Source organism: Tasmannia lanceolata, unplaced genomic scaffold (genome assembly GCF_043159265.1).
Source record: "Tasmannia lanceolata isolate RefF3 unplaced genomic scaffold, GAP_Taslan_0.1 ptg000003l, whole genome shotgun sequence".
NCBI lineage: Eukaryota > Viridiplantae > Streptophyta > Magnoliopsida > Canellales > Winteraceae > Tasmannia > Tasmannia lanceolata.
The window spans coordinates 50,242,103-50,386,281 of record NW_027518680.1 but is presented as its reverse complement, the minus strand read 5'-3'; the positions used below and the strand labels follow the sequence as shown (position 1 = coordinate 50,386,281).

General features: G+C 39.4%; 1 protein-coding gene across 2 annotated transcripts; it reads right to left on the bottom strand.

Moving 5' to 3' along the window:
* Nucleotides 1-33,157: 33,157 nt before the first annotated feature.
* On the bottom strand, nucleotides 33,158-128,553 carry LOC143855556 (exopolygalacturonase-like). Of its 2 annotated transcripts, none has more exons than XM_077365712.1 (4): nucleotides 128,422-128,553; nucleotides 34,342-34,650; nucleotides 33,724-34,239; nucleotides 33,158-33,616 (listed from the first exon to the last, which is right to left on the bottom strand). In XM_077365712.1, exons 2-4 carry the CDS (start codon nucleotides 34,531-34,533, stop codon nucleotides 33,389-33,391), a joined length of 936 nt encoding a protein of 311 aa, XP_077221827.1. In that variant the 5' UTR covers nucleotides 34,534-34,650; nucleotides 128,422-128,553; the 3' UTR covers nucleotides 33,158-33,388. The 2 variants fall into 2 exon arrangements, with proteins under 2 accessions (XP_077221827.1, XP_077221828.1); XM_077365713.1 differs by lacking the exon at nucleotides 128,422-128,553 and adding an exon at nucleotides 48,207-48,238.
* Between the last annotated feature and the right edge of the window lie 15,626 nt (nucleotides 128,554-144,179).

Below are 144,179 nucleotides of genomic sequence, written 5' to 3'. Positions count from 1 at the left end.
GTTATGGATTTTGCCTGATTGAAAGCACCTAGCTGCTATCTTATTGATGTATACACTGGTTTGGTTCTTCACGGATTCAGTCCTTCACTATTTTAGTTTCACTGGTTTATGCGATTCATACATTGGTTTGGTCCCTCAATGATTCAACTCTTAATTGGTTCAGTTTCTCGCTAATTTGTATGGTTTACTCTATTTTGGTTATTATCTGTTGGTTCAAGCATCATTAGAATCTTGGCAATCTGATGGTCAATGGACATGTTATTACCTGCTTGTTTTGTTTGTAATCGTCAAGCGTTATATCCTTGGGATTACACCTTTGTTGTTACCATCATGTTAATCAGGTACTTTAGCATGGTTCATATCAGATTTTGTACCTTTGCATCTTAAGTGTCACTTTAGTAACCTGTTGGTTTGTATATCTCCTATTCTTCTCTTATGGTCTTCGCATACCCAACTTCTGTAGCTATATTTGTTTTTCTGCCCATTGGAATGTTCTAAAATAAGTGCAGATAAGATAGGTTTAAATATAGCATTCATTTGGCATTTGAAAAGAATATCAGATTGAGCATGCTGGGCTATATATAATGCTTACCTCGATTTTTCTTCTTTATTGATGAATGAGAAAGGATGATAGGTAGAACATGCTTGAATGTACAACTTATGTCTCAACGGAAAGGTCAATCCTTTAGGAGACTATCTTGGTCTCATTAGAGAAGTCCATTCCTAGGAGACATGCTTTGTCTTTAGAAATTTCCCCTCTTGGAAGGCTTGTATAGCCTCATTTGCGGGGCGCCCTTATAGGTAGAAGACTAACATAGTCTTTTAAGTAGCCCTGTCCTTACCTATCATTGCTTGGGGGATGATAGGGATACTTTGAGCCCTCCTCTGTATATAAGAGACTTGCCCAGTCTCATCAAAACCCTTGTTTACATCATTTGTGTGTCAGAGACAAGCCTTGTCTCATATAGAGAGTTTCCCCTTTAGGAGGCTTACCTAGTCTCATGTTAGAGTGGCCTCCTCTTTTAGAGCGAGTCTTTGACTTTATTTGCCCTCATTTTGGTAGAGTTATTAGAGAGTCATTGACTCATTTGCACCCCTTTTAGTGTGTTTAGTTAGAAGTTTTTCCATTAGAGACTAACTCAGTCATATAGAGCCTTCCCTGCTTAGGATCTTAGATTGTTTTCTCTGTTCTTGGGACACTGGCTTACTTGTTGTGGATCGTCTCTATGAGACGCTAGTTGCTTATTCGAGGTTTCCCCTTTTAGATTCAGGGCTTCGCCCCAATTTGTGGTGTTACTTGCATGTTCCCTGTAAGACTGAAATCATTTTAAGATCCAAAAGCTTTGAAATCATTTAAAAAAATCCAAAAAACATCAGAAATTCAAAATCCAAAAACATTGGAAAAGCTTTAAAATCAAAAAAACATTAGAAATTTAAAACATCAAAAGCATTCGAAAACCTTAAAAAAATCTAAAGTGTTAAGTGTTTTAGAGGTAGTAATTAGAAGAGTTTGTTCGAACTACGTTGGCTTGATCCTCTTCCACGAGGTACGTAGCGCGGCTTGGGATTTATATCCCAAGTCCAGTCAAACTTTTGTAAATAACATTTTAAATCCTTTTGAATAAGCAACCTTTAAAACCTTGTTTTCAAAAGATCTTCCTCTAGAGTTAGGAGTTTCTCCTAGATAGAGAGTTTTAGAGTTAGGAGTTTCTTTTGATAGGTTGTTTGTTTGTTTGTTTGTTGTGTGCTTGTTGTAGAGTTAGGGGTCTGTCCTAGAGTTATAGGAACGCCTCCGTCCGGTGAGTCGGCGATCCACATCGCCGAGTGATGACTAGAGTAGGTTACGTTAGTCCACCCTTTATTTTTCTTAGGAAACACAGCCTAGTTACATATAGGATATAGGAACCACCTGCATTAGCTTAGGGCTAATCTGCATTTAGTTAAGGCATATAGGGTGTCCTAAAATCCACAATTCACTGGAATTTAAATAATCTTACAAGAAACTTTAATAACTGGTCCGGTCTTTTAGATCCAGTCTAGGATAGAGGTCTAGGTGTCTTAGGCATCATAGCTTAGAATAGGCACGGAACTATGTTGCTCTGATTCTTGCGAAGGCGGGGATACGTAGGCTTGTTTGGATGAACATCAGACCATCCAAGGACTCGGGCTAAATAGTTTAGAGTATTAGGATTTGTTGTGTTGTTATATTGTATATTTTGTTGTGTTTTCTTACTTTCTTGTTCAGACCCTATACCTGTAGCTGTAGCATGCATTTGTTTGTCCACCAGAACTTAGACACCAGTTAGGTATATCACTCATAACCTAGTTGTGATTAGGCGACACATCTTTTATTTTATTTTGTGCATGTTTATTATTTCATCCTCAGGAAATGCATGCTTAGGTAGACGACTCCTGAGGATTGTTCCCATTTCATATGATTTTCGTCCGAAACTCTTCGAGGTTAATAATAAATGGCATAAGAGACCAAGTGCTTGCACTCGGACGAACTGGGGGTGCTCTTCAGACCTTCTCCATTCGTAACCAGGCACGAACCCGTATATATTTCTGGTTATCCATTGCATAGAGGATTTGATTTTGGAGTTCCATGGCCTATTGATGGATGGCGACTCTGAGTTTATTTCAGGTATGTTTTGGTTCGGGGATTTATCCTTAGATCAGGAGGTATCTAAATTGTATCGCCACTCGTGCTATGCAATGAGGGTGGCATCCGTTTCGAGAGTTCCTTGGTACAACTCTCCTTTCATGTGAATGATCCAGAGGCCGCTGGGGGCTCGTCCCTCACCTCTCTCTCGGATCGAGGTCCACAGGCTGGCGACTCTGCTGGGGAGTTCTTGAAACATTGCCTAACTCTATAAAAATGCCATTTTTACTAACTTTGGAGAAATTTGAGCTAAAATCATTTTAAATAGGAATTATATCGTTAGAATCCAGGGGCACCAGATAGGTGCATAATTAAAACAAGGGATTCACACACTGCACATCATATGTTATCGTATTGTTTATTCTTTACTTTTTTCATTATTTTTTATTCTTGGCTCTACGAAAATAGATACAGTGCGTGCCAGACTGGGATGTCATTACCCTGACGGTACTGCTGGATCTATTTTCAAGCTATGCGCCGGTGTTGCAGTCGTAGACATTTGGTGTACTTTTGTCTACAGTAGCCGATGAGCAATGAAGCATACCATGTATAACATGAGGCGTACTTGTGTTATACATATTAAGTATGGTTCATACGCATAGTGCCGATAGATTGAGTCCGGAGCCCTACTTTGTTTTATATATTATGTATATACTTTTTGACTTAGTGAAACCCAACTAGGAAGTACACGTGTTTATATAAGTATATTGTATTCATGTAAGGGTCGAACATGTGTTGCTTACACATATAAAGCTTAGAGTTAGGAGCTTTGTCCCATTTGTAGACTAGGGTAGCTCATTTTACATGGCTACTACACGGTCTTAGTACACTCATTAGTCAGCTTGAGTCGATACTTCCTTGACTCAGCTAGATTAGAATTAGGGCTGGTGCCCCTGGTTAGGATTTGTGTGTATGTGTATATACCTATATATACTAATTATATATGTTAGGGTTCTCCTCTTAGTTAGAGTTTCTTATACTTTTCAATCAGTTATATCCATTCGTTATTCAGATATAGATCTAGTCAGTGGCTTTTGATCGCCATTACCTTGGCCATGATTTGTCCTTTGATCTATTGATTATAGGATTTGACCCGTTGTTGTATGTTCTCACCTATGGTCAGTCCTTCATTTACCCTTCTCTGGTAACCATATTTCAAGCTTATCTTACCACCATTATTCATATACCTCTGATTGAGCTATGGGGATCCCTTGTATAGCCGTTATGCTGCCGGATTTTATCCAGAACATTTTTTGAGCATGACCGCTATTCCTTAGAGTTAGGAGAACCATGAGTTTACCTTATCTTGACTTTCTTGTTTAGCGCCGTTATGCTGCCGGATTTTATCCAGAATATTTTTGAGCATGACCGCTATTCTTTAAAGTTAGTTAAACCATGAGTTTACCTTACCTTGACTTTCTTGTCTAGCCGTTATGCTACTGAATTTTTCGTAAAATATTTTGAGCATGATTGCTATTCTTTGGAGTCAGTTTACCTTGTCTTGATTCGCATGTATAGCCTCAATTAGCTTAGAACCCATTTTTAGTGAGAACTTCTGGTTTGATCAGTTGTATTTGCATCTTTTCAGTTTCACTAGGTTAGTGGCCAGTACATGTCATTCTCGTTGTCACAATTTATTTGTTACCCTTTGTCTATGTATCAATTCTTTTGTTGTGTCATAGATTCAGGTTAAGTATATACATTACTCAATAGGATTAGATCCTTACTTGTTTTCTCGTTGTGTCTTAGATCTGGTTGATGGCTCGTCCGCTACCCTTATAGCCATGGTCTATCATTTTTGATCCTCTTGATCGTACAATTGTTGATATTCATCATTCAGATTTTAGATTTGGTCCTTGACCCTACTTTTGTCATTCTTATGGCCATGGTCTATTATCTGAGCCATTGATTTTCCATTTGATCCATGTTTATCTATCATATATCCTTTTACCCTTGGATCATATCGAAATCATTGATGGAAAAGTTTGATCTTACCTGTATCCGTGAGTGCATGATTATTGCCGAGATTAAAAACTTATTTAGATTATGGGTGTTTATCATTCATACTCTTTCATATCCAAATGAGAGCAGTCATATCCAAAGAAGACCTAAAGGAGTGGATTGAGGATTCTCTAATACCCTTATAGGTGTAGGTCATATTATTACAGGTTATTTTCCTTTGACCTTCAGAGACAGTCCCTCTTTGACTTTCCAAGTTGAAGTACCCATTGATGAGTTTAAGATTACTCTTATTTGTATTTGTTCAGAATATTTATCCCATGACTATTGATCTAGTGTGTGCACTTCCAATTCAAAAGTCAGAGTTCAGCAAATGATTGTCTGTCCATAAGACTAACCATTTCCAAACTCATTTGATTCAGGTAGCCTTTTGCTTCGCTTATTCTACCAGATATAGTCTCCACCTATTCCGCTCGGTCTTTACTAAATGGTTGAATATGAGGAAATGTTAATAAAGATAAGAGATATGTTGAAAACCATCTGCACGAGGTAGCAGGCATGAAAGAAGACATGACCTACTTGAAGGCTCAAGCAAAAGAGAAGTTACCAGTTTTCGAGAGTCTGATTATCCCGAACCCTTCCATGATTGTGAGTTCAATCCAACCTGTGAAGTTGTCAGTAGATGTTGATGATGCATTGCATAACAAGGAGAAGTGTAGCAGAAATATGACCCAGGTGGATAAGGGAAAATCGTTGTTAGAAGAGCTTGGACTAATAGACATTAATAATGAAGATAAGAGGGTTCAGAGCGAAAAGAAGTTGGCCCTTCATGACTTCATATTTTTCCCAGATGTCACCCTACCCCCTGAATTTGAGATTCCAGAGTTCGACGAATATGATGGGATAGGGTGTCCAAAGAGACATTTGATTTCATTCATCACTCTTTTAGAAGGTCAAGGCTTATTTCCAGACCAGATAGCAATGCTATTCCCACTCTCTTTAACTGGTATGGCCAAGAAATGGTTTTATAGTTTAAACCCAAGTGCAATTAAAGGCCTAAATGATGTAGTTGAGAGGTTCATTGATCGATTTTCCCAGGGAAATATAGATGAATTCCTTAATGACAGGCAAGAATCACTCAAGCAGAAACAGAGTAAGATGTTTGAAATAGGAATTGGTCTTTCAAAAGGAAAGAAATACCTCAATGCTTCGAAGAAAATGAATTACATTGGGACTTCTCATCAGCTGCTAAAGAAACCTCTCGTTCTTAAAGAAGAATCGATTGAGAAACACAGAAGAGAATTCACAAAATTACCTTGTACACATGAAGCTGCTTTAAAGGAGCTGGTCAGAATAAGAAAATTCATTTTGCCTTCCCGTTCAAGCCCTTTGAAAAACTCAGAGAAACATGGTAGTAAGAGATACTGTTCATATCACCAATGTTTTGGCCATAATACTAATTTTTGTGAGGTGTTGAAATATAAGATCCAGAATGTAATAGACAATGACCCTCATGTTATCCATGAACTCCGTGCTATTCAGAAACCCATGCCTAAGCGTGCATCAAAACCTGCTCAGAAATGTGAAAGAAAATTCTCTATTCTTTGCGAGCTCAGTGCTGACCAGAGACCTGCGCCGAAAGGTGATCCATATATTCTGAGAATTGATGAAGATGAGTTTATCCAATCCTTCGCGGAACCAGTCATTTCTACTTCCGTTACTCCAGGGCTAAGTGAACCGAAGCGTACTCCATATGTTTTGAGAATTGAAGATGATGAGCTCATTCAGTTGTATGTAGAATCAGCTGTTCCCGCTCATACCTCAACACTGAGTGATAAGAGGACTTTAAAAGGAAAAGAGCCGATGATTGAGAATCAGAAGGAGTCAGGCAGAACTAAGAAGACTTCGCCGATGCTGGAAGATGAAAATCAATGCAAGTCAGGTCATCTAGACTTTGTAGGGTTGCCCTTTCCGAGATTCCTACTTCGGGATCGAACTCAGTAGCTGTCATCATGGAGGAAGGCGGGTTACCCATAAACTTTCAGTGCCAGTTTCTTGTTCTTGAAGACGCTTCCAGTTTTTAGAGTTTGTCTTTTTGTTGAGTCTATGCCAACTCTTGCTTCAAAGTAGGTAAGTCTAGCCGTGTCATTAATAATTCAGAATATGTAGTGTTTGTCAGTCGTCTTATCGAGTCAATGTCCAGTCTTCTGTTAAGTCTGATGTAGAAACCCAGTGAGGCGCGTCAAAAGTTATTGATGTATTTACAGTTTTCAATTCAATAAAATTGTTTGTTTTCATATCTTTGATATCTTTCAAATTCACTCTTAGATCGAATGTTTAAATAATTAAAGAACCCTTCTCAGATGAGAATGCAGACGAAATTCTCCTCGTGATCTGAAAAGTGTTAAACGAGAGGAAGAGCGTCAAGCATAGCTACTTGAAGAAGAAATCGAAGCTATCGATAGTGGTATCGAAATCCGAAACTCGGGAATGACGGAGTGACAAAACTTTATCTCCTAATGAGCACAAAGAATTGATAAACCTGTTTATAAGGGCTTGAGGTAGTCTTGCTTGATCCTATAAGGATAAACCAGGGGAATGCCCTGTCGTTGAGCAAAGCAAGACTTCGTCTGCTTTAGACATCCAGTTGAAGAGTAAAATTTTAAAGAGATAAGCATCAGACATCCTATGGAGCTGATGAGATATTGAGAGAAGATTTTCAGGCAAGGAAGTTGTATTGTAAATTTGAGCCCAAAAAAATAAAAAAATAAAAAAATAAAAAAATAAAAAAATAAAAAAATTGGGCTGTGTATTTTCATTATGATTTCGAGGCAAGATGGGAGTGGAGCACAGTGGTTGAAGTTTTGCCTGGCATGCTGTCAGAGTCCTCGAAAAAAAAAAATTCAAAGGCTTTGAACCTTAAGCAAAAGTGCTTGTACGCCAAATATACCAGGAGGCCATCCTTGGACGTTTGAACTTTTATAGCCAAAATCCTAATGTTTTAAAATCCATTTGTAAACCCTTTGGGCCAAAAAGTCAAATCAAACCATATTTTTTTCCAACCATATTATAAACCCGGGGCATTTATGCACCTGAACTACGTCGGACCTGATCCCCACCTCTTCAGGGGTACGTAGGCAACCTGATTTATTCAGGTTCGGTCAAACCTTGGGATAAAATCCCTTTCAAAAATTTGAAGCTAAATGCTAAACCATTCTTTGAAAAATCCCAAAACGAACTACGCGGATCTGATCCTCCATTTTTGGGGTACGTAGGTAGTCTGGCTAGACCAGATTTGGTCCAAATCGTTTGAACTTTAAATATCCCACCATTTTGATCCCAAGCCTTCCTAGAAAGTTTTTCTGGTGAAACAAGCAAAAGTCGAGACAAGTGGTCTTTGAGACTGAAAACTTGGAAAGCAAAAGTTAAGACAAGTGGTCTTTTAGACTGAAAACTTGGAAAGCAAAAGTTAAGACAAGTGGTCTTTTAGACTGAAAACTTGAAAATTAAAAGTTGTGACTTCTTTTGAAGAGAGAAATCAAGAAGACGGAGAAGCAACATCTACACAGGACAGGATCCCGAAATCCGAGTAGTGTTGACAAGTCTTACTCTGATATCCTTTTAAACTAGGGGCATTAAAACCGAGCAACCGAAAGGGGGTAATAACCATGACGGATGTTCCAATGGAGGAAACTAGAGCCTCTTGACATGGTTTTTGGAGAGTACTCTAAGAGTGGCTAACCTTACCATAACAAAATAACACATTTTATCTAAGGGTGAATCAAAGGGAGTCAGGTCCCTTGAATAATCTGCGTCTTCTTTGTCGAGTCCTTAGAAGTATGTTTTTCATTGATATTCATTTTCTTCTAAAGTCCAAGTGTCTGGCACTGGAAGAGCGGGTGTATACCTTCTAAAATGCGAAGAAAATTCAAAGTAGATCCTGGTCTGGAAATCAAGGAAGAGACAAGACATATTTGGTTCAAACTTGTCAGAAACATCAAAGCCTCAAGCACTGAGCTCAATGAAGAATTCTTATGTTCAGCCTTTGTGGAGATGGCTTTACCACTATACCAAAGAAAGAACCCACCAAACTCAAATTTTTCCTACTTACCTTGGTTCTGCTTTCTTAAGACTTTGTCATGGAAGCACATCATACTAGGGGCATCTTTAATGACTTGCGTCATAAAAGATATTACACAATGATAACTGGGATATCTATTCTTAGCAAATAGAAACCAGAGAAGCTTGAACATACTCTTTCAGTTGAATTTCTTGATCAAATTGTTCCTTTTGGAGTCAGTTTCAGAAACTTCAATTCCCAGCGGAGTATAGAATCTACTCCTGCATCCTTCAAACCTCATCAGAATGCTTTTCACCTATTAAAGAGAGTCAGGGCCTGAAAATCTCATCAATCTACTTGAGTTTCGCTTTCAGCAAAGATCATGCGCTCCTAGTTATTCTCGGTAAGAGATGACTGGCCCATTAGTGAAATCGATCAAAGATGGTAAATTCTTCATTCCTTTTGAAGGTTTTTAACAAGGATAGAAATGGTTGGTTCTGTGTTCCACGGTTTGGTTTTTCTTCCATGGTTTTAGAAAGTTTTCAATAAAGGAAGAAATTACTATATTCTGTGTTACACGGTTTGATCTTTTCTTCCATCATTAAAAAAAAAAAAACCTTTAGTTTACACTTGTTTTGACAAAATTTTTAATACAGCTATAAAAAAAAAAAAACTCTTTCAGTGATTAGTGTGTACTTATTTGATTTGTACTCTTTGAATGTTTGGTTTTTGTTTGCTTTGACAAAGTTTTAATTCAATGACAAAAAAAAAAAAAAACTCTTTCAGTGTTTTTAACTGAGATGGAAATTACCGAACTTGTGTTACACGGTTTGGTCTTTTTGAAATATTTTAACAGAGATAGAAATTATTGAACCTGTGTTACACGGTTTGGTCTTTTTGAAAGATTTTAACAGAGATGGAAATTACCGAACTTGTGTTACACGGTTTGGTCTTTTTGAAAGGTTTAACAGAATTGGAAATTACCGAACATGTGTTACACGGTTTGGTCTTTTTTGAAAGATTTTAACAGAGATGGAAATTACCGAACTTGTGTTACACGGTTTGGTCTTTTTTTGAAAGATTTTAACAGAGATGGAAATTACCGAACATGTGTTACACGGTTTGGTCTTTTTGAAAGATTTTAACAGAGATAGAAATTACCGAACCTGTGTTACACGGTTTGGTCTTTTAGAAAGATTTTAACAGAGATGGAAATTACCGAACCTGTATTATACGGTTTGGTCTTTTTAAAAGGTTTTAACAGAAATGGAAATTACAGAACATGTGTTACACGGTTTGGTCTTTTGTGAAAGATTTTAACCGAGATGGAAATTACCGAACCTGTGTTACACGATTTGGTCTTTTTGAAAGATTTTTTAACAGAGATGAAAATTACCGAACCTGTGTTACACGGTTTGGTCTTTTTGAAAGGTTTTAATAAGGAAAATATTTTCGATCCTGTGTTACACGGATTGGTCTTTTCTTCCTTCTCCCGGGTATTTAGTACCCTGATGATTAGTAGTGCAATGTCACGTAGTGACTTGCCTAATCATCGTTCCGCAATGTGCAGCTTCCTAACATGTTAGGAGTCATGTGTATCTGCGAAGAGGTTTGTATGAGACTGTTTAGCCGGACATACGAATTTGGGTTTATGTGGAACTGTTTAACAGAACCGCATGATCCGGAGTGATTCGCTACCTTGAAAGAGAGGAGTCAGAGTTACTCGGATAGTTAAACAGATTTATTTTCAGCAATGATCTGTATATCTGTCGCCTAGCTTGAGACTTAGTTTCGCCTTGGTATTAGATGTTTAAGTTTAGCTCAAATATTCGAGTACCCTAATTAGTGGTCGAGTAAGTTTTAGACTGATCGACATGATAGAAAAAGAAAAAGAAAACTCTTTGAGTGTTTGTTTTTGTACTTGTCTTGGACGAGTCTCAATACATGGGTCTTTGGCTTATTTTGCAGGTTTCCAATATAAAAAAGAAAGAAAAAAAAAAGTGTGTTTGCGTTTTATTACTGTTCGTTCATCTTTGCTAGCTAGTTTAAATAGTTGAGTCGTGAGCGTTAGAGAGAGGCTATCTCTTTGAGATGTCGTAGTTGCAGAGTTAAGAGTCGGTGAGAGGCTATCTCCCTATTGTTAGTAGAGTCTTACCTTTGTGAATATAGTTTTCAAACTGAAAACCTAAAAATTTGCTTTATTTTCGGGTCGATCAAAATATGTTGTCTGTTCAGCTTTGGCATTCGCGCGTTACACATGCTCTGCCAAAGAGGGGCATCTGTAGACACCCCATTTTGACCGAACCCTAATAGAGTCGTTAGGATGAAACCCTATCAAACTAGTGTTTTAATGTCCCAAATTTGTTCCTAGAATAGGTTAGGGTCTCATTGAGGTCCCCGTAAAATTTCATCCGAATCCGTCGCAGTTTGCCTAGTAAACGAGCCAAGGTAAATGTAGTGGTGCAAGTTTATAAGGGTGGTGATTTAGACAGAAATGGGGGTGCGCTGGAGCCTGGAAAACCAGTTCAAATTTTCCGTAATGGGTTGTCCAGGGAGATACGGGGGGGTATACGGATTAGTGTGTAACAAAATTGGTTAGGGGAGAATCTTAGGAAGGTTCCTTGGAAGCTTCCTAAGTGGTTAAAAAGTTTTCAATCCTCACCATTGAGCATAAAGGAGATTTGGAGGGTTGAGATCAAATTTTGAGGAGATATTTTCCATAATATTTCCCCCCTCGCTATTACCCAAGACCACCTTTGTTTAGAAAAATGGAAGTGAGAAACACTCCATGGGGGGATGTCTAAGGCAATGCAAGGGAGGGGCAAATATATACTTCCCCTTTTATCCCTTCACCTACCTGGGGCACCCCCTTTTTGTGCAGCAATGGGTGTTTGAAATCATGTTGAGAGGGTTGTCCTTAGGATTAAAAGGGGGGGGGGATTAAATGTATCATTTCCCTTAAAAAGGGATTTCATTCGGCTGAGGCAAGGGAGGAGCTCATTTTCTAAGGAAAAGCAAAAAAAAAAAAAAACCAGAGAGAGAGAGAGGGAGATTGCAGAGAGTGGGAGAGTGCTTCTCCTCCGGCAACGGTGTCGGAGTTCCGATTGCACCACACACCATCGTCTTTCTCATTCTCTTGCCTCTATTTTCTCCACCGGAAACCAAAACCCTCATCATCTTCTTCCACTACCCTCATTCCCGCCGACCGGCCGGCCATCTCCCTCCACCACTACCACAGCCACCCCATACCCAAGCCACCACCGAACCCTTGAAATCTGTCCACCTCTGACCACCACCTTCCATCTTCACCATTTCACCTCCATCTTCCACCTTCGACCACCAACTCCGACCGGAATCCAATCACCTCAAACCCATATCTGCAGACCCTCTTCTCCATCTCTTGGTTCAAGCCCATTTTCCTCATTCTCCATTGAAACCCTAACACACAGAGAGAGAAACAGAGAGTAGCAGAGAGAGAGAGAGAGAGAGAGAGAGAGAGAGAGAGAGAGAGAGAGAGAGAGAAAGATAGCATCGCCTCCACCTCCGGCCTCATCTCCGGCAAGCCACCATCACCGACCATTTTTCCTCCACCCACCTCCTCCATCTTCTTCTCCTTCCTACCATTATCTCCTCCAAAACCTTGCGATTCTTAACCTTTGTTGAAACCCATTTCATTGGAAAAAGGGGAGATTGAGAGAGGCAGAGGAGAGACTTGCAGAGAGAGCAAGGGAGAGGAGTGGGAGAGATATTCACCTTCAAGCTCCGGCAAGTCTGCCGGAATCTCCCCCCATATTCTTCTTCTCCACCGGAACTTCTCCACCCCAGCCACCGTCACTAAGGCCATCTACCCCATCTTCTCCGGCAAAATTGTGCCGGAATCCACCCTCTTCCTTCATCAGCCACCACTACCCCCATCTTCTCAAACCCCACTTCCAACCTTTTTCTTCCCTTGAAACCCATCTGGCCGACCACCACCTCCTACCTCCACTAGCCACCATCTTCTCCTACCTCCACTAATTCCGGCCATCTTCGTCGGAATCCGGCCGTATCTCCTCCATTTTTATCAAACCCACCTTGGATTCTCTCTTTTACAGCCATTAAAATCTACCCAAATCACTCCCCATTAAACCCTCCTCTGCCCATTTCAAGACCCTCTTATTAAACCCCATTTCTAACTATGGAAAACCAAAATTCCCTACAAATCTGAAGGTCAGAGGCAATCCTTCTCTTGCAATATCCTCATTATCTTCAAACCATCAGCTTTGGAAAGAAGCTCAAGGTAATGGCCAAAGGAAATCGAAAAGTCTAGAATTAGCTACTTCATCAGGTAATTTAAACATGTTTATTTTTACATATCTCTAGCATTCCATTTTGATCTTATGATAGAAAATCTTCAGTTTAAGACTTGTTTGATTTTTCCTCTGTGTGAATTCACACCTTTAATATGAGCTGATGTTTAAGCTTAGCGATTTTGTGCAAAATAGGGCAGTGATATGGTGTGAGTGTATCTGTATAGGTGTGTATGTAGATGAATGAACATATGTGTGCATATGAATATATGTATCTGTTTGTGCTCAACAATTGAGATTTTTGGTTTCTTTTGAAGCACTTAGTTGCTGATTTTGCGGATATATGCACTCACAGTTATGGATTTTGCCTGATTGAAAGCACCTAGCTGCTATCTTATTGATGTATACACTTGTTTGGTTCTTCACGGATTCAGTCCTTCACTGTTTTAGTTTCACTGGTTTATGCGATTCATACATTGGTTTGGTCCCTCAATGATTCAGCTCTTAATTGGTTCAGTTTCTCGCTAATTTGTATGGTTTACACTGTTTTGGTTAGTATCTGTTGGTTCAAGCATCATTAGAATCTTGGCAATCTGATGGTCAATGGACATGTTATTACCTGCTTGTTTTGTTTGTAATCGTCAAGCGTTATATCCTTGGGATTACACCTTTGTTGTTACCATCATGTTAATCAGGTACTTTAGCACGGTTCATATCAGATTTTGTACCGTTGCATCTTAAGTCTCACTTTTGTAACCAGTTGGTTTTTATATCTCCTATTCTTCTCATATGGTCTTCCCATACCCAACTTCTGTAGCTATATTTGTTTTTCTGCCCGTCGGAATGTTCTAAAATAAGTGCAGATAAGCTAGGTTTAAATATAGCATTCATTTGGCATATGAAAAGAATATCAGATTGAGCATGCTGGGCTATATATAATGCTTACCTCGATTTTTCTTCTTTATTGATGAATGAGAAAGGATGATAGGTAGAACATGCTTGAATGTACAACTTATGTCTCAACGGAAAGGTCAATCCTTTAGGAGACTATCTTGGTCTCATTAGAGAAGTCCACTCCTAGGAGACAGGCTTTGTCTATAGAAATTCCCCCTCTTGGGAGGCTTGTATAGCCTCATTTGCGGGGCGCCCTGTAGACACCCCCATTTTGCTACGCTTTAAAAAGCAAAAGATTCGGTAGTATCATCGAGTTTTGAATCCGTATTCAGCATTAGATTAGGCATCCATGCATTTTAGGGTAGATTTCATTTCATTATGGGAGTTTTGAAGTTGATTCGCAATCCTGAAGGTCTCTAGGTGGTTCCTTTGGCCTCTGGAAGATGAAAGTTCAAGTTTCCAAGCAAATGAAAAAACCTGCTATTTTTAGAATTTTCAGGGTTTCCCTCATTTTTGCCTATTTTGCACTGCAGGGGTATTTTGGTCATTCTCGATGTGTCTCGTTTGACCCCCGAGTTATATTTGAGAAATCTTGAGTGATTTTACAAATTTTGAAAAGCTGCTATTTTTAGAAACTCATGGGGCTTCCATATTTTCATCATCTTATGGATATTTCAATCATTTCTCATATGTCCAAAATCATCTCGAGGGTACGGCTGATGGATTAGGAGTAATTTCTTAAGATTTGGGAAACCTGCTAAATTTAGATCTCTCAAGATTTTCTTAGTCTTGCACTTCGGGGGTATTTTAGACATTTCCAATATATCATATTTGGTCCCTAAGTTGTGTCTAAGAAATCTTGAGTCCGTTCATAAATTTTCAAAAATCTGCTATTTTCCTGTGTAATTCTTTTGATCCCCGAAGTATGTCTGAGAGATTATGAATGATTTCCTGAATTTTGGAAAACCTGCTAAATTTAGAATTTCTCTGGAGTTTCGCTTAATTTGGAAATTCTAAGTGTTGAGGGCATTTTGGGTATTTTCAGGGGATACCAAATGATCCTGTTTAATATTGCTCACAGAAAGGACCCAATTTTAAAAGTTTCTATTTTTAAAGTTTGACCACAAAGACTTTCCATTTTTAATTTTTCCCTTTAGGGGTGAATCAATCTGAGGGTATTTTGGTCGCATTTGGATGTCTAACAGTCAAATAGGGGCATTTTGGTCCGTAAAATTATTTTTCAAAAAAGATGGTCCGATCATGTGTGAGGAATGCATCATAAATGTCAAATGGGTTTGGTCCATATATGGAATGTTGAATTTAGAAAGATTTTATTAATTTTTTACGGAAAAACCCGAAACCCGTGTGAAATGGCCCATTGGGCTAAAGCCCGCAAAGATGGAGCTCATGTGGGTTCACCTATATGGGTCCACCACCATGGTGGGCGGCCCACATGGTTGACCCACATGAGTTGAGCACCCAACCTTGATGATGTCACAATGGTGACATCATATTTGTTAAAAGAAAAATAAAAAGAATAAAAAATGAAAAGAAGGAAAGAAGGAAAAGATGAATGATTGCTTAAAAAGGTTTTCTTCCAAAGAAGCAATGTGGAATGAGAATAGCATGTCTTGATTGACAAGAAATTAAGATTGGAATCAAATCCAATTTGGAAACAAGAAAGAAATAAAGCAAGAGGGGAAAATTGGAAACAAGCCAAAAAGGGAGCTCTCACATTGGAAATTACTATTTCTCTCTTAACCCTAGCTTTTTTTTGTATAAAAATCAAAGCAAACAATCCTAGAAAAGAATGGAAAAAATCCAAATTCGTCATTTTTCTCTCTCCTCCCAAGAAAAAAAAAAGCCTCTTCTCTCTTGAAGTGTCTTCATATCTCTCAAGGGTTATTCACAAAAGGGATTCTTAAAATCCATTTTCTTCTTCAACAAATCACACATCATGGATCTTTGGGGTGTTCTTTGGGTCTTCTTCATCATATAAAAGGGTGCGACAAAGTGTATACCTCGGATCTACGCACCTTAGAGACAAGGAGCGCGATCAACGGTAGGATCTTTATCTTTGTAATATCAAAAGTAGAAAAACATGATAGGGTTTTACTTTTGATAGATCAAATTAATGAATTTTTCCTTGAAATTCCAGTATGTTATAATATAGATTATAAGTTTTCAAAATTCAAAATTTCACCAAAAAATTAAATTTCCTCCATTTAATAATGATTTTCTTTCGTTTTTTATTCAATATGGATTTAAATCGAATTATCAAAGCAAGTGTTAGAAAACGTGGGTTTCTTTAAAAACTGATATTTTTTGGGATTTCTATAAAATAAAATACTACTAGAAACTTAATTTCCAATCATGGTTTGGCCGTTTTAATTTTTATTCTATTTTTCAAACAATAACCCCGAAAGGGGTTATTCTTGATGAACGAATCCAAAAGTATATCAAACCATCTCCAAAATTTGTGAAATCTTGTTTCCAAACCAATGTTTTGATTTTCAGAACACCCAACAATTTTTGGATTTTTTTTGAATTTTTTTAATCCAGTTTTAAATTATTTTAAATTTTGGCCATTTTTAATAAATATCAGAATGTTTTATAAATTGATGAAACTCTCAAGAATTAATTTTCAATAATAAATTGAATTTCTCATGAAATTTGTTTTTCGAAAAAATGTTTCGTTATTTGTTTTCTAATCGCGTCTTCGTTTTACGTGCCGTAATTCGTTTTCCTGTTAAATTAATAAATTTTTGAAATTTTTATTTACAAACCAGTAAATTTGGTTACTGGAATCTTACATAAAATTTTTAATTGGTTTTACAAAGTTTTAATATGGTTTTGTAATTTATTTTAATAAATGGGTTTCAATTCCTAGGAAACAAATTCTCCTTTTCTCTTTAAAAATCGATTTTATGGAGGAGATTTAATTTTTAAGTTTTAAAATTTTGAGAGAAAATTTTATAATCTATTATATATCTACTGGAATTTTTTATTTGATTTTAGGATAGTATTAGGTTTGCTTTTTAAGTAATTCTTTGGTTTCATCCGATTTTTGTGTGAATTTCAATTGACATCAAATCATTATAAAAGTCTATGAAAGTGATACTGTAGTCTAATCTCATGATTATCTTTATTCTGTGAAAGTTTGGATTAATTTTAAATTGATATGCTATAAGTTACTGTGTTAATCTATGAACTGATTTGAATTTTGAAAAATTGGAAATTGATATCAAATCTTAATGAAAATTCATATAAGTTTTCCAATAAGATATAATAATTTAGATCTCTATTCTGTGAAAGTTTCGATCAATTTGAAATTGATATGCTATAAGTTACTGTGTTAATCAGTAATCTGATTTAAGTTTTGGAAAATCGGAAATTGATATCAAATCTTAATGATAATTCATGAAATTTTTTCAGTAAGCCACAATCATCCATATCTTGTTACTGGAAAAGTTTTCGCTGATTTGGGGTTTGATCGCTTAGGGTTTCTGTGTAATCATAACAATCTGGTCTTAATGTTAATAAATCATAATTTAATAGCAAATTAACACAAAAGTCAGTGGAAACCTCCAACAAAACTTACCTTTACATCATGAATTTAATCCCTAACTTGTTTAAAACAGAAACCTTAGGGTTCATAGATCTCCATTGTAAATTCGCTATACCGCGATAGTCTAACTGTCGAGATCGCAACCGTAATCGTATACTAATTGCGATTAATCCTGCATAATTGGAATGCGTAAATTATAGTATGATATTGGCTCCGAGGTCCACTGTCCATGAAAATCTTGAGAAATATGCCAGGCAATAAGATACTATAATTTACGTGCTAAATTATACAAGTGTTGAGAGCACGATTCCCTTCCATAGTTGCGATCCGAGGCTGAAACTTGCGAACCATAGAGCCTTTGGTATTCCTTAGATGTTTAGGAATAAAAAATCCTCAAAAATCGAAAATCATTAAGTTTAACAAATCGAATTAACTCGATCCGCGTCTTAGGAGCCGTTGGATTACGGTCTCCTATCGTAGGAACCTTTAAGGCCCCTTAGGAACACTTACGTCTCGTTGTGTCATAGGTTTTAGGGAGTCCTAGAGTTAGGAGTCCAGCCTCATCGCGGTCGTTTGCTATGGATAGCAACCGTGCCAATAGATCTAGTTACAATAGTTACCCCTTTTTCCCATAGGACAAGCCTAGTTACCTAGGATGTAGGTTCACCTGCATTAGTCAAAGGGATGTCTTGCACTTAGATAGGACCAAATAGCATCTTAGATGGAGTCATAGGATAATAAAATCTACTCAACTTGAACTAAATAATTTCTCTTAAACTGTAAAACAGTCAATCCAGTCTAGATCGGTGTCTTAGATGAGTTAGGCATAAGTAGCTTAGTTCAGGTGGACCGAACTACGATCGACTCTGATTCCAGTGAGGCTGGGATACGTAGGCAACTTGGATGCTTGAGTGGCATACCAAGCCCGAGTCGGCTCCACACATAAGTAGTGGGGTTCTGTATATTAATCCTAAATTAAAAGTAATGAAATCACTTAGGACTTTTCATGAAATTAGAAATTTAGGAGAACTTTCACTTAGATTGAATTCAAACAAATTAAGAAAATCAAGATACACATTTAAGAATTACACTGAAATTAGATCTTAGGATGCATGTCACGTAGTTCGCACATTAATATAGAGTTAAATGAGCCATTTAAAAGAAATTCAAAAGAGTTAACTTTTAGAATTGAAGACCGATTATCGGGCAGGAATGGTGCATGTGGTGGTAACTCCCCATACCTTCCATTCTCGTAACCAGGTAACGAGTCTAGATTTCTGGTCAATTGTGGGTCCTAGATCCCTCATCTAGGTGGCGACTCTGTCACTTTCTTTTGCGTGGAATTCGGATTGCCTTAGTGATCCCAAGTTCACGGAAAGGATGAATTAAATCACACCTTGCTAGGCTCGGCGGCTTACCCCTACCCTTATGGGTACTGGGTTGCACGTTTGTTTGCACCCTATGGCTTGGTTGCTGCCTGCTTGGTTGGGTAATTAAAATCAAAAATAAAAAGCACACGCCATTCACGTGGGTACGAGAGACCAAGAGAGAGTGTGGCGGCTCGCGCCTCACCTCTCTCGTGGGATCGGGTCCGACACGCCCTTATAGGTAGAAGACTAACATAGTCTTTTTAGTCGCCCTGTCCTTACCTATCACTGCTAGGGCGATGATAGGGATACTTTGAGCCCTCCTTTGTATATAGGAGACTTGCCCAGTCTCATCAAAATCCTTGTTTACGTCATTTGTGTCTCAGAGACAAGCCTTGTCTCATATAGAGAGTTTTCCCTTTAGGAGGCTTACCTAGCCTCATGTTAGAGTGGCATCCTCTTTTAGACCGAGTCTTTGACTTTATTTGCCCTCATTTTGGTAGAGTTATTAGAGAGTCATTGACTCATTTGCACCCCTTTTAGTGTGTTTAGTTAGAAGTTTTTCCATTAGAGACTAACTCAGTCATATAGAGCCTTCCCTGCTTAGGATATTAGATTGTTTTCTATGTTCTTGGGACACTGGCTTACTTGTTGTGGATCGTCTCTATGAGACGCTAGTTGCTTATTCGGGGTTTTCCCTTTTAGATTCAGGGCTTCACCCTAGTTTGTGGTGTTACTTGCATGTTCCCTGTAAGAGTGAAATCATTTTAAGATCCAAAAGCTTTGAAATCATTTAAAAAATCCAAAAAAAATCAGAAATTCGAAATCCAAAAACATTGGAAAAGCTTTAAAATAAAAAAAACATTAGAAATTTAAAACATCAAAAGCATTCGAAAACCTTAAAAAAATCTAAAGTGTTAAGTGTTTTAGAGGTAGTAATTATGAGAGTTCATTTCGAACTACGTTGGCTTGATCCTCTTCCACAAGGTACGTAGCGCAGCTTGGGATTTATATCCCAAGTCCAGTCATTCTTTTGTAAATAACATTTAAATCTTTTTGAATAAGCAACCTTTAAAACCTTGTTTTCAAAAGATCTTCCTCTGGAGTTAGGAGTTTCTCATAGATAGAGAGTTTTAGAGTTAGGAGTTTCTTTTGATAGGTTGTTTATTTGTTTGTTTGTTGTGTGCTTCTTTTAGAGTTAGGGGTCTGTCCTAGAGTTATAGGAACGCCTTCGTCCGATCAGTCGGCGATCCACATCGCCGAGTGATGACTAAAGTAGGATACAAGAGTCTACCCATTGTTTTCCTTAGGAAATACATCTTAGTTACATATAGGTTATAGGAACCACCTGCATTAGCTTAGGGCTAATCTGCATTTAGTTAAGGCATATAGGGTGTCCTAAAATCCACAATTCACTGGAATTTAAATAATCGTACAAGAAACTTTAATAACTGGTCCGGTCTTTTAGATCGAGTCTAGGATAGAGGTCTAGGTGTCTTAGGCATCATAGCTTAGAATAGGCCCGAAACTACGTTGCTCTGATTCTTGCGAAGGTGGGGATACGTAGGCTTCTTTGGATGAACATCAGACCATCCAAGGACTCGGGCTAAATCGTTTAGAGTCTTAGGATTTGTTGTGTTGGTATATTGTATATTTTGTTGTATTTTCTTACTTTCTTGTGCAGACCCTATACCTGTAGCTGTAGCATGCATTTGTTTGTCCACCAAAACTTAGACACCAGTTAGGTATGTTACTCATAACCTAGTTGTGATTAGGCGACACATCTTTTATTTTATTTTGTGCATGTTTATTATTTCATCCTCAGGAAATGCATGCTTAGGTAGACGACTCCTGAGGATTGTTCCCATTTCATATTATTTTCGTCCGAAACTCTTCCAGGTTAATAATAAATGGCATAAGAGACCAGGTGCTTGCACTCGGACGAACTGGGGGTGCTCTTCAGGCCTTCTCCATTCGTAACCAGGCACGAACCCATATATATTTCTGATTATCCATTGCACAGAGGATTTGATTTTGGAGTTCCATGGCCTATCCATGGATGGCAACTCTGAGTTTATTTCAGGTACGTTTTGGTTCGGGGATTTATCCTTAGATCAGGAGGTATCTAAATTATATTGCCACTCGTGCTATGCAATGAGGGTGGCATCCGTTTCGAGAGTTCCTTGGTAGAGCTCTCCTTTCATGTGGATGATCCAGAGGCCGCTGGGGGCTCGTCCCTCACCTCTCTCTCTCGGATCGGCGTCCACACATATCAACCAAGTATTCAGGGTAAAACTCTATAAGGTTCAATAAGCATGCAAACTCATAGAATCTTTATTCACAATCATTCATGAAGACTCTAGTGTTATTTTTATTCAGATTGATGCGTCAAAAGGAAATATTTCCAATATACAAAATAAAATAAAATCTGGAGCTCACAAAACATCTAACAAAACTATTTCCTATGTCATTTGAATATTCGTACTTAAAATCAAAATTTCAAGAGAAATGAGACTGAACATGTAACCTTGGATTTATCTTATTCAAGTAGAACAAGTCTAAAAAAAAACTTGGGAGTCAAAGTCTATTGACATGCCACATTAATAAAGCCAAACTCAAGGCAATGACAAAAGTAAAACAGTGCTGACGTTGGGTAAATTGAAAAACACTGATACAAGCACATTGCATCTAGCTAATTGAATACAACTTCTATTTTACCATATCACATGTCTGTCTATATCAATTTCATGAGTCATTAGCATGTCAACAAATAGAGGAACTATATCATTACCCCATAGAACAGTTCAGACATTAGTTCATTAACACCGTTTCACGACAATGGGCATGCTAATTCTCAACTTGATAAGTGTTGAATAGAGTATCATAGAATTATATTATCAACATAATCATTGTTTCATCAATTCAACAAACCTTACTTCAACAGGGTTCTATTTTTATGCCAAAACATTGCACTTGCATTCCAAAAATACATATATTATATGACAATACATACAAGCATGATAAAATAACACTTCAACCGTGTGTAAACATATGGTCATTCCACCAGCAGGTAAATAACAAATTGATCACATAGAATAAAAAATGCATAAAGCTAAAGAGATCAATTCAAAAATATGTGACAATCACATTCAGCTATGATTCTTACAACAACTAGAAAGTCTAAATCAATTTCAAACAGGAATTATTTACAATCAAACAAATAGGCTAACTCTGTTTTTACCATTTGATATGTATTATGTCAAAGCTAATAATAAGAAAAAATGGAGGACTAATGTGAGCACCACTATTGTTTCTGTTCACAAACTCAATTGGGCCAACAAATGACATAATAACTACATCTATAAACCCCATGGTTCTATCTTTGTACAATTTTATCCAATTTTTGGTTTCATGTCTTTCTTCTAAATTAAGGAAAATGAACTAAAAACAATGAAATTATGACAATCTCGCATCATTATCCAGATATATTAGAAGAAATAACCCTTCAAATCAAGTTAGCAGAGACAATAAATTCCAAATGTGAGTCCTTAAATAATACTAATAACAACAACCAAGTTGCAACCAAATTCCAAATTATCCTAAAAACTGATTGAATACTAACCAAAGAACTTCTTGAGTCACCTAAAACATCACGACAACCATGCTCCCAAGTTGCATCAAAATTTATTTTTACAAACTAATAGGTTGAAATGAGGCAAAGAAAACAATTTGAATCAATATAATTAATCAAATACTATTATACTGATGTGAAGAATTATGCAAACAATAGAAGGTGTGTATGTGCTTGATACAAATGGAAAATGAAAGTAACCTGTAAGTGAAATAAGGAATAAAGTATGGGTACATTTAGGTGTAACCCTCACCGGTTAAACAAGACCATAATAAAGACAAACGAACCAAATCACATTACTAGCTAATTAGGTGCATTCAACAGGTGATTTATAGCATTCAATTATTATACCCAGTCATCTTACGTACATAAAGCAAATGAACAAGTACGTATACATCCATTGTGATAAATCTGCATCATTTACAAACAAAAGAAGTGAATGAGGCAAAATACTATGCAACACCCTTGTTCAAATATAATCAACCTTATCCAACCTGTCTTGAACTAATATAAAAATACTACTGATAATTTGGCCTTAACATCTATAATCAATCTAAACAACCACTAGAAAAAAATAAAAAATAAAACTAAACTAATATCATGCTCACACAGATGACCAAAAACATATGAAGAATTCACTTTTATATTAAAACAAAACTGAAAATTGTTAACAAAGAAGAAGTTGTCATCATTTAAGGGCCGCTTGAGCAGCTCCAAGACATTGGAATTGACCATAAACATAGCAAACCAATGAAATTAAAATTGACCTAAAATACAGGTCATGGTTAAATCCATGTTGTAATCACAGGTCTTTTAAGCTTGAAATCACAATCTCATCATGTAAAAATCAAATCCAAGAATCAGATAATACAACATTACCCTATTAATTCAAATCCACAAGCATGAAAATTAGTCAAGGAATGTGATTTTTGATAATGTCGATACACTTACACTCACTACACTTGTATAGTTGCATCTTATTCACCAATAAAGAAACAACTAGATCTTCACATAAGAGATGAAATTCATCTAGGGAATGGAGTCAATTTTTAGTATTGCGACTAATAAAGCATGACAATGCCAGACCTTAACAAAAAGAAAAGATTACTATTAAATCTCATTAAAATATGTAGTTGGAAATAAAGGGGAGAAGGTGGCTGAAATTAGAGCGTTAATGGATAAAAAATGATAAAGATGACAAAGGTGATGAAGGTGGCTGAAATTAGAGCGTTAATGGATAGGGGTAACAAGAATATGAAGATGAAATGGACGGCTGTGAAGACATGGTGGGGATTAGGTCTGATGATGAAAAATTTAAAATAGGTTTCAAAGGATTTCAAATGATGGCTGCAGGGTAAAGGGCTGCTATCATCATAAGGGTGCAGGGGTTGCAAATATCAAAATGGTGAGGGCTACCATTATAGGGAATGTGCAAGTGTAGACACCCTAATTTTGCTACACTTTAAAAAGCAAAAGATTCGGTAGTTTGTCAAGTTTCGAGTCCGTATTCCACCTAGGATTAGGCATCCGTGTATTTTAGGGTAGATTTCGCCTCATTGAAGGAATTCTGAAGTTGATTCACAATCCTAAAGGTTTCTAGGGTGTTCCAATGGTATCTGGAAGAGGAAAGCTCAAGTTTCCAAGCAAGTGAAAAAACCTGCTATTTTTAGAATTTTCAGGATTTCCCTCATTTTTGCCCATTTTTACGCTTCGGGGGTATTTTAGACATTTCCAACATGTCATATTTGGTCCCTAAGTTGTGTCTAAGAAATCTTGAGCCCATTCATAAATTTTCAAAAATCTGCTATTTTTGAAATTTCTCAGGATTTTCCCTAGTCTCGCCAAATTCTTGCACCTCGGGGTAATTTGGTCTTTTCCAGTGTAATTCTTTTGATCCCCGAATGGTGTCTGAGAAATTATGATTGGTTTTCTGAATTTTAGAAAACATGCTAAATTTAGAATTTCTCATGGGTTTCGCTTAATTTGGAAATTCTGAGTGTTGAGGGCATTTTGGATATTTTCAGGGGATACCAAATGATCCTGTTGATATTGCTCACCGAAAGGATCTAACTTTAAAAGTTTATATTTTTGAAGTTTAACCCCAAAGACTTTTCATTTTTTTATTTTTTCCTTTAGGGGTGAACCAATTTGAGGGTATTTTGGTCGCATTTGGATATGTAATGGTCAAATAGGGACATTTTGGTCCGAAAAGTTATTTTCCCAAAAAAGATAGTTCGATCACGTGTTAGGGATGCACTATAAATATCATATGGGTTGGGTTCATCAATAAATTTTTTTTGAATTTAAAGGATTTTATTGAATTTTCATTGAAAAAAATCCAAAATACATGTCATAAGGTGGGGTCCATGTGGACCCACCCATGTGGGTCGGCCACATAAGTGGGCGTTGCACATGAGGAGGCCACATGTAAAATCGTCCAACATGGGATGAGGTGGTTGGTGACATCATATTTGTTTTGAAAAAAATAATAATGAAATGAAGAGTTTTAATTAGAAAGGGCTAGTATGATCAGGTTAGTAAAATGGTCATAACGTTTTACCTTCTTCTCCAAAAAATTTCTATTTATACGTGTTTCGAATGTCTTGAAAAGATCTACAACTTTCTAGTTTATGACATTTCTTGAATCAGCCTCTAAATGGGTCAAAAATGAGCTCAAACGTTGGCAGCCCTCTTTGGACGAAAATCATTCATAAAAGCTAGTTTTCTATGTGAGAAGGCTTCTAGAGTAATCTTGAAAAATCTCTCTTGTACATAATGGAATGCCTTGGCTTGCAAGAAATCAATATTAGAGGTAAATACAATTTAGAAGGTAAGGAAAAAGCAAGCCATATGTGAGAATTAGAAAATAACTAAAGGTAGGAGTCCTCACATTGGAAACTTCCAAATCCAATCTAACCCTAACTTTTTCTATAAAAATAAAGCAAGCACAACCTTTGGCCTGGCTCTAGAAAATTCATCCCTCTCTCTCTTCCTCCTTGGAATTCATTCATCTCTTCAAGTGTGTTTATCTCTCTCTCAAGTGTTCTTCACAAAAGGGGTTCTTGAATTTCTTCTTCTGCTTCTTCTCCAAGGCATCATATAATCAAGGATTATTGGAGTGTTCTTTGGATCTTTTTGAGCATATAAAAGGGTTGGGCAAAGTGTATATCTCGGATCACCAACCCTAGAGACAAGGATCGCGATCAATGGTAAGGATCTCTCTTCTTTGCGAATTAGAACAAGCATGCTAGGGTTTTATTTTTGAAATATCAAATCAATGAGTTTTATTTTGAAATTCCAGTATGTTATAGTATATATCAAAGTCTTTCAAAATCTAAAATTTCAACAACAAATTAGTTTTCCTCCATATAAATATTAATTTTCTTTCTTTATTCATCAATATGAGTTCAAATTCAATTTTCAAGGCAAGTGTTTGAAAACATAATCTTTTTTAAAAAATAAATTTTTTTAAGGTTAATAAAAAGTTCAAAACTACTGGAAATTGAAATCTTGGACCACGGTTTGACCGCTTAGATTTCCGTTTTATTTTTTGAAAGATAACCCGACAAAGGGTTATTTCTTGAAGAATAAAATGGAAAACGGGTTAAATGAAATCCAAATTTAATGAAAATTTGGTTCCAAACCGATTTTTGGATTTCCATTTCACCATAAAATTGTTGGAATATTTTGATTTTTTTATCCGGTTTTAATTTATTTTAATTTTGGGTTAATTTTAATAAATATCAAACGATTTTAAAAATTGATGAAACTTTTTAGAACTCATGTTTAATTATAAATTGAAGTTTTCATAGAATAAAAGTTTGAAAAAAATATTTTCTTTATAGTTTTCTAATCGATTCTTTGGTTTACATGCCGTAATTCTTTTTCGTATTAAATTAGTAAAGTTTTGAAATTTTTCTTTACAAACCAGTAACTTAGGTTACTGGAATGTAGGAGAGAAATTTTCAATTGGTTTTGCAAAGTTTTAATATGATTTTGTAATTTATTTTAATAAACGGGTTTCAATTCCGACAAAACAAATTCCCATTTTCTATTTAAAAATTAATTTTATGGAGGAGATTTAATTTTTAAGTTTTGAAATTTTGATAGAAAATTTTATAATCTATTATATATCTACTGGAGTTTTTATTTGATTTTAGGATACCATTTGGTTTGCTTTTTAAGTAATTCTTTGGTTTCATCTGATTTTTGTGTGAATTTCAATTGGCATCAAATTGTAATAAAAATCCATGAACGTCATACAGCCGTCTAATCTCATGATTATATTTATACTATAAGAGTTTGAGTCGATTGAAAATTGATATGATATAGGTTGCTGTGTTAATCTATAATCTGATTTGAATTTTAAAAAATTAGAAATTGATAACAAACCTTAATGATAATTCTTGAAAATTTTCCTGTAAGCTATAATCATCTATATCTTTATTAGGTGAAATTTTGGATTAATTTAATATTGATATGTTATAAGTTACTGTGTTAATCTATGAACTGATTTGAATTTTGAGAAATCGGAAATTGATATCAATTCTTAATGTCAATTCATGAAATTTTTTTAGTAAACTATAATCATATATATCTCTATTCTGTGAAAGTGTGGATTAATTTGAAATTGATATGCTATATGTTACTGTGTTATCCTATGAACTCATTTGAATTTAAAAAAATAGGAGATTGATATCAAATCTTAATAAAAATTCATGAATTTTTTTCAGCAAGCCACAATCATCCATATATTGGTATTGGAAAAGTTTCAACTGATTTGGAGTTCGATTGCTTAGGGTTTCTGTGTAATCCTAGCAATCTGGTCTTAATGTTAATAAATCATAATTTAATAGCAAATCAACACAAAAGTCAATAAAAACCTCCAACAAATCTTAACTTTACATCATGAATTTAATCCCCAACTTTTTTGAAACAGAAACCTTAGGGTTCATAGATCTCCCATGTAATTCGCTATACCGCGATAGTCTAACTGCCGAGATCGCATCCACAATCGTATACTAATTGTGATTAATCCCGCATAATTGGAGTGTGTAAATTATAGTATGATATTGGCTCCGAGGTCCACTGTCCACGAAAATTCTGAGAAACATGCCAGGCAATAAGATACTATAACTTACGTGCTAAATTATACAAGGGTTGAGAGCACGATTCCCATCCATGGTTGCGATTCGAGGCCGAAACTGACAAACCATAGAACCTTTGGTATCCCTTAGATATTTAGGAATAGAAAATCCTTGAAAATAAAAAATCAGTCAATCTAAAAATTACCAATTTCAACAAATTGAATTAACTTAATCAAAGTCTTAGGAGCCTTTGGATTACAGTCTCCTATTGTATGAACCTTTTAGGGCCCCTTAGGAACACTTATGTCACGTTGTGTCTTAGGTTTTAGGAAGTCCTAGAGTTAGGAGTCCAGCCTCATCACGGCCGTTTGCTATGGATAGCAACCGTGCCATAGATCTAGTTATACTAGTCACCCAATTTTTTCTTAGGACAAACCTAGTTACCTAGGGTGTAGGTTAATCCGCATTAGTCTAAGTGATGACTTGCACTTAGATAGGACCATATAACATCTTAGATGAAGTCCTAGGATAATAAGATCTTCAACTTGAACTAAATAATTTCTCTTAAACTGTTAAAACAGTCAATCCAGTCTATATCGGTGTCTTAGATGAGTTACGCATAAGTAGCTTAGTTCATGTGCACCGAACTACGATTGATTCTGATTCTAGTGAGGCTGGGATACGTAGGCAACTTGGATACTTGAGTGGAATACCAAGCCCGAGTCGGTTCCATACATAAGTGGTGGGGTTTTGTATATTAATCCTTAAATAAAAAGTAATTAAATCACTTAGAACTTTCCATGAAATTAGAATTTTAGGAGAACTTTCACTTAGATTGAATTCAAACAAATTAAGAAAGTCAAGATACACATTTAGGAATTACATTAAAATTAGATTTTAGGATGCATGTCATGTAGTTCGCACTTCAATAGAGTTAAATGAGCCATTTAAAAGAAATTCAAGAGAGTTAACTTTTGGAATCGAAGACCGGATTATCGGGCAAGGATGGTGCCTGTGGTGGTAACTCTCCATACATTTCATTCTCGTAACCAGGTAACGAGTCTAGATTTCTAGTTATTTAAGGGTCCTAGATCCTTCATCTAGGTGGCGACTCTGTCATTCTCATTTGTGTGAAATTCGGATTCTGTGATCCCAAGTTCACGGAAATGATGAATTAAATCACACCTTGCTAGGCTCGGCGGCTTACCCCTGCCCTTGTGGGTACTGGGTTGCACGTTTGTTTGTACCCTATGGCTTGGTTGTTGCAAATTTTATTGGGTAATGAATAATAAAAAAAAAAAAAGGCACCCGCCAATCGCGTGGGTACGAGAGACCTAGAGAGAGGGAGGCAGCTCGCGGGCCATTCCCCTCTAGCGGGATCGGGTCCCACAGACTGGCGATCAAAGGACCTTAATAATTTCAATTGTACAGAATTTGATATAGGTAAAGGTGGCATTCCAATGCCTTTTGTGTACAGAAATAGTGACTTTCCCGATCTTGTGTGGGTGACTAAGGGTGACGCATACTCCAAAACACACAACAATGGCCAATATTAGAAGAGTCATAGGTTTTCTCCTGATGGTGCGCGAGAAAATGTGATGTAGGCTTTGGTACATTCATAATAATCTCTTTCTTTAGAGGACTAGCTATATTATTCTCTTGATAAGTGTAGTGTGTCTTCCTCCTTATCAAAAATTCTGAAAAACATGAGTAGAGTCCTCATTGTTCAAGTTTTCAATCTCAAAAGTTAAAAAAAAAGACAAATTTTTTTTGTTTCTTCAATCAAAATAGGCATTTCCTTGATGATGGGAGGTGCTTCTTCAATAGCTTTTCGAGCCGTCTCTCGCTCCTTGATAATTATTGAGTTTGCCTCCTCTATACGTAGTTTCAATTTATGCAATACATCTTGTAGGTCAGCGATCTCTTGGCCTTTTGCCTTGTGCCGCTTTTGCAGACTCTTATAACATGAATAAGTTCTGTGACAACGCCATTAAGAAAGCTTGAATATGACAAAATGGGTCCCATAACCCACCCTAAGTTTGTAGGCCAGCAGCAAATTTCACTAGGTTTGGTTTCCATGTGTGCCCAAGAATCATCTGGGCATCGAACTGGAGAAATTTGTGTCCATGGAATGGCTTTTGGATCTTGGTTTTCCTCATTCTCAACCAATGAATTTATGCTGTGATAATCAAGCAACTCTAGACATAGCAGCAAATCCAGTCTTTCATGAAAGAACTAAACACATCGATATTGATTGTCATTTTGTACGAGAAAAGATTCAGACAGACCTAATACAACCAGCCTTCACCTAATCTTCAAGTCAACTGGCTGACATATTTACAAAGGCTCCTGGCAGAAACAGTTTTCACACTATTATAGACACGTTGGGTGTAAAGAACCTTCACGCACCAACTTGAAGGGGAGTATTAGACGATTGATGTCATTGAGATAAGGACTGTTGTTGTTGCCCCATATTTTCTCTCTTTTATTTCTTATCTCCTCTAACTTCTCTCCAGCCTTCCTTATCTTCCAATCTTGTCAGAGAGTTGTATAAATACATTTCCTCCACGTAATACAAAGTGTGTGAAACGAGAATTCCATTTTTTATGCTGTTACAGTGTATGTAATTTCAAGACTTAGAAGTGCACTATGCAATAATACCTCAACTATTAGTGAAAAGTTCAACACATGCACAACACGTGGGATTGCATGAACATGTTTGTGGAAGAGGTAGATGAAGCCGACCAACAATCTCCTGGAGTTTGGAGCAAGCTAAGCAGGCACCAACCCGTAATCCTTCAGCACATTGGTGATGAAGGGGTGGATTGGGAACCTAACCCCCTCCCCCCTAAGTGTATCCTCATAAACACACAACTTAGGAAAGAGAGTACAGGCCCCTCCTCGTGCTTGGGAAACCTAAATTAGAACATGAGGAAGTAGAGACTCCTTCTCGACTGTTGTACACAGAGTTGATGCTGCTGTCCTTCACGTTTTGACATGGACACCTTTGCTATACAGTAGATTTACAGAGAGACAGGGGATGCAGAGACATCCCAAATGTTTGTGAAACTAATGTCGCTGATCTTTACCCGGGAAGGAAACTGTAAAGAAGGAGAAGAAATTAATGAAACACTTAGCCATGACTGTTTGCATGTACCACATGAAATAAATAAAACACTTAGCGATGAATAGGAATTTAATTACCTCTTTCTTGCAAGAAGCACATGGGCAGTACTCTCGATCTATGATTATCGGATTGTACATGTAATTCATAACCATATCTTCAAATGTGAAGTTGGACGCGGATTTAGGTGATGCAACTTCAAATGTCTTGATCCTTACACCATTGGTGGTTCTAGTGAGGGTGCAATTTCACACATACAAGCTCCAAGTACATCTCTCTGGTTGGGGCACTTACCAAGGCTACCCACACTAATTCCATGCCCTAGTACACAAAAAACATTGGTATGGAGATGTTAGAGCTGCTAGGCTTGATGGAGACATGGTCATCCCCGGCGCCAATCTTTGAAAGGTAGAGCCTCCGATGTCGATTCCATGTTTGCTAGGGCTGTCCTCTGGCACGATGATCTTAAGTGATATGATCTTGATGTTCTTGCACTCGACATAAGTGATATGATCTTGATGTTCTTGCACTCGACATAAGTGATATGATCTTGATGTTCTTGCACTCGACAATGTTGATGTGGAAGAGCTTACTGTTCATCAATGATATGCCTCGAATTGTTGCATCATTTACATAGATTAATCTTATAAACTGTAGTTAGGAGAAACAAACACATTAAACTAGCACATACGTAACAAATTTTACGGTACTGTCTTGGGTCCCTAGAAAAATTCCTGGATAAATTCCGAGTAAAAAACATAAACTCATGATTTCAGTAGTAGACTAGTCAGAAAGGATCAACATGTTAAACCCAGGGATACAATGCATACTGTGGGAAGTTCCTCAAAATTTATTTCACTTGCCAAGTTGTCTACATATTTGTACTAGTAAAAGTAATAGAAGTAGTGATGTTTTGTAGGTACCTTCTCACATTAAAATCATTTGTCCGCAATAGAAGTCATCTCGAAGGATCTATTGCAGAGGGGTATCTGGCAGAAGAATGTTTGTTGTTTTGCCCAAGAAAGATAGGTCCTTGTGAGCTCATTGAAAATTTCCTAGCCAAATGAATACTTTGAATGTCTTCAATCTCAAGGATCTTACAACATACAAAGGCGATTAATCAGAGGATGAGAACACAAACTCGAGGTCGAGTTTTCTTCTAGAAAGGGAGACTGATGTAGAAGCACATGATTACATCATCCATTCCCACATGGCATGGATGGACCATCCCAAGAGGGCCCACTAGTAGCCCAATCTTGGTATCTTCGTACGTTCAATTCTCTTTAGAAATCATGGCTTAATTTTGGCAACAGTTTCGATTACTAAGAGATTCTTGGATTGCTAAGCAGGTTTCATTTCTTTATTGATTATTTCCTAGAGGAATTGTAGATTGAAGGGAGCCCTTGCAAAAGAGAGGTGAAAGGGCTCTCCTATTGGCTACACATCACCATCATGCATTAATAACGGCTGAAAAGTCAAACATGATGCTGATGTGCAGCCAATGGGGGAGCCCTTTCACCTCTTTTCTGCAAGGGCTCCCTTCAGTTTAGACTTCCTCTATTTCCTATGTTAGCATTTTAATTTTGGTATCTCTATTGTAATAAAATACCTTAATTAAGATATTTTCTAATTAGTCTTTGTTGCCTAGTGTGAAATTTTCTTTAATTAGTTTATTACCGCTTTTGGACTAGGACGGCTAATAGTGCTTTCAAATTGTAATAAGAGAAGTTTGCTAGAAGTTTTGAAATGTTAATGAAATTTGAACAAAGATTTTTTTGTGGCGAGATTTTGCTCTCACTTACCCATTGGAGCTTCCTCCAAAACCGTGGAGTTTCTTCAAAGTCCACAAACTTTTTTGCTCTTCTTTGTTTGCATTTTCTTCATCGTTTGCGAAGTCGCCCAACATCCTACGTCAGGCATTCATCTATGTCAACCATTAGTTTTATGGTGTAATATCATTAGAGCCACTTATTTTGTTGCTCGTCAGATTTTGTGTTCGATACATTTAGGCAATGTTTTGATACCTCATGTTTTTGTATTTGGAATGAAAATACATCAATCATCCTCATGCTTATGTTGTGTGTGAGAGAGAGAGAGAGAGAGAGAGAGAGAGAGAGAGAGAGAGAGAGAGAGAGAGAGAGAGAGAGACGTCTCGCTGCTGCTGCTGCAAGGTCGAGGAGCAGCGACGCTGAAGGTAATTGCCACAAATATTGATTTCCAAATAATGTCTTGCAGAACAGATTTGAAAATCTGATTTTTTTTTCATTGTTGTAGCTGATTTGGAAATCTATGGATCGGATCCAGTTCCAAATCTCAACTGCAAATGTGAGAAATCCAAATCTAAGTCCTGTGGGTATGTAAACCTGGCCTTAGAGAACTTGTTGAAATTGACTTCCATTTTGTAAGAACAAGAGATTCAATGAAGAACTTGATGTTTGGTACATCTCCGGTACATCTCCAATACCGGTCAATTTGCTGGGATCACAACTAGAGCTTCTATAAATTATGTTATGAAAACCGACACGGAGTACAAGTTATAAGTAAGATGAAATCAATTTATATGTTAAGTTCAAGTAGTACAATGACATATTAGTAGGTGTATATGTGTTTACTTCTACCAGATGGATGTGAATGCATCTCTACCTAAGGGGGTTCATGGTATTAGCAGGGGGCACTGCTCCCAACGAATGAATACAATAAAAGTTTTACACAAATGTTGTGTAATTATCAGTGAGAACAATGGAGGTTTAGAGGCAAGAGCGTGGGATCTGTTGGCCAGAAGAAGCACCCTTCACATTAGAACATGAGGCGGTAGAGTTTCCATCTTGACCATTGTACACCAAGTTGATGTCGCTGACCTGCACGTTTTGACAGGGGACACCTTTGCTGCACAGTAGATTAACCGCGACTTGGGATGCTGAGACACCCCTAATGTTTGTGAAACTAATGTCGCTGATCTTTACTCGGGAAGGAAACTGTAAATAAGAAGAAGAAATAAATGAAATATATGAACATTTATAAAAAAATGAAATCTGAGAGACAGAGAGTGAGGATGGTAAACAACTTATAATAATTTAATTACCACTTTACTGCAAGAAGCATATGGGCAGTATTCTTGATCTATGATTATGGGATTATAAACGTTGTTCATAACTATATCTTCGAAAGTGAAGTTAGATGCGGAGCTAGGTGATGAAGCTTCAAATGTCTTGATCCTTACACCATTGTCGGTGCCCGTGAGGGTGCAATTTCTCACATGCAAGCCAACTACATCTTTCTCGTTGGGGTATTTGCCAAGGCTACCAACACTAATTCCATGCCCCGGTCCACAGAAAACATTGGAAACGGAGATGTTAGAGCTTCCAGGCCCAATGGAGACGCAGTCATCCCCTGTGCCAATCACTGAACGGGAGATCTTTACACCAGTAGAGTCCCCGATGTGGATTCCATCTGTGTTAGGGCTGTCCTCAGGGGCTGAGATTTTAACTGATATGATCTTGATGTTGTTGCATGCGAAAATGTTCATGTGAAAGAACTTACTGTTCACGGACGATATGCCTCGAATCGTTGCATCATTTACAAAGTTTAATCTTATCGACTGTTGTTAGAAGAAACAAAAAAACATTAAATTAACACATGATTATGCTAATAGACTAGTAGGAAAAGGTGAACATGTTGAATTCAGGGTAACAATACATACTGTGGGAAGGAGCTTGCATTTTACACTCTTGGGGCATTTGTTGTGGGGCCAAGCTGATTCCCATTGGCCATCGAATGTACCGCCTCCCGTGATCATCAATCCATTAATGTAATTAAACACAATCCAACCGTCGGATTCGAACTTGTTGAGATCGGTGGGCGCCTTCACTACCCCTTTGACCTGAAAGACCATGGAGCCCTTGCACGGCCCCTTGAACACGGCTGGGCCCACCACGAATGTCCCTTCTGGAATAAAAACCCTAGTAATTCCCTCCAAAGCACATGCCTCCTTCCAAGCACTCAACAAAGCCTACGAAATAAATAAGTAAATAAATCATTTTCTAATTAGCTTATTCGGTATGACACTATTAATTAACCCTATTGGTCCTTATTTTTGTTTAAGATTCGTTTAACCGAACCTTATTTGCAATGTTCTAAGTGTGCCTTTAGATTAAATATTATAAGCTACAATTTAAAACCCAACTTGCAATTTGGACGTACATCCAAACGAACCGTAACATACTATACTTAAACGATATTACCCTCACCTCACTGCTATCTGTTGTGCCATCTGCAATTGCACCAAAGTCCTTTATATTGAAAACCCTTGTTGGGCCGGCTGCATTTGCCATCCATGCAAACAAAGCCAATAGAGAAACTACTCGAAGAATACCCATCTCTGTACAACAAAGAATAATTTGCCGAGAGATTGTTTTTCTTTTCCAACTTCGATCCCACTCGAATTTCTTTTTAATGTTTGGAATGAGAAGACCGATCATCTCTCTTGGGTATTTATAAGAAAAAAACTATCTCCTGCTCTATCTTCAACTTCTTTTAGTTTTTTGGTTTTAACCACTTGCTTGCCTTGAGAAGTTGGTAGAGATGTTAGGTTTAAAATACAGTTAAACTCCACCTATTTTTGGCTTGTTTCTATCTTGCAGCCATCCACATTTCTCTAAACTATCTCTATTTTTAGGGTTTTACAGCCGCTGAAATCTCTTTGATTCATATATACACAGAGCAGCCATTTTAGCCAATCATCCTAATATTCGTTAGCCCTCTCTCTCTCTCTCTCTCTCTGACACTACTTTGGTTTTGTTAGTGGTCACTATTTTGGGGGTAACGTCTCTGTTGCACTACAAAGACACGGTTCATAGCGAGTCAAAGTCATTTTAGCAGTGAGCCGAGTTAACTCAGACAGGCCAGTTTTGAGTTGTTAGAGTTTTAGTACTGTGGTCTTAATTATATTTAGGTTTAGGCCATATTTGGCAACCATGAATTGTTTTTCATGAAGAATTAGTTTCTCAAGTGATGAGAGAGGGGTAGGGAGGATGGTAAAGGAGAGACTTGAGAAGGCAGGAATGTGTAAAGGGTGAGAAGTGGCTGAAAACTAGGGCTGCAACTTGGGTTGGGTTTTACCCAACCCGAACCGAAAATAACATGGGTCAGGCTTAGAAATCATGGGTCTCGGTTAGGGTGGGGTTTTATATTGGAAAACCCGACTCAATATGGGGTAGGGCCCAGTTAAAATAACAGAAAACGTGAAACCCCGGTTAGAAGAACAAAAAATGCGAAACCCATCCCGACTCATATGGGTTTACCGTGACTTTCATACATATCTCCTTAATAACACACCAAATTATTTTCCAATATATTGTTACAATTGTTTTAATTGAGGTGATCATCTATGTTATGCGAAAATATAGTGTCCTTAAATTTATACTTGATGACATAAATTTATAGATTTTTGGTATGAAGATTTTTTTTTTCAACAATCTTTAAAATTAGTCACTATCGTACGCTAAAAAATGAAAACCCGACCCAACCCGACCCAAGAAACTACAACTACTCCAAACCTCTCTCTCTCTCTCTCTCTCTCTCTCTCTCTCTCTCTCAACATGAACCGTTGGATGGCCCAACAATTCATTTGAACAAGGTAGGCCTGCCCAAACCATATTTTTCATAATGAACTTTACAGCTCACACAATAAGATGATCCAAACCGTCAATAGGTTGCGCTCCAAAATATAATTTCCATAGGCTGATCCTAGCCATCTGATCTAAATAGAAACTGTTATGGAAACCTCTATAGATTGGAGGGTTGCGATCATGCTATGGAAATGATTTTTGGTGCACATTCTATTTACATTGTGGCCATCAAATGGATGGTTTGGATCATCCTATGGTGTGGGTCATACAGAAATACTCAGGCCCATTTGTAGCCCCCCCCCCCTAATCTTCAACCGGAACAGCTTCTTCAAACTCTCTCTCTCTCTCTCTCTCTCTCTCTCTCTCTCTCTCTCTCTCTCCTACAGGAACCGTTGGTTGGCCCAACAATTAATTTGTCGAAATCTTTGAACAAGGTAGGCCCCACTCATATTTTTCAAAATGAACTGTACAGCCCACACAAGAGGATGATCCAAACCATCCATTTGATGGGCAACAACGTAAATAGGTTGCGTCCCACGATATAATTTCTATAGGTTGATCCTAGCCCTCCAATCTAAATAGAAACTGTTATGGAAATCTCTATAGATTGGAGGGTTGCGATCACCCTATGGAAATGATTTTTGGTGCACATTCTATTTACATTGTGGCCATCAAATGGATGGTTTGGATCATCCTATGGTGTGGGTCATACAGTAATATTAAGGCCTAATTTTTCAAAATGATGTGTACGGTCCACACCGAGAGGCTTGGATGAATTCTGGATCCTGCCATATGGGGGTAAAACATTTGGCAACTCTGAACCCACCGTGGAGGTAGTACACTGGAACTTCTGGCCCGTCAGTGGGATAGAACGCTGTGTCGACTTGTATCTGAGCTTCAGGAACTGATTCCGAACACCGTGGACTGTCGGTGTATAAGCAATAACTTGTCTTTTGAACCATGAATGACTCTGAAATGTATTCGAACTCTGAACCCTATGTACATGAACTCTGAAATTTAGAACCATATTTGACATGCACTTATAACTTTTTATGCCTAATGAATCTGCTAAGACCTTTGAACTCAGCTTTAACTTTGACTATCCGACCCTATTGAATCCTGTCGTGTTAGACGGTGGTTAGAGTAGTGCTTTATTATGTACTGAGCTTTTCAGCTGACTGCGGTTGTATATCATTTTCAGGTTTTGATCCTCGTGAGGTTAACGAGGAGCAGGACGCTTAGTTCTGGAATTTGACTTTGGCTCAGAGATTAGTTTATTTTTTTTCAGATTCTTTAGGAAGTGAGTACTTTGAATAAGATGTAAAGACCTTATTATATTATTATTTGTTTCTCTCTCTCTCTCCGACATGAAACGTTTGTGGGCCAACAATTAATTTCATGGAATCTTTGAACGTGGTAGGCCCCTCCCATATTTTTCAAAATGAAGTGTATGGCCCACACCGTAGGATGATCCAAACCGTCCTTTTGATGGGCCACATCGCAAATTCATTGGGTCCCAAAATATAATTTCCATAGGATGATCCTAGCTCTCCGATCTAAAGAGCGACTGCATATTTTGGAAACCTCTATATATCAGAGGGTTGCAATCATCCTATGGAAATGATTTTGGGGGCATAACCTATCTATATTGTGGCGCATCAAATGGATGGATTGGATCATCCCATGGTGTGGACAGTACACATCATTTTGAAAAATATGGGTGGGGCCTACCACGTTCAAAGATTCCATGAAATTAATTGTTGGACCACCAACGTTTCATGTCAGAGAGAGAGAGAGAGAGAGAGAGAGAGAGAGAGAGAGAGTCACGCCCCAAACCCCACCCTGGGTGTAGGACATGACAACACCGTACACCTGCCAGACAAGTCCCACAAATGTACAAGGCTACAAAGCAGATAACAGAAATAACGTGGCATTCATAATTAAAATGCTTAAGTTAAATTAATGCGGACCCATCAGAGTCAAATCAAATCTCCTCTCTCCCCAAAGAGTCAAAGCAGAAACAAATAATAATATAATAAGGTCTTTACGTCTTATTCAAAGTACTCACTTCCTAAAGAATCTGAAAACAAATAAACTATTCTCTGACTCAAAGTCAAATTCCAGAACTAAGCGTCCTGCTCCTCGTTAACCTCACGAGGATCAAAACCTGAAAATGATATACAACCACAGTCAGCTGAAAAGCTCAGCACATAATAAAGCACTACTCTAAGCACCGTCTAACACGACAGGATTCAATAGGGTCGGATAGTCAAAGTTAAAGCTGAGTTCAAAGGTCTTAGCAGATTCATTAGGCATAAACAGCTATAAGTGCATGTCAAATATGGTTCTAAATTTCAGAGTTCATGTACAGAGGGTTCAGAGTTCAAATACACTTCAGAGTCATCGGCATGGTTCAGAAGACAAGTTATTGTTATACACCGACAGTCCACGGTGTTCGGAATCAGTTTCTGAAGTTCAGATACAAGTCGACAGTGCTAGCGTTTTATCCCACTGACGGGCCAGAAGTTCCAATATACTGCCCCCACGGTGGGTTCATAGTTGCCAAATATTTTACTCCCATATGGCAGGGTTCAGAATTCTTCCAAGCCTCCATAGAAGTGTTCAAAAGTGTCCAAGGTTCATACTCAAATGGTTCAAAATATTCAAAGTTCAAACTGATAGTTCACAGGTTCAGAGTTCAGAACAGATGTTCTTAACAGTATTTCAGAACAGTTATCTCAAAGGTTCAGAAGAGTAACAGTAGGTGAAACAAAATAGTATGATGGACTCAAAGCTAATTGAGAAGTTCAAAGTATCAATACACATTTCTAAAGTCAATACTGATTCAAAGTAGCAAGGGTTTATAAATACCCAAAGTAGTACGTTATTACATAGCTAAATATCGTTCGTTCTTCCCTTAAATCTGCTTATGATTCAATGTTCCGATCTGAACAGGGCATAGACAACAAATAAGGGTTCCAGAAGGTAACGCCAAAACCAAAAATCTAATCTTCAATGTTCACATCGATTTTTAAAATTTTTCAGAGTTCTTTCTAGTGATTTTAGAATTAACATCATCATGGAGTCTTCAAATACTTCTGAATCAATTTTTATCATAATGTACGTCTTCTGCCGAGTCCATAGAGTACAAAAGCATGTGAAACGGATAAGAGATGAAGAAGTTATGATTTTTCAAAGTTTTACACATTTTAAAGGTTCAGAAGGCCGAAGGTTTCTTCAGAAGTCTAAAGGCCTCGGACCGATTCTACTGGCCTCCCTTCGGAAGTCCGAAGGTTTCTTTGGAAGTTCGAAGGCCACGGATCAATTCTACTGGCCTCCCTTTGGAAGTCCGAATGTTTCTTCAGACGTCCCCTTCAGAAGCTTGACGGTTTCTTCGGAAGTCCGAAGGTCACAGACTGGGTTTTTCGAGAAAGGCCATAACTTCTTCGATTTAGCTCCGATTCGCGCGTGGTTTGATTCGATGGATTTGTATCGACGAGAGGAATCCATTAAACCCGATTTCACGTTCTGAATTCACACATACGATTTAAGAAAATCGATAAAGATTCTACATTGAATCTCCAAACTCTAATATCTGGGTTCGGGTTCTTATTAATCGATTTCGAGTTCCTTGGGATCATAGGTCAATAATAGATCCAAGAAAACTCAAAACCAATCCGGAGATTCTTAATTCTAATCCATATGAATCACAAATCTTATTTCTTTTTCTAATCAAACCTATGTTTTAGGATTTCAACTATTCCAAATCGTTCATAGTTCATAGATCTTACCTGGATTCGTAGCTTAAACTCCGAATTCACGATCTCCTTGCTCTTCTCCTTCTCTTTCTCCAATTTCTTTCTCCAGGGCTTAAACAAAACATTTAGGGTTCGTTTAGCCACAAAACAACACATATATAGGCTTTCTTAAGAAACCCTAATTGAGTCAAATACTAACGGACAAAAACGCCCCTCTTTATTCAAGGGGGGATGAAAATTTAAGTTGGGGGTATTTTGGGTATTTACATTCTACCCTCCTTACGAAAATTTCATCCTCGAAATTTACTTATCACGTACCTGAGTTCTCAAACAGAAATGGATATTTCGATCTCATTTTCTCTTCCAGCTCCCAGGGGGCTTCACGTTCTGAGTGATTCCGCTACTGAACTCACATATGGAATAGTTCTTCTCCTGAGAAATTGGTCCTTACGATCCACAATACGGACAGGCGATTCTTCGAATGAGAGATCTTCTCTTAGATTCAGAGGTTCTAATTCCATCATATGATTCGGATCCGATATGTACTTTCGTAACATAGACACATGAAACACGTTGTGCACTCCACACAATGATGGAGGTAAAGCCAATCGATAGGCTACTTTTCCAATCTTTCCTAATATTTCATATGGTCCCACAAATCTTGGGCTGAGTTTTCCTCTAACCCCAAACCGCATAACTCCCTTGGTGGGTGACACTTTCAAAAGTACCTTATCTCCGATCTGAAATTCCAATTCTCTTCGTCTGAGATCTGCATAGCTCTTTTGCCAGCTTTGTGCCGTGCAAATATGCTCTCTAATCAAAGGATTTTGTCCACTACTTGCTGAACCAAATCCGGGCCTAAGAGTCTTCTCTCACCTACATCATCCCAACATATAGGTGATCGACACCTCCTCCCAGAGAGGGCCTTAAAAGGTGCCATCTGAATACTGGCATGATAACTATTATTGTAAGAGAATTCGACTAAAGAAGATGGTCATCCCAAGATCCTTTCAAATCCATAACACAAGCTCTAATCATATCTTCTAAAATTTGAATAGTTCTTTCAGATTGTCCATCTGTCTGAGGATGGAAAGCTGTATTGAATTTAAGGGAAGATCCCATTGCTGAATGTAAGCTATTCCAAAACTGAGATACAAAACGAGTGTCTCTATCTGATACAATGGTTTTAGGCACACCATGATAAGTCACTATCTGATCAACATACAATTTGGCCAACTCTTCAGGTGTCAGGCCGGTTCTGATGGTTATGAAATGAGCTGTCTTTGTCAATCTGTCCACAATTACCCACGTGGAATCATTGCCTGAATGAGTACGAGGTAGAGCCGACACAAATTCCATCGTAATCTCCTCCCACTTCCATTCGGGGATAGGAAGTGGTTGCAATGTCCCGGGTGATCTCTGATGTTCTGCTTTAATCACCTGACAAGTTAGGCACTGAGACACATATAGAGCTATTTCTCTCTTCATGTTATTCCACCAGAAATTCCCTTTCAAGTCCTTATACATTTTAGTACCTCCAGGGTGTACAGAATAACGCGAATTGTGCGCTTCTTTCAGAATTTCATTCTTCAGAACAGAGTCACTCGGGACACAAATGCGGTTACCAAACATCAGGGTACCGTCATTGTGAATTCGGAATTCAGATTCAGATATTTTTTTTTGCTTATTTCTGATTTTACAAAGTTCTGGGTTAGATTCCTTAGCTATTCTAATTCTTTCTTGTAGTGTGAGCCGTAATTGGAGTGCTGCCATCAGTACCCCAAAGTTTGGGCCACGAATTTCTATTTCTGATCTTCGGAGGTCTTCTAAGATACACTTCTGAGAAGTGATCAATGTTGCCAAATTCACAGACGACTTCCGACTTAGAGCATCAGCTACCACATTAGCCTTCCCAGGGTGATAGCTTATGGTCAAGTCGTAGTCCTTCAATAGTTCTAGCCAACGCCTTTGTCTCATGTTCAATTATTTCTGAGTAAAGATATACTTCAGATTCTTATGATCAGTGAAGACTTCACAAGGTTCTCCATACAGATAATGCCTCCAAAAGTTTAAGGCAAACACAACTGCTGCCAATTCCAAATCATGAGTCAGATAGTTCTCATCATAAGGCTTCAACTGACGTGAAGCATACGCAATGACTTTGCCATTCTGCATTAACACACATCCTAAGCCTTTCTTCGAGGCATCACTGTAAATCACAAATCTCATTCCGCTAACAAGCAAAGTTAGAATGGGAGCAGAAACTAGTCTTTGTTTCAACACACAATCCTCAGACCAAACAAATTTTGTCCCTTTCCGTGTCAAATGGGTCAAAGGGGCAGCCAAACGCGAAAAGTCCTGAACAAAACGGCGGTAGTATCCCCCCAATCCCAGAAAACTACAAATTTCAGGAACATTATTCGGCCTATTCCATAATGTTACTGCCTCAATCTTCTTTAGGTCTACGGACACACCATCTTTAGAGACCACATGACCTAAAAAGGAGATTGAGTCAAGCCAGGATTCACATTTCTTCAGTTTTTCATATAGCTTCTCTTTTCTTAGAGTCTCCAAAACAACTCTAAGATGATACTCGTGGTCAGACTAACTTCTAGAATATATCAGAATATCATCGATGAACACAACCACAAATTGATCTAACAATGGTTTGAATATCCTATTCATCAGGTACATAAAAGCTGTCGGGGCATTGGTTAACCCAAATGGCATAACAAGAAACTCATAATGGCCATACCGAGTTCGGAAGGCCGTCTTTGAAATATCTTTTGATCTGATTCTTAATTGGTGATAACCCGATCGAAGGTCGATTTTGGAAAACACACATGCCCCTTGCAATTGATCAAACAAATCATCTATCCGCGGAAGCGGATATTTATTCTTTATAGTAATCTTGTTCAATTCTCTGTAATCTATACATAACCTCATACTTCCATCTTTTCTCTTAACAAACAAAACTGGTGCACCTCAAGGTAAAACACTGGGTCGCACAAAACCCTTCTCTAAGAGTTCTTCTAACTGATTTTTCAATTCTTTCATTTCCAAAGGTACCATACGATACGGGGCCTTAGAGATAGGCGCCGTTCAGGAACTAAATCAACAGTAAATTCAACTTCTCTATTCGGAGGCAGACCTGGAAGGTCTTCAGGAAACACATCTGGAAACTCCCTAACCACAGGGATATTCTCAATCTTCATATCATTATCATTAATCTCAATGACTGAGGCCAAGAAAGCTTCACAACCTTGTCTTAGAAGTCGACAAGCTTGTATAGCAGTCAAAACCATAGGAGTCGAGTGAGCTCCACTTCCTTCAAAATAAAAATTTTCTTCTCTAGGGATTTCAAAATTCACTATCTTTTTTATTGCAATCTACTGAAGCATAATGGGTAAACAACCAGTCCATTCCCAAAATTACATCAAAATCAGACAACTCCAGCAAGATAAGATCTGCTAACAGTTCCCTATTTCCAATTTTGACAGGACACTTCTTACTAATTCTTTCTTTTCCTATTGGGGTGCTAACACATAGATCATAATCAAGAGGTGAAGTCGGTAAACAGTGTAGTGTAGCAAAAGCAGATGAAACAAACGAGTCTGTAGCCCTAGAGTCAAATAATGCATGACAAAAAGAGGATGCTATAGGGAGAGTACCTGATACTACTGTGCCAGCGACTTGAGCATCCTGATGAGTAAGAGCATAAGCTCAAGCCGGAACATGTGGTCTTTCATTCCTTTGCTGCGCTTGAGGATTACCTGGTGCAGCTCTACTCTGAATAGTATGAGTCTGAACTGTTTGAGCTCGAACAGTAGGCGTCCCCTGAACTGATTGGGCATCTCCTGCGGATGAGGACACTCTGCAATTCTATGGCCTACCTCGCCACATCGGAAACAAGCCCCAGTATTCTACCTACAAGTCTTAGTAGGGTGGTTCCTTCCACAACGTTCACATTTATGGGCAATTGGTCTATTCGATGCTGACTTATTCTGATAGCCCCCACGATTTCTTTGCTTTCCTCTAGGCTCTTTGAAAGCAGGAGGTTTGGGCGCTTGTTGACTCGGGGCTGATCCCCTAGGAGCTTGTCCTTTATTTTCACCTTCTCTATTTCTTTCCTTCTGATTAGCTTGAGCATAGGCTCTAACTTCCTGATGAACTGCTTCAAGTTTTTTTGCCCTTTCTACCAAATCTTCATAAGATTCAGGGGCCGTAGATCCGACTATCCCCTATTTCAGATACATAGCTAACCCAAATTCAAATTTATTTCTCTTTGCTTCGTCGTCAGGTACCAAAGAAGGTACAAAATGAGCCAGCCTATCAAATTCTGTTTCATAGTCATCCACGGTCATATCTCCTTGCACCAACTGGGTAAATTCCTGATGCATACGGTACAGAGTACTGCGAGGAAAGAATCTTGCAAGAAACTCGGTGCGAAACATCGCCCAAATGAAAGGTCCCTGATGGTGCTCAACTTCCTCTGAATTCCCTTCCACCAATGAAGGGCTCTACCTTCCAACATATAGGTAGCATATTTCACCCTATCTCTATCCTCATTACAGTTCATTGCCTCAAAGGCCTTTTCAGCATTTTCTAACCAGGACTCGGCATCATCTGCCGTAGTTGACTCCTTAAAGGCTTTTGGTGCAAGCCTCATAAATTCTGAAATTCCAAACACTTGATGTGGCTGTTCAGCCACTGGTGGTTCCTGAACTTGGGGTTGCTGATTTGCCAATCCAATCATGGCTCTCATGAAATTTCTCATCTCAGTCCTTTCTTATTCAATATTATCTTGAGACGGAGGTACCTTAGGATTCTCATTCGGCATCTGACCTCCTTGATTCGGAGGGTCCTGAATTACTTGTTCTTCTTGAACCCCTTGGTTCTGATTTTCCTGAATCACTGGCTCTTCTTGAGCAACATTCTGATCTCCCTCGATAATGTCATTGAGGGCTCTAGTACGATTAACTCGAGTTCCACGACCACCATATCCTCCTCGAGTTGCCATAATCCTAAATCCAATCCAATAAAAATGCTTAATCAGAAAACTATCTAGGACATAGTTACATACATATATTGTATTCATATAATAACTACAAAACATTCCCATTTGGAGCCAATATCTATCCATCACATATTTCTCATGATTCTTACCCAATCACAAACTCGCATGCTTCCCAAGTGTCCCCAGGTGCATTTGAATTTGTAATTGAGACCTGATCGCGCGACTGATTTATTTGTTATTAGGGTCCTTAGAACACAAAAACCTATCAATTGCTTCCTAATTGTTCCTTATCTAAATCCCCAACTCTCGCAGTCAAAATCTTTTGTTCAGATAATTCTACCTAGGACCTAAAGCCTAAGCTTTGATACCACTTTACTGTCACGCCCCAAACCCCACCCTGAGAGTAGGACATGACATCAACGTACACCTGCAAGACAAGTCCCACAAATGTACAAGGCTACAAAGCAGATAACATAAATAACCTGGCATTCGTAATTAAAATGTCAAAGTCAAATTAATGCGGACCCATCAGAGTCAAATAAAATCTCCTCTCTCCCCAAAGAGTCAAAGTGAAAACAAATTATAATATAATAAGGACTTTACATCTTATTCAAAGTACTAACTTCCTAAAGAATCTGAAAATAAATAAACTAATCTCTGAGTCAAAGTCAAATTCCAAAACTAAGCGTCCTGCTCCACGTTAACCTCACGAGGATCAAAACCTGAAAATGATATATAACCACAGTCAGCTGAAAAGTTCAGTACATAATAAAGCACTACTCTAAGCACCGTCTAACACGACAGGATTTAATAGGGTCAGATAGTCAAAGTCAAAGCTGAGTTCAAAGGTCTTAGCTGATTCATTAGGCATAAACAGTTATAAGTGCATGTCAAATATGGTTCTAAATTTCAGAGTTCATGTACAGAGGCTTCAGAGTTCAAATACACTTCAGAGTCATCGGCGTGGTTCAGAAGACATGTTATTGCTTATACACCGACAGTCCACGGTGTTCGGAATCAGTTCCTGAAGTTCAGATACAAGTCAACAGGGCCAACATTTTATCCCACTAACGGGCCAGAAGTTCCAGTGTACTACCCCCACAGTAGGTCCATAGTTTCCAAATGTTTTACCCCCATATGGCAGGGTCCGGAATCATCCAAGCCTCCATAGAAGTGTTCAAAAGTGTCCAAGGTTCATATTCAAATGGTTCAAAATATTCAAAGTTCAAACTGATAGTTCACAGGTTCAGAGTTCAGAACAGATGTTCATAACAGTATTTCAGAACAGTTATTTCAAAGGTTCAGAAGAGTAATAGTAGGTGAAACAAAATAGCATGATGGACTCAATGCTAATTCAGAAGTTCAAAGTATCAATACACGTTTCTAAAGTCAATACTGATTCAAAGTAGCAAGGGTTTATAAATACCCAAAGTAGTACGTTATTACGTACCTAAATGTCGTTCGTTCTTCCCTTAAATCTGCTTATGATTCAATGTTTCGATCTGAATAGGGCATAGACAACAAATAAGGGTTCCAGAAGGGAACCCCAAAACCAAAAATCTAATCTTCAATGTTCACATTGATTTTCAAAATTTCCAAAGTTCTTTCTAGTGCTTTTAGAATTACCATCATCATGGAGTCTTCAATCACTTCTGAATCTATTTTTATCATAAAGTACATCTTCTGCCGAGTCCATAGAGTACAAAAGCATCGAAAACGGATAAGAGATGAAGAAGTTATGATTTTTCAAAGTTTTACCCATTTTCATGGTTCAGAAGTCCGAAGGTTTCTTCGGAAGTCCAAAGGCCTCAGACCGATTCTACTGGCCTCCCTTCGGAAGTTCGAAGGCCTCGGATCAATCCTACTGGCCTCCCTTCGGAAGTCCAAATGTTTCTTCGGACGTCCCCTTAGGAAGTCTGAAGGTCGCAGACTGGGTTTTTTGGGGAAATTCCAGATTCGTCCCGAAAACATCAAAAGGCCATTCGATTCGCGCGTGGTTGGATTCGATGGATTTGTATCGACGAGAGGAATCCATTAAACCGAATTTCACTCTCCGAATACACACATACGATTTAAAAAGAATCGATAAAGATTCTACATTGAATCTCCAAACTCTAATTTCTGGGTTCGGGTTCTTATTAATCGATTTTGAGTTCCTTGGGATCATAGGTCAATAATAGATCCAAGAAAACTCAAAACCAATCCGGAGATTCTTAATTCTAATCCATATGAATCACAAAACTTATTTCTTTTTCTAATCAAACCTTTGTTTTAGGATTTCAAATTTTCCAAATCGTTCATAGTTCATAGATCTTACCTGGATTCGCAGCTTCGACTCCAAATTCGCAATCTCCTTGCTCTTCTCCTTCCCTTTCTCTTTCTCTAATTTCTTTCTCTAGGGCTTAAAGAAAATGTTTAGGGTTTGTTTAGGTACAAAACAACACATATATAGGCTTTCTTAAGAAGCCCAAATTGAGTCAAATACTAACGGACAAAAATGCCCCTCTTTATTCAAGGGGGACAAATTTAAGTTGGGGGTATTTTGGGTATTTAGAGAGAGAGGGAGGGAGGGAGGGATCGGTTTGGAGTAGTGTTGTGGTAGGTTGTAGATTTGGGCATGGGTTATCATTGCGCCTCATATTTTGGGTGGAGTTTTTTGTTTCCTTGTTTGTCAGTCTTTTCTTTCCCTCTGATCACTCAGCCCGCTCGTATTTCTCCCTCTCCCGCCCTTCCTCACCAAGCAAATATTCCATGAAAGATACAAGATATGATTTTTTTTATTAATTTTCAAAGGTAGAGATTAAATTGGATTGGTGGATGGTGTCCCACGCCCTGAGCCAGGGTCCCACGACAGCACCGCGTTGCCATGCGTCCACCACATAGGCAGGCAAGGCATACTACTCCAACTATCACCTGTGTAACACAAAATATGCAAAGCAGCTAATGGGAAAACATAAAGTAAACTGTAATTATTTCAAAGGAATGAGTCACCACAATTCACGAACAACATTTCAAACAAATGAGTCACCACTATTCGCAAACAACTTCTACCCCCCATAAATAATAATGGAATCAATAAAAGTAATCTCTCAACTGTCTAAATCAACTAATGATCTAAACAAAAAGGAATGTCCTTAACATCTTCCTATCAACTAATACTCACTTGCCCATGAATCCGCAACCAATCCAAGCCACTCCTCAAAATCTAAAAAACATAAGACATAACGGGTGAGCTAACTCTCAGTAAGTGATCTAGCATCCTATATCATATCAGATGGATCAAGTATGCAACATATCATGAACATAACATTTGAAGAGAAGCATTTACTTTGTAAACATGCATTGCGTCAAGACAAAAATAGTTAAAACAATATTTGGAAACAATACAAGTTTTCATGGCATAATATGTAAAACAAATAACCATCCACTAGTCATAGCTATGGTCACTGTCACCTCTCAAGGACAGACTATTCAACTCCAGTGTCACATCCCCTACTGGTTATGGTTGGCAATCTAACTACTATATATAAAGGCGGAATCGTGGGTTAAGTTCTTCCACCCTTTGCCAAAAATCCCATCTATATCCCAGTTGTATTATGCCTATTCTTTATAATAATAAGTTATGATATTAACTACTTTCTTTAGGGTAAAATCATAATCTACATACGAAAAGTACCGACACAGGGTACCTGTCTATGACAATTACGAAAAAAAAAATACCAGGAAGAGGTAAAGACATATGACAATGACGAAACAACTACTTTATATTACTCATGCAGGACAGTTGCAAAATATTGATGAATTCCGGGCACCTCAAGATGAACAATAATTATGGAAACCTCTATGGGTTGGAGGGCTAGGATCAGCCTATATCGATTGGAGGGCTAGGATAATATTAAATAATATTAATAATTACTGAAGAGGAACAACAATTATGGAAACCTCAATTGATTAGAGGGCTAGGATCAGCCTATATCGATTGGAGGGCTAAGATAATATTAAATAATATTAATAATTATTTAATATTATCCTGAAATTTCAGCTGAAATTACCGAAATTTTGGTCAAAATTCTATACGAGATATCCCAGCTGTATTATGCATATTCTCTTTAATAGTAAGTTATGATATTAACTACTTTCTTTAGGGTAAAATCGTAATCTACATACGAAAAGTATCGACACTGGGTACCTGTCTATGACAATTACGAAAAAAAAATACCAAGAAGAGGTAAAGACATATGACAATGACGAAACAACTACTTTATATTACTCATGCAGGACACTTGCAAAATATTGACGGATTCTAGGCACCTCGAGAGGAACAACAATTATGGAAACCTCTATCGATTGGAGGGCTAGGATCAGCCCATATCGATTGGAGGGCTAGGATAATATTAAATAATATTAATAATTACTGAAGAGGAACAACAATTATGGAAACCTCAATTGATTGGAGGGCTAGGATCAGCCTATATTGATTGGAGGGCTAGGATAATATCGATTGGAGGGCTAGGATAATATTAATATTATTTAATATTATCCTGAAATTTCAGCTGAAATTACCAAAATTTCGGTCAAAATTCTATACGAGAAAAATAGTCGTTCATTGATTTAGTCGGCTTTCAGGCGAAATCCGTGAAATCCATAAAAATCAATTTAAAAGATACTGTAACTCGGTCAAAATTTCAGGATAATATTAAATAAGGGATAAAATCCATATTTTTTTGGGATATTCCTTAAATTTCGGAACGGGATTTCGGGGAGAAATGAAATTTCGATCGAAATTTTGAAAATTCGGTTAAATTTCGGAACAAAATTTCGAGGCAAAACGAAATTTCGTTAGAAATTTCATACCATTTCGGGTAGACCGGATTTGGATTTCGGTCGAAATTTCAAACCATGCTTAAGAGTAAGATTTTAAATTTCAATTTAAGTTTCGATCGTCTTGGAAATGTGGACGTTTCGGTTTCAGATGAAAGTTTCGGTAAAAGGTAAAGTAATACTGTTTTCCCTATTATATGAATAGATCCTAGTTAGTTGTTCCTTTTAATCAACTCCACTATTAGATTGCGATTTCATTTTGCACTATTTGAACTGATATTTGGGTTCCACGTGCAACGCACGTGCATTTTTCCTAGTCAGTCCAAAGCAATCACGGCCAATTTCATGAACGTTACTTGGTTGCGCAACGTTGCAAAGGAACCTCCTGCCCAACACACTAAAATCAAGGGGAAACAGGGGGTGTGGGAATATCAAACAAGGAGTGTAGAAATAACAGACCATGGAATTGATATTGCCACACCCCCTGTTTCCTTTGATTTTAGCGTATTGCACAGGAGGTTCCTGCTCAACGTTCCGTAGCCAAGTTTTTTTCCAATTTCATCAGCGTTGATCCATAATTTTATGTCAATAAAATATGCTAAAACAAGCTTTAAAAGAAAATGACAAATGCATGACATTTCATACGTTATTTTTTTAGCAGTCTAGAAACATGGTTTTTAGCAGTCTAGAAACATGGTTTGCAAATCATGAATCATATGCAAGAACATAAATCATGTAGAAAACACCAATATAGGAATACAAGTTACTTACCTAGATGTCGATCAAGTCCCTCGACAATGGATCTCTAGATCAATTTACCATGTAAGTCACCGTACAACCAGATTGTCTCTAATTTAATATTAAGGTACATACACAAATTATTCATGGCAAGATCATGCCCAAAAATCATCCTTGAAAGCATCGCGAACCAAACAAAATCACAGGTTCGGTCGACCAGCTTCCCTCGGTTGACAGGGAAGTTCTGAAATTTTTTTCAGAGTCCTTCGGCCGGGTTTGATCGATTGACCATGACTGCGGTGGACTGAACCCAGAATGCACAGTTCTTCTCAGTTTTTAGAGTCTTAATCTTCCCCTCCTAATTGGGGTCGTGCAACGCGGTTCTCATTGGAATCTTTGCATTGCAAGATCTCCGCGAGTATAATAATTTGTCAAAACTCTATGGACAACGGTTATCGACATAAATACATAGATTAATCACCTTGAATCACATACTCTAATTAAACCTCTTGGCTCTTCTACGTAGGTTAACAATTTATTCAATTTTTTACCTCGTAGCTTTGATTCTTCCAGACAAAAAGCCTTCTTCTGTTAAGGATCTTCCTCCACCGGGTTTTCTTCTTCACCCCTCTCTCTCTCTCTCTAGAGTTTCCTTTGTAGCAATTATGAGTAAATCTAGCATTAATGACTGTACACATATACTAAGCTCTACTCTTATAGTGAGTTGACTACACTTGTTGGCATAAATCCCGGCCTTAGATGGCCTTTGCAAGGATAAATGGCCAGGATCAATTTGTGATAAAAACTACCTAAGTGGTTGATAAAACCACAACTCCTAAAGATGTGGAAGTGTGACTAATTTTGAGGAGATGTTGGGGAGTGGAAAGGAGGCGCGATGGAGAGTCTCTCTTTCCTCCCAACCTCAATAAAATATGGGCTCCTTGGGTCCCCTGGTTACGCGTGATGAGTTGCGTCCTTTCTCGCTCCGCCATCCACGTCGGAACATGAGAACGGAAGCCGGTTCCCATCGCCGATCTTCACGAAGCAAGCAGAAATCCGGAGAGCGATTCATTTTTTCAAGCTTCCGCTATTCAGTAGCATCTCCGGAAACCTCTTGCGCAACAGAAACGATAAAGAATAGGCAATGACATAATGTAAGTGGGTTTATATTTGTTTTGTTAAAAACGAACCAAACTCATGGATTTTTCAAAGTTTCTCGCCCAAGATCCTCTTTGTGCTCATAAGGAATCGAGTACACACATGTGGTATCAGAGCCACGGTTCCCGGCGTGAAGACGCCATTAAAACCGGCGAAATTTTCTTGTTTTGAACCTTTTCTGGGTAGTTCAAAAATCTGGCCATCGGCGGTGGTATGGACGTTCGTCAGGTGATCTAGTGGCATGGATGGATAGCCGGTCACCAGATGAATCCAACGCCATCGACGGATAGGTGATTGGAGGTCAGTATTGCTGCCGGCATTCATCCAAAGTTCGACCAAAAACGTGAATTGTTGGGACTGTTTTACATGAATATTATTATTTTAATAGTTATACATTCAACACGATGACCGAAAGTGACGGGAAGGAGACACATAACTGAAGCTCGAAAGCCTCACCATGACGTAGTGCACATATGTGCTTGGCGCACGCATGTCACATTACGCATCATCGTTATGCGTGATGTCTGTGCGTCTTCATGAACCCCAATTGTGTAAACGAGCCAAGTGACCCAGTGACCCGAACCGGTTGACCCAAGCCGGTCTGAGGCCCTTTCGTGGCTGGTTCAACGTACTTTCTAGGTCATTCTCCAAATATGGGGCCAGTTCTAGGGTTTTGTGATCTTGGAATCTAATAGTGGGGTTCTATTGAGGATGTTGAAGCTTCGTTAATGCAACTACTGTACATTTGTTGCCTTTGAGGTGTGGTTTTATTCTTTAAACCCTTAAAGATTACAAACAATACCATAAAGGAATGATTTTACATAGCATTTAAATCTGATTGACAACTTAAACTAGTTTGCATGACCCCTTGTGGTTTCTAATTATGAAATATAGGAACCCTAAGCTATGTATGTGTCTTGGTTTTACATACATCTCAAGGGGTATTGCTAATCAGTAGAAATTGTCTGAGGATGCCATCTTATTAGCCCAAAACCATTGTAATGGTGGTTGATCGGTCCAGGATTTTTCATTTTAATTAGGGTTGGTACATTAAATTGGATTTGTTATTCAAACTAAGGTGGTGTTTGTTAGAGATTTTCAAAATGCAAAGTGGTATTTGAAAATTAAAATGGTTTTACAAGTTTTAAATTTTAAATATAAAAACAATTTTCAGATAGGGCAGGTCGACCGGGGTATCTCGGGCGACCGTGGATTGATTACTGAAAACTTAATTGATTTCTAGGAAGGTGTCTGAGGTCGACCGCGGTTCTTTGGATCATAAAAAATAAAATGGACAGAAGCATGCCGGCGGGCGACCGCGATAGCCCGGTCGACCATGGCTATTCGAAAAACTATCCGTTGGGAGAAAATAGACATGGCTTTTTACTTCCGTTTTTCATCATTTCTTCATGTCTTTGGCTTTCCAAGAGTCATAGATGATTTCCAAACACAAAGGACACTTTGTGGGTGATCCAAGACACAAAAATCACAAAGAGTTGTGATCGAATGGTCATTATTCAAGCCAATCAATGGGATGTCTTGAAGAGATGTTTCTCTTGGACAATAGACATCTAGTCCTCTATAAAAACTGCAGAAATCTGTCTTTTCAAATAATAAGAAAACAGTTATTGTTGTATTTTCTTGTTTTCTCTCTTTAACAATCTCTCTATCACTTGTTCTTTAGTTTTTTTTTTCATAAAACAGAGCACTAAAATCTGTTTTCTGCACAAACAGTTTTAGTGAATTTTCTCTAAGGCTTGAAGTTTCTTGAAAGGTGTTTTGAGTTTGATTCCGCTTGTGCAAAGCGTCATCAAACAATTGTAGGATTGTCCTACAAGGCTTCATTGTATCTTGGAGACAATTCGCGGATCCCCTTTGCACACAACTGGAAGGCGATTACGCGCCTTGAAGCATCTTATTCTCTTCTTCTTTCTCATTCCTTGATTGAAGAAAATTCCCACAAACAAACTTAAGACAATATTAGAAGATCTTCATGGCGCAATCAATGAATCAAATGACACAAAACTTTGTGAAGTTGGAAAGATTTAACAAAGAGAACTTCAAAAGATGGCAAAACAAGTTCATTTTGTTCTCACCACTCTAAAAGTTGTGTATGTACTTACTACACTAAAATCAGAGATTGTTGAAGATGAGACGACTATTTAGGCACGTAAAAGAAGGAAGTGGGATCAAGATGACTATTTGTGCAAGGGCCACCTCCTTAATACCATGACTGATGAACTGTTTGACATCTACCATAATATGGAGTTGGTTGGAGTACTTTGGATGGCTTTAGAGACAAAGTATCTGTCTGAAAACACCGGAGCTAAAAAAATTGTAGTAAATCATTTTCTAAATTTTAAGATGACTGATGATAAGTTGGTAGTTGATCAAATCCATGAGATCCAGCATATCATTAGTCAAGTTCATCAACAAGGGGTAAATCTTGATGATATAGTCATCATACCTTCAATTATTCACAAATTGCCACCATCTTGGAAAATTTTTAGAAAAAAGTCTTAAATATAAAAAAGAGGAGATGTCTCTTGAAGATTTGATTCAAACCATCTAAGTTGAGGAAGAATCAAGGCTTCGAGATAAAACAGAAGATATTGAACCAATATCCTCTAAAGTCTATATAGTGGAGAATGTCAATATGACGGATTCAAACCCCTCTACTCAACCTTCGAAAGGTAATCAGAAGAGGAAGCATCAAAATGGCAAGGTTCGATAAGAACAAGAAGTGCAAAGGCGTTTGATTCCAATGTGGCAAAATGAGTCACTGCACGAGGGAATGTCGATCTAAAAAGTCGAACACTCAAGAAAATAAAGAAAAGTTTGTTGCCATGATATCCGAGGTTAACTTCCTTGAAGGAGAAGATGTTTGATGGATCGATTCGGGCGCTACAAAACATGTTTGCAAAGATAGAAGCGCATTTTTGACTTATGCACCAGTCGAAGATGGAAAAGTTCTATACATGGGGAACTCTTCAACAGCAGAAGTCAAAGGAAAAGGAAAAGTGGAACTTGAATTCACTTATGGAAAGATCCTTACTCTTACTGATGTATACCATGTACCAGATGTTAGAAAAAATCTTGTTTCTGGTAGCCTTCTTAAAAAGAATGGCTTTAAACTTGTATTTGAATGTAACAAGTTTGTACAGTCCAAGGGTGGGTCATATGTAGGGAAGGGTTATATGTAAGCCCAAGGGTTCCCATGGGTTCATTCATTCACCTTACCTTCTTGTTTTGATACTAGCAAACACAAATTGATTAGCGTTTATGGACTAATGTGTTGCTTTGAGGTGTTGTGTTGTATATAGAAATTTCATGTCATAATCGCCATTACAAAACTCTTCTCAACACATTGCTTGTAGATCAAGAAAGCAAAGGAACTAAGAGCTTGCACCTACATTGAAGACATCCACGTTTGAAGATGCTCAAGTCAAGAAGCTCAACATAAAGATCCTACAAGTTCCCAACAAGTGTCAAGAAGGAGCTTGGAGTTGAACATGCCATGGTGACACCTGATGTATCCCACAACATGCATTGAAGATTGGAGGGAGTCACAAGAGCTAGAACGAGTTTAAGAAGTTCACTCACAAGCCAAAGAAGTCCAAGGAAGTGCAAATGAGTGAATACATTCTAAGAAGACTCAACGGTATCATTTTTAGAGTGTATTTAGAGTCCTCTTGATTTATATAAAATGCACTTTCAAAAGGTTTCCAAATGGTTCATCCTTAACTTTTTATATCTTTGGAAACTATTAATACACCAAACAATGTGTTAGAAAACCTAGGACTTAAGCCCAAAGACCATGGCCAAAGCCCCTGAATTTTAAAGTTAAAATGGAATTTCACACAGGGCCGGTCGACAGGGCTATTCCGGACGACCGCAGGATGTTACCTGGAATTCCAGGACATCTCAAAATTTATTGGGCCGGTCGACCGGGACAATCCGGTCGACTTGCGGATTTATTTTCTGAAAAATTCAGAAAACATCCAGGTTGGTCTTGGCCGACGACTGCGATGGTCTGGTCGACCGCGATAGTGTTTTTTAGAGTGAATTTTTATTCAAACAGGTTGCCCTCGTCGGGCGACCGCCATAGGACGGTCGACCGCGCCGGTATGAAATTTAAAATTAAAAAGAAGAGCCTGATAAGGGCGGGTGACCGTCGTGCCTCTGTCAACCGCTGAGGCTTGAAAAACTAACAGTTGGGGCTTGTGCAGGTTGATTTTTTCAACCCTGTTTGTTACAATTTTACCCCCAAACGGTCATATTTCCTTGTGGGCTATATATACACTATCAAAACCTTCCTAAATAACCTTTTGCAAGATCAAATCCAATTTTCATGAACCTAAACTTTTATATGAAAGGCTAAACCTCTTTCAATTTGTATTTTTACATTCTATCAAGAGGATCTCTAGGCTTTACATTTGTATCTATTTCTTGGAAAGTTTGTGAGCTTTCAAAGTTGTAATCCGCCTATCAAGTGGCAAGAGAGTTCTATTCTTATTTTCTTCATTTGTTCTTGAGGGTCTTCGATTCGGCCCGTTAATAAAGGTGAATCATTGTAAGAGGGTGTGTCCCCTCACAAGACTTCGTGCAAAAAGGGTGTGTCCCCTTTGAAGTTGAAGGAGTCGGTGTACGGCTTGGAGATTCGTCTATTGAAGAATCTCATATTTTTAGTGGAGATCCCAATGAGGTAAACTTGGAAGAGTGGAGTAGGTCTTGTGATAGACCGAACCACTATAAATCGTGTGCCTTGTGGATAGTTTCTCTTCTCCTTCTCTTTGCACTTTGGTGATTGGTAATCTCTACCCGTTACTTGCACTTATGTTTTATTGAACAAGGGTTAGAGCATATAGGCTTAATGTACCCTATCTTTCATTATCTTGAATATTTGAAGAAAGGGTTAGACTATAAATGCTTAATTAGTAATTTAATTTTAATAATCCATTTAATTAAGCCCAAAATTTTTAATTGACCAATTCACCCCCCCTCTTGGGTTGTCACACTTGCATTTCATTATATGTATGAGGGCATGTTCAAGATGAATATCAATAAAGTTAATGTTTCTGTTTACATGATTAATTCTATTTCTTTATGGCATAATAGACTAGGACATGTAAATCTTAGAAAAATGCATGATATGGTAAAGTTAGAACTAATACCTAAGTGTGATGAAAATCTAGTAGATAAATGTAAGGTATGCATGCAAACTAAAATAACTACAAAACCATTCCCTAGTGTAGAAAGATCTACTTCTTTATTATAATTGATACATAGCGATGTTTGTGACTTACATGGCACTCCAACAAGAGGAGGCAAGAAGTATTTTGTGACTTTCATAGATGATTACTCAAAATACTGCTATGTATATCTGTTAGGCCATAAAGATGAAGCCTTTGATAAGTTTAAGACTTATAAGACAGAAGTAGAAAATCAATGTGAATCAAAGATCAAATGTATTAAATCTGATAGAGGGGAATACTAATTCCCTGAATTTTGTGAAAATGAGGGAATAATACATGAGTTTTCAGCTCCTTATACACCACAACAGAATGGTGTTGCAGAAAGAAAGAATATAACTATAATGGAAATGGTTAATTCCATGTTAGTCAATTCTGATTTAAATAAAGGATTTTGGGGTGTAGCCTTACTAACGGCTTGTCACATTCTAAATAGATTTCCAAATAAGAAAACTCATGTTACACCCTATGAACTTTGGAAAAAGAGAAAACCCAGCTTAAATTATCTTAAAGTTTGGGGTTGTAGAGCCATTGTTCAAGTACCCAAACCTAAGAAAAGAAAGTTAGGAGAAAAGGGCATTGCATGCATATTCCTTGGATATGCAAATCGTAGTAAAGCTTATAGGTTACTAGTTATAGAACCTAGTGACTTATCAGAAATGAATACCATTATTGAATCTAGAGATGCACCCTTCTTCAAAAATAGGTTCTGTTCCATTCCTAGATTAATGGATTCAAACCCACCTATAGAGTCTTCATTAGAACCTCAAGAAGAAACTAAAGAGGTACCTAATGAGATTAGAAGAAGTAAAAGAGATAGAAGAGAAAAAAACCTTTGGTCCTGACTTTGTAGTCTATCTTGTAGAAGGATCAAGAAATAAGGTTAAAACTTCTACCATGATAGATCTAAAAGTAGAACCTGATCCTAAGACCTATGAGAAGCCATTAAATCTCAAGATGCAGCTTTTTGGAAAGAGGCTGTCAATGATAAGATGGATTCTATTACGGGTAATAAAACTTGAAAAGTTGACTTACCTCCTGGATCAAAACCCATATGTTATAAATGGATTTTCAAGAAGAAGATGAAAGTAGATAGGATCATAGAAAAGTTTAAGGCAGTGTTGGTTGCTAAAGGCTTTACTCAAAAAGCCGGAATAGACTAGTTTGAAACATATGGCGCAGTTGGTAGGATCTCAACCATTACAGTCCAAATTGCTCTTGCATCCATATATAATTTTCACATTCACCAAATGGATGTTAAAACAACATTCTTGAATGGTGAACTTGAAGAAGAAGTATATATGGATCAACCTGAAGGTTTTGTTATACCTAGTCAAGAACGTAAAGTATGTAAATTAATTAAGTCATTGTATGGGTTTAACCAAGCCCCTAAACAGTGGCATAAAAGATTTGACAAGGTTCTAGTGTCAAATAGTTTTAAGATACATGAATCAGACAAATGTGTATATATCAAATATAAAGGTGGAAAATGTGTCATCATATGTTTATATGTAGATGATATGTTGATCTTTTGTAGTGATATGGATAGTATCACAAGAACCAAAGAGTTTTTGTCTTTAAACTTTGATATGAAAGACATGGGTGTTGCAGATGTGATACTAGGTATTAGAATCATAAGGGAAGGTAGTAGCCTTATTCTTTCTCAGTCACATTACATTGAAAAAGTACTTAGAAAGTTTGATCACTTTGATTACACACAAGTTTCTACACCTCTTGATTCAAGTTTGATTTTATATCTCAACTGAGTTATGCTAGTGTCATAGGAAGTTTGATGTATGCTATGACATGTACTAGACCTGACATTGCATTTGCATTAAGAAAATTGAGTAGATACACTAGTAATCCTAGTAATCTACATTGGAATGCAATAAATAGGATACTAAAATATCTGAAAGGCACTATAGACTATGGGTTGTGTTATAGTGGGTATCCAGTTGTGTTAGAAGGATACACAGATGGCAGTTGGTTAACTGAGCATTGTGATCATTCATCAACAAGTGGATGGATATTCACTTTTGGTGGGGGAGCTATCTCCTGGGCTTCTAAGAAGCAGACATGCATAACTACTTCCACCATGGAAGCAGAGTTCATTGCATTGGCTTCTTATTGTAAAGAAGCAAAGTGGCTGAGGAATTTGCTGATAGAAACTCCTATTTGGCCTAAACTTATGCCATTGATATATGTACATTGTGATAGTTAGGCCACACTATCAAAGGCATATAATCATGTATACAATGGCAAGTCCAGACATATTGGACTTAGGCATAGTGTTATCAGGCAGTTACTTACTGATGGAGTAGTAACTATAGATTATGTGAGATTAAGTCAAAACTTGGCTGATCCATTAACTAAAGGTCTTGCAAGAGATTTGGTGTTGAAGACATCAATGGGGGTGGGTCTAAAGCCATAACCAATGATCACCAATGGTGGAAACTCAACTCAACGCTTGAAAAGCCATCAAATCTTGAGTTTAATGAGCCCAAGTACATTATATGGAGTGATTGCAAGCACTATAATATATGTTATTTTCATTCGAAGGTAAAGTGCTTGGTACCTGCCTGTAATGTGTAATGGAGGAGGATGAACAATTGGTTCTTAATAGGCTTGTAACAGGATGTTAGGGTGCTATAGTTACAGGGGCACTCGTAAGCCTACCTATGTGAGTGTGAATGTGGTGCCGCTTTCTATGAGACTTGACTAGTCTCTACATCACTCATGAAACCGAGATACAGACACAAGGCCAATACATGTGTCGGCTCTTAAAAACTACCTATAAAGACGTGTCCGGTTAGCCATATAGAATAGCTAGTTCAAAGATACGTCTACTATGCAATTCTGGCTAACTTTGATATCTCATCATTAAGTGAAGGTTCAAATCGTAAGATACCTTCATCTATGCATAAAATTTCTAAGCCTTAAGAGAAAGCTATTTTTATTTTGAAAATGGTGGGGGATTGTTAGAGATTTTCAAAATGCAAAGTGGTATTTGAAAATTAAAATGGTTTTACAAGTTTTTAATTTTAATTATAAAAATAATTTTCAAATAGAGCCGGTCGACCGGGGTATCCCGGGCGACCGCGGATTGGTAACTGGAAACTTAACTGATTTCCAGGAAGGTGTCTGAGGTCAACCGCGGTTCTTTGGATCGTAAAAAATAAAATGGACATAAGCATGCCGGCGGGCGACCGCGATAGTCCGGTCAACCTTGGCTGTTCGAAAAACTATCTGTTGGGAGAAAATAGACGTGGCTTTTTACTTCCGTTTTTCATCCTTTCTTCGTGTCTTTTACTTCCCAAGAGTCATAGATGTTTTTCAAACACAAAGGAGACTTTGTGGGTGATCCAAGACACAAAAATCACAAAGAGTTGTGATCGAATGGTCATTATTCAAACCAATCAAAGGGATGTGTTGAAGAGATGTTTCTCTTGGACAATAGACATCTATTGCTCTATAAAAAGTGTAGAAATCTGTCTTTTCAAATAATAAGAAAAGAGTTATTGCTGTATTTTCTTGTTTTCTCTCTTTAACAATCTCTCTATCACTTGTTCTTTAGTTATTTTGTTCATAAAACAGAGCACTAAAATCTGTTTTCTGCAGAAACAGTTTTAGTGAATTTTCTTTAGGGCTTGAAGTTCTTAATGCTCTGTTTGGTTGCCGGGTTTTTTTTGTTCCCGGGAGTTAAGTGGGAGAAAAAAATACCCTGGGAGATAGGTGGGAAAAAAAAAGTCCTGGAAGTATCCTGGTAAAATAAAAATCCCATGTTTGGTTATGTGGGAGAAAAAAAATACCCTGGGAGATATGGTGGGAGAAAAAAAAACCTTTGTTTGGTTGCTTGAACTGTTGGGTAGAAAAAAATTCTTCTCAAGCTTATTTTTGGTTCCTGAGTTTATTTTGGTTCCTAGGGTTATCTTGGGATGGGATGAAAAGGCAATCATTACAAAAGTGGGGATTAAAAAATTCACCCCACAAGTAATCATTACAAGAGTGGGATTAAAATAAACCTAGTGCTAAAAGGCAACCAAACATGGGATGGGACCAAAATTTAACTTACTCTCCCACAAAACTCCCAGGCACAAAAAAAACCCGGCAACCAAACAGAGCATAAAAGGTGTTTTGGGTTTGATTCTGCTTGTGCAAAGCATCATCAAACAATTGTAGGATTGTCCTACAAGGCCTCATTGTAACTTGGAGACAATTCGCAGATCCCCTTTGCACACAACTGGTGGGGGCGAATATTGTCCGAAGGAAAGCGATTACGTGCCTTGAAGCATCTTATTCTCGTCTTCTTTCTCATATCCTTGTGTAGACACCCCATTTTGACCGTACCCTAAACCTCCCATGATTGTGTGAAACCCCATCAAATCAACTAGGTAGGGTCCCAAACTTCACCCTAAGCTAGATTAGAGTCTCAGCAAGGTCTCTGCAAAATTTCGTCGAAATCCGAGCACGTTTGCCTAGCAAACGAGCTGAGATGGTGTTGTAGTGCAAGTTCAGAAAAGGGGGGTGATTTATCCTGGAACGGTGTCAATCCGAATTCGAAAAAGACACGAAATTTCGCGCGCTTATCAAAAAAAACTCGCGCGCTCATCAAGATTTCGCGCGCTTCATCAAAGTGGAGTGCCGATATCAATTTCAAATTTTGTTTATAAATACGGATTTAAACTCATTTAAAAAAAAAAGAGAATTTCATTTTCCTTTTAGAGAGAGAGAGAGAGCGAGAATACTAGAGAAAGAAACTAGATCTGATCGTCTTCTCCGGCAAAATCACCGGAAAATCTGAGCTTTCCGATCGGATTTGCACTCCGATCACCTTGTTTTCCTCCCTCATTACCTTAGTTCGTCTTATTTTCCTTTTTCTTTCACTATTTCGGCTCAAACCCTAACCTTTCCTGTTTCTCTTCTCCAGCATCTTCTCCGGTGAGCTGGTCAAGCTCCGGCCGGCATATTCCTTTCAATTTCTTCTCTGTTCTTTATTCTAGCAACTAATTTCTTTGTTAAACCCTAGATTGAGACTTTAAACCCTAGATTTGATTTTTGCTTTTCTCATTTGGATTCAAAACCCTAGATCCGTGTTTGCAAGTATAATCTTCATTAATTACTGCAGATCTTGTTGGAATCTAGCAATTTCTTGATAAATCAGGTCGTTACTCTTTGAATTCCGGTAACTTTGCTGGAATCTCACCGGAGTTCAATCATTTCTAAGAAGGTGGAGTAAAGGAGATCCAAAGCTATTGAGGCATAAATTGAGGGAGAGAAATAGAGGTTGCAGCTGCTAAGGAGAAGAAGGCAAGAAGTAAGTACTGTCAAAAGAAGGTATTCATCTTCATCATTCCTTCCATTTCTGTTTGTTTTATCTCTCGTGTTCTTTATTTGGTCCCTAGTTCCAATTTTGTAGGTTTTCTTTTAATATTAGCCTCTGGATATAATTTGGATTCTCAATTTCTACTAATGGGAAGCTACAAGCTTGTGATGTTAGTATTACCACCACTTGTCATTCACACAAATTAACTCAATCTTGTTTTGTCCGACTTCCTTTCAAAAGCTATTATAGTTTTCAAGTGCAAAAGCATAAAAAAGGGAAAAACAGGTAGGTCAATATGTCAAGTTACATTGGAGAATTGAAGATACAAGGGATCATTATATTTGTTCGGTGGATCACTTGTCTTTGTAGAGCATGGATGTTAGCTTATCTCGCCATCATATGTTGTTATCTCGTTAGAATTCTTCCTAAAAGACAAACAAAAGTGTTGTAATTCGGTTGTAGTTGAATTCTTGTAGAAAGATGATAGGAAATTCATGAGGCTAGCACTTTCTGCACTTTCTTAATTCAACATTTTTTTGGGGCTTCCAATGTACATACTTAATTGGCCTAGTAACATATATTATAATGTAACGAGAGGGGTGATTGTTACCAGTGTGAAAACGTGACTAAGGTCACATTCACGCTGAAGGCTTCTTTAATTTTTGAACTATGCTGATTTCTTTGATTTTAAGTGACGACTAATATTACTGTGAAAGTTGTATGAATGGTAGTAGCCTAGAAAAATCTATTTTACCCCCACTTCTTCATCTGAAAAGAGGGAACATTCTGTAATATGTTGCTATGTGTATATTATTCCCTAGTATATAGAGGGCTGAGATTTATTTGCTATTCCTTACTTTGTTGGCTGAACCTGGTAATGTCCAATAGCAGTTCTTTCTTTGGTTGTTAAGGTATAGTGGTATTTATAGCAGCTTATTTATTTATTTATTTTTTATATATATATATTTTTATAGTTGATGAGAATATTGCCATGCTTTAGAAATTGTCTCTCATGGTTATAATTTCACAGTTAAAAAAAAGAAACAAAAGAAAATGAGCTCGATGTCATCTACTTTTGTTTTCTTATAGTGCTTAAGGAGTTGTAGTGTAGTAATTCTTTATTTTGGTTGGAATGAAATACTATAAAATTTCTTAGCCTAAGTAGGATAGAGTTTTGGTTGTTTCTTGGAAAATTGAAACAAAATTTGAATAGGAGGTTAGTTTACGATATTAATATGTCAGTCACTGAAATTAGCACTGCCGTGCCTTATCAATTTGATAGGTCTGATTTGATTCTTCTAACCTTTGAGAGTTTTTAGAGCTTCAAGTAGTATTGTTAGAACAGAGCTTTTTGGTTAGAATATGCCATTTGGATTGAATTGATTTTTTTTTAAGAAAAAGGGGATTGTTAGATAATAAAGAGTTTTGTAGCTACAGAAATGTAAATGAATAAGCATAATAGGTTTGAATGAAGAAGAAAATGATGAGTTTTTTTTTTTTTTTTTTTAATTTTATTTTATCACTGTCACTTGCTTAACTGGTATTTGGGCTGCTGTGAATAACAATTGGTATGTATTTCCGAGCTAAAAAAAAAATAGTTCATATGCTAGTGTCCCTTTTAATGAAGCATAGGAATGTAAGTTTCTTTGTCAGTATAGCTCTTGGAAGTTGTAGCCCAATTTATTTGAGCTAATTTCCTTAATACTTTGAACCATTTTTATCATTGAAATTCTTTAGTTCAGTTTTACCATTACGTTGCATAAACTGCTGTTAATAAGAGAAATGATATGTTGATTCAAAATGATTAAGTTGCTGTGTGAACATGATTCCATTAATTATAGGCTTGCTCAGATTTTAATCAATTTTTAGTTTTCAGCTTGGGCCTTGTGAATGATTTAGTTGTCTAATTGATTCAGTTGAGATTGAAATGGAATTAATTATCATTGAAAGTACTTTAGAGGTTCAATATTATGTATTAGCTATATTTATTGGTAATAAAAGTTTGGTTACGCTCAATAGTTGTGGAAAATATACATCCATATGTTGTCAGTTGTGTTATTTTAGATATCCTCTCATGTGGGTCATAGAGGTTTTTATGAGCATTATAAGAATGCTTTATCTATGGCTCTTAATTTCAGTTTTACTCAAAGCTACATTCCATCAAAGCCTTTGAATTCTCTTTTTCCATTTTCCATGTGGTCTGGCTTGGAGTTTATTCTCATTTTCTTAGGTCTGTTTGTTTTTAAAATTATTCATCTTGGATAAAGTTCCACTAGCAATTGTAGAGAATAGAGATATTTTAATAAGTGCAATGTCTTTTGGAATTTAGGATTATATAATAATGATATTATGATAATGCTCAGAGTACATGTTCCGGCATTAAGAGTTCTTTGTGTTAGTACATTGATTTTCTCTTTGTTAGTCGAATTAGTTGATAGGTTTATTTGAGAGTTCGGATATCTGTTATAAGCTTGGGTTATCATTTGCACATGAACCTTATTGCATGTTTGATCTGTTGGATTCCTAAGTTTTCAGTTTGTGATCTAAATGGCAGTCATGTCTGATATGGCTTATCTTTAAATAATTTTTTTTTGTTTTGTTTTTGATTCAATGATAGCACTATTTGGAGCCAGTCATTAAGGAGACAAGTTATGTCTCAACCAATAAGCCGAAATCTCTTAGAGACAAGCTTTGTCTCCTTAATGAGTCAATCCATAGGAGGCTATTTTAGCCTTTTAGGTTAGAGACCAACTCGGTCTATTAGTTGCCTACTCTTTTCATTATTGCATGGGCGATGAAGGCGCTAGCCCAAGCCCATCCTTAGGAGACTTGCTCAGTCTGAGTAATGCTTTTCTTTTTATTTGGTAGACGTTCCAAGTCTTTCGAATACCTTTAGATAGAGTTTTTCCCTCTTTTGTTTAGGAGACTTGCCCAGTCTCGTTGATCCTTTGTCTACATCCTTTGTGTATAGGAGGCATATCATGCCTCATTTCTAGAGCCCCCATAAGAGACAAGCCTTGTCTCGTTTAGAGAGATACCCATAGGAGACATACAGTGTCTCATTTATAAAACCTCCCCTACTTGTACTTCAATTTGTAACCTCTCTTTAGTATTTTGTGGTTTAGAGGTTTATCCTTATAGACTAGCTTAGTCTTGTTCAGGTTTGACTTGTTAGGAACCTTATCCTTCCTCTTTTACTTTAGATTTCGGTTACTTGTTTGTGGTTTAGTTCAAGTGTCTTTGACACTAGTTTGCTTGTTCGGGGTTTCCTCGTAGCTTTAGGGTTTTGCCCTAGTTTGTTGCTTTGTATGTTCTCTTTACGTCTTTGACCAAAAGAGTGAAAACATTTTAAAAATCTAAAAAAAAAAAAAAAAACACTTGAATACTTTGAAATTTAAAACAAAAACATTAGAAATTTGAAACCCAAAAACAATTGAATATTTTAAAATTCAAAAACATTGAAATATCTTAAAATTCAAAAAACAGTTGAAAAATATAAAAAAATCTTAAGTCATTTTGAAATGCTTTTGAGCTTTATAAGCGTAGTAGGAGAGTTCGTTTCGAACTACGTTGGCTTGATCCTCTTCCACGAGGTACGTAGTGCAGCTTGGGATCCACATCCCAGGTCCAGCCAAACCTTTAAAAATAAAATTTGTTAAACCTTCCAAAAATGCAAAAACTTCTTCAAAACCTTTTTCAAAGAGATCTTCCTCTAGAGTTAGGAGTCTGTCCTAGCCGTTTGGTTTGTTTTAGAGTTAGGAGTCTGTCCTGATTTATTTGATATGGTGTGTCCTGTTGTGTGAGTGTCCCTAGAGTTAGGAGGCCTCACGTTGATCGGTTAGACATTTAGTTGAACCGGTGGCTATACTAGGAAGCATATAGTCAGCCCATGGTTTTCATTAGGTTGCACAGCCTAGATACACATAGGATGTAGGGCTCACCTGCATTAGCTTAAGGCTAACCAACTTGCATTAGTTAGGGCATATAGAGTCCTAAAACTTACAATTCACATGAACTTAAGCAATTGTGTAAAAAGCTTTAAAAATCAGTCGAGTCTAGTAGATCGAGTCTAGGATAGCGGTTGTAGATGGTTAGGCATCGTAGTTTAGAATAAGGCATCGAACTACGTGGACTCCGATTCTTCCCGAGGCCGGGATACGTAGCGCAGCCAGGATGGATGGCCATTCTCGGTCCGAGTCAAGTCGCATTAGAGTTAGGATTTGTCTTGTCCTGTTGTGTATAGAGTTTATTTGTATTGTGTGTTTTGATGTGTTTTCTTACTTTCCTGTACAGACGTATACCTTTAGCTGTACCTTGCATGTGTATGTCCACCAGAATTTCGACCCCCATTAGGCATGTCACTTATAACCTAGCTTTGCTTGGATGACATCATCTTTTATTTCATTTTTTGTATGCTTATTTCTTTATCCTCAGGAAATGCATGCTTAGGTAGACGATTCCTGGGAATTGTTCCTATTTCATATGATTTTTCGCCTGAAACTCTTCGAGGTTAATAATAAATGGCATAAGAGACCAAGTGCTTGCACTCGGACGAATCGGGGGTGCTCTCAGACCTTCTCCATTCGTAATCAGGCACGGACCCATATATATTTCTGGTTATCCATGGTATACAGAGCATATTTTTGTTTAAAGGATCCATGGCCGTATACCGTGGATGGCGACTCTGAGTTTGTTTAGGTACGTTTCGAATCCGGACTTGTTCCCGAATCGAGAGGTATCTCTTTTATATCGCCACTCGTGCTATGCTATGAGGGTGGTAACCGTTTTGAGAGTTCCTTGGTAGAGCTCTCCTTTCACGTGGATGATCCTAAGAGGCCGCTGGGGGCTCGTCCCCCACCTCTCTCCCGGATCGGGGTCCACAGGCTGGCGACTCTGCTGGGGATTTCTTGGAACATTGCCTAACTCTGTTAAAATGCCATTTGTTACTGACTTTGGAGAATTTTGCGTTAAAATCATTATAAATGGGAATTTAATCGATTAGAATCCAGGGGCACCAAATAGGTGTTTAAAACAAGGGATTCACACACTGCACGGCATACATCATTTTGTTTTTATTTTTTCTCTTATTTGATTTTATTATTATTGGCTCCATGGGATAGATACAGTACATGCCAGATGGGATGTCATTACCCTGCTGGGATTGTTGTATCTATTACCAAGCTATGCGCCGGTGCTGCAGACGTAAACACTAGGCGTACTTGTGTTTACAGCAGCCGATAAGCAATGAAGCATACTATGTATAACACTAGGCGTACTTGTGTTATACATGTTAAGTATGGATCATAAGCATAGTACCCGATATATTGAGTCCGGAGCTCTAATTTCATTTTACATATATTATGTACATGAATATATTTGCTGACTTAGTGAAACCCAATTAGGATCTGCATGTGCTTATATATATTGTATCCATATAAGGACGAACATGTGTTTCTCACACATGTTGGAGCCTAGATTTAGGAGCCATGTCCTATTCATAGATTGTTGTAGTTCACCTTATGTGACTACAGCGCGGTCCTAATACACTCACATGTCTGTCTGGAGTCAAGTGTCTTGACTCTATGGGATCATATTTTAGGGCTGGTACCCCTGGTTAGGATATATATGTATATATCTTATATATTGATTATCAGATTGGGGCCTACTCTTTAGTGAGGTTTCCTTGTCTAATCTAATTAGTCATATCAGTCAGTTTTTCAGATCTAGACCCGACCAGTGGCTTTTACTTGCCCCTCTCATGGTCGTGGCCTATCTTTTGCTCTACTCATTGAGATTTTTATCCATATATCTCTTGATTATAAGATCAGGACCTACTTTCTAGTAGAAATTCCTGGCTTGAATCAGTCCGTCTTGTTTATTCATCTCTCAGATCTAAACCTGGCTAGTGGCCTATACTTGTCACACTCATAGCTACGGTTTATTCTTTGACCCAGTGATGATAAATTTCACCTGTTTTATTCTTCAAATTCAAACCTTATTTATCCATTCTTTTGTTGTGTCATTCATATTTCGTATATATTAGTCAAATTTTTGCTTGTTTTGTCTTTAGATATGGTCGACAGTTTGTCTACTGTCTCTATGACCATAGTCTATCATTGTTGATCTCCTTGATCATACATTTTTGACATCCATCTTCCAGATTTAGATCCGGTCTATGATCTACTTTTGTCATTTTGTGACCGCGGTCTTGTTTCTGAGTTTCTGATCATCTTTGATCATCATTGGAACATTCGATGTCACCAATTGTATCCTTCTTATGTTTGATCATTAAGTTTATCTCTAATCTTTGATTATTCCAAGTTATCTTCATTCCCTCATTATCCCTTTCTATCTTTGTGTCAGGTCTGATTATGGCGAATATTTTGTTGGATAACTGGATAGCCGATGCAATTAAAGCTCTTCCGCGTGAACAATCACAGAGAAATATGGCTGATCATTTCATCAATTCGTTCACTCATTTGAACAGTCGGGATATAAATTGGAAGTTTCTCCAAGCAGCCGCTGGACTTTGGGATCCTGTTCTTCTTGTATTCAAATTTGGTCGTTTTGAACTCTGTCCCATATTTGAGGATTGGTGTGCCCTGCTAGAGCTCCCATCTGAGGGGCTCTGGATCAAACCTTCAAGGATAGAATCTCCTCATAATCTGTTTTGCAAACTATTCAAAAATGAAACTGTGGATGCTCTGCCGTGTCTAACGGATAAGTGCGTAAAAATTCAAGACTTGATTAAGCTCTTTTCCAAAAACGTCGATCCTACTAATTCTCGTTTTCAAGATTGTTGACGTAGCGCTTTAATATTTATGGTCTTCGCACGACACGTTCTTCGCGGAAACTCCCACGTTGCATCTTTGACCCTATTAAGAGTGGTAGATCAGATTAATGAGGGGAGGAATCCTATACCCACCATGTTAGCAGAGACCTTCTTGGGACTAGATCTTATTGCTTCCCAAGAGATCAAAGACAATTTTTGTGGGTGTGTAAAGTTGTTGTATGTCTGGCTTGGTGAAAAACTTCAATTTCTTCAGCGACAAAATCAAAATCCGTATACCCTGAAAAATTTCCGTACATGGAAACCAATCGCTAATCAACCTCAGTCTATTAATGAATGGCGCAATTGGTTGCAACATGTAGAGTGGAGCCAGTTTTGTTGGGTGAGTCATTCGTGCTTCCAAATTTTCACTAGCACTTACCCACATCCGTTTGTTTACCTCATGGGTCTTGAGAAATCATCTTTTTATGCACCCATGAGATTTCTCCATCAGGTTACGGGAATTTTATGTCCTCCCGGAGCTGTAGTCCCTCCTCTTTGTGAAGATCTCACTCCTGATCTTATCAGATCCATTGTGGCTGCTTGGGGAAACAAAAATATGGAAAGGAGGTTCAGTTTATCATCCCAAGCCCGACGTGATGAAATATTGGAAGAGCCTGCAAGCAGGAGAGCTCGGATTGAAGAGTCTTGAAATCCCATATCTGTTTTGATTATCTTCATTTCTGTATTTCCTTTTTATTTGTCAATCTTCTTATCCAAATTGTGATCAGAGATTCGTATTGTCATATGTTGTAATCACAATTCAAATTTTATCAATGAAAGTGTGTTTGTTTTTCTCTTATATTTATTTGCTCAGAATGTCTTATTTCACTCATCATTCATTTAATCTAATATGTTTTTTCATTCAGGATTCTGAAAGAGAGCAACCATCGCTCCATCAAAAGATAACCAGTCCAAACCTACTTGGTCTAGACCTTCTTCTGTCTCTAGAATTGTCCGTCATTTTGACTCACCTATATCATCCAGAGAATCTTTATCTCCTACCCTTGAGTTATCTAACTCATTTGAGTCTGACCAAATGGTTGATTTGACTGATCCCATGGTGATCATTCAGGAGATGTTGAGAAACATGTCTCGAGATATCTCGGGATTGAAAGAGGAAATGGCCGTGTTAAAATCCCAAAATACTGACAAGACCTCTACTTCTAGAGCGCCTGTCGTCCAGCCTGCTCCTGCTGCATTTTTTGCCCCCAATAGACCTCATATTCCTGCTGAGGAGATTGACCTCGACGAGGACCAATATGCCGCAGAATATTGCGCTCCGCAGACGAATAGGGAGAAGGAATTATTCGGTATGTGTCAGAAGATGGCCAAGGACATTGAAAGCATGAAATTCCAAGGGCCAAAGAGATTCGATATTTCGGAGTACTTTGAAACTCCGAGTGTTACTTTGCCGCCGAAGTTCAAGGCACCAGATTATAATAGATATGATGGCACTGGATGCCCGAGAAACCATGTCAGATGGTTCATTACCCTCTCTCAGCAGCACGGGTTGAGCCGTGAACAAATGGCTCAGCTATTTCCCATGTCTCTCATAGGAATAGCTAAGAAGTGGTTTCTAAGGTTAAAGCCGGAAGAAACAAGATCTTTGGATGATATATCAAACTTGTTTGTTGAACAAATGTCGATGGAGGAGGGGATTGAGATAACGAAGAGAGACCTGAAGCAGCTAAAGCAAGGTCCTCAGGAAACTTTCACGTTGTTTATCAGGCGCTGGAGGCTCAAGTCTGCTCAGTTGAGTCAGAGGATGCCCGAGGAGGATCAGATCAAGTTAGTGATCAAAAGTCTATCTCCGCAATACTTCCATTTCATAGCACCCCAGCATTATCCCAGTTTTGATCATCTGATAAAAACTGGTACTCAGACCGAGGACGCTATAGCCAAGGGGCTTAGGGCAAAGGCACTATCTGATGTGCGGGAAGGCAAGAGGCCTATGGCCCCACCTAAAGAAGTTCATGCAATGAACTATTTCAAGCTGGCTTTCAGACCAGAGGTCAAGGCTGTTGCTGAGGTGGCTAGGCCAGTGAGGAAAAATATTTTCAGGCAATTCGATCCCCTCCCTTACCCTTTACCAATGATATTGAAAAAGCTGGTAAGAGACAAAAAGATAAAACTTCCGGATCTAAAACCTGTGCCAAATCCATTACCACCATACTGGAGGCTGGACCAACATTGTGAGTACCACAGGAATTCTGGCCATTTGACTGAAAATTGCCTCGCCTTGAAGCATGCCATCCAAAACCTGATTGATAAGGATGAGCTCTCAGTTAAAGGGCCGAATATTACTCAGAATCCTCTCCCGAATCATCGTGCTGCTCCTCCTCCTGCAACAAATGCCATCTTTCGTGATGAGCCCATTCTTGATCCCTCTACCCTTATATGTGCTATCATGACTGATAACACATATGTTTTGGAGTTTGATGAGGAAGAACTTAAGGATGTGAAAGGGAAGCAGCCATATGTATTGTCATTCAGTGACATTGAGATTGCAGAGTCCACTTCATCTCGATCATATCCTCATTATGATGACACGGGGAAAGGAAGAAAGACCGCATATGTTTTAGAAATGGGTGACTTCGAACAAGATGATGTCAGAATTCCTTACGTCTTAAGTATGGATGATGATGAGTTACTGTTGCTGGATGATCAATGTGACGAGATGCGTCACATGACCAGAGGAGGGAGAGTCTTTAAGCCTCCTGAGTTGAGCGCTGACAATCCGGCAGAGATTGCAAGGGCTACTGATGGCCAGAGGCAGAATCAGTTTGTAGTGAATGAAGAAGATGATAACCTTCTAAAGCAATTGAAGAAAACCCAAGCGAACATTTCTGTTTGGGGTCTTTTGATGTCATCTTCGAAACACCGGAAGGTGGTGTTGAAAGAGTTGAACTCCGCTCAGGTATCTGTTGAGATAACTCCTGACGAGCTTGTCAGCGTAGTTTCTGTGGCTAAAGCAGCAAAGACTCTTTCGTTCACGGACAGTGATTTGCCCCCAGAAGGATAGGACCATACAAAACCGCTCCGAATTTCTGTTGTTTGCAACAAAAAGAAGGTGCCTGAAGTCCTTATCGATAATGGGTCTCTCCTGAACGTATGCCCATTAAGCACAGCAACTACTTTGGGTTTTGGACCCGAGAGCTTCATTCCTTCAGATCAGGGTATCTTGGCCTATGATGGGACTAGGCGTGATGTCGTAGGAACCTTAGTAACTGAAGTGCAAATAGGAGGAGAGGAATTCAATATTGAGTTCCAAGTTCTTGATATTAAGGCATCCTTTCTGTTGTTGATTGGTCGCCGATGGTTACATAAGGTTGGAGCTGTTCCATCCACCTTGCATCAGAAGTTGAAATTTATTTCGAAAAACAAGGTGATAACTGTTAAAGGAGACCCAGATTTGGAAGTGGGCCAGATTTCGCAAGAATTGACTGTGGGAAAGGAGGGAGATATTAGTTTGACTGGTTTCTCCTTGGAAGTGGCGACTATAACTATGGAAGAAGCGATGAATGAAGAAATCTTTTTCCTGAGCAGTACAAATTCCAAAGTCGTCAAAATGATCCGTCTGCAAGGTTATATCCCGGGTGCAGGGCTGGGCAGATACCATCAGGGTATGACTGAGTGGCCAGTGTTCAAGACCTTTAATGGTTTATTTGGGCTTGGGTATGAACCAACCAAGGCGGAGGTCAAAGAAATGAAGCGCTACATGATGAAATGGGCAGAATGTCGCCGCAGAGGTATGGACTTACAGATGGGACCATTTGATCTGAGAATGAATGGGCGTTTCCGTAAGGAAGGAGCAAATTTTCCTTTCTGTGGCTTTACAGAAACCTGGATAGATGAGTCTACTGGGCAGAGACTTCCTGGGTTGGAGATTTTCTTTGATTGTGATTTAGAGGATGAGCCGGTAAGCTTACAAACCGCTGAAATAGACTGGGCAGATGCAATGGGGCCGGATGCGCTGAGCTCTCTTTTTCATGAGAGGTCACAGACTGTGGCCGTGATCAGCAGGAGCCCGCTTGTACTGAATCCTACTCATCTTATCACCCCGGCTGAGGGACCTTTGACTAACTGGACCTCTCAGGTCCTACCTCAGGTTACTTTTCAGTCCTGTTATTCTCCCTCAAAAGAGTAAGTTGTTTATAAGTATGTGTCATTCTCTGAGTTTAATTCAGGGTCTTCCATTTCTAATAATTCTTTTAATGCAGGTACTTTAGAGGTCAAGTCCATTTCTCAAGTCGGTGATGAGTCCATTTCACCTAGTGAGGTCAAGTTGGAGGCTGTTTCTGCTGATGGGCCTGGCGTTTCTTCTTTACATTTGTTTGAATCGGTTGATACTGATGTCAACCTATCATTTGAGTCTGTAAATACGTTTCATGAGTCCATTGTAAAGCCTGATGTGGGCCATTCGTCATTGGATGTATTCAATTCTACTTTCAATGAAATAAAGGAGTTTTCTTCTGTGTATATTCCTGTTTCTGTTTCATCTACTGATTCTGCTTTAAAATCTGATAATAATAATGATAATCAAGACTCCCCCTCTGATGAGGATGCCGACGAAACTTCTCCTGAAATCAAACACATGATTCAACAGAAGGAGAGTCGCCGAGCAAAACCACTTGAAGAGGAAATTGAAATCGTGAATATTGGTGATGAAACTTTAATTCGGGAAATAAGGATTGGCAAAACTTTATCTCCTGAAGAGCGCAAAGAATTAATCTTTTTACTTAAAGAGTTCAAGGAGGTTTTTGCTTGGTCTTATGATGATATGCCGGGATTAAGTGAGGAGATTGTTCAGCACAAATTACCCTTAATCCCTGGAATTAATCCAAAGAAGCAAAAACTCCGAAAACTCAAAACTGAATGGGAGTTGAAAGTTTATGAAGAGGTCAAGAAGCTTCTAGAGGTGAAATTCATCCAAGTGGTTGAATACCCTGAATGGCTCGCTAATGTAGTACCAGTGCCTAAGAAGGATGGGAAGGTTCGAATGTGTGTTGATTTTCGAGACCTGAACAAAGCAAGTCCAAAAGATGATTTTCCATTGCCGAACATTGATCTCCTGGTGGATAATACTGCTGGACATGCTCTGTTATCCTTTATGGATGGGTTTTCGGGATATAACCAGATTAAGATGGCGCCCGAGGACATGATGAAGACAGCGTTCATTACTCAGTGGGGTACTTACTGCTACAGAGTGATGCCGTTTGGTTTAAAGAATGCTGGTGCGACTTATCAAAGGGCTGTAACCACTCTTTTTCATGATATGATTCACAAAGAAGTCGAAGTCTATGTAGATGACATGATCGTTAAAGCGAAGACTAGACCGGAGCATACATTTGCCTTGAGAAAATTCTTTGAACGAATAAAGAAATATCAGCTTCGCCTGAATCCAAACAAATGTGTATTTGGAGTTACATCAAGGAAACTCCTTGGATTTATGGTCAGTGAGAGAGGAATTGAGGTGGATCCTCAAAAGATCAAGGCAATCCAAGAAATGGAGCCGCCAAAAACAGAAAGGCAGATCAGAGGTTTCCTTGGGAAAGTTCAATACTTGAGACGGTTCATATCTCATTTAACTATGACATGTGAACCAATTTTCAAGCTTTTAAAGAAGAATTCCTCGAAGAAATGGAATGAGGAATGTCAGGAAGCTTTTGAAAAAGTTAAACAGTGTTTATCTTTGCCTCCTGTCTTATCACCCGTCATTCATGGCCAACCCTTGTTAATGTATTTGTTGATTACGAATACTGCAATGGGTTGTATGCTTGCTCAGAAAGATGCAGGGTCTAAAAGGGAGAAGCCCATCTATTACATCAGTAAAAAAATGCTAGAATATGAGTTAAAGTACACAGTTTTGGAAAAGACTTGTCTAGCGTTAGTTTGGGCTACCCAAAGGCTTAGACATTATCTGTTATCAAACAAGGTATTCTTACTGTCACGGATGGATCCGTTGAAATACTTGTTTGAAAAACCCGCCCTTACAAGAAGAACCGCAAGGTGGTTGCTACTGTTATCTGAGTTTGACATCACTTATATCACTCAGAAGTCTATCAAAGGACGGGTTATAGCAGAGCAGTTAGCTGATTCTCCTACAGAGGAGAATGTTTTTCTGAAGGCTGAGTTTCCTGATGAAGAGATCATGGATATTGAAGAAGAAACTCCGAGTACCAGATGGTCGATGTATTTTGACGGAGCAGTCAATAACCGAGGTCAAGGAGTGGGTGCTGTTTTGATATCTCCAAAGAAAGAGTATATCCCTATATCCATCAAAATGCAATTTGAGTGCACGAACAACATGGCAGAGTATGAAGCTTGTATTGCAGGGCTTGAGGCAGCTTTAGCTCTTCAAATTCAGGACATAGATGTGTTTGGGGACTCAATGCTCATTATTTGTCAGATCAATGGGAAATGGAAAACTCGAGAGGATAAATTGATTCCTTATAATACATATTTGGAATTTCTGGTTAAAAAATTTAAGAATATCATTTTTACTCACCTGTCGAGAACCAGGAGCCACTTTGCTGATGCTTTGGCTACTTTGGCTTCGATGCTTGACATCTCTGCAACTATGGAGGTTCAACCCTTAGCTGTGAGATTACAGTGGGCTCCGGCGCATGTGAATGCAATTGAGATATCAGCCAGGTGTCCAGATGGAAAGCCGTGGTTTATTGACATCAAGAACCTCATTTCTGGTAAAGGACATCCTCCTGAAGCTTCGAGCAAAGAGAGAAAGACTCTTCAAAGATTAGCTGCCAACTTCATCATTTGTGGTGAAGAGCTGTACAGGCGATCTTTTGATGGTATTCAACTCTTGTGTGTGGATGAGGACAAAGCTGCAGAGCTTATTGAACAGACCCATGAAGGAGTCTGTGGCCCTCATATGAATGGGAAGATGTTATCTAGAAAGATTTTGAGACTTGGTTTTTATTGGCCCACAATGGAAGCAGACTGCTTTGCTTTTGTGAAGAAATGTCACAAGTGTCAGGTCTATGCGAATCTCATTCATATTCCTCCTTCGGAGTTGCATTCTTTGTCTTCGCCATGGCCATTCTCAGTATGGGGAATAGACATAATTGGGAAGATTTATCCAAAGTCCTCAAGTGGGCATGAGTACATTTTGGTAGCTATCGATTATTTTACGAAGTGGATCGAGGCTGCATCTTATGCTTCCATAACTTCGAACACAGTTGCAAAGTTAATTCGTGCGAATATCATTTGAAGATACGGAGTACCTCACGAGTTGATTTCAGATAATGGGTCACATTTCAAAAAGGAGGTTTTACACTTATGTGAAGAGTTCAAGATCAGACATCATAAGTCGTCTCCTTACAGACCTCAAACAAACGGGGCTGTAGAGGCAGCGAATAAGAATATCAAAGTCATTATCAGTAAGATGACTGAGACTTATAAAAACTGGTCGAACAAACTTCCATATGCTTTGTGGGCTTATCGGACATCGATCAGATCTTCGACAGGTATGACTCTGTATTCTTTGGTGTACGGAATGGAAGCGGTTTTGCCGGTTGAGCTGAGAATTCCCTCTTTGAGAGTAATGATAGAGGCTAGCTTACCAGAGTCTGAGTGGGCAAGAGCCAGACATGATGAGCTGCAGATGATAGATGAGAAGAGGCTGAGAGCCTTATATCACATTCAGGGATATCAAAGGCGGATTGAAAGAGCTTTCAACAAGAAAGTTCACGTCCGAGACTTGAAGCCTGGAGATCTTGTTTTGAAGTCCAATAGGGCACCAATATTTGACCCGAGAGGGAAATTCAAGCCAAACTGGTCTGGTCCTTACATTATTGATGAAGTCCTGCCTGGAAAAGCCGTAAGACTCCTCAATGAAAACGGAGAAAAATTAAATGAACCTACAAACCTGGATCAGTTAAAGAAATACTATGCCTGATACACCAGGAGGTCACCTTGATCGATTTGTGCTTTGAGCCAATAACCTACATATTTAAAACCATTTGCAACCTTTTGCGCCAATAAAAACCCTTCTTTCTTTGACAAACTCAAACCAGGGGCATCTTTTATGACTTGCGTCATAAAAGATATTGAACCTGAACTACGTTATGACCTGATCCCTTTTTAAGGGTACGTAGGTAGCCTGATTAATTCAGGTTCGGTCACATCTTTTGTAACATTTTGAAAATAAAAGTCTTTGAAACCCCAAATGGGCGAACTATGCAGACCTGATTCCCATTTTCTTCAGGGATACGTAGGCAGTCTGGAGGGTCCAAATGCGGTTTAAAAACATTCAAACACACCAATGTTTACCCTGCTCGAACCTAAGCCTACCTGAAAGTCCTTCTGGTGTACTTTGGCCTAGGTTTGTAAAAAAAAAAAAAAAGAATGATGGAGTCTTAGACCCGCTAGATCGAAAACCCGAAAGGGCGGCTTAGGCAAAAATTAGGGAGCAGAGCCTGCTGGATGGAAAATCTGCAAGGGCAGACAGTCCAGGCAAAAATTAAGGCATACGGTCCGCTAAATCGAAAACCTGAAAAGGCGATTTGGTCATAGCAGTGACTTCATACAGAAAGGACAATTCCAAGAGTCAACTAAACTTTCTTTTTCTTTGGCATTACTTCAATGTCTGAATAAGCGACAGCAAGGCTTTCTTTGATACTCTTTGAGTTAAGGAAGTTGAGACTAAGCAATCCAAAGGGATAGTAACCATGACTGAAATACCGAAAAGAAGAATAAAACACCTTTAAACGCGGTATTCAAAAGATTCTGAGAGTGGTTGGCTTTTAACATTTTAAAACATTTATCAATCTAAGAAGCAGATTCAGTCTTTCTTAGTGTAAAGTCATGTGTTGTCAAAGTCTTCGTTTGTTTTTTATCAAAGTCTTTCCTTTGTTGAGTCGAGTTCAAGTTTTGAGGTCTTGTTAGTCAAAGTTCCCCCCAAAGCTGAGGTGATAAGTAAAAAAAAATCCCTTAGAGAAGAGGAGAATTAGCGGCTCTCATGGGTAATGTGAGACCGAGCAGAATTCAGGAAGTGGCAGACTCTTAAACTCCTTTGCAGTATCAGTAAATGGCAGAAATGAAGAGAATTTTGAGCAGAACAAATTTCTTGTACCTGTGAAAAGCCTTGTAAATTCAAGTGTTCATGAGAAGAAACTTTTGTAAATCCCAAGTGTTTGATAATGAAAAGCCTTTGGCCTGTTTTTCTTGTGTTGCTCTATAATGAATCTTGTTATGGAAATAATCATACTAGGGGCATCTTTTATAACTTATGTCATAAAAGATGTCAAGCAAGCGATGATGCTTGAGATGGATATTTTCATCAGATAACGACTAGAGAAGTTTGAGCATGCTCTTTTGAGTCGGGCTCCTCATTCCAGTTGTTCTCCTTTGGAGTCAGGTCTTTTGGAATTTCTTTATCTCAGCGGAATCTAGAATTCATTCTGGCAATCTTTAGATCTCCGTTGAATGTTTTTCACTTTTGAAAAAGAGTTGATACCCGAGAATTTATTCAAGTTACTTGAGCCTGATCTTTAACCAAGATCATGTATGTTTTAGCCACTCTTTGTGAGAGATGACTGGTCCATCAATGAAATCAATAAGAGTCGATCTTTTGCTTCATTTGTTTTGGAATTTTTAATAAGGTAGAAAGTTACCAAAGTCTGTATCTCATGGCTTGATCCTTTTCTTTCACTAATTTGAAAGCTTATAATGTCTTTTCCTTCAATCATCCATTGTTTTGAGTTTCTAATAAAATTAAAAATTGAATGCTCCGTGTTTCACGGTCTTGATTTTCTTTCATCATGTTGAGAAGTTTCTAATAAAGTTGGAAATTGCTGGAGTTTGTGCTGTGTGGTTTGGTCTTTTTCTTTAGTTTTCGAAATAAGACTCTTTGAGTGTTTGGTTTTATAATCGTTTTGGTGGATTTTTCATAAAATGAAAAAAAAAAAGCTCTTTGAGTGTTTGGTTTTTGTATCTGTATGGATCTGGTTTATGCGGCACCATACAAATCAAGGTTAGTCCGCAATGTGTTGCTACCTAATGAAATTAGGAGTCAGGCATATCTGCGAGGGTTTACATGGAGCTGGTTCATGCGGTGCCATGTAAATTTTGGGTGATTCGCTACCTTGAAAGAGAGGAGTCAGAGTTACCTTGATAACTAAATAGATGGATTTTCAGCAATGGTCTGTATAGTTATCACCCTGGTTTTAAACTCTTTGAGTGTTTGGTTTTATGTTTATCATCGTTTATTTGGAAAAATTGTATGAAGCTGGTTTATGCAGCACCACGTTTTTGGAAAAGAAATCTTTGGATGTTTTGGTTTCGTAATATCTGTGAGGGGTTCACATGGATCTGATTTTTGCAAAACCATAAGAATCTGGACTTACAAGGAGCTGGTATATGCAGCATCATAAAAAAAAAACTCTTTGAGTGTTTGGTTTTATGTTTTGTTTTAGTACGTCTAAGAGGAGGTTCATATGGATCTAGTTTGTGCAGAACCATATGAATTTGGATTTCTATGGAGCTGGTTTATGCGGCACCATATACAACAAAATTTCTTTGAGTGTTTGTGATTTCAAAAATGAAAGAGTGTTTGTGTTTTGCGATTGTTTAGTTGAGTCATGAGCGTTAGAGAGGCTTTCTCTTTGAGATGTCATGGTTTTTATTGTTTTTTTTTTTTTTTTTAGGATTAGTGAGGGATCATTTCCCTATTTGCTGTGAGTATTGTAGTTTCTTTTGGTTGTTTTAATTTTGTAGATATCATTTTTAAACAAAAAAAAAAAAAAGAAACCAAAAATTATTTTCTTTTGTTTTCGGGTCGATCAAAATGTGCTGTCTGTTCGACTTTGGCATTCGCGTGACAAGCACGCTCTGCCAAAGAGGGGCATCTGTAGACACCCCATTTTGACCGTACCCTAAACCTCCCATGATTGTGTGAAACCCCATCAAATCAACTAGGTAGGGTCCCAAACTTCTCCCTAAGCTAGATTAGAGTCTCAGCAAGGTGTCTGCAAAATTTCGTCGAAATCCGAGCACGTTTGCCTAGCAAACGAGCTGAGATGGTGTCGTAGTGCAAGTTCAGAAAAGGGGGGTGATTTATCCTGGAACGGTGTCAATCCGAATTCGAAAAAGATACGTAATTTCGCGCGCTTATCAAAAAAAACTAGCGCGCTCATCAAGTTTTCGCGCGCTTCATCAAAGTGGAGTGTCGATATCAATTTCAAATTTTGTTTATAAATACGGATTTAAACTCATTTAAAAAAAAAAAGAGAATTTCATTTTCCTTTTAGAGAGAGAGAGAGCGAGAATACTAGTGAAAGAAACTAGATCTGATCGTCTTCTCCGGCAAAATCACCGGAAAATCTGAGATTTCCGATCGGATTTGCACTCCGATCACCTTGTTTTCCTCCCTCATTACCTTAGTTCGTCTTATTTTCCTTTTTCTTTCACTATTTCGGCTCAAACCCTAACCTTTCCTGTTTCTCTTCTCCGGCATCTTCTCTGGTGAGCTGGTCAAGCTCCGGCCGGCATATTCCTTTCAATTTCTTCTCTGTTCTTTATTCTAGCAACTAATTTCTTTGTTAAACCCTAGATTGAGACTTTAAACCCTAGATTTGATTTTTGCTTTCCTCATTTGGATTCAAAACCCTAGATCCGTGTTTGCAAGTATAATCTTCATTAATTACTGCAGATCTTGTTGGAATCTAGCAAAATCTTGATAAATCAGGTCGTTACTCTTTGAATTCTGGTAACTTTGCTGGAATCTCACCGGAGTTCAATCATTTCTAAGAAGGTGGAGTAAAGGAGATCCAAAGCTATTGAGGCATAAATTGAGGGAGAGAAATAGAGGTTGCAGCTGCTAAGGAGAAGAAGGCAAGAAGTAAGTACTGTCAAAAGAAGGTATTCATCTTCATCATTCCTTCCATTTCTGTTTGTTTTATCTCTCGTGTTCTTTATTTGGTCCCTAGTTCCAATTTTGTAGGTTTTCTTTTAATATTAGCCTCTGGATATAATTTGGATTCTCAATTTCTACTAATGGGAAGCTACAAGCTTGTGATGTTAGTATTACCTGGCTGAGATTTATTTGCTATTCCTTACTTTGTTGGCTGAACCTGGTAATGTCCAATAGCAGTTCTTTCTTTGGTTGTTAAGGTATAGTGGTATTTATAGCAGCTTATTTATTTATTTATTTTATATATATATATTTTTATAGTTGATGAGAATATTGCCATGCTTTAGAAATTGTCTCTCATGGTTATAATTTCACAGTTAAAAAAGAAAGAAAAGAAAATGAGCTCGATGTCATCTACTTTTGTTTTCTTATAGTGCTTAAGGAGTTGTAGTGTTGTAATTCTTTATTTTGGTTGGAATGAAATACTATAAAATTTCTTAGCCTAAGTAGGATAGAGTTTTGGTTGTTTCTTGGAAAATTGAAACAAAATTTGAATAGGAGGTTAGTCTACGATATTAATATGTCAGTCACTGAAATTAGCACTGCCGTGCCTTATCAATTTGATAGGTCTGATTTGATTCTTCTAACCTTTGAGAGTTTTTAGAGCTTCAAGTAGTATTGTTAGAACAGAGCTTTTTGGTTAGAATATGCCATTTGGATTGAATTGATTTTTTTTTAAGAAAAAGGGGATTGTTAGATAATAAAGAGTTTTGTAGCTACAGAAATGTAAATGAATAAGCATAATAGGTTTGAATGAAGAAGAAAATGATGAGGTTTTTTTTTTTATTATTTTTTTTAACTGGTATTTGGGCTGCTGTGAATAACAATTGGTATGTATTTCCGAGCTAAAAAAAAAATAGTTCATATGCTAGTGTCCCTTTTAATGAAGCATAGGAATGTAAGTTTCTTTGTCAGTATAGCTCTTGGAAGTTGTAGCCCAATTTCTTTGAGCTAATTTCCTTAATACTTTGAACCATTTTTATCATTGAAATTCTTTAGTTCAGTTTTACCATTACATTGCATAAACTGCTGTTAATAAGAGAAATGATATGTTGATTCAAAATGATTAAGTTACTGTGTGAACATGATTCCATTAATTATAGGCTTGCTCAGATTTTAATCAATTTTTAGTTTTCAGCTTGGGCCTTGTGAATGATTTAGTTGTCTAATTGATTCAGTTGAGATTGAAATGGAATTAATTATCATTGAAAGTAGTTTAGAGGTTCAATATTATGTATTAGCTATATTTATTGGTAATAAAAGTTTGGTTACGCTCAATAGTTGTGGAAAATATACATCCATATGTTGTCAGTTGTGTTATTTTAGATATCCTCACATGTGGGTCATAGAGGTTTTTATGAGCATTATAAGAATGCTTTATCTATGGCTCTTAATTTCAGTTTTACTCAAAGCTACATTCCATCAAAGCCTTTGAATTCTCTTTTTCCATTTTCCATGTGGTCTGGCTTGGAGTTTATTCTCATTTTCTTAGGTCTGTTTGTTTTTAAAATTATTCATCTTGGATAAAGTTCCAATAGCAATTGTAGAGAATAGAGATATTTTAATAAGTGCAATGTCTTTTGGAATTTAGGATTATATAATAATGATATTATGATAATGCTCAGAGTACATGTTCCGGTATTAAGAGTTCTTTGTGTTAGTACATTGATTTTCTCTTTGTTAGTCGAATTAGTTGATAGGTTTATTTGAGAGTTCGGATATCTGTTATAAGCTTGGGTTATCATTTGCACATGAACCTTATTGCATGTTTGATCTGTTGGATTCCTAAGTTTTCAGTTTGTGATCTAAATGGCAGTCATGTCTGATATGGCTTATCTTTAAATAATTTTTTTTTGTTTTGTTTTTGATTCAATGATAGCACTATTTGGAGCCAGTCATTAAGGAGACAAGTTATGTCTCAACCAATAAGCCGAAATCTCTTAGAGACAAGCTTTGTCTCCTTAATGAGTCAATCCATAGGAGGCTATTTTAGCCTTTTAGGTTAGAGACCAACTCGGTCTATTAGTTGCCTACTCTTTTCATTATTGCATGGGCGATGAAGGCGCTAGCCCAAGCCCATCCTTAGGAGACTTGCTCAGTCTGAGTAATGCTTTTCTTTTTTATTTGGTAGACGTTCCAAGTCTTTCGAATACCTTTAGATAGAGTTTTTCCCTCTTTTGTTTAGGAGACTTGCCCAGTCTCGTTGATCCTTTGTCTAGATCCTTTGTGTATAGGAGGCATATCATGCCTCATTTCTAGAGCCCCCATAAGAGACAAGCCTTGTCTCGTTTAGAGAGATACCCATAGGAGACATACAGTGTCTCATTTATAAAACCTCCCCTACTTGTACTTCAATTTGTAACCTCTCTTTAGTATTTTGTGGTTTAGAGGTTTATCCTTATAGACTAGCTTAGTCTTGTTCAGGTTTGACTTGTTAGGAACCTTATCCTTCCTCTTTTACTTTAGATTTCGGTTACTTGTTTGTGGTTTAGTTCAAGTGTCTTTGACACTAGTTTGCTTGTTCGGGGTTTCCCCGTAGCTTTAGGGTTTTGCCCTGGTTTGTTGCTTTGTATGTTCTCTTTAGGTCTTTGACCAAAAGAGTGAAAACATTTTAAAAATCTAAAAAAAAAAAAAAACACTTGAATACTTTGAAATTTAAAACAAAAACATTAGAAATTTGAAACCCAAAAACAATTGAATATTTCAAAATTCGAAAACATTGAAATATCTTAAAATTCAAAAAACAGTTGAAAAATATAAAAAAATCTTAAGTCATTTTGAAATGCTTTTGAGCTTTATAAGCGTAGTAGGAGAGTTCGTTTCGAACTACGTTGGCTTGATCCTCTTCCACGAGGTACGTAGTGCAGCTTGGGATCCACATCCCAGGTCCAGCCAAACCTTTAAAAATAAAATTTGTCAAACCTTCCAAAAATGCAAAAACTTCTTCAAAACCTTTTTCAAAGAGATCTTCCTCTAGAGTTAGGAGTCTGTCCTAGCCGTTTGGTTTGTTTTAGAGTTAGGAGTCTATCCTGAGTTATTTGATATGGTGTGTCCTGTTGTGTGAGTGTCCCTAGAGTTAGGAGGCCTCACGTTGATCGGTTAGACATTTAGTCGAACCGGTGGCGATACTAGGAAGCATATAGTCAGCCCATGGTTTTCATTAGGTTGCACAGCCTAGATACACATAGGATGTAGGGCCCACCTGCATTAGCTTAAGGCTAACCAGCTTGCATTAGTTAGGGCATATAGAGTCCTAAAACTTACAATTCACATGAACTTAAGCAATTGTGTAAAAAGCTTTAAAAATCAGTCGAGTCTAGTAGATCGAGTCTAGGATAGCGGTTGTAGATGGTTAGGCATCGTAGTTTAGAATAAGGCATCGAACTACGTGGACTCCGATTCTTCCCGAGGCCGTGATACGTAGCGCAGCCAGGATGGATGGCCATTCTCGGTCCGAGTCAAGTCGCATTAGAGTTAGGATTTGTCTTGTCTTGTTGTGTATAGAGTTTATTTGTATTGTGTGTTTTGATGTGTTTTCTTACTTTCCTGTACAGATGTATACCTTTAGCTGTACCTTGCATGTGTATGTCCACCAGAATTTAGACCCCCATTAGGCATGTCACTTATAACCTATCGTCAGGAAATGCATGCTTAGATAGACGATTCCTGGGAATTGTTCCTATTTCATATGATTTTTCGCCCGAAACTCTTCGAGGTTAATAATAAATGGCATAAGAGACCAAGTGCTTGCACTCGGACGAATTGGGGGTGCTCTCAGACCTTCTCCATTCGTAATCAGGCACGGACCCATATATATTTCTGGTTATCCATGGTATACAGAGCATATTTTTGTTTAAAGGATCCATGGCCGTATACCGTGGATGGCGACTCTGAGTTTGTTTAGGTACGTTTCGAATCCGGACTTGTTCCCGAATCGAGAGGTATCTCTTTTATATCGCCACTCATGCTATGCTATGAGGGTGGCAACCGTTTTGAGAGTTCCTTGGTAGAGCTCTCCTTTCACGTGGATGATCCTAAGAGGCCGCTGGGGGCTCGTCCCCCACCTCTCTCCCGGATCGGGGTCCACACCTTGACTGAAGGAAATTCCCACCAACGTTTTGATTTATCATGCAATTTAAATTGGCTTTATGTTTATGCATGCTAGTACTCAAATTAAATGATTGTTTCATGTTTCTGGTTAAATCCATGCTGTTTGGATTGGTTTTCTATTATGCTAATCACCGCATAAATGATCAAATGGAAAACCTCGATCCTATTTTGGAAAGCAAGATAGTTTTTACATTAGTGGTTGAATAAAAAACTGTGTCGCACATAGTGACACATCCAGAATTGATAAAACCACACTTAAAGTTGTGTTTGTTTGTTGAGGGGCATCAGTTAGCCCAACTGAGGGCTGATGTTTTTTGTGCAAGCAAGCAATGTGAGGAGATTGGATCTTGGATAACTTTGTCGGGGGCGTTAGTTTTGCCTAACGGTGTTGAACACCTCTGGTACGTGTTGTCTAAGTCTAGTTGATCTCATGAGTGCGAAACCGACTGTGTGTCGTGGCTCGCCCAACAGAAGGGTCATGATGATGAGCCCGGTGTCTTGCTAGGATCACAATATTGTGTTGTCTAGGATGAAAACCGACTTGTGTCGTGGCTCGGCCCAACGGAAGGGTCACGATGACATCGCGGTGTTTCGCTAGACTCACACTCAGGTATTTCTGTGGTTCTAGACTATCTGACTGATTTCCTTGAGGTCAGATTGGCTGAGTGATGTGATTTGAGAACCAATTGTATGTTGTGGCTCGACCCAACGGAAGGGTTACGATGATACGTCCGGTATCTCATCAGAATTACGGTATTGTGTTATCTATAGTTGGAGCTGATTGTGTATCGTGGCTCGGCCCAACGGAAGGGCCATATAGTTAGGTTCACTTGATAGGACTCGAGGATTGTTGAGATTGTCTCAAAAGGCCTATGTTGGTAAAGTCCTTTGGGTATTTAACATGGATAAATTACTCCACTGGTAGTGCCTTTATATTTAAGGGTGATATATTCAGTCAGTTCCAAAGTCTCAGGATCATTTTAGAACAAGAGCAGGTAAAGAGAATCCCTTATGGTTCCGCAATTGGGAGTCTAATGAATGCTAAAATCTGCGTCTGTTTAGACATAACCGTTTTGATGGGCAAGCTTAGAAAGGACCAATGTTATTTATGTATGGATCATTGGAAAGCTGCAGAGAGCGTTATGCATTGTCTAAAAGGAACGAAGGTTTTATGCTCACATACAGTTGATCAGATAACCTTAAGAAAATTGGTTAATCTTATTCCAACCTTTGTTGTAGTTGGGACACCTCGAGTTCTGCTTCGCAGAAAGTCCTAAATTGTGGAAGATTGTCAAATGGAAACTATTTGTTACTTCCACATTTGATATGGAGTTTATTATGTATTTTAAGGCCTTATGTTATGCCTTGTAGCTGCGGGATTCCAACTCAGGGCTTTATCTTGTTGATTGTCAACAAGTCACTGAGAATGTATAGTGATAATTCCGTTGCGGTTTTACTTTTCCAAGAATGGAAAATTAAGTGACGGGTCAATGTGTCAACATATTGTCGTGAGGAAAAGAGTCCAGAATCATACAATGCCTGTGGAACACATGTGTACCTCATGTGTGTTGGCAGATTATGTGACCAAAAGCTTGCCACCTGAGGTCCTTAGAGACCAAGTTGCATGCATCAAGTTGGTGGGTGGGCATATTGCTTTTGGATAGTGTGAGTCTACATTATGTTCAGGCATTTGTGTTGTGATCACATTATGGGATCTTGATTCTCACATTATGGTTATTTTCTACCACTCCATTTGTTAACGTGTACATTATATGGATTGTTAGTAATTGACAGAATTTCTGACTCACTATTTTGGACCATGTTACTTTTCATGCATGTATGCATTTACATTCACGTTAGTAGGAATTGCCAATGATATAACCGTGAGGTAGGCTATTGGGTAGAGTTGGTGACCCAATGGTTACACGATTTTTTGTTGGTAATTCTTTACTGAACGGAATGGTTGGTTCTATTGGATAGTTTAAATGTCACATAAAGGTTGTGACCCCTTAAGTAGGCTAGAAGATCCTTGCAGGCGAAGTGGGAGGCCTTTGCAAGGATCAACGGCCAGAATCAATTTGTGATAAAACTACCTAAGTGGTTGATAAAACCACAATTCCTAAAGATGAGGAAACATGACTAATTTTGAGGAGAAGTTGGGAACTGAAAGGAGGCGTGATGGAGAGTCTCTCTTTCCTCCCAACCTCTATAAAATATGGGCTCCTCGGGTCCTCTGCTTGTGCACAATAAGTTGCGTCCTTTCTCGCTCCGCCATCCACTTCAGAATGTGAGAACGGAAGCTGGTTCCCATCGCCGATCTTCACGAAGCAAGAAGAAATACGGAGAGCAATTCATTTTTTCAAGCTTCCGTGATTCAGTAGCATCTCCGGAAACCTCTTGCGCAAAAGAAACGGTAAAGAATAGGCAATGGCATAATGTAAGTGGATTTATATTTGTTTTGTTAAAAATGAACCAAAGTCATGGATTCTTCAAAGTTTCTCGCCCAAGATCCTCTTTGTGCTCATAAGGAATCGAGTGCACACGACACTACCCTTTCTAATTTTCCAGATGTCTAAATTAGGCCCTTAAAGATGAATTGACAAAATTGTCCATGGGCAAGGGCGTTTCCCTGAGATCTTGTGATATGTTCATAGTCATTTTCTTAATTTATATTTGGGAGTTGATATATTCTCCTCTTTTTATTCGGCAGACACTCGCTTTAACACCCTGAGAGTGACTAAAGTAGGTTAAAAGTTATATCAAAAGATTATTCTTAAAATTACAAAAATATCCATCTAAGAAAACTCATTCTCATCTCTCCCACATGTACAACTACCATAACCCTCATTTCTTCTTTCTCTGCTTCAAGTCTCTCTCCCATATCCCAAATCAAAACCACCCCCTCTCCCTCTCTCTCCCTCTCTCTCTCTCTCTCTCTCTCTCTCTCTCTCTCTCTCTCCCTTTCTGTTGGAATTATAATTCAATTATGTGGGGCCCACACAAGCCTACCCAAGTCGGTTTTAACTTTTGATGTTAAAGTAGAGTCAGTGTGTTTTTGGTGTTTATTTGATTATTATATTAATATTGACAGAGTTCAATAGCTGATTTATTAGCAGTAGAATTTATCAAGTAGCTTTTAGAGTTTGACTAGTAATGTTGAAAAGAGGAAACGTGTATGCTATACATGTACAGAGCTACTCTATTTAAACATTGTTTTTTTGCCATTGTGAATAAGTTGAGATGAATAAAAAATAAAGAAGAGAGGTTCTCCTCCTTTCAACCTGTAGACACCCAATTTTGTCAAAGAAGTATTAGTGATAGATGACGCAAGGAAGAACCTTACGACGAGCTCCAAAGCACCAGTTGTGTTTCTCTCAATCTCCCTTTAGGGTAATAAATGATTTTCAAAGACCGTGTTGAACCACCCAAAAGCCTGTCCACACAGCATCCACCTTTTACGGCATAAATCGGTAAGCCCGTCTGCACACTGCATTTCAAATCGGTAGGTTAACTTTAGGTCAGAAACTCTCTTTTAGCACCCAAGGGACACTTTGTCTCCCAAAACCAAGCAATATCTGGTTCATTGGAAAGCCCTGGAAACAAGGAATTCAATGGACCTGACCGCGTGCGAATTGGAGTCCAATTGGAAGAGATATGGACGATCGAAGTTACCGATAAAAGACGAAACCACTACAGAACAAAACAGGGAAAGAGACAAATTATCGTGCTAACCGGGGACGACATCATCCACGAAAAGGTGGATGATGTCATCCGAAATTCGTTTCAGACGAATTTGGGGTCGACCCAGATATTTTTAACCCCCTCCCATATAAATAGGGGGGTAAAGGTTTTAACATCTCTTCTCTCTCTCTCTCTCTCTCTCTCCCCCTTTGGGCTATACACCCTATTTCGGTGTATTTCTTCCCCCTTTTTGGTGAAATCCAAACCCCAAACCCCTGTAGAAAATCAGAAAGAAACCTTAGTTAGCTTGCTTTAGAAGAGAGAAAGAAGAGAATCACTAGGTAGCTCTTTTCGGACGTCGGCACTTCGCCGAATTTCCGAAGGTTCAGAGCGTCTTTTCTTTTTTACGCCGTTGTTCTGCCGAATTTTGCAGAACTACGAGTTACCTTTCCATAGAAGAACCGTTGTTCTGCCGAAATCTCGACAAACTCAGAGGCTTTTTCAGCTATACAGCGCCGTTACACAGCCGATTTCTCCACAGCCACGGAGGCTCCCTTTTAACTCAGCGCGGTAGCGCTGCCGAATTTCAGAGAACCCAATGCCCTATTCTCAATATAGCACCGTGGTTCTGCAGAAATTTCGGAAATATCTTAAACCTCCCCTGTCAAAACAAGCGCAGTTGCGGTGCCCAATTCCCCAGTGGTAAGATACGATCCCTAATGTCCTTTCAACACTCTGATCTTCCTATGTCCAATTCCTTGGTTTGAAAGATACTTTTTTCTATATTTTGAAGCGTATCATGTGTCAATACGGAACCAAGCAAGAGGTCATTGAACTAATCGGTCACTTCTTTCCTCCACTAGAGTTTTCCAATGATCTCGCCAGGACCGTTGCTTCTAAATGGAAAAGGAGAAAGACCATTCCTACTTGTGATCTTGCCACTCCACATACAAATGAGTTTGCAATCAACTACTATTCCTTGCTACGAAGAGATGTCCTTCAGGGGACCACCGCTCTCGGATGTTGATCAACCCGCACGGAAGATAGAGAACACTGTGTTTTCTTTTCTTTTACCGATTTTTGCTTTGTAAATAGCCTGTTACAGGCTCCTGTGTAAAAGAAAAAGGAAATATGAATAAATAAAAGTATGTGCATAGGTATTGTATCTACTCTTTTGTTTGTTTGAAAATTTTCTTGTTATCTTCTGTACGAAACAGACCATGTCTGCTGATATGATGTCCGAGTGGGTACAAAGATATGGTGAGTCGAGAAGCTACTTGTGGTTCAGCCATCTCACTTAACATGAGCAAACCTTTCCTCTGTATAAGTTCAACCTATAGATTGGAACCTTCTCAAAGCAGCGACTCAGTACTGTGATCCCTGATATCACATCTTTTGCTTTGATCTTCAGGAAGTGTGTCCCACTCTTGAAAAATGCTGTACCCTTTTTGCAGTACTTGAAAAAATGGACTCATCATCCGTCCCGAACTTGGGTTTAGAATCAACAAATTCACATGTCTTCTGCTGCTTTGCATGCCAGAACAAGACCCGGGGGACCCTCAGACGGTCTTTACATAGATAGGCTCAGACCCGGGGGACCCTCAGACGGTCTTTACATAGATAGGCTCATTGATGCCTATATCCCAGAAGGAGACTTAGAAGACATAGCATTCCAACAACGTCGTCAAGAAGCCTACATACTTTGTGTGTATGCAAAGTATCTTCTATGTCAGGAATCTATTGTAGCCTCTCTCACCCATCTCAGTATTGTGGACCAATTGTCATTAGATGCTAACCTAGCACCCTCCATGCTTGCCAAAACCTTCAAGGGATTAGATAGCGTCTCTTGGTACCCTCATCTCCCTTTCAGATGATGTCCAACTCTACTTTACATGTGGCTATGTCTAAAGTTTCGCATAGTTATCCCTCGTCCCTGGACAACCCCCTTCATCTCGAACTTTGCGTCATGGAGACCACAAGTTCGCTTTGATACTGAACCTGAGTGGTACAAGGGGTTAGGAACCCATGCAAGCTACACCATCTCTTGGAGGATGCCTGGCTCTAGCATGTTTACCATGAGTATGGCCCAAGCCAGATATATTTGAATCCTTGGTCTAGAGAATACGTCTTTCTACGTATCTCAGAGGATGACCAGGTGCATCCAGACCACTATTCAGCGCTCCTCTCGCACATCCCTTTGGATGAAGAGCCTCCAGAAGCCATCTGACTCCCTGTTGCCTTCCGCTCGGTTCATTACCACCAGCCTGTGGACTGCTTCTGTACAGAAAATATCAAGTTTTTCTATCCTTTTTTGGAAAAGGTTTTGTAAAATTATTTTGTAAAAATGTCGTTAGAAGTCAGGCTAACAAAGGCCTTGTTATACAAATTGTGAAAATTGGTTATACATATAAATAAAAGTTTTGTTTCTACTCTTCCAATTGTTTTTATTAATTTTTTTACTTGCATGGAAATTTTTTTAAAACTAGTGTATATATTCCCATCTGCAGGTAGGAAGTTCATACACTTGAAAGCATCATACCCAAGAAGTCAAAAGCCGGGTCCCGTACCCAAGCTCGTCTGAAGAAAACCTTGGATCAACCTAGTTCTCCAATTCCCACTCCTTCAGTAGAAATTTCAAAATCTTCTGATCCTCCAACTCTTCTCGCCATCATGGCAGAACCTTCGGACCCGTTTCAGGACATTTAGGATCTGGAACGGCCGATACCACCAATGTTGGATCTCTTTCTGCAAGGGAGAATTCAGATAAGGCAACAGAACCTCACTCCCCTCCCCCTGTGTGACATGGCCGTTCATTGCTTCGCAAGTCTAAAGTGCTTCATAAACACTGAGAGCAAAATAGAGGCCCACATGGTTTGTAGATGGATTGATGATGCTCAATTTTTTCCAGAGGCAATTATTCAGAAACCCCTTCCACTCGAAGAACTTAACACGGTAAAGGAAATCGCAGAAGCTTCTAAAACACCGGTTATTTGGCAACACAGCAATGCAGCCCGAGGGCTTAACTTCATAAAAATACCTCCAAGGGAATTTTCTCCCTTGCCTGCCAATCCTTCTACCGTCTTGAGGGTACTTCTTCGGGAAAAGAAGTTGTTCTTGCTCACATCTCGTTCGCCTCCTAACCCTTTGCCAAGAACTTGGAACAACGGAGAGTACTATGAATACCATCAAGGTAGAGGACACCTGACCGATAAATGTCTTGCTTTGAAAAATACCATCCAAGACCTTATCGAGAAGAAACAATCTATCCTCTCGTCTGAGCCAAACTCTGGATCAGAATACAATTCCAACATGATCTCTCATTGAAAGCGTGCATACTCCAAAAATCCTGAATCAAGGACAAAAGTAAAAGCAAGAAAACTGGAGGAAAAATCACCGCCACGGTCCCGTAGGGAATTCTCCACATTACCTTTGACCCGGTCACGGTTATGAGATTTCTTATCAAGAACAACAAGCTCATTGCTCATACACCTAGCTATCCCCCAATCCACTACCAATAAATTACAGTGAGTGGGAATTCTGGGAATATCAACAAGGGAAGGGGATTCCGACTGAGAAGTGTGTCTCCTTGAACTGCGCTATCCAAAAACTCATCAACAAGGGTGACTTCATCATCCCATCAGGGGCGGATGTTGCCCTCTAAAGGTCGTAGCTCCAAGCGGGAAAGCATGAGCATTTGCTTTTTTCCCCACAGAGTATGATTACTGATACTGGCAAGGCAGACCCTCCAACTGGTCGGATACTTTTATCCCACTCCTTACTCCTCCAGATACAGACATATTATCTTCTGAGTTAGAGTCCTTTTCTAATTCTGACTCATCTTTTGAAAAAGCATCAAATGTAAAAGTGCCTGACAAGGGCACGTCAGTCAGTTCTTCTTCTGATGTATTTTGCAGACATTAAAAGAACTTTCTCTGTACTCGCTTTTTGTCTCTCGATTGTTCTGAAGTAAATGCTTTAAACTGTAATGAACAACCCTCCTCAAACGAGGATGCAGACGAAACTCCCCTCAAGGTTACGTAATTAATCAAACGAGAGGAAAATTATCGAGCAAAACCTTTATGTAAGCCCAAGGGTTTCCATGGGTTAATCATTCACCTTACCTTCTTCTTTTGATGCTAGCAAACCAAATTGATTAGCATTTATGGATTGATGTGTTGCTTTGAGGTGTTGTGTTGTATATAGGAATTTCATGTCATAATCGCCATTACACAACTCTTCACAACACATGGCTTGTCAATCAAGGAGCAAAGGAACCAAGAGCTTACACCTACAGTGAAGACATCCTCATTTGAAGATGTTCAAATCAAGAAGCTCATCATGAAGATTCCACAAGTTCCCAACAAGTGTCAAGAAGAAGCTTGGAGTTGAACATGCCGTGGTGACACCTCATGTACCTCAACATGCATTGAATATTGGAGGACAAGTCACAAGAGCCAAACAAGGTCAAGAAGTTCACTCTCAAGCCAAAGAAGTCCAAGAACGTGCAAAGGAACCAAGACATTCCAAGAGGACTCAAGGTCCTCTTGATTTTATGTAAAAATGCACTTTCAAAAGGTTTTCAAACGATTTTTATACTTAACTTTTTACATCTTTAAAAACCATTAACACACCCTAAAATGTGTTTGAAAACCTAGGACTTTAGCCCAAAGACCATAGCCCAAAAGCCCCTAAGCTTTAAAGTAAAAATGGAATTTTAACTCAGGCCGGTCGACCGGAGGTCTCCCCGGCGACCGCGGGTCTCCCGGGCGACCGCGGCAAGGTTGCTGGAAATCCAGCACTTGCCGGATATTGGCGGGCCGGTCGACCGGGTCAAGCCGGGCGACCACAGAGGTGTCCCATGATATCCAGGAACAATCCGTCATGGGTTTGGGGGGGCGACCGCCGTGGGTTGGTCGACCGGGATAGGTTTTTGAGCCGAATTTTTGAGCTAACAGGTTAGCCTCGCCGGACGACCGCCATGGGCCGGTCGACCGCGACGGTAAAAAATTGAAAATATAAAAGATCGCCCAATAGGCGCGGGCGACCGCGGCGTTTGGGCAAACTAGCCGTTGGGCCCCAGTTATTTACAGTTTTACCCCCAACGGTCATATTTTCAAATACACTATATACATCATTAAAACTTATCTCTAGAACTTTTTGAACATTTGAGAAAGTTCAAATCCCATTTCTCTTTGTGCTTCATTAATCAAAAGCAAAACCTCTTTGAGCTTTCATTTCTACATTCTTTCCAGAGGCACTCCATAGGGCTTTTCTTTGGTTATTCTTTTGGAGTGAATGTGAGCTTACAAAGTTGTAATCTGCCCATTTAAGAGGCATTGAATATTTTTCATTTTCTTTGTTCTTCATTAAGGGTCTTCTCTTCGGCCCGTTAAGAAACATGAAGATGAGGGTTTCCTCTTCGGCCCGTTAAGAAAGGTGAAGACGACATATGAGGGTGTGTCCTCTCGCCGAAGGCTTTGTGCAGATGGGCTTCGCTTTGGCCCATGAAAATGGAAAAGAGGGCTTCGCTTTGGCCCTTGAGAATAGAAAAGCTTGGTCATGTAATGGCTCATTGATCCGACCTTGAAGTAGGATCGAGATAGTGGAACTCACGCGTGGACGTGAAGAGTGGAGTAGGTCTTATGATAGACTGAACCACTATAAATCTTGTGTTCATTATCTCTCTCTCTCTTCCTTTCCTTCTCTTGTACGTGTGGTGATTGGTAATCTCTTACACTACTTATGTTTATGCTTTAATTGAACAAGGGTTAGTAAATGCACTTAAGTTGAATTTCTAAACCCTAAATTACATTATAATATCTATTTGAACAAGGGTTAGCAAACGTGCATGATTAGAATGTCTAATCCCTAGATTTCACCAATATGATTATTTGAGCAAGGGTTAGATTAATTAGTGCTTAATTAAAGGATTAATTTTTAATCTTCTCTTAATTGAGCCTAAAACTTCTAATTGACCAATTCACCCCCTCTTGGATTGTCACACCTGTATTTTATTTGGTATCAAAGCTAAGGCTCTTAAAGAGATTTTTAAATCTTAAAAATCTAGAATAGAAAAGATCTGTGACAATCCTTATGGATTTTGAGAAAGGCCGATCTACCCTAATTCCTCCATTCTTTGATGGAACGAATTCTGAAGCTTGGAAAGCACAAATGCAAGCCTATCTCAAATCCATAGATCATGACATTTTAGATGTCATTAAAGAGGGAATTTCTTTCTGAAGGAAATGCACTGAAGGTGATATACCATCTTCACCGGAGTCGTCAGGTTTTTTCGAAGTGAACCAAATGGATAGTGACCCAGTAGACCCCATGATTGTTATAAAAGAGATGTTGAGAAATATGTGCCGAGATATAGCGGGACTAAAAGATGAAGTGACTCATTTAAAAAATCAGAATGCTGAAAAGGTCTCTACTTCTAGAGATCCCGCCATTTAGCCTCCTCCGGCCATATCTCTTAATCTCGCCAGACCAGTCATCCCTCCCGTAGAGATCGATCTGGAGGAGGAGCAGTATGCCGAGGAATATTTTGTCCCTCAGGTAAATAAAGAAAAAGAGTTATTCGATATGTATGAGAAGATGGCTCGTGACATTGAGAGCATGAAGGTTCAAAGTTCCAAGGGGTTTGATATTTCTGAATTCCTGATATCCCCCGGTACTATATTCCCACCTAAGTTCAAGGCGCCTGACTATGACAAATATGATGGAACTGGGTGTCCAAGAAACCACGTCAGGTGGTTTATCACTCTTTCTCAGCAGCATGGCCTAAATTGAGAGCAGATGGCCCATTTGTTTCGCATGTCTCTTATAGGGGTGGCCAAAAGATGGTTTTTGAGATTGAAACCCGAAGAGATCAGGACACTGGAAGAGATCTCTAGCCGGTTTGTAGAACAATTGTCTATGGAAGAAGGGATTGAGGTTACTAAAAGAGATCTGAAGCAATTGAAGCAGAATCCTCAGGAGACATTCACATCTTTCATCAGGCGTTGGAGGCGCAAGTCTGCTCAACTGAGCCAGAGAATCTCAGAAGAAGATTAGATAAAGTTGGTCCTTAAGAGTTTGTCTCCGCAATACTTTCATTTCATGGCACTGCAACACTACCAGAATTTTGATCATTTGATCAAGACTGGCACCCAAACCGAGGATGCTATTGCCAAGGGCCTCAGAGCCAAGACTTTGTCTGATGTCCAAGAAGGGAAGAGGCCTATGATCCAACCAAAGGAAGTCCATGCGGTCAATTATACCAGACCGGTGGCCAAGCCTGTTGCAGAAGTTGTTAGACCAGTGATGAAGAAGCAGTTCAGACAGTTTGACCCATTATCGTATCCACTGCCCATGATACTTAAGAAATTGATCAGAGACAAGAAGATCAAATTTCCAGATGTCAAACCTGTACCTAATACACTGGCTGCAAACTGGAGAAGGGATCAATACTGCGAATATCATAGAGGCCAAGGGCATATGACTGAGAACTTGTTGGCTTTGAAGCACGCGATTCAGAACATGATCGATAAAGATGAGCTTGCAGTTGAAAGGCCGAATACTACTCAGAATCCTCTTCCCGACCATCGTGCTGTTGCTCCTCCTACTACTAATGCCATCTTTGTAGATGAGCCCATCCGTGATCCCTTTGCTCTCATTTGCGCTATCACATTAGATAAGTATGTTTTAAAGTTTGACGAGGAGGAGCTCAAAGAATTCAGAGAAAATTAGCCATATGCGTTGTCATTTGACGATGCTGAACTTGCTGAGTTGTCTTCATCCCAGTCTTATGCGCTTCAGAATGTGGGTATGGAGAAAACAAAGAAAGCTACCTATGTTCTACGGATGGAGGACTTTGAAGAGGAAAATGTCAGTAATGCACCATATGTTTGCAGAATGGAGGAAGATGAACTGCTGCTGCTAAACGATCAGTGTGACGAGATGCGTCACATGACCAGAGGTGGGCGTGTATTCAAACCTCCGGAGTTGAGTGTAGAAAACCCGGCAGAGGTTGCGAGAAACACAGAAAATCAGAGGCAGAATAAAGTGAGCACAGACGACAAAGACGAGAGCTTGTTAAAGCAGCTAAAAAAGACTCAGGCTAGCATCTCAGTATGGGGTTTACTCATGGCCTCATCAAAGCACAGAAAGCTAGTCCTTCGAGAGCTTAATGCAGCACAAGTTTCTGTTAATACCTCACCCGATGAGCTTGTCAGTCTCGTAGCCATGGCTAGAGCAGCAAAGACATGGTCATTTACTGATGACGATCTACCTCTTGAGGGTCGAGACCATACCAAACCTCTTAAAATCACAGTCATCTGTAACAAGAAGAAGGTGCCAGAGGTGTTGGTTGACAATGGCTCTGCGCTAAATGTTTGCCCGTTAAGCACCGCAACAACCCTTGGGTTCGGTCCTGAGAGCTTTATTCCATCCGAGCAGGGTATTATGGCATATGACGGCACTCGCAGAGATGTAATCGGGACTCTGGTCACTGAGATATAGATCGGAGGAGAGGACTTCGAGATAGAATTCCAAGTCTTAGATATTAAGGCTTCATTCTTATTGTTCCGTCTACTCTTCACCAAAAGCTGAAGTTTGTTCGCAGGAACAGGGTGATAAATGTAAAGGGGGATCCACATCTCGAGATAGGTCAGATTACTCCAGACTTGACTGCGAGAAAATCTGAAGATGTGAGTTTGACTGGGTTTTCACTAGGGGTGACTACGATCACTTTTGAAGAAGCTATGAATGAGGAAATTTGTTTCCTAACCAGTACGAATTCGAATGTCATCAGGATGACTCGCCGGCAGGGGTATATATCAGGTGCTGGATTAGGCAAATATCATCAGGGTTTGACTGAGTTTTCGGTGCTCAAAGTGTTCAATGGTTTGTTCGGGCAGGGATACAAACCTACAGAGAAAGAAATCAGAGAGATGAAGCAGTTAATGCTGAAGTGGGCAGAAAACTGTCGCCGGGGCTTGGGGTTACCAATGGCCCCCATTAATTTGACGATGAATGGCCGGTTCCGAAAAGAGGGCGCAGGTTTCCCTTTCTGTGGCTTTACTGATACGTGGATAGATGAGAACACAGGGCAGATGCTTCCGGGGTTCGAGATTTTCTTTGATCTTGAGCTAGAAGATGAGCCAGTGGGTATGCAGATTGCAGAGATAGAGTCTGAGATTGACTGGGCCGAGCACATAGAGCCGATCCTTCTAAATTCGCTTTTCCAAGAAGGGTCACAGACTGTGGTCGTGATTGACAGGAGCCCGCTGATACTAGACCCAACTTGCCTTATCACCTCGGCTGAGGAACCTCTGACTAGCTGGACTTCTCAAGTCCTCCCCCAGGTTATTTTCCAGTACAATCATACCCCTTCAAGAGAGTTAATTGTCCGTAAGTATGTGTCAGTCTCCGAGTTTGATTCAGAGTCTATTTCTTCTAATGAGTCTTTTGATGCAGGTACCATAGAGGACTATTCTCCTGAGGTCGGTAGCGGTTCTTCTTTTTCTGGCGATATTGAGCTGGGGACTGTTCATAATAAAGCATCTGATGTTGTTTTCTCGAATAGTTCTAAGTCAGTTGACACTGGTGTCGACATATCCATCGAGTCTGTAAAAACGAGTCCAAAGTTCATTGTAAACGCCGAAGAGGGTAATTCATCTTCTTATGTATCTGATTCAAATTTCAATAAAATAAAGGATTCTTCTTCTGTGTACATTCCTGTCTCTATGTCTATTTCATCTACTGAATCTGCTTTAAAATCTGATAATTTTAATAATAACAATCCAAACTCCCCCTCTGAAGACGATGCTGATGAAAATCCCCCTGAAATCAGGCATATGATTCAACAGGAGGAGAGTTGCCGAGCAAAACCACTTGAAGAGGAAATTGAGACTGTGAATATTGGTGACGAAACCTCAATTCAGGAAATAAAGATTGGCAAAACTTTATCTCCTGAAGAACGCGAGGAATTGATCACTCTACTTACAGAGTTCAAGGAAGTTTTTGCTTGGTCTTACGATGATATGCCGGGATTAAGTGAGGAAATTGTCCAGCATAGATTACCCTTAATCCCTGGCGTCAAGCCAAAGAAGCAAAAACTCCGAAAGCTCAAAACTGAATGGGAATTGAAAGTTTATGAAGAAGTAAAGAAGCTGCTAGAAGAAAAATTTATCCAAGTGGTTGAATATCCTGAATGGATTGCAAACATAGTACCGGTGCCCAAAAAGGACGGGAAAGTTCGAATGTGCGTCGATTTTCGGGACCTGAACAAGGCAAGTCCAAAAGATGACTTTCTTCTTCCAAACATTGATCTCCTGGTGGATAACACTACTGGACATGCTCTTCTATCCTTTATGGATGGGTTCTCAGGTTACAATAAGATTAAGATGGCACCCGAAGACATGATGAAGACAGCGTTCATTACTCAGTGGGGTACTTATTGCTACAGGGTGATGCCGTTTGGTTTGAAAAATGCTGGTGCTACATATCAGAGAGTCGCTACGACTCTTCTTCATGATATGATTCACAAAAAGGTTGAGGTCTACGTTGATGTCATGATCATATAGGGAAAGACTCGGCCTGAGCATGCAGTTGCGTTAAGGAAATTCTTCGAAAGAATCAGGAAGTATCAGCTTCGCCTGAACCCGAGTAAATGTGTATTTGGCATTACGTCAGGAAAACTCGGGGTTTATGGTCAGCGAAAGAGGAATAGAGGTGGACCCACAAATGATCAAGGCGATCCAAGAAATGCAGCCGCCTAAGACAGAAAAGCAAATCCGAGGTTTCCTTGGCAAGGTTCAGTATCTAAGAATGTTCATATCTCATCTAACAATGACGTGTGAACCCATTTTTAAGCTGTTGAAGAAGAATTCCTCGAAGAAATGGAATGAAGAGTGTCAGGAAGCGTTTGAGAAGGTTAAACAGTTTTTAGCTTTGCCTCCGGTCTTATCACCTGTCATTCCAGGTCAGCCGTTGTTGTTGTACTTATCTATCACAGATACAGTGATGGGTTGCATGCTTGCTCAGCAGGGTCCAGAAACTAAAAAGGAGAGGCTCATTTACTACATCAGCAAGAAGATGCTAGAGTATGAATTAAAGTACACAGTTTTGGAGAAGACATGTCTAGCATTAATTTGGGCTACTCAGAGGCTTAGATATTATATGCTTTCAAACAAGGTTCTTCTGCTTTCACGAATGGATCCTCTAAAGTACTTATTTGAAAAACCTGCCCTTACGGGAAGGACTGCAAGGTGGTTGTTGTTATTGTCTGAGTTTGATATCACCTATGTCACTCAGAAATCGGTAAAGGGACGGGCTATTGCTGAGCAGTTGACTGATGCTCTTGTAGAAGAAAATGCATTCTTGAAGGCAGATTTTCCTAATGAAGAGATCATAGATATTGAAGAAGAAACTCTGAGTACTAGGTAGCTTATGTACTTTGATGGAGCTGTCAATAATCGAGGACAGGGAGTGGGAGCTGTGCTTATATCCCCTCGAAAGGAGTATATTCCTATCTCTATCAAGTTGCAGTTTGAGTGCACCAACAACATGGCAGAGTATGAAGCTTGTATTGCCGGACTCGAAGCAGCCTTGGCTTTGCAGATTCAGGACATCAATGTGTTTGGAAATTCCATTCTGATCATTTGCCAGATTAATGGATAATGGAAAAGTCGAGAAGATAAATTGATCCCTTATAATGAATATTTGGAATCTCTGGTCCAGAAATTCAGGAGCGTCACATTTACTCACTTGTCAAGGACCATAAATCATTTTGCTGATGCTTTGGCTACTCTGGCCTCGATGTTAGATATTTCTGCTACAATGGAAGTTCAACCGTTAGCCATCAGACTGCATGGGCTCCTGCGCACGTGAATGCTATAGAGATTTAAGCTAGGTGTCCAGATGGGAGGCCTTGGCACACAGATATCAGAAATATCATTTCAGGCAAGGGACATCCTCCAGAAGCTTCAAGCAAAGAAAGGAAGACTCTTCAGAAGTTAGCTGCTAATTTCATCATTTGTGGGAAAGAGCTGTACAGAAGGTCATTTGATGGCATACAACTCCTTTATGTTGATGAAGATAAAGCTACAGAACTCATTGAGCAGACTCACGAAGGGGTTTGTGGACCTCATATGAATGGAAAAATGTTATCCAGAAAGATTTTGAGACTTGGGATCTATTGGCCTACTATGGAAGCCGATTGCTTTGCTTTCGTGAAGAAGTGTCACAAGTGCCAAGTTTATGCTAATCTTATTCATGTTCTTCCTTCAGAATTGCACTCCTTGACTTCGCCATGGCCGTTTTCAGTTTGGGGAATAGACATCATTGGGAAAGTATTTTCGAAGTCATCAAGCGGGCATGAGTATATTGTGGTTGCCATCGACTAGTTTACGAAGTGGATAGAGGCCGCTTCGTATGCTTCCATAACTTCGAACACAGTTGCGAAGTTCATCCGTGCCAACATTATTTGCAGATACGGAGTACCTCACGAGTTGATTTCAGATAATGGGTCACATTTCAAGAAGGAGGTGTTACACTTGTGTGACGAGTTCAAGATAAAACATCACAAGTCATCTCCTTACAGACCTCAAACAAACGGGGCTGTAGAGGCTACGAAGAAGAATATTAAAGTCATTATCAGTAAGATGACTGAGACTTATAAGGACTGGTTGAACAAGTTCCCTTATGCCTTATGGGTTTATAGGACATCGATTAGGTCTTCAACGGGTGTAACTCCGTATTCTCTGGTGTACGGAATGGAAGCTGTTCTCCCTGTCGATTTAAGAATTCCCTCATTGAGAGTGATGATGGAGGCTAACCTGTCAGAGTCAGAATAGGCAAAGGCCAGACATGATGAGCTACAGATGATAGATGAGAAGAGGCTTAGAGCCTTGTATCATATCCAGGGATATCAGAGACGGATTGAGAGAGCTTTTGAAATTCCAAGGGTAGGCCCAAGTGGCAACTAATGAGGAGGTAAAATTTAGGTTACTAACAAGTTTTAATCTTTTGAAAACTCCAACCCAAATTTGAAGATTAAGATCAAGAATGAAAATTAAGCACACAAGTTAAATTCTAAGTGCAATGCAAATAAAGAGCAAGAGACAAGAGAGAGTGCACTCGAGATTTAAAGTGGTTCGGTCCTCAAAACGCAAGGCCTACTCCACTCCACCAACCAAACTCGTTGATGGCTTCACTATTTGATCTTCTTAACTTCGGCGAAGATCAATGCCGATTTACAATTCCAATCACCTTTAACCTTGGTGGCAATCTTCACCACAGAGAGTGGGCTCTGCTTCTCCGAACACTCGCCCGAATACAATCTTCTTGATAAAGAAAGAAAGAAAAATATCCCTCACAAGGGTTTACAAACTTTGTAGAAGATGTACAAATTTGAGCCTAATGATCCAAATCCTAATTCTAGAGGATGAGAGGCATAAACAAGTTTGATTCACTCTTGGGATATTCAAATAGAGTTTTAGAGTGTTAGGATTGATAATTGGGAAGTAGAGAATAGCCATATATATAGAAAAACCAAATATGACCGTTTGAGGGGCATGGTCATAATTCTGGCAAAGTTCCCAACGGTCACAACTTTCTTCCCGTTATAGTGATCTCGGATTTCCGAGAAATTTTCTCAGAGTTCCGAGAATTTCTCTCGGAGTTCCGGGAATACAGACAGAAGTTGGAAAAAAGCTACTAGACCAAATCTCGGAGCTCTGAGGATTTTCTCGGAGTTCTGAGAAGCCTATATGCAGCAGATTTTCAATTCTGTTTCATTATTTATTTGGGCTTCCAACTCTACACCAAGTTGGGATTGTTATGAGGGTTCCAAAGTGTTGGAACACCACAAGGACAATCTCTTAAACATTTAGGGGTGTGTGTTATTACTTTATTTATGCCTCTAAACACCTAAACTAGGATTGGATCTTATACATTCTAAAAAGACTTTTGATCTTCAATTGATGCTTCAAGTCTTCATGTGTCTTGGATCTCCGATGTCTTTGGCCTTCCGAATGTGGTCCAATGAGAGCTTCTTGGCCTCAATCCAAGCAATCTTGTCTTAGCACAATTATGATCTACAACTTAGACATTTAAACATATTAGTGATATAAAATCACTTGTGTATTGGAATCATTAAAAGAAGATGCGAATGCCAAGGTGGGAACCATTGGGCTTACAATCTCCCCCTTTTTTATGATGACAAGCAGAAGAGATTTTCCAATAAAAGCATACATATATTTCCTTACACTAGATTTCTCTCCCCCTTTGGCATCAATCAAAAAGATGGGGTAAAAGAAAATCAAAGGGATAAAATTTTCAATTTTAAGCTCCCCTTTTTTTAAGGAAAAAGACAAACATAGAACTCCCCCTATTTAAAGTTTTTACTCAACAGAAGAGGGGATATTTTAAACAATCATGCAAAGATATTCAATTTTAAGTGCAAGCCCCTAATCTAAACAGATATCAAGAGAATCATATGGGGGCTTTGGGAACTCAAGATTTCTTGGTTCCACCACAATCCCTAATCTTAGATGCATATTGGAATTGGTAATGACCATTGATTCCACAATAATACCATCTAACATGAGGGTTAGATAGACTAGTCCTATCATAAAATCCATGTTTAGGTCTATGACTAGTCTTCTTCAAGATTATGTCAATGATTTTATCACCATTTAGGAATCCATGGAGACATAATCTTAACCTTTCATTTTCATTATGAAGATGGGTTATTTGATTTAAAAAATGATTAGTGTCATCTTCATAAGATTTGGAAGAGCTTGCCACATTTTGGAGTTTAGCAATTTGGCAAGATTTCTCATCCAAACAACCCTTAAGGGTTTCAATCTCAAGTTTAAAATTTTTAATTTTTACTTTAGCTTGAGATTTGGAAGAAGAAGATTAATTTATCAAAACATTAAGTTCATTTTCTAATTTTGAAATAGATTTTTTAAGAACTTTATTTTTTGAAATTTGAGAATGCAAGGTAATGCACAATTCATCATAAGATATGTTTCCACTATCACTACTTGATGAATGACACGAGAGGTTAGAATTTACCTCATCTTCATGGGTGAGTGCCATGAAGCAAAGATCATTCTTAATAGCTTCCCCTTCACTTGATCTTTTTCCCGAGGTGCTAGAAGCATCCCAAGCGGCTACAAGACCCTTGTTCTTCTTTCAATCCTTCTTACCCATGTACTTTGAGGAAGATGACTTGAGAAGTGGACGCTCCGGTCTTTTGTGTCCCGTCTTCTTGCAATTGTAACACCTTATTCCTCCTTCTTCTTCTTTTTATCTTTTTTATGCTTCTTTTTCCATAAGCTTTTGAATTTTCTCAAAGCTTCTTCTTCATCACTATCTGCCTCACTTGAGGAAGATGAGTCCGCTTTGGAGGTCTTTACAGCTAGAGATCGACTTTCTTTTTCTTTCTCTTTCGGTTTCTTCTCTTCTTGACGCCTAGTGAGGAGCATCTCATGAGTCATAAGAGATCTACAAGCTCCTCCATAGTTAGTGTCTTGAGATCTTTTGATTCTTGGATGGCGGTGACCTTTGGATCCCAATAAGGAGGAAGTGACCTAAGCAACTTACTCACAAGCTCATCAGTAGGATAAGATTTACCAAGATTAGCTAATTCATTTGATATTTTAGAAAATCGGGTATACATTTCGGAAATAGTTTCATTTTGACCCATTCTAAATATTTCATATTTGCTCTTTAACAAGTTTATTTTGGAATCCTTGACTTGTGATGTTCCCTCATGGGTAAGAGCAAGTGTATCCCAAATAACCTTGGCGGAATAAAAAAGAGCTACTCTATTAAACTCCTCCGTAGATAAGGCGCAAAACAAAGAGTTTATAGCTTTGTAATTTAAATTTGCATGCCTTTTCTCTACAATATTCCATTCTTCAAATGGTTTGGAAGGCAAAGTGTATCCATTTTCAACAATATGCCAAAGCTCCACATCTATCGAAAGAAGATAGATGTGCATCCTTGTCTTCCAATGTCCATAGTTGGACCCATCAAAGAAAGGAGGTCCAGTTGTGGAATGGCCTTCCGGAAGTCCGGTTCCATTTATGTTTTCCATTTCACAATTAGAAAGTTGCCAAAGATCTTATGATCTTTCCCTTGTTGAAATTTTAAAAAAAAATTTCCAAAGATTTTTAGAAAAGAAAATCTTTTAAGAGCCAAGGCTCTGATACCAAGTGAAATTCCAAGGGTAGGCCCAAGTGGCAACTAATGATGAGGTAAAATTTAGGTTACTAACAAGTTTTAATCTTTTGAAAACTCCAACCCAAATTTGAAGATTAAGAGATCAAGAATGAAAATTAAGCACACAAGTTAAATTCTAAGTGCAATGCAAATAAAGAGCAAGAGACAAGAGAGAGTGCACTCGAGATTTAAAGTGGTTAGGTCCTAAAAACGCGAGGCCTACTCCACTCCACCAACAAAACCCGTTGATGGCTTCACTATTTGATCTTCTTAACTTCGGCGAAGATCAATGCCGATTTACAATTCCAATCGCCTTTAACCTTGGTGGAAATGTTCACCACAGAGAGTGGGCTCTGCTTCTCCGAACACTTGCCCGAATACAATCTTCTTGATAAAGAAAGAAAGAAAAAATTCCCTCACAAGGGTTTACAAACTTTGTAGAAGATGTACAAATTTGAGCCTAATGATCCAAATCCTAATTCTAGAGGATGAGAGGCATAAACAAGTTTGATTCACTCTTGGGATATTCAAATAGAGTTTTAGAGTGTTAGGATTGATAATTGGGAAGTAGAGAATACCCATATATATATAACAACCAAATATGACCGTTTGAGGGGCATAGTCATAATTCTGGCAAAGTTCCCAATGGTCACAATTTTCTTCCCGTTATAGTGATCTCGGAGTTCCGAGAATTTCTCTCGGAGTTCCAGAAATACAGATAAAAGTTGGAAAAAGCTACTGGACCAAATCTCGGAGCTCCGAGAATTCTCTCGGAGTTCCGAGAAGCCTATATGCAGCAAATTTTCAATTATGTTTCATTATTTATTTGGGCTTCCAACTATACACCAAGTTGGGATTGTTATGAGGGTTCCAAAGTGTTGGAACACCACAAGGACAATCTCTTAAACATTTAGGGGTGTGTGTTATTACTTTATTTATGCCTCTAAACACCTAAATTAGGATTGGATCTTATACATTCTAAAAGACTTTTGATCTTCAATTGATGCTTCAAGTCTTCATGCGTCTTGGATCTCCGATGTCTTTGGCCTTCCGAATGTGGTCCAATGAGAGCTTCTTGGCCTCAATCCAAGCAATCTTGTCTTAGCACAATTATGATCTACAACTTAGACATTTAAACATATTAGTGATATAAAATCACTTGTGTATTGGAATCATTAAAAGAAGATGGGAATGCCAAGGTGGGAACCATTGGGCTTACAGCTTTCAACAAGAAAGTTCGAGTCCGAGATTTGAAGCCTGGAGATCTTGTTTTGAAGTCCTGCAGAACACCGATATTTGACCCAAGAGGAAAGTTCAGGCCAAACTGGTCTGGTCTTTACTTCGTCGATGAATTCCTGCCTGGGAAAGCCGTAAGACTCCTCAATGAAAATGGAGAAAAATTAAATGAACGTACAAACCTGGATCAATTAAAGATATATTATGCTTAAGTACACCAGAAGGCCATCCTTGGACGATTCGAGCTTCAAGCCAATATCCCAAATGTTTTAAATCATTTGCAAACCCTTTGGGCCCTATAAAAATATAAAATGGTGAATGATGAAAATATTTTATGCTAAAAGCACCTTTGACCCAAAAGCAAAATCGAAGTTTCTTTGTCAAACTTAAACCAGGGGCATCTTTTATGACTTTCGTCATAAAAGATTTTAAACCCAAACTACGCGTGACCTGATTCCCAATTTTGTTGGGGATACGTAGGCAGTCTGGAGGATCCAGATTCGGTCCAAATGCATGCAAACACACCAAAGTTTAACCTGTTTGAACCTAAGCCTACTTTGAAGTTCTTCTGGTGTATTTAGGCCCAGGTTTGTAGAGAAATAGAAAGAAAGAAAAAATGATGGAGTCTTAGACCCGCTAGACTGAAAACCTGCAAGGGCGGTTTAGGCAAAAGTTAGGGTCATTCACCCGCTAAGCTGAAAACCCGAAAGGGCTGCTTAGGCAAAAATCAAGGTGCGGAGCCTGCTGGATGGAAAATCTGCAAGGGCAGACAGTCCAGGCAAAATATAAGGCATACGGTCCGCCGAATCGAAAACCTGAAAAGGCGATTTGGTCATGGCAGTGACTTCATGTAAAGAAGGCATAGCTTTAAAGAGTCGCTAGACTTTCATTTTCTTTAGCACATTCTTAAAGTCTGAGTAAGTGCCATCAAGACTTCTTTGGTACTCTAGAGAGGTAGAAATCGAGCAATCTGAAGAGATAATAACCATGACGGAAATACCGAAAAGGGGTTGAAGCACCTTTAAACACGGTATTCAAAAGATTCTAAGAGTGGTTGACTTTTACCATTTTAAAACACTTATCAGTTTAAGAAGCAGATTTCAGTCTCTCTTAAAGTCATGTGTTAGTCATTGTCTCGTTCGTGGTTTGTCAAAGTCTTTCCTTTGGTGAGTCAATGTCAGTTTTCAGATTTTTGTTTAGTTAATATTCCTCCAAAACCCGGGGTGATAAAAAAAAAACTCAGAGAAGTAGAGAATTTGTGGCTCCTGTGAGCAAGTGCAAAGCAGAGCAGAGTTCAGAGATTGATAGGCTTTTTGCCTAGTTCCAACATTAGCAGATGGCAGTGATGAAGCAAGATTTTGAGCAGAACCGTATTCTTGTATTTTTGAAAAGCTTTAGTGTTCATCAAAAACTTTGTAACCCCAAGTGTGCATTAATGAAAGCCTTTGGCCTGTTTTTCTTGTGTTGCTCTCCAAATGAATTTTGTTACGGAAGTTATCATATTATGGGCATCTTTTATGACTTGCGTCATAAAAGATGTCAAATACACAAGGATATTTGAAAGGGACACTCTTCTCAAATAGAGATTCAAGAAGTTTGAACATTCTTTCAGTTCAAGCTCCCTTGTCGAGTTGTTTTCTTTTCGAATAAGTTTTTCAAAAATCTTATCCCCAAAAAAAAAGAAAAAAAAATAGCTTTTTGATTAATTAGTGTACTTGTTTAATTCTTACTCTTCCAGTATTTGGTTAAGTGTTGCTTTGGTAAAGATTCAATTTCTAAAAAAAGAGAGTGACTCTTTGAGCGTTGCATTTGGGACTCTCTGAGTGTTACAGACTCTTTGAGTGCCCGCAATGTGTCCCTGCCTAACAAGTTAGGAGTCAGGCATATCTGCGTGGCGGTTTGTATGGATTCGTGTTGCATGATGGGCATAGAAATCTGGATTTATATGGAACCGCGTTACATCACGGGCATATAAATCTGGGTTCTTGTGGGACAATTTAGTAGTTCCTTTGCCGATTTGAGACTCTTTGAGTGGTTGAGACCCTTTGAGTGTTACAGACTCTTTGGGTAGTTGAGACTCTTTGAGTATAAATGGTTTTTTGTGTATGTTTGAGACTCTTTGAGTATAAAGGTTTCTTGATGTGTTTGAGACTCTTTGAGTAGTTGATACCCTTTGAGTGTAACAGACTCTTCGGGTAGTTGAGACTCTTTGAGTATAAATATTTTTTTTGTGTATGTTTGAGACTCTTTGAGTATAAAGGTTTCTTGATGTATTTGAGACTCTTTGAGTAGTTGAGACCCTTTGAGTGTTACAGACTCTTCGGGTAGTTGAGGCTCTTTGAGTATAAAGATTTATGTGTGTGTTTGAGACTCTTTGAGTAGTTGAGACCCTTTGAGTGTTACAGACTCTTCGGGTAGTTGGGACTCTTTGAGTATAAAGGTTTTTGTGTGTGTTTGAAGCTCTTTGAATGTTACAGGCTCTTTGAGTGTTTGATTTGAGACTCTGTGAGTGTTACAGACACTTTGAGTGATTGATTTGATATTCTTTGAGTGATTGATTTACATCTGCATTGATAATGGTCTGCATTCTCTGAAGTAATTTCATTGTGTTCGTTTTCTTAAAGCTTTGTTTTAAAAGAGTGTGTTTGTGTTTGCTTTAATAAAATCTTTGCGTATTGGTTTAGATAGTTGAGTCATGAGTATTAGAGAGAGGCTGTCTCATTGGGATGTCGTGATGCCAAGTTAAGGGTCGGTGAGAGGTCTTCTCCCTTTTTCTTGCAGTCTTTGATTCTCGTAAGGTTACTTTGTTTTATGCCTTTGTGAATACCATCTTTAGAACCCGAAAACCTAAAAATTTGTTCTGCTTTCAGGTTTGCCAAAATGTGTTGTCTGTTTAGCTTTGGCATTCGCGCGTTGCACACGCTCTGCCAAAGAGGGGCATCTGTAGACACCCCATTTTGACCGAACCCTAATAAACCAAGTTAGGACAGAAACCCTATCAAACTAGTGTTTTAGCTCCCCCAATTTTTTTCTAAGATAGGTTAAGGCCTCATTTAGGTCCCCGTAAATTTTCATCCGAATCCGTCGCGGTTTGCCTAGAAAACGAACGAAGTTTGTAGTATAGTGTGGTGTAGGAATAAGGGTGGCGATTTAGCCAGAAATAGGGGTGCGCTGGAGCCTGGAAAACTAGTTCAAATTTACTATAATGGGTTGTCCAGGGAGATATAGGGGTATGCGGATTAGTGATTAACAAAATTAGGGGGTCTATTATCTTGAACCAGGGCAGTTTCGTAAATAATGAAGATACTTTTCTTCTCCTCCAAGTCACCATTAGGCCCTAAGCTAGGTTAGTGAAAGGCTTAGGACTAGAATTAGTTAGGAGAGAATCTTAGGAAGCTTCCTAGGTGGTTAGGCTTCCCTTGATCCCAGCCCTTAAACAAAAAGCTGATTTGAAGGGCTAGGATCAAAAGGAGGAGAAGATATTTTCTCAAAAATATTTTCCCCTATTTTCTGCTTGGGCCACCCCCTGCAGGTTAAAGGTTGTCGGGGATTGCACTAAGGTTGGCTATCCATGAAAGGGAGAGGGGTCAAATACATCATTTTCCACTTGGGCTTGGCTTTCTTGAGGCCTCCCCCTTGCTGGCATAAAAGAATTTTAAAATTGCACTAGAGGAGGCTGTCTCAGAGGAAAAGGGGGGTCGAATTTCTTATATTTTGTTCTAATAAAACCCCAACCAATTAGGGTTTTGAAGGGAGGAGCCTCATTTTCGTTCGAAGCAAAGAGCATAGAGAGAGTGAGAGAGGGAAGGGTTCCCATCTTCTCCGACCATTCGAGCCTCTACCTCCACCTCCAATCGGAGATCGGTCCATACCAGCACCCCCATTTACCATCACCACCTTCTTCTCTGGTCGGATTCTCGCCGGAATCTGACCATCCACCATTAACCCCGGCCTACAACCTCCATTAAACCCCCTCTGTCATCCATACCCCCTAAACCCATTTTCTTAACCCTATCATCCATACCTTCAAACCCATTTCATCCATTGAAACCCAACTCCTTCTTCTCCGATCCATTAGCCGGAGCTCCGGCGAATCTCACTTCCCATCACCGGTCGGCCTATCCACCATCATCTTAAAACCCATTTCATTTTTATCCCCATCGAAACCCACATCAGCCACCACTACCCTTGTCATCCAAACCCCCTTCTCAGCCACCATCCCACCACCATCATTTTCCTCTTCACAGCCCCTTAAACCCATCTCATTTTCATGCCCAATTACAGCCATAAATCCAACCCCAATCTGGAATTTGTCAAACCCATTTCATTTTAACCTCTCCCATTTCTGATTTTTTACAAACCCATTTCACCACCCATCTCCACTAACAGCTCCTCCATCCTCAGCCTCCATAAATACCTCTAACATCATCATCTTCCTCATTCCCTTGTTAGGTCCGACATCTCCGGCAACCTCAATTCCGGCAGAAATCAAAGCCCTATCAACATTTTGATTTTTCAGAGGATCAAATTCTCAGCAATTAGTCATTGTGGGAGGTAATTGGGAGATCGTAACATAATTCCGAGAAGGTATTCCTCCTTATACTCATCCATTTTTCTGTTGTTTTTTTTTATGATTCATCCCTTGTTGTTGGAATGTGCTTGTGTTCTTGTGGTGAGTTCTTCATATGAATTTTGAGCATCTAATATTGATACCTGAATTAAATGCAATATGTCTTGATAGTCATGCCTCATGGTTGAAATAAATAAGAGCTGAAATTCTGTCCTCAGTCCTAATTTTGTGTTGCTTTTGATCCTTGAGGTGGAGCGTCCTAATGAACATTGATAGAATTAAGTTTACAATTTTGGAATCCTTGGGTACATATCTGCAATTGTTCACAATCAAGCTCCCATCTCTTGGCCAATTTGGCTTCCTGCGAATACATAAAATAGAACCTTAGTGATTTTAAGACTAACCTGGTAGTTTGAATAGAAATGAGTTTATTGTCATTGTGTATATGGGTTGAGGATGTAAGGATTTACTTCTAATTAATTTGACTTCACTATATTTCCTGAAATTGATTGGGACAGGGGAGGTGCTGTAGCTCCCAAAAGTAGTATGGTCGGATTGATTCCATTTTGTTTAAGATAGGCTTGCTGATTCAATAGGATGGTTGGAAATAATTTTCATCCAACTATGATACATGATTAAATTTTGTAGTCTCTCTTCTTCCATCCATCCTGTAAAAGTCATTCGGGAACCATAGCAGCACTACATGGTTGAGAGTATTTCATCGGATCTAATTGTTTCGTCATAGGTCTGATACCAATATTATGTTGGGTTGCTTTCTACATTGGATTTGATATTCACTGTAAGGAATTAGTTTTGCACGAGATTGGATATTCGTATTGTGTCGAATTTAGCCTCGCATTACACTGATATTTGCATTTTAATAACACCTGTACGGCTTCATAATAGGAAATGTGTTCATATTGTCTGTCATCTCTCATTTTTAATGAATGACCTCTATACATATTTGTCTCTTTCACACAGGCAGCATTCTTACAGATGAAGGCATATCTATGTTCATAATGGGTTTCCTTATTAAATGTGGTGATACCAAGGGTTGATATATAGCAGAATGGATGTTGACTCTAGACGTTGGAGTGATCTCTATCCCGCTCTAATGAATGCACTAAGATTATTTCTTGTTTAGTGATAATCCCGAATGCACTAGGAGGTAGATACTGTTTGTTCCCAACTCAAGTGCCTAATATCTGTCTAGTATTGGAAGCTTTGGTGCCAGTATTTGGGCCAAGCAAGCTTATGGTCGTATCTTTCTAGTTCTGTTTCAATCGGTAAAGGCAAAGTCTCGTATGTATTTTCAAGGGTAAGGGTAAGGTATCATAATTTAGCTACTTGTTTTGGCTGATGTTGTGGCAAAATGATAGATGTTATCATTGGTTATAGTATTATTCTTTTGATTTCTATATGCTTATGAGGACAATTGGGTCAAAAAGTTAACCTCTTAATTCTGCTCTTTAGATCCCCTCAGTTCAGGGTTTCCATTGGTGTTAGCTTAGGGATTTCTGGTGGTGTTTCAAGCTTTCCATTGAGTTTTCAGAAAGTTTCCTAGGGTGCGCACAGTGACGGAATGTTTCTCGAGCCACCCCCTTTCTCTTCCTGCCTTAGAGTTTTCGCAGGTTAAGGGATTTCTTCCTTTTTAGGGTACTCTATTAGGTTTAGGAGTCTGTCCTATTTTATAGAATTATAGGAGTCTCTCCTACCCCTACCCGTCTTAGAGTCATCTAGAGCCCTCACTAGGAGACACGCTATATCTTATTAAGGAGATTCTCCCTTGGAGAGCCCACTGTGGATCCCTTCCCGAGGGGGGTGGTCCCACTAGGGTGTGTGTTTTTATGATGATAGCGCCTTTGTCCATTGGATTTGAATATGATTGCTTTTTTCATAAATTTAAGATAAAAGTCCTAACTTCACGAAAGAAGCAACTGACCAGAGTCGCCACCTAGATTAGGGATCTAGGACCCATGATTAACTCTGTTAATTTGGTCTACGTTTTGAGTTCTGGGTAAGTTACCTGGTTACGAAGTCGGAAGGTGTACCGCACGAGGTGTACAGCACCGACCTTGCCTAACTTTTGAAAGCTTTAATTATTCAGGTTTAACTAAGGGGGTGAATGTGAATTTTATTTTAGAAATCTAAACATTACTAATGATTTAGCCGTTCACAGTTTAGACTCCTGCGGGCCAGGAGTGCATCCTACATGCAACTACATGCCTACGTGCCTATGTGATTGTTTTGAGATTGATAAGATTTGACTTGAGTTGATTTTGATTAATTGATTTGAAGTGAAGTGACCTACGCTATATGAACCTAAATCTAATGCAATGGACCTAAGTTGCATCTTAGCATTTCTGTGAGAACTTGGATTCAAAAGTTCCATTTGGGAAACTAGAGTACCACTTCTAAGTTTTCCAATCCTAGAACCTAAAACTTAAGAATTTGGAGGTTTAGATTTTGAATTGAAGTTTTCCAATTTGATGTAAGTTCTTAGATTCTTTAAGGTTTTTTTTTTTATTCCAAAGAGTTCCAAGTTTAACAAAGTAACTAAGCATGCAAAAACCAAAGCAACACAACTAGCAAGATGGCTAAACATGTGATTTCTAAGCATATGATGAGGACAAATAATAAATAAAGAAATCTAAATATGCAATTAATCATGCGACTAAACACAATGAAACATCTAAGATGCAAAAATGGTTTAAGGAAAAGGAAAGGGTAAAAAGGGAATGGAAGAGATGAAGAAGGGTGTCGAAAAATGGAAGAGACAGAAGAAAGGAGCGGAAAGGTGCGGAAAGGTGCGGGTTTAGGGTGCGGGTTAGGATGCGGATTCAGGGTGTGGGTTACGGCTAGGCTGCGTGGGCTTCAATGGTTTATTGGGGCAGATGGGTTGGGCTGGTTGGGTTGAGTTCGGTTGTGAACCCAAGTGGGATTGGGGTTCGGGTGTGGGGTTGGGTAAAGTTGGGTTGGGTTTGGGTTTGGGTGGAGTGTGTGAGATGTGATGGGTTGGGCGTGGGTTGAGTCAAGTAGGATTGGGCATGAGATGAGTCGGGTTAGGTTGGGTTGGGTGTAGGATGCGGGTTTTGGGGTGCGGCTTTGAGTTGGCTGAAAGCCCTTGGCTGTGGGTTAGGCCGAATGAACCATGGGTTAAGCTAGGTTGAGTGACCTCAGGTTTGATCCACAATGATCATACCTGAGTTGACATGCATGTATAGTGCAAATGAAGCATGTCTGGAATCCAGAAGTTTTACATTTTAAACTATTCCCATGCATGCATATTATACACTACACATGCATTCATATTTGTCTAGAGTAAGCCTTCACTAATGCATTCAAACTCATCATTTCAGAAAAGCTTGCTCTCGGTTACACCAGGTGGTTTTAGTCAAGGCTTACACTAAACTGGGCCTGTGTTGAGTCAGGGTGCAACTCAGGGTAGGATGAGTTAGGATCAATTCAAAGTGCGACTCGGGTGAATTCAGGGTGCGACTCGAGTCAGTTTGGGGTGCGACTCGGGTTGGGTTGGGTGGGGTGGGGTGTGGGGTTGGGTTAAGTCGGGTTGGGGTATGGGGTTGGGCTGGGTTTGGTCGAGTTGGGTTAGATTGGGTCAAGGGGTTGGGTGTGGGTTTGGGTGTGGGTTAGGGTGCTGTTTGGGGGGTTGGGTTTGGGTTTGGGGTTGGGCATGGGTTGGGTTTGGGGTGTGGGGTTGGGTCGGGCATGGGTCCATGGGTTAGGTTTGGGCGTGGGTTGGGGTGGAGTGTGGGGTTGGGTTAAGTCGGGTTGGGGTATGGGGTTGGGCTGGGTTTGGTCGAGTTGGGTTAGATTGGGTCAAGGGGTTGGGTGTGGGTTTGGGTGTGGGTTAGGGTGCTGTTTGGGGGGTTGGGTTTGGGTTTGGGGTTGGGCATGGGTTGGGTTTGGGGTGGGGCATGGGTTGGGGTGTGGGGTTGGGTCGGGCATGGGTCCATGGGTTAGGTTTGGGCGTGGGTTGGGGTGGACCCAAGTGAGTTGGGTAGGATGGCTCGGCCATGTAAATCGAATTAGGAGGTTTGACCAAGCCATTTAGATGTGAGTTCGGTTGAGGTAGATGGAATTTAGATGGGATGGGTATGGACATGATTTATGGCATTGTGGGGACATGGTATATGTATTTGGAATTATGGGGATGTGATGAGTTATTGGCTGCTGGGGAAGAATGTAATGGGAGTGCATGGGTGATGTGTGATATGAGATCTGGCTTATGATGGTGTGGACCCCGATCCCGAGGACGGTTGGGCGAGGGACACGAGATCCCCACGCCGATCCTCTAAGATCTCCACAATGTGAAGGAGAGCTCTACCAGGGAACTCTCAAAATGGTGCCACTCACAGCATGGGTGGCGATATAAGTAAGATACCTCTCGATTCCAGGACTAGCCCGGAACCAAGATGTACCTATGACAAAGAAGAGTCGCCATCCAAGGAAGTAGGCCCTGGAACCCATGAAATACTCTGTTGCAACGGATAACCAGAGATACAAAAGTCCGTGCCTGATGACGAATGGGGAAGGTGTTAAGCGCCCCCAAGTCACCCAAGTGCAAGCACATGGTCTCTTATGCCATTTTTAATTAATTTTGAAGAGTTTTGGGCTAAAATCATGTGAAATGGGAACGAGTATCCCTGAGGAAATGTCTATCTAAGCATGCATGACCCGGGGGTGGGCAAAAGAAAATAACATCCAAATCCTAACTCACCGCATCTACTCCTAACCCATCACATCTAGGAAAGCAATAACATCCGCATGCACAGCTACATCTAAGCAAGTAATAGCAGATAGGATAAGCAGAAAAGTAATAAATATCTACAGCTAAGCATGTGAAACTAAACGCACAAGGAATAAGCAAGCTGCAAATAAACACACAATGAACCAAAGACAAACACAGGATAAGCTAAAAGATGCGAGGAAAGAAATGAATCGAAAAATCAACGGTACATGAGGACCGAGAATGCCAGGGAAAATAAAAGGGAGCGTACGATAGGCTCAGGGAGCGATTCTAATGAATCAAGCTCAGCGATCCTGATCCGCTGAAGATCGGATAAGTCTCACGATCGTCATAGCCTATCGTTGGGCTCAGCGAGGACAATCCCTGTGAAGGGGCCACGCTACGTCGTCGCCCGTCCCAAAACCCGATAAAACATCGGAAAACCGATAAAACCGGCAAACCACGATCAAAATCGGAAATGAAATGAAAAGAATGCTCCGAGTGACCTGGCAATCACCATCCTTGCCCATTTTGGTTTTTGTATTTTTGAGAAAGCTTGAAAGATATTTTTTTTTATGCTGAAATGATTTTTTTTTTTAGGATTTAAATGATTTTATTGAAAAGTTTGACTGAACTTGGGATGATGATCCCAAGCTGCCTACGTACCCTGTGAAAAGGGATCAAGCCAACGTAGTTCGAAACAGCTTTTCGAAAAACGCTTTTGTTGTTTTTTGATGTTTTTGTTGTTTTTTTTGTTATTTGATTTTTATGAGTTTTTTTATCCCTTTTGATTGAAAGGGGCTATGGCTCAAGAGGTTGCCGTCCGTCATCACCTAAACCCGACAAAGCGTTCCTAAAATCGATGGGGATCCCGAAGCACAAAGAGTATCCCAGGAAAACAAAGAGGTTGCAGATTTGCAAGCCCAAGACATGCAACTAAATATTGAAGACCAGCTGAGATTATACACTAACCCAACATAGTTATACTGATAATATTCTCAAGAGAATGATGGAAAATAATAAAGGGTATCCCTAACCATGAAACCCCTTAACACATAGCAATTCCACATACCTGTGCTGGACGAAATCGCAGTCACCAAAGGCCCATTGGAGTATCGGTGTCACCAAATGCTCATTGGAGTATCGGTGCCGGTACCGGAAATGCCGGAAGAGAAGCTGATGGTGAAGCTTGAATTAAGAGGCCGGAGATGAAAGCTGAAATAATAGGAATTGAAATGGGTTTTGATGGGGTATTTGACGTGGGTATTAACGAGGCCAAAATGGGACCAATTGGGATTAAGAAATTGAAATTGAAGAGAGGAATTAGTGGGATAGAGGTGATGGCCTGAAATGGTGGCGCGACACAGCCGGATTCCGGCAAGATTGCCGGAATCAGTAGTGTTAGAAATGAGAAATGGTTTTGGGTTTTGGTAGATGAAGGGAGGAGTGGCTGTAAATGGAAGAAAACCCACATGGGTTTAATGGATAAAAGAAAATGGTGGTGGGGGGAGTGGCCGAGCAAACGGTCGGCAGGAATGAGGTTGGGGATGGTGATGATGAAGATGGAAGAGGGTTTTCGAAGGGTGGTGTTGGGGTGGAGATGGAGGTGGTGGATGATGGCCGTGGGTTGTGGAGGAGGATGGTGGAGAAAATGGGTTTGGGTTTTGGGTTTTGAAGAAGGGTTTGGGGTGGAGATGGGTTTCGATTTTGGAGGTGAGGGTTGGAGGAGATGAGGGTGGGAGAGGGTTTTCGAATGGGTGGTGGTGGTGGTGGTTCGGTGGAGGTGGGTTTCGGTTGTTGGAGTGGAGAAAATGGGTTTGGGTTTTGGGTTTTGAAGAAGGGTTTGGGGTGGAGATAGGTTTCGATTTTGGAGGTGAGGGTTGGAGGAGATGAGGGTGGGAGAGGGTTTTCGAATGGGTGGTGGTGGTGGTGGTTCGGTGGAGGTGGGTTTCGGCTGTTGGAGTGGAGGAAATGGGTTTGGGTTTTGGGGATTGAGGATGGTGGCTGGTGCGGTGGAGATGGAGGTGGTGGACGATGGTGGTGGTGGTGGTGGTTTGGTGGAGGTTGGTTTCAATGGAGGTTTGGGTGGTCGGATTCCGGCAAGCTTGCCGGAATCAATGGAGGTGGGCTTGCAGAAGGGGATAACGAAGAGGGTTTTGATGATGGGAACGGTGGAGGAGATGGTGGTGGGTTCTGATGGTGGAGATTGGTGGTGGATGACGGTGGTGTTGTTGCCTTGGCTCCCTCTCTTCTCTCTTCTCTGCTCCTTTCTTTTTTTTAGAAAATGGGGCTCTCCCCTTTTAAGCCCTAATCGACCCTCTTTAAAGGGGAAATGGCATTTTTGCCCCTACTCGTTCCATGGACACCCCCCTTCAAGTGTATTTATGACTACTATTTTTAACTACGAGGGGTGGTCTGGGTAGAAAATGGGGGTGGAACATTTAGCTCTTATTTGCTCGGCTTCGGGGCTCGGATTTCGGGATTTATTCAAAACTTTTTGGGAAATTTGGGTCAGGTCAAAATGGGGTGTCTACAGATGCCCCTCTTTGGCAGAGGGTGCTTGTCGCACGAATGCCAAAGCCAAAAGGACGACGCATTTTGACCTGCCCCGAAAACTTGGTTAAAGAAGGAAAACGTAAAGAAAATGATTTTGTGAAGATTGAATTCTGGGAAGGATCAGATGCCTATGGGGTCTTACACAAATGGGATGCCTCGGGGGACTTTGGAAAGGATGGATGCCTCGGGGGTTTTTAGAAAGAAGGGATGCCTCGGGGGTCTTTAGAAAGGATTCCTCAGGGGACTTTGGAAAGAATGCCGCAGGGGACTTTGGAAAGGATGCCACAGGGGACTTACACGGATGGGATGCCTCAGGGGTCTTACACAGATGGGATGCCTCAGGGGTCTTACACGGATGGGATGCCTCAGGGGTCTTACACAGAAGGGATGCCTCAGGGGTCTTACACAGATGGGATGCCTCAGGGGTCTTACACAGAAGGGATGCCTCAGGGGTCTTACACAGATGGGATGCCTCAGGGGTCTTACACGGATGGGATGCCTCAGGGGTCTTACACAGAAGGGATGCCTCAGGGGTCTTACACAGATGATGCCTCAGGGGTCTTACACGGATGGGATGCCTCAGGGGTCTTACACGGATGGGATGCCTCAGGGGTCTTACACGGATGGGATGCCTCAGGGGTCTTACACGGAAGGAATGCCTCAGGGGTCTTACACGGATGGGATGACTCAGGGGTCTTACACAGATGGGATGCCTCAGGGGTCTTACACAGATGGGATGCCTCAGGGGTCTTACACAGAAGGGATGCCTCAGGGGTCTTACACAGATGGGATGCCTCAGGGGTCTTACACGGATGGGATGCCTCAGGGGTCTTACACAGATGGGATGCCTCAGGGGTCTTACACAGAAGGGATGCCTCAGGGGTCTTACACAGATGGGATGCCTCAGGGGTCTTACACAGAAGGGATGCCTCAGGGGTCTTACACGGATGGGATGCCTCAGGGGTCTTACACAGAAGGGATGCCTCAGGGGTCTTACACAGATGGGATGCCTCAGGGGTCTTACACAGAAGGGATGCCTCAGGGGTCTTACACAGATGAGATGCCTCAGGGGTCTTACACAGAAGGAATGCCTCAGGGGTCTTACACGGATGGGATGCCTCAGGGGTCTTACACGGATGGGATGCCTCAGGGGTCTTACACAGATGGGATGCCTCAGGGGTCTTACACAGATGGGATGCCTCAGGGGTCTTACACGGATGGGATGCCTCAGGGGTCTTACATAGAAGGGATGCCTCAGGGGTCTTACACAGATGGGATGCCTCAGGGGTCTCACTCGGATTGGATGCCTCAGGGGTCTCACTCGGATTGGATGCCTCAGGGGTCTCACTCGGATTGGATGCCTCAGGGGTCTCACTCGGATTGGATGCCTCAGGGGTCTTTAGAAAGAAGGGATACTGAGAATGGCAGAATGCCGCAGAAGGCGAGGTGCTGTGGAAGGCGGAAGCCGTGTAGAAACTGACGTGGATGCTGTGTAGAAACGGGCTTTGATGCCATGTAGGAACGGGCTTGGATTTTAATTAGGCGAAACCTTCACGCGCTAATTAAAGGGGAAAATTAGCTAGGTGGAACCTTCACACGCTAACTAACAGGAAACTTGATTGAGTGAATTTTTTTTGAAGAGATTGATAATCTTTTGATTTTGATTGATTGATTTATTGATTCAGATTGATTCCTTTGAAAATTGCTTTGTCTCTTGCCGAGAAAATGGGAGTGCGAGTTCTTTGCTGAGGACCAGACTCACATGATCTGCTGGGATTTTGGGTACTGACCCATGTTTGAATGAATTAGATTTTTGCTAGGAATTGAACGCTTTGAGCGATTGCCAGCGGAATCTCTGGGAAATAGATGTCAGACTCCATTGGGGATTAGCTTTGCTGATGAACTGACTATGGAGTAGGCTTAGCTGAGGAATTTGGAGGTTTGACTCGAGATGTGCTCGAGCTTCTCTCATCTCAACTTGCTGGAGACATTGGTTTATTCTGATTGTTCTTGACATCTTTTATGACGCAAGTCATAAAAGATGCCCCTAGTGTATTGTACTTCCATGACAAGGGTCTTAAGGAGGCGGAACAATGATGGTCGAAGAAAAGATGCTTTGCTTCATGAAGGCTTGAGGTTGCATGGGTTTTCTTTTCTTCTTTTTTTCGGATGGAGAGAGCAGGACTATCACCATGATGGCTGAGTCTGAGTATCTCTTTCTTGCATTGCTCACTCTTGGAGGCTTAAGGTCTCTGGTAGGTTGGAATAGGATGACTCTTGCCCCTTCTAATGCCTAAACCAGGATTTATTCTGAATTTTTTTTTTCATCATTTGGAGGGCGTGCTGCAGTTCTTTCAACGCCAGTGACCTTGACTTCAAAGGGAAGAGAAAATGAATGGAAAAGTAGGAATGGATTTGAATGGACTCATCCAAAGACGACTATAACTCCAAGGACTCAACTCACTGAGGGCTGACTTTTGGATCTAATGTGTTATTTATTAAGGGTATGGCCTAGCCACTCTTAGAGTATTTCGAATACCGTGTCAAGAGGCATTAATTTTCTCTTTCGGTATTTCCATCATGGTTAATATCTCCTTTCGGATTGCTCGCTTTCGATGCCCTAGTTTAGAGGAGCGTGAAAATAAGCTTGCTGGCACTCCTTAGACTGAGATTTTGCTCCGGTTGAAGGTTCTTTCTTCACCTCATTGATTTGCTTCTTGTGAGAAGTCACTGCCATTGACCAGATTGCCTTTCCAGGTTTTCAATCTGGCGGACCGCTCGCCCTATCTTTTGCTTGGATCGCCCTTTCGGGTTTTCGGTCCAGCGGGCTTGAGTACCCTGACTTTTGCCTAAGCCGACTTTTTAGTTGCCAACTTAGCGGGTGAATGACCCTAACTTTTGCCTAGGCCGCCCTCTCAGGTTTTCAGCCTAGCGGGTCTTCAGACTCCATCGTTTTTCTCTTTTCTTTCTGCTTTTGCCTCGAACCTTTCCTTGTTCACCAGAAGGACTTTCTAGGTGGGCGTGGGTTCAAAAGGGTTGGATATTTCTTTGGTTCAAATGATTTCGACCGAATTTGGTCTAACCAGATTGCTTACATACCCCCAAAAATGGAGGATCAAGTCCGCGTAGTTTGCTTGAGGGTTTGGAAATGAATGATTTAGCTTTTAGCTCAAAGGTTGACCGAACCTGGAAGCCCAGGTTGCCTACGTACCCTGAAGAACTGGGGACCAGGTCAAGCGTAGTTCAAGAAAAAAAATGCCCCTGGTTTGTCGGGCGGTTGAAAGAATATTTGATTTTGTTGGGGCTCAAAGGTGTTTGCAAAAGGATTTTCCGAACTTGGGATTTTTGATTTTGAAGGTTCAAATGGCCAAGGATGGCCTTCTGGCATGAAATTTTCTCAAATAATTGAGGTTCAACAACTTTTGAATTTTTCTTTCATTTTTTTTTTCGAGGAGTCTGGCGGCATTTCCTGGCAAGACTTCATCTGCACTTCGCAAGCTTGACTGGTTGAATTCTCACTTTGTCTTTGGGATCTTGAACTGGTACTCGAGATTCTGTGACTCTGGGTCCTCTCGGTATGCTGAAAACGATTTTGAAATCTCTTTTAATTTTATCAACTCCAATTTTTGGGATTCTGACAGTTGTAAGGATTTGACGTAGGGGCAGGTTCCCTTCATATATTTTTTTTTATTCTAGATTCTCCTTCTTTTGGATGTTCTTTTTCTTCTGATTTTTGATCATTTTTTTTTTGCTTGGATGCGGGGAATGCTCCTACACCTTGAATGCTTTAACTTGAAATTACATCGCAATGTATTGCCCAAGTGTTCTTTTGAGGCTCATGTTCTATGATTGTGACTTTGTTGTCCGAGAGTTTTCTCTCAATCTTTTCATTATCTTCACTTGATGTCTAATGCTCTTCCTTTGAAATTTTCGCTTCTCCGACCTGATGTCTAAAGTTGAGGGAGACTTACATTGAACAGCACTAGGGCATGCTCCCGGTTTATCCTCATATGGCCAAGCAGAACTACTTTGAACGCTCTTAGTAGGCTTATCGATTCTTCGCGCTCTTCGAGAGATAAAGTTTTGCCAATCCGAATTTCCCGAGTCTTGGATTTCAATATCACTATCCACAGTTTCGATTTCATCTTCAAGTGGCTTTGCTCGACGCTCTTCCTCTCGTTTGACCATCTTTCAGATCTCGAGGGAAATTTCGTCTGCATCCTCTTCCGAGAAGGGTGTCTTAGTTTGTTTAACATTAGATCCAAGATGAAACACAGAAGAAAATTGGACATTGAAAACATATGTTCATTTCATTGAGAAGTTTATGTACATGGATGATACTCGACCGCAACATTGGGCTTTACATCAGACATAACAATGGGTTGAATGCTGACTCACCATAGGAAAGGCGAGCAAACACAAAATACTTGGACTTGACACTAATGTGATTATTTGACCTACCAACTTGGACAAGAGAGTGATTACACACACGACAAGGACAAATTTCAAAGAAATGACACTTTTTGGAGGCAATGGACTAGCGCTGAAAGTTCATGGACATCATGCATTCCTCCATGATGGTGATGACTATGGAGTTCGACCCTGGAATAGGAATCTCGGAGGGGCGGCCTCTTTGGTTTCTGTAGACCTGGCTCAAACTGATTTTCAACACCTGATAATGGCAAGGCTTTCTCTGGCATGATGTTTTCAAGGAGCTCAAGCTCTAACATCTTTCCTTTTCCTTCCCATTCATTTTCCAGCCCAGAGGTGGTACAGGTAAAGGTGGTGAGATCTATGAAAGGTTGAAAGGGTAGAGTGGTTCCCATGGTGGGTGAAAGAGGTGCAACGTAGTTAGGTCCAGGGTTCTCGGAAGCATTTGAGTTCGAGAAGAGTGGGGGGATCCCCGTCTATCAGGTCCTGGATCTCATCATCATTTCCCTCATTTCGGCCAGGACGAGACTCTCAGTAGACTCAACCATTTGGGCAAGGTGAGAGGAACTAGGTACAGCAGACTGGCTAGACCAGGAAAGTTTAGAGATGGAGAGGTTCTTTTGGGAGATATGATAGGCAACTGGGCAAGTCTCTTGTCATGGACAACACAAACATTAGGCTTAGTGAGAAGTAATCACATGGCAATGTAATGTGCAAATTGAAACAAAAGGTAACACAAGCACATCTTTCTCTTGGCTAAAATCCGGCAGCACAACTTCAGTACATGGAGATGTGGTACGGTAAGCACATGGTTTATCAATAACCCTAAAGGATAATGGTTACGCTTAAGGTTTTTGGAGAAAATCCGACAGCATAACGACTGTACAAGGAGGGTCTCGGCGACCAAGCATAAAGAATACGCCGACAAGGTCAAGATGAAGCAGGTCTCTCAGCAAAAACACACACTCAGGTAATGATAATGGCAATATAGACTCATAATTGGCATGCGGAGCGATCTGATCAAGATCGATCAAAGGATCAAGCTCAGGGAAGATAGATCATGGCTATAAAGATAATGATGTGAAACCAATGATCTGATCATAATCCAAAAGGCGGATGGATGGGAAAACAGATTAGATTAGGAAAGAAAACCTAACCATGAAGCAAGCCCTAATCTAGTAATAAATATATATACATATATATACATCCTAACCAGGGGCACCAATCCTAGTCTAATCTAGAGGAGTCAAGGAAGTCTTGACTCAAGACAGACATGTGAGTGTACTAGGACTGCGCCTGTAGCCACATAAAGTGAGCTACCCTAGTCTAAAAAATAGGATAAGGTCCCTAACTCTAGGCTCCACATGTGTAAGCAACACAGATGTTATTCCATAAATGCAAACAAAAGGACCATGCAATATATAGAGAGAGTAATGTCGCGAGGTCCACCTGGCCGGGTGCATAGTTACTTGTATGCTGTGACTATCGCCCAGCATACGAACTATGTCCGTTTTACACACAAGGTGTCCAGGTGTTGAGATACTACTGGTGCGGTGGCACTAGAAGGCGGGTATAGCCCTCACGGCTCCTACTTATAGTATCTCTCCGAGAGTAACCTGATAGCATATCCACAGCAGAAAAGTAACCACAAAACAGATAATATGTGCAATGGATGAAAGTGAGTGTCTGAGCCCTTGTTTTATTTTGTATCTACTTGGTGCCCCTGGCATTCTAACGGAAAATGTTCCCATTTAAAATGATTTTAGTCCAAATTTCTTCAAAATTAGTAAAAATGGCATTTTTACAGAGTTAGGCAATGTTCCAAGAACTCCCCAGCAGAGTCGCCAGCCTGTGGACCCCGATCCCGAGGACGGTTGGCCGAGGGACACGAGATCCCCACGCCGATCCTCTAAGATCTCCACAATGTGAAGGAGAGCTCTACCAGGGAACTCTCAAAATGGTGCCACTCACAGCATGGGTGGCGATATAAGTAAGATACCTCTCGATTCCAGGACTAGCCCGGAACCAAGATGTACCTATGACAACGAAGAGTCGCCATCCAAGGAAGTAAGCCCTGGATCCCATGAAATACTCTGTTGCAACGGATAACCAGAGATACAAAAGTCCGTGCCTGATGACGAATGGGGAAGGTGTTAAGCGCCCCCAATTCACCCAAGTGCAAGCACATGGTCTCTTATGCCATTTTTAATTAATTTTGAAGAGTTTTGGGCTAAAATCATGTGAAATGGGAACGAGTATCCCCGAGGAAACGTCTATCTAAGCATGCATGACCCGGGGGTGGGCAAAAGAAAATAACATCCAAATCCTAACTCACCGCATCTACTCCTAACCCATCACATCTAGAAAAGCAATAACATCCGCATGCACAGCTACATCTAAGCAAGTAATAGCAGATAGGATAAGCAGAAAAGTAATAAATATCTACAGCTAAGCATGTGAAACTAAACGCACAAGGAATAAGCAAGCTGCAAATAAACACACAATGAACCAAAGACAAACACAGGATAAGCTAAAAGATACGAGGAAAGAAATGAATCGAAAAATCAACGGTACATGAGGACCGAGAATGCCAGGGAAAATAAAAGGGAGCGTACGATAGGCTCAGGGAGCGATTCTAATGAATCAAGCTCAGCGATCCTGATCCGCTGAAGATCGGATAAGTCTCACGATCGTCATAGCCTATCGTTGGGCTCAGCGAGGACAATCCCTGTGAAGGGGCCACGCTACGTCGTCGCCCGTCCCAAAAGCCGATAAAACATCGGAAAACCGATAAAATCGGCAAACCACGATCAAAATCGGAAATGAAATGAAAAGAATGCTCCGAGTGACCTGGCAATCACCATCCTTGCCCATTTTGGTTTTTGTATTTTTGAGAAAGCTTGAAAGATATATTTTTTTATGCTGAAATGATTTTTTTTTTTAGGATTTAAATGATTTTATTGAAAAGTTTGACTGAACTTGGGATGACGATCCCAAGCTGCCTACGTACCCTGTGAAAAGGGATCAAGCCAACGTAGTTCGAAACAGCTTTTCAAAAAACGCTTTTGTTGTTTTTTGATGTTTTTTTTGTTTTTTTGTTATTTGATTTTTATGAGTTTTTTTATCCCTTTTGATTGAAAGGGGCTATGGCTCAAGAGGTTGCCATCCGTCATCACCTAAACCCGACAAAGCGTTCCTAAAATCGATGGGGATCCCGAAGCACAAAGAGTATCCCAGGAAAACAAAGAGGTTGCAGATTTGCAAGCCCAAGACATGCAACTAAATATTGAAGACCAGCTGAGATTATACACTAACCCAACATAGTTATACTGATAATATTCTCAAGAGAATGATGGAAAATAATAAAGGGTATCCCTAACCATGAAACCCCTTAACACATAGCAATTCCACATACCTGTGCTGGACAAAATCGCAGTCACCAAAGGCCCATTGGAGTATCGGTGTCACCAAATGCTCATTGGAGTATCGGTGCCGGTACCGGAAATGCCGGAAGAGAAGCTGATGGTGAAGCTTGAATTAAGAGGCCGGAGATGAAAGCTGAAATAATAGGAATTGAAATGGGTTTTGATGGGGTATTTGACGTGGGTATTAACGAGGCCAAAATCGGACCAATTGGGATTAAGAAATTGAAATTGAAGAGAGGAATTAGTGGGATAGAGGTGATGGCCTGAAATGGTGGCGCGACACAGCCGGATTCCGGTAAGATTGCCGGAATCAGTAGTGTTAGAAATGAGAAATGGTTTTGGGTTTTGGTAGATGAAGGGAGGAGTGGCTGTAAATGGAAGAAAACCCACGTGGGTTTAATGGATAAAAGAAAATGGTGGTGGGGGGAGTGGCCGGAGCAAACGGTCGGCAGGAATGAGGTTGGGGATGGTGATGATGAAGATGGAAGAGGGTTTTCGAAGGGTGGTGTTGGGGTGGAGATGGAGGTGGTGGATGATGGCCGTGGGTTGTGGAGGAGGATGGTGGAGAAAATGGGTTTCGGTTTTGGGTTTTGAAGAAGGGTTTGGGGTGGAGATGGGTTTCGATTTTGGAGGTGAGGGTTGGAGGAGATGAGGGTGGGAGAGGGTTTTCGAATGGGTGGTGGTGGTGGTGGTTCGGTGGAGGTGGGTTTCGGTTGTTGGAGTGGAGAAAATGGGTTTGGGTTTTGGGTTTTGAAGAAGGGTTTGGGGTGGAGATAGGTTTTGATTTTGGAGGTGAGGGTTGGAGGAGATGAGGGTGGGAGAGGGTTTTCGAATGGGTGGTGGTGGTGGTGGTTCGGTGGAGGTGGGTTTCGGCTGTTGGAGTGGAGGAAATGGGTTTGGGTTTTGGGGATTGAGGATGGTGGCTGGTGCGGTGGAGATGGAGGTGGTGGACGATGGTGGTGGTGGTGGTGGTTCGGTGGAGGTTGGTTTCAATGGAGGTTTGGGTGGTCGGATTCCGGCAAGCTTGCCGGAATCAATGGAGGTGGGCTTGCAGAAGGGGATAACGAAGAGGGTTTTGATGATGGGAACGGTGGAGGAGATGGTGGTGGGTTCTGATGGTGGAGATTGGTGGTGGATGACGGTGGTGTTGTTGCCTTGGCTCCCTCTCTTCTCTCTTCTCTGCTCCTTTCTTTTTTTTAGAAAATGGGGCTCTCCCCTTTTAAGCCCTAATCGACCCTCTTTAAAGGGAAATGGCATTTTTGCCCCTACTCGTTCCATGGACACCCCCCTTCAAGTGTATTTATGACTACTATTTTTAACTACGAGGGGTGGTCTGGGTAGAAAATGGGGGTGGAACATTTAGCTCTTTTTGCTCGGCTTCGGGGCTCGGATTTCGGGATTTATTCAAAACTTTTTGGGAAATTTGGGTCAGGTCAAAATGGGGTGTCTACAGATGGTATGGGGAGGAGGGCTATGGAGATGGAAATACATGGTTAGGTTAGTTTTGGACCACAGGATATAGCTATGGGGATATGGCTCATGGCTATTGACATGGCATGTAAATCTGATGAATATGGAAATGGAATACATGCAAGTCTGATGGTTGTGGACATAGGTGATGGACGATAAGTCCGACACTTATGGACATGAGGTTTGGCTAGCAAAGCCGAATGGGTTGGATGTGAGTTGGGACTTGGGTCAAGACCGAGTGGGCCACTAAAATTCAGGTTGGGTTTACGTGGCCGCGCGGGTTAGGGGTGTCGGTTAGGCCAGGTTGGGGCTGAGTCAGTTGGGTTTGGCCAAAGCCGGATGGGCCAGGGTTCGGCCATGGGTTTGGGTTGAGGCCGAATGGGCTGGGGGGTTTGGGCTAAGGCCAAGTTGGCTGTGGGTTTTGTTTGGTCAAGCTAGATTGGGGTTTGTGCGAAGGGATTTGGGATTTGTGCTAAACAAAAGCCATTAGATTGGATTGGGTCTTGATGGACCTTACGTGCTCAGCATAGAGTTCAGGAATTCGAGTTCTTTTGGTTTTAAAACATGGGCTTCTCAACACAAAGGAATCAGGTTCATGGGTCATGTGCAAAACAACAACAAAAAATGAAAAGAGAGGATGCAAATATGGATCAAATTCAAATTGTAAATTACTTTCAATCAAAAGTTAAAGATTTATTCTATTTGAAAGTTCTAGTTTAATTTCTTGAATTCTTATTGGATGAAGAACTCTTTGCTCTAGGATTTTCGAATCTGGGAGTCTTCTTAACTCGAGAAAACTCTTAAATCCAAAAATTCTAGAGAACCAATGAAATTTGCATACTTTCGCTTCTGTAAAATAAAATTCCAATATGGCCTACCTTTCCCAACGTTTGGTGTCGATCCTCGCACCTTCCTTTGACGGTGAATTTGATGAAGATTGATTCCCAATTCGAGCACCTCGGCTCTCCCAAGGCTTGATGGCGTTCCTTGCTCCAGGTGATGAAGACAATTCCTTGGTGATGACTCGATTCCTTAGCGTTTCCACCACCACCGAGGGAGGGTAAGAAGAAATGAGAGAGGGGGAAGGGGAAATTTGGGGTGGAATTTAGGGGGGAGAGAGGGCTGAAAATAATGTGTGCAATGAAGAGGGGGAGAGGGGGTATTTATAGGGAAGAGAATGCTTGGATTGCTAAAGATGGAGTTAAGGAAAAACAAGGGTCATGATTGAAAGATTGGAAATTAGCAATAGTGCAATGGTGGGGATCCAAAGAACCGTAATATTCTCTTTCCAATCTTGGGAGTGTTTTTTAAGGCAAGAGAAAAACGTCCAAAATCTTCTCTTTGTGACCAATGGAATGTCTTTCAATGGTAGAGATGAATTGCCAAAATTTAGAAACAACTCCAATGAATGAGATTGTGCCACTTGTGCCACATTTTCCTTTTTTTTTTTTATAAATTGAGAAAGAAAAAGAGTACAATTGGAAACTCCCATATTGGACGTGCATGTGAGTGGAATGGAAAGAGCTTTGAATGAATGGGATTTCTTTGCAAAACTAGGAAAGCAATTAGGATAATGACAAGTGTTTCAACAAAATTTTGCAAATCAAGAATAATTGGGAACGTCCAAATGAGGAGTGAAAGTTGGAATTTTAGCAAGATTTGTACTCAATTGGAAAAAGACAAATGCCCCTTTTTAGCTTTAGGCAATTCTTTTGGCCAATATGCTTGAACCACACATCTCCTCTCAATATACAAAATCTTTTAAAATATCAACCCAAAGCCTTCAAAATAGGAACGTGGACATCATGGAACGTTTTCCCAAGCATGGGAAAACGTGTGGGAGGGGAGAGAGAAAGTGCGGAAAGAAACTTAAAAAAAAGTCATTTTCTGAAGATTTCGGCGTCCGATTTTGATAATTTTTTTGCCTTTGGAATCCTTGATTTCTCCTCTTTCATTTAAGCCCAATATTGGCATACAAATTACAAATTTAAAATTTTCATCCAATGAGAGCCGTCGGTTTTTAACGGCGGATCATTTTTCCACCGTTTGATCAAATTGTCGATTCGATTGGACCAACCAACTCAATCAGCTTTGGATCGATGATCCCAGCCGTTAAACCACCAATTAATGAGTTTAAAATCTGTTGTTGATCATAGGATTGAATAATTTCTACGGCTCTCATTTTTTCGTATTGATCCGTGGGTTTTCGTATGTTTTTCCTCAATTGAGCTACTTAATGTCTGATCGGGATTGGGGCTGACCCCGATTAATTTAATTTTGACCAAATGATTTTAATTTATTGAGAAAACACCCAAATTAATCTCAACCCTTGATTTGATGACTCGATAAAAATCGGATCTCGGAGCAGAATTAGGGTTCGGCCTGTGAAGCGACCCTACCTAATTTAATCCCGATTGACGATCCGTTGGGTTGGATTAGGGTCTCGGCAACTTCAAGTATATAAATACATAAGAGAGGGTCTCTTACAATATTCACTATACTCGGGCCACTAAACAAGGTATTTTTCCAATTTTTCGGGCCACATTTTGGACATTTCGGACATTTCGGACATTAGGAGGGAGATTGAGAGATTTAGAGAGAAAATTCCATGGATCAATATTTTAGACTATTGTTGGTTAATGTGTAGCAAAATGAGGGTGTCTACACCCACCCTTAGGAACGTTTAGAGCCCACCCTTAGGAAGGTTACCTTAGTTTTGCAGAGAGTTTACCCACAGGAGGCATGCCTTGCCTTATTTAGAGAGCCCCTATTTGGAGACACGCCTTGTCTCATGTATAGAGTTTCCCCTTTAGGAGGCTTACCCAGCCTCATGTTAGAGTGGCCTCTTCTTTTAGAGTGAGTCTTTGACTTGGTAGTGTTATTAGAGAGTCTTTGACTCATTTGTATTCCCTCTCTAGTGTTATTAGTTAGGAGGTTTTCCATTAGAGACTAACTCAGTCTTATTAGAGCTTACCTGCTTGGGATCTTAGATCGTTTTCGCTGTTCTCGGGACTCTAGTTTACTTGTTGTGGTTTGTCTCTTTGAGACACTAGTTGCTTATTCGGGGTTTCCCCTTTAGATTTAGGGCTTTGCCCCAGTTTGTGGTGTTACTTGCGTGTTCCCTTTTAGAATGAAAGCATTTAAAATCCTAAACATTGAAGAATTTTAAAATCCAAAAAAAAAACATTGAAATCATTTAAAAGCACAAAAATATTAGAATATTTGAAAACTCAAAAACATCAGAAATTCAAACCATAAAAATCATTTCAAAGCTTTAAAACCATCTAAAGTGAAAGTTTTTAGGAGCGTAGTTAGGAAGTCTTCTTTCGAACTACGTTGGCTTGATCATCTTCCACGAGGTACGTAGTGCAGCTTGGGATCTTTATACCAAGTCCAGCCAAACTTTGTAAATAAATACTTTAACCCTTTTTTCTTTAAAACTGTATTTTCAAAAAGCTCTTCCTCTAGAGTTAGGAGTTTCTCCTAGATAGAGAGTTTCTTTTAGAGTTAGGGGGTTTGTCCTTGATTTGTTGTGGTTGTTGTGTGCTTGTTTTAGAGTTAGGGGTTCATCCTAGAGTTATAGGAGTGCCTCCGTCCGGTCAGTTGGCGATCCACATCGCCGACTGATTACTAGAATAGGATGCGTTAGTTCGCCCTTTGTTTTTCTTAGGAAACATAGCCTAGTTACACATAGGTTGTAGGAACCACCTGCATTAGCTTAGGGCTAACCTGCATTTAGTTAGGGCATATAAGGGGTCCTAAAATTCAAAATCCACTGGAATTTAAATAATCGCTCAAGAAGCTTTAATAACTAGTCCGGTCTTTTAGATCAAGTCCAGGATAGAGGTCTAGGTGTCTTAGGGATCATAGCTTAGAATAGGCGTGAAGAACTACATTGCTCTGATTCTCGTGGAGGCGGGGATACGTAGGCTTCTTTGGATGAACATCAGACTATCCAAGGACTCGGGCTAAATCGTTAGAGTCTTAGGAGTTGTTGTGTTGTCATGTCGTGTATTTTGATGTGTTCTCTTACTTTCATGCGCATATCTTATACCTTTAGCTGTAGCATGCATGCGTTTGTCTACCAGAACTTAGACACCATTTAGGCATGTCACTCATAACCTAGTTGTGCTTAAGCGACGCATCTTTTATTTTGTCTTGTATGTGCTTACTATTTCATCCCTGAGTCATGTATGATTAGGTAGACGTCTTCTCGGGGATATTTCGTTCCCATTTCATATGATTTTTGCCCGAAATTCTTCGAGGTTAATAATAAATGGCATAAGAGACCAAGTGCTTGCACTCGGACAAATTGGGGGTGCTCTTCGGACCTTCTCCATTCATAATCAGGCACGGACCTTTTGTATCTCTGCTTATCCGTTGCAGACAGAGCATTTATTTTTGGTTGGCATATCCATGGATGGCGACTCTGAGTTTATTTTAGGTACATCTTGGTTTCGAGCCCTGGCTCCGGATCAGGATGTATCGCCACTCATGCTATGCTGTGAGAGTGGGACTTATTTTGAGAGTTCCTCGGTAGAGCTCTCCTTCACATGTGGAGATCTTTGAGGATTGCAGGGGAATCTCACGTCCCTCGTCGCACTCTGTCCTCTCAGGATCGGGGTCCACAACCCTATTCTGAAAATTTGAGATCATTTCTCATCTTTTAACAAGATCCATTTGCCTGTGCCTCAGTGCCATATCTTCTCAGGCCTTTTACTTATCTTGATAGACTTATATGTTTCTATCTCTGCCAATGATAAGTATCTTGTTCTAGAGTTTGAAAAATCTCTAGAACCCTTCTTCATTGGACAATGCTTGAGATGATCATCGCATTGTCTATGAAGTAATCTCTTATCATGTATTTTTTTAATGGAAATATATTATCATGATAAGGTCCAATGGCTATGCTTTTCACATTCATATCTAAGCCATCATATATTGTCAAGCTTTACATTATAAGAATTATCAAAGGCCAATGATAATTTCCCAGAAGAGGGATGATTTAAAAATATTTTTGAGTTTGTCATGTCCCATCATCTCTTCCAAGATTCTAGTTTCGGAGGACTCCACTCAAATCATATGTCCATCGCAGCTTGTCTATGGTACTTGTCTCCTTCCATCATGCCAGATATGATAAGATGGTCATGACTAAAGCCTGGCAAGTGCACTTCATTTGCATCCTCCCAAGAATGTTTTTTTTATGAAGGAGAAGAGTTAAAACAAGTACCCAATCTCTTAATCCGCAAAGATTTGTCAAAAGATGCTCCCTTACATGGAAGAAAGGGTCAAGCATTGATCTAAGCTCCTTAAATATTCATCAGTAGAAGAGTTCCGGATAGAAGAATGCAAAGTTCAATTTTACCTTCTTTCGAGAGATTTCCCAATACCACTTTTATTATTTCTTGGAGTTGTCATTACTTCACTTTGATTAGAGACTAACTCAGTCTTATTAGAGTTTTGCTCATTTGAGATCTTAGATTCGTTTTCTCTGTTCTTGGGACACTCATTTACGTGTTGTGATTCGTCTCTTTGAGACACTTGTTGTTTGCTCGGGGTTTCCCCTTTAGATTTAGGGCTTTGCCCTAGTTTGTGGTGTTGCTTGTGTGTTCCCTTTAAGAGTGAAAACATTTAAAGGTCCTAAAACATTTCAGGTTTTAAAATCTAAAAAATATTAGAAATTTGAAACTCAAAAACATTTGAAACTTTAAAAATATCAAAAACATTTGAAAACCTTAAAAAATCTAAAGTGTTAAAGTTTTAGGAGCATATTAGGAGAGTTCGTTTCAAACTACGTTAGCTTGATCATCTTCCACGAGGTACGTAGTGCGGATTGGGATACATATCCCAAGTTCAGCCAAACTTTGTAAATAAATCATTTAACCCTTTTAAAAATACCAAAAATCTTCCAAAACATTATTTTTGAAAAAATTCTTCCTCTAGAGTTAAGACTTTGTCTTAGATAGAGAGTTTTAGAATTAGGGTTTTGTCTTTGATTTGTTGTCTGTTTGTTGTGTGGTTGTTTTAGAGTTAGGGGTTTGTCTTAGAGTTATAGGAGCCTCTCCGTCCGGTCAGCTGGCGATCCACATCGCCGACTGATGACTATAATAGGATGCGTTAGTCCCCCCTTTGTTTTTCTTAAGGAACACAACCTAGTTACACATAGGTTGTAGAAACCACCTGCATTAGCTTAGGGCTAACCTGCATTTAGTTAGGGCATATAGGGTGTCCTAAAATCTATAATCGATTGGAATTTAAATAATCGCACAAGAAGCTTTAAGAACTAGTCCGGTCTTTTAGATCGAGTCTAAGATAGAGGTCTAGGTGTCTTAGGCATCATAGTTTAGAATAGGTGCGAAGAACTACGTTGGCTTGATTCTCGTGGAGGCGGGGATACGTAGGCTTCTTTGGACAAACATCAGACTATCCAAGGACTCGGGCTAAATCGTTTAGAGTCTTAGGATTTGTTGTGTTATTGTATATTTTGTTTTGTTTTCTTACTTTCTTGTACTGATCTTATACCTGTAGCTGTAGCATGTATATGTTTGTCCACCAGAACTTAGACACCAGTTAGGTATGTGACTCATAACCTAATTGTGATTAGGCGACACATTTTTATTTTGTTTTGTATGTGCTTATTATTTCATCCCCTGGTCATGCATGATTAGGTAGACGTCTTCTCGGGAAGATTTTGTTCCCATTTCACATGATTTTACCCAAAATTCTTTGGAGTTAATAATAAATGGCATAAGAGACCAAGTGCTTGCACTCGGACGAATTGGGGGTGCTCTTTGGACCTTCTCCATTCGTAATCAGGCACGGACCTTTTGTATTTCTGGTTATCCGTTGCAGACAGAGCATTTATTTTGGTTTCATGGCGTATCCATGGATAGCGACTCTTAGTTATTTTTAGAAATATCTTGGTCTCGAGCCTTGGCTCCGGATCAAGATGTATCTCATTCATTCTGTATCGCCACTCATGCTATGCTGTGAGAGTGGCACCTATTTTGAGAGTTCCTTAGTAGAGCTCTCCTTCACATTGTGAAGATCTTTGAGGATTGCAGGGGGATCTCGCGTCCCTCGGCACCTGTCCTCTCAGGATCAGGGTCCACACCACCGGGTGTGCCAAAAATTTGTTCGCAACAAATTTCACATGCATGAAAAAAGATCACACATAAAATAAATTGGGATCAAATTTTCCTCTTGTGAAAAGAGGTTTTATTAATTTTGGTTGGGATTGTACACTTCCGGCTTTATTGGTCGTTAATTACATTTCTTGAAGAAAGAAAATACCTCTGATTATTCATCAAGAGGTTCCTTATCTAAATATAACTTTTGATTATTATCCCAAAAAGAAGGTCCTGGAGAGAGAATCTGACTCTCTGGTACTTTTTGGTTTCATACTCTTTTGTAAAAGATTCTCCTGGAAGAGAGAAATCTTTGAGTATGATTTTATTTAGTCACTTTGTAAGAGAGTTCTTCGAGCCATTTTATCTTTCTCCTGGATCCCAACAGAAAAAGGTCTTTTCATCTTTCTCCCGTAAATCGGTCGAGAAAGGCCTTCTTTCTTTTCATCTTTCCCGTAAATCGGTCGAGAAAGGTTTTCTTTATTTTCATCTTTCTTCCATAAATCGGTCGAGAAAGGTCTTCTTTCTTTTCATCTTTCTTGAAAGATTCTCCTGGTAGAGAGAAATCTTGGAGTATTCATCAAGAGGTTCCCTATCTAAATACAACTTTTGATTATCTTCCCAAAAAGAAGGTCGTGGAGAGAGAATTTGACTCTCTGGTAATTTTTGGTTTCATACTCTTTTGTAAAAGATTCTCTTGGAAGAGAGAAATCTTTGAGTATAATTTTATTTAGACTCTTTGTACATCTTTCTCCTGGATCCCTGCAGAGAAAGGTCTTTTCATGTTTCTCCCATAAATTGGTCGAGAAAGGCCTTCTTTCTTTTCATCTTTCTCCCATAAATCGGTTGAGAAAAATCTTCTTTCTTTTCATCTTTCTCTCGTAAATCGGTAGAGAAAGGTCTTCTTTCTTTTCATCTTTCTCCCGTAAATCGTTCGAGAAAGATCTTCTTTCTTTTCATCTTTCTCCCATAAATCGGTCGGGAAAGGTCTGCTGGCATATTTTGAGTCTCCTGTCTCCTGTAGGAGACTCAAAAGGACTTCTCTCCTTTTTTAGATGTAGTCTGCAAAAAGATGGAAAAAAGAACTGAAAAATAGAAAAGAACCGTTATTTTTTTGGGAGATCTTTACCTTTCCTTTCTTTCTCTGCTTCCTTCTTTTTTGCTCTTTTTTATGTACTTTTTTCCTCTAAAAGATGCGATCCCTTTTCTCCAAGAACGGATCTCTATTTATAAAAGTCTCTTTAAGTAGTTGGCAACTGCCACCTCAACCCTTATCCTCAACTTCACGATCTCCACTTCCCCTTTTGTGGGGAGTTACGTAACTTGTTTTTGAAAAGTGAACGACCCACTTCTTCCTTTGCGAAAGTCACTTTATTCCCAAAAGTTTAGGGATATCTCTTCCTTTAGTCGTAGGCTCATTTTTGTTCTCTTTATTAAAATACTTTGACTTTATACTTATCCCTTTTCACTTTTGGAGAATAAGTTAACGTGTAGTCATCCCTTTTTTCTTTCTTCTTGAATTACTAGGGATTTTACTATATTCCTTATTTTATAAAATTTCAAGTCCAACACTCTATCATCTACACTACCATCCCCTCCACCACCCAAGTCAAATGAATCTCCTTCATCTCCACCCACAGATTCCTCCAATATTCAACCCCGTCGCTCCACTAGACCTCATAAACCTCCTAGTTACCTATCTAATTTCCAATGTTCTGTTGTTCAACCTTCCTTTAACCAATCCAAGAAGTCATCTTCGGAGACAAAATCTGTAAGTATTGCCTTTCCTCTATCCCATTACCTTAGTTTTAATAATTTTCCCCCTTCACATAAAGCTTTTCTTACCACCATACAATCCATACCTGAACCCACATCCTTTGATTAGGCTATGAAAGTTCCGAAGTGGCGTGAAGCAATGGCGAACGAGATTAAAGCTCTTGAAGATAACAACACTTAGACCATTACTTCACTCACATATGGGAAGCATCCAATTAGTTGCAAATGGATTTATAAGATCAAATACGATGCAAATGGTGGTTTAGAGTGGTATAAATCCCGTTTGGTAGCCAAAGGCTACTCCCAAATGGAACGACTCGACTATCATGAGACATTTGCACTAGATGCAAAACCTGTAACTAGGGGTGTAAACGGATCGAATTCGAATCGGATATGTCTATATCCGAATTCGATTACAGTATACACTATCCGAATTCAGATTCAGATTCGAATTTGACGGATATTTAATATCTATTACCGAATTCGTATCCGTCGGATATTTTTCGAATTCGGATATTATCCGTATCCGTTTATCCGGTAAATTTTAACATTTTATTGCAGCACTTTATCTTTCTTCTCCGTCTTACTCCTCGAATAAATTTTCCAAATCCTAAATCCAAACATCTACCTTTTCTTCAAAAAATTAACTCTCAAACCATAAAATATATGAGATCCTCTTCTTCCTTTTAAAACAAAGGCAGAGAGAGAGAGAGGCGGTGGGGATGGATGATGGTGTTGGTAGTGGTCTTTGGGTTTTTTCTTTTTCTTTTTATGTACATGATGGAATGGGTTTGGGCTATTTTAAACAGGGGAAGTATGAGTGCCGATTGTAGAAGATGAAGAGAAATGGGGATGGAGATGGCGATTGGGTTAGAGATGGAGGTGACTGGCGGTGATGGAGGTGGCTGTGAGAAGGTTGAGAGGGACGGCGGTGGATTTTGGTGGGGTTAAAGGCACCAAGGAATGCCGAAGATGGTGTCTGAGCCTCCTCCTTTCTCCTCTCTCTTGCTTCTTTTTGCAAACCTTGGAAGTTCCCTCTTTTAATTGCATTTTGGGTTTTTATATAACCCTAAGTTGAAAAATTGATATGAGCCGTCCATTTACCATCAATGAATATGGCCTTTCTGCTCTAGAATTCTCTAGAAACTATTACATCTTCTTTCAATCACCATCATCCATTTGTCTCTTTCATCCTACAGCCCACATTTGTTGCTTCATACAGAAGCCATGTCAAACTCCAAGAATGCCCTTAAAATGAGAGATTACTTCATTTCCTACCCAAAATACTTTTTGTTGTTGTTTTTTTCTAAGAAGAAAATTCTCTTTTCTTTTAGAAACAAAAGATAGTGTGTCATTACTAAAAATAAATATTAATGATATTATTAATAATAAATAAAAAGGATTTACTTCTTAGATTCAGATGTTAAACGGATTGGATATACCATTTACCAGATTCGCATCCGCTAAGAGCCGGATATCTCATAAACGGATTCGGATAATATCCGCTTGAAACGGATCCGGATAATATTCGCTTTAAACGAATTCGGATGCGGACGGTAATCGAATTTTCGAATATCCATTTACACCCCTACCTGTAACTGTACGATGTCTACTTGCTATAGCTGCAATCAAAGGATGGCATATACAACAACTAGATGTAAACAATGCTTTCCTTCACAGAGATTTAGCCAAGGAGGTATATATGAAAATTCCATCGGGATTTTCACGACAGGGGAGCACAATGTGTGCAGATTGAAAAAGTCATTATATGGGGTTAAGCAAACTTCTAAGAATTGGTTTGCTAAATTTTCTTCTACCCTTTTAGAGATTGGATACACTCAATCCAAATCTGATTACTCTCTTCACCAAATTTAATGGCTCTTCATCTATTTATATTTTGGTGTATGTCGATGACATCATTGTCCCCGACAGTGACAAAACATCCATTGAAGTAATCAAGAGCTACCTTCATACCAAATTTCATATGAAAGACCTGGGTAATTTAAAGGATTTCTTAGGCATAGAGGTAGCCTGGTCTTCTAAAGGTATTTATCTCACTCAGAGAAAATACATTTTAGAAATCGTTCAAGAAATGGGACTCCTTGGAACTCGGGTTGCTGATTTCCCTATGGAACAACATCTAAAGCTTGACAATAGTACTAGTCATCTTCTTGATGATCCTTCATTGTACCGGCACCTAATTGGAAAATTTATTTATATAACAATCACCAGTCCAAACATTGTTTATATGGTTCACATACTTAGTCAGTTTATGGCTCAACGTCGGCAGCCTCATATGGATGATGCGCTACGTTTGTTATTGTATTTGAAAGGTAGCCTAGGACGAGGAATTCTACTATCCTCTTCTAGTCCACTTCAATTTACGGCATATTGTGATGCTGACTATGCAAGTTCTTCTTGGGCACTCCCCTATCTGATGGAAAACCAAGAAACAAAGTACAGTCACTCTTTCAACAACAGAAGCAGAATATCAATCCATAGGCACGGTCTCATGTGAACTTCAGTGGCTCAAGTATCTACTTCAAGATATTGGTTTTCCTCATTCTCAACCAATGAATTTATGCTGTGATAATCAAGCAACTCTACACATAGCAGCAAATCCAGTCTTTCATGGAAGAATTAAGCACATCGATATTTATTGTCATTTTGTACGAGAAAAGATTCAGACAGGCCTAATACAACCAACCTTCACCTCATCTTCAAGTCAACTGGCTGACATATTTACGAAGGCTCCTAGCAGAAACAGTTTTCACACTATTATAGAAACATTGGGTGTAAAGAACCTTCACGCACCAACTTGAGGGGGAGTATTAGACGATTGATGTCATTGAGATAAGGACTGTTGTAGTTGCCCCCTATTTTCTCTCTTTTATTTCTTATCTCCTCTAACTTCTCTCCAGCCTTCCTTATCTTCCAATCTTGTCAGAGAGTTGTATAAATTCATTTTCTCCACGTAATACAAAGTGTGTGAAAGGAGAATTCCATTTTATATGCTGTTACAATGTATGTAATTTCAAGACTTAGAAGAGCACTATGCAATAACACCTCAACTCTTAGTGAAAATTTCAACACATGCACAACACGTGGGATTGCATCAACATGTTTGTGGAAGAGGTAGATGAAGCTGACCAAGAATCTCCTGGACTTTGGAGCAACCTAAGCAGGCATCAACCCGTAATCCTTCAGCACATTGGTGATGAAGGGGTTGGATTGGGAACCTAACCCCCCCTTCCCCCTAAGTGTATCCTCATAAACACACAACTCAAGGAAGAGAGTGCAGGTCCCTCCTCGTGCTTGGGAAACCTGAATTAGAACATGAGGAAGTAGAGACTCCTTCTCGACCGTTGTACACATAGTTGATGCTGCTGACCTTCACATTTTTGACATGGCACACCTTTACTATACAGTAGATTTACAGAGAGACTAGGGATGCAGAGACATCCCTAATGATTGTGAAACTAATGTTGCTGATCTTTACTCGGGAAGGAAACTATAAAGAAGGAGAAGAAATTAATGAAACACTTAGCCATGACTATTTGCATGTACTACATGAAATAAATAAAACACTTAGCGATGAATAGGAATTTAATTACCTCTATCTTGCAAGAAGCACATGGGCAGTACTCTTGATCTATGATTATCGGATTGTACATGTAATTCATAACCATATCTTCAAATGTGAAGTTGGACGCGGAGTTAGGTGATGAAACTTCAAATGATTATATGATGCTAATGTTCTTGCTAGTGTTATGACTTACACAGGTTACATTCATATCAACACTTGAAGCAAGAAGAACAAGGGCTAGTCTTGGAGAAAGTCAAGTCTTGGTGGTCATCCTTCAAGCCGTATTGTCTATCAAAGAATCAAGGGAACCACAAGCGGAAGAACAAGTTTGAAGACTATCTCAAGACAAGCAATGGATCATGCAAGCGATCAAGAAGATTGAAGCATAAGAAGACCCAAGGTTTATTTATTTTTCATGATTTAGTATTTTCAAAACTCATTAAAACTTATCTTTGCAACTCATAAGAAGTATTTGAAAACACATGCTTAAAGCCCAAAGACCATGGCCCAAAGTCCCTTGCACTCAATGTTTAAAACCAAATTTTTAAAGAAGGGCCGGTCGACCGGGCTAGGTCGGGTGGTCGCGGGATGATACTTGGAATTCCAGGATCAACCGAATTTAAGTGGGCCGGTCGACCGGGACATTTCGGTCGACCGCGGATGGAGTTTCTAAAAAGTCAGAAACCATCCAGGAAGGTCTTGAGGTTTAACTTGATCCTTACACCATTGGTGGTTCCAGTGAGGGTGCAATTTCACACATGCAAGCTCCAACTACATCTTTCTGGTTGGGGTACTTACCAAGGCTACCCACACTAATTCCATGCCCTAGTCCACAAAAAACATTGGTATGGAGATGTTGGAGCTGCCAGGCCTGATGGAGACACGGTCATCCCCGGCGCCAATCTTCGAAAGGGAGATTGTTACCCCGGTAGAGCCCCTGATGTCGATTCCATGTATGCTAGGGCTGTCCTCTGGCACGATGATCTTAAGTGATATGATCTTGATGTTCTTGCACTCAACATAAGTGATATGATCTTGATGTTCTTGCACTCGACAATGTTCATGTGGAAGAGCTTACTGTTCATCGATGACATGCCTCGAATTGTTGCATCATTTACATAGATTAATCTTATAAACTGTAGTTAGGAGAAACAAACACATTGAAATCCCAATTGGGCAACCCAAGATGGGGGTGAATTGGGTTTATAAATTTTTTATCCTTTTAGGTTGACTAATATAGATTTTAAATCAAGATTACAAGTTTGGCACAAAGGGCACAAGGAGCAACTCAATCTACACAAAAAAGATTTTCAAGCTAAGTTGTTTAAGGATCCTTTGATAAATTGTAAATGTAAATGCAACTAACCCTTGTTGATTTAAAGATAGAAGAAAATAAGGTAAAGTAAAGAGCATACCAAACAAGTGTGAAGGAGGGAGTAAGAACGAGTCAAGAAGATGAACACAATAATTTGTATAGTGGTTCGGCACTTAGCACCTTGCTAAGCCCTACGTCCACTCTACCAAGACCTTCATGGCGCTTTCACTATGTGATCCTCCTTTCTTAATGGGCCAGATCAAAGAACCCTCTTACAAAGCTTGATTCACCTTTCTTAAAGGGCCGAATCGAAAACCCTCTTTACAACCTTGATTCACCTTTCTTAGTGGGCCAAATCGAAGACTCTCTTTAGAATCTGGAAGAAATAAGAAGAATATATAGCCTCTATGTAGGCTTGATTACAAGTTGAAGCTCACACAAAAAATCTCTCAAAGAAGATTACAAGTAAAGCTAAATCCACTCTCAAAAGGGTTTAGTCAAGATCAAAGCACTAATGAAGTGGAGATAGATATTCAAAGAAAAGAAGGTTCACAAGTGTTTGTATAGGCCTTAGATATGTTGGAAAACCTTTTTGTTAAGTTAAAATGCAAATTTAAACTCATATATATAGCTAAAATGCAAAACTAGCCATTACAGGGGCAAAATCGTAATCCTATGCAACTTTTAGACTCCTAACAGCTATATTTTTTTAGCAACAGAACCTTTCTCAGGACTTCGAAAAAATTCTCGGAATTCCGAGAAAATTCTTAGAATTCCGAAGAAGGCAATTTCAGAAGATTTTCCAGATTTGTAAAATTCATAACTCACTCGTTTCTTGTTGAATTTTGACTCTCTTATACTTGATTTGAATGGAAATGATGAGATCTTTGTGTTAAAAATATTTAAAAATATTTTGGACCAGTTATGATAGGATTTATGTTCTGGATCTATTTTCAAGTGCTAATTTCATGTCTTTTCATTTTGAAACTTAACTTAGCACTTGGGCTTTGGGGCCACTTGGTTTTGGGTCACTTTTAAAAATATTTTGCGGTATTTTTTAGTATTCCTTGATCAAGAAAAAATCTTAAGAGAGAGGGATATACATTCTACCATTAGAAGCAATCTCTTAAATGACTTTTCTCATAGTCTTCATTTGATCTTCACTTTAAGTGCAAGGCTTGCTTTGGGATCTTCAAACTTGAACTTCTTGCTTTGACATCTTCCAAGGATGACGCCGCCAATGTATTCAAGCTCTTTTCCCTTTGTGCATGTTGATCCTCAAGATTTGGCCTTCAATGATATTCCTTTGACTCTTCAAATGCTTGGGATGGTTGAGATAGAGCTCCTCCTTGGTTGTGCCTCTAAGGAATAATGAATCATATTTGTTCTAGCAGCTCATTTGACATGTGTTTGGTTCATTCTCAAGCATAGGACATGGTATAGTGCTTGTCCTAGCTTGATTTGACCTATGAATAACTTGCCTATAGCACAACACTCAAGAAAACTCATTAGTCCATAAAAGACTAATCAATTTGTGTTTGTTAATCATCAAAACATGGTGATTGATTGAACCCATGGGAACCCTTGGGCCGACACACATTAAATTAGCACATACGTAGCAAATTTTACAGTACCGTCTTGGGTCCCTAGAAAAATTCCTGGATAATTTTTTGGTAAAAAACGTAAACTCGTGATTTCAGTAGTAGACTAGTAAAAAAGGATCAACATGTTAAAGTCAGGGATACATTACATACTGTGGGAAGTTCCTCAAAATTTATTTCACTTGCCAAGTTGTCTACATATTTGTACTAGTAAAATTAATGCAAGTAGTGATGTTTTGTAGGTACCTACTCACATTAAAATCATTTGTCCGCAATAGAAGTCATCTCAAAGGTTCTATTGCATGCAGAAGGGTATCTGGCAAAAGAATGTTTGACGTTTTGCCCAAGAAAGATAGGTCCTTGTGAGCTCATTGAAAATTTCCTAGGCAAATGAATACTTTGAATGTCATCATTCTCAAGGATCTTACAAGATACAAAGACAATTAATCAGAGGATGAGAACATAAACTCGAGGTCGAGTTTTCTTCTAGAAAGGGCGACTGATGTAGAAGCACATGACTACATCATCCATACCCACATGGCATGGATGGACCATCCCAAGAGGGCCCACTAGTAGCCCTTCGTACGTTCAATTCTCTTTAGAAATCATGGCTTAATTTTGGCAACAGTTTGGATTACTAAGAGATTCTTGGATTGCTAAGCAGGTTTCATTTCTTTATTTATTATTTCCTATGTTAGCATTTTAATTTTGGTATCTCTATTGTAGTAAAATACCTTAATTAAGATATTTTCTAATTAGTCTTTGTTGCCTAGTGTGAAATTTTCTTTAATTAGTTTGTTACCGCTTTTGGACTAGGACTGCTAATAATGCTTTCAAATTGTAATAAGAGAAGTTTGCTAGAAGTTTTGAAATGTTAATGAAATTTGAACAAAGATTTTTTTGTGGCGAGATTTTGCTCTCACTTACCCATTGGAGCTTCCTCCAAAACCGTGGAGTTTCTTCAAAGTCCACAAACCTTTTTCCTCTTTTTTGTTTGCATTTTCTTCATCGTTTGCGAAGTCGCCCAACATTCTACGTCAGGCATTCATCTATGTCAACCATTAGTTTTAAGGTGTAATATCATTAGAGCCACTTATTATGTTGCTCATCAGATTTTGTGTTCTATACATTTAGGCCACGTTTCTATACCTCATGCTTTTGTATTTCGAAACAAAATATGGAATACCCAGTTCCAAGTAATAAATTTTTTTTATATATAGTTGTCCTTATC

Excerpts from the sequence above, each read along its gene's own strand:
- LOC143855556 (XM_077365712.1), bottom strand. The coding sequence starts at position 34,533 with ATGGTCTTTCAGGTCAAAGGGGTAGTGAAGGCGCCCACCGATCTCAAC. Across the intron at positions 34,240-34,341 it reads AATGCAAGCTCCTTCCCACA|TCGATAAGATTAAACTTTGT; the intron begins GTATGTATTGTT and ends TTCTAACAACAG. Across the intron at positions 33,617-33,723 it reads ATGCTTCTTGCAGTAAAGTG|TTTCCTTCCCGAGTAAAGAT; the intron begins GTAATTAAATTA and ends TCTTATTTACAG.